Source organism: Hemitrygon akajei, chromosome 21 (genome assembly GCF_048418815.1).
Source record: "Hemitrygon akajei chromosome 21, sHemAka1.3, whole genome shotgun sequence".
NCBI lineage: Eukaryota > Metazoa > Chordata > Chondrichthyes > Myliobatiformes > Dasyatidae > Hemitrygon > Hemitrygon akajei.
The window spans coordinates 61,428,234-61,550,129 of NC_133144.1; the positions used below are offsets into that span (position 1 = coordinate 61,428,234).

The following is a 121,896-nucleotide window of genomic DNA, read 5'->3' on the forward strand; positions in this document are numbered from 1 at the left end:
GCCTATGAGATGGCTTTTTAGAGCAGATTGTGCTTGGGCCTACTCGGGGAAAGGCCATTTCAGATTGGATGTTGTGTAATAACCCAGATCTTATTAGGGAGCTTAATGTAAAGGAACCCTTAGGAGGCAGTGATCATAATATTACTGATTATATCCATACTGCAGGAAGAAGCATAACTCACGTGTATCAGTATCGCAAGGGAATTACAGAGGCATGAGAGAGGAGCTTGCCCAGGTGGATTAGAGTGGGGATGATGGCAGAGCTGAAGTTTCTGGGAATAGTTCACAAGCACAGAATAGAACTGAATTGACTTTATTACTTACATCCTTCATATACATGAGGAGTAAAAATATTTGTGTTACATCTCCATCTAAATGTGGAATGCACAATTTATAGTAATTTATAATAAACAGTATGTACAACAGGACAGCCAATATAACTTAGAAATACAATTGTATCAGCATGAATTAATCAGTTTGATGGCCTGGTGGAAGAAGATGTCCTGAAGCCTGGTGATCCTGGCTTTTATGCTGCAATACTGTTTTCCAGATGGTAGCAGATGGAACAGTTTGTGGTTGGGTCGATTTAGGTCTCCAATAGTCCTTCGGACCGTTTTCACACACCTGTCTTTGTAAATGTCCTGAATAGTGGGAAGTTCACATCTGTCTGAACCACTCTCTGCAGAGTCCTGCCATACCAGGCAGTGATGCAGCCAGTCAGGATGCTCCCAATTGTGTCCCTGTGGAAGTTTCTTAGAATTTGGGGGCCCTTACCAAACTTCTGGAACCGTCAGAGGTGAAAGAGGCACTGTTGAGCTATTTTCACCACACATCCAGTATGCACAGACCACGTGAGATCCTCAGTGATATGTAGGCCAAGGAACTTAAAGCTGTTCACCTTCTCAACCCCAGATCCATTGAAGTCAATTGAAGCCTGTCTCCATTCCTCCTGTAGTCCACAACCAGCTACTTTGTTTTTGCAACATTGAGGGAGAGGTTGTTTCCTTGACACCACTGTGTCAGGGTGATGAATTCTTCTCTGTAGGCTGCCTCATTATTATTTGAGATTAGGCCAATCAATGTAGTATTGTCAGCAAATTTAATTAGCAGATTGGAGCTGTGGGTGGCGACACAGTCATGAGTCCCACAGAAGATGTTGTCAAATGTTTGGGGTCGGCAACCGTGGTTGACAAGGGGAGTTAAGATCTGCATAAAAGCCAAAGAAAGGGCACATATGGTAGCAAAAGTGACTGGAAAGTTGGATGATTGGGAAGCTTTTAAAATTCAACAAAAGGCAACTAAAAAAGTTATAAGAAGGGAAAAGGTGAAAGATGAGGGCAAACTAGCCCATAATATAAAACAGGATACTAACGTTTTTTTCAGTTATAAAAAGAATAAAAGGAAGGTGAGAGTTGATACTAGACCACTGGAAAATGCTGCTGGTGTGGTAGTAATGGGGGACAAAGAAAAGGCAGATGAACTTACTGGGTACTTCGCATCAGTCTTCACTGTGGAAGACACTAGCAGTGTGCAGAGATCCATGAGTTTCAGGGAGCAAGGGTGAATGCCATTGGTATTACAAAGGAAAAAGTGCAATAACAAGCAGGGTGGACAAAGGAGAGGCAATGGATGTCATTTACTTGGATTTTCAGAAGGCTTTTGATAAGGCACCACACATAAGGTTGCATAACATGTTAAACTTCTACGGTGTTACAGGGAAGATCCTGGCATGGATAGAGGAACGGTTGACAGGCAGAAGGCAGCGAGTGGGAATAAAGGGGGCCCTTTCTGGTTGGCTGCCAGTGACTAGTGGGCTGAGTATTGGGATCGCTACTTTTCACATTGTTTGTCAATGATTTGGATAATGGAGTTGATGGCTTTGTTGCATAGTTTGTGAATGATATGAAGAAAGGTGGTGGGGTAGGTGGTGCTGAGGATGTCATATAATTGCAGCAGAACATAGACAAATTGGAATAATGGGCAAAGTGACATGGAATACAGTGCTGGGAAATATATATTAATGCATTTTAGTAAAAGTAATAATAGTGCAGACTATTAGCTAAATGGGGAGAAAATTCAAACATCAGAGGTGCAGAAGGACTTAGAAGTCCTCATGCAAGACTCCCAGTAGATTAATTTACAGGTTGAGCATGTGGTGAAGAAGGAAAATGCAATGTTGGTATTTATTTCAAGGGTAATAGAATGTAAAAGCAAGGAGATAATGCTGAGGTTTTATAAGACACTAGTCAAACCGCACTTGGAGTATTGTCAACAGTTTTAGTCTCCATATCTCAGAAAGGATGTGTTGTCATTCTAGAGAGTCCAGAGGAAGTTCACAAGGATGATTCCAGGAATGAAGGGGTTAACATATGAGGAGCATTTGGCAGCTTTGGGCCTGTACTCACTTGAACTTAGAAGAATGTGGGGAGATCTCATTGAAACCAACTGAATGTTGAAAGGACTAGATAAGGTGGATGTGGAAGGATGCTTCCAATGATGGGGGTATCTCGAACTAGAGGGCACAGCCTCAAAATTAAGGGGCAACCCTTTAGAACAGAGGTAAGGATGGATTTTTTTTTTAGCCAGAGAGTAGTGAATCTGTGGAATGCTCTGCCACAGACTGTGGTGGAGGCCATGTCCATGCGTATATTTAAAGCGGAATTTGATAGTTTCCTGATGGCCAGAAGGTGGTGTATGGGGTTGAGTGGGATCCGGGATCAGCCATGATGGAATGACAGAGCAGACTCAATGAACTAAATGGCCTAATTCTGGTTCTATGTCTTATGGTCTAATGACATTTGACAATTTCCCTCTACAGGCGTTGCTTGACCCACTGAATTCCTCCAGCATCTTAAGTAGCACGTAGAGCATAGAATTTTACAGCACTGTTCTGGCCCTTCAGCCTACAATATTGTGCTAACCTACGCTAAAATCAGTCTAACCCTTCCCTCCTATATAGTCCTCCATTTTTCTATCATGCATGTGGTAGTTAATGTAACACTTCACAGCACCAGCGATGCGGGTTCAATTTCTGCCGCTATTTGTACGATGCTAGTACATTCTCCCTGTCACTTTTTTTGCACTATTGATTTATTTTGTAATTTATAGCAATGTTATGTCTTTGCACTGTACGGGTGCTGCAAAATGACAAATTTCACATCACGTAATGTTAACCAGTCTGATTCTGATCCTGATCTGCCAAGTCAAATAGGTTAGTGGTGATAGTCAGAGGATGCTTATAAACACAAGAGATTATGCCGATGTTGGAGATTCAAAGCACACACACACACACAATGTTGGAAAAACTCAGATGGTCAGACCATCTATGGAAATGAATACACACTCGATGTTTTGGGCCGAGACCCTTCTTCAGGTCTGGAAAGGAAGGGGGAAGCTGCCAGAATAAAAATGTTGGGGGAGGGGGAGGGGAAGGGGGCCAAGCTAGAAGATAGTAGGTGAAGCCAGGTAAAGGCTGGAGAAGAAGGAATCTGATATGAGACAAGAGTGTACCATGTGAGAAAGGAAAGAAGGAGGAGTAGCAGGGATAGGTGATAGGCAGGTGATGAGAAGAGGCCAAAGTGGGGAAGAAATGAAGGAAGGGAGGAGGGAAATTTTTATAGGGAAGAGAAATTGATGATGGTGCCATCAGGTTGGAGACTACCCAGACAGAATATGAGGTATTGCTCTGGTGCTGTGGTTTCCTCCCACATTCCAAAGATGTTCAGGTTTGTAGGTGAATTTGTCATGAGGGTATAAAAGTGGTTGAGGTTCATTGGACCGAAAGGGCCTGTTACTGATTTGTACCTCCAAATAAATAAATAAATAAACATGTCTGTCTAAGAGTCTCTTAAATGCCTCTAATGTAGCTACCTTTATCACCACCCCCGGCAGGGTGTTGCATGCATCCACCAGTCAATGTGTAAAGACCTTAGCTCTGACATTCCACTATACTTTCTTCCAATCACCTTAAAATTATGTCCCCCTTGTGTTAGCCACTTCCTGGGGGAAAAATCTCTAGGCTATCATTCAATCTATGCCTCTAAAGATTGTGTACATCTCTATCAGGTCACCTCTCATCCTCCTTTGCTCCTCAGAGAAAAGCCCTAGCTCACTCAATCTATCTTCATAAGACTTGCTGACTGGTTCAAGCAGCATCCCGGTAAAGGTCCTCTCCCCTCTCTGAAGCTTCCACATGCTTCCTATTACGAGGTGACCAGAACCGAACATCTAGCCTTCAAAGTTATTTTATTGGCACAGCACTTTGATTGAGGCACTATTTTATTTTCCCTGGATGTATAATTGCTATGTTTTGAAGTTAGCCAAACATCAGCTTCAGATGGTTATTTGTTCTCATAAGGTGGATTAACAGCTCCAGATTTAATATTCTGAGTTGGCATCAAGAATGAGAAGTAATTCCAATGAAATGTTTTATTATTTTCTTGCTAAAAATACGTACACAATGGGGAAGTTATTAAAGACTGCTCCCAATTTAGTGAGTTCAAGGACAGAGATTCATCAACAATGTTTTGCTCATCTAACAGCAGACATGTGTATGGGGCACAGGGCATCAACGAGCAGGGGGAGTCAGAGAAATGAAAGAGTAACAAAGGCAGAGAATCAAGGCCGGAGCCTTGGGAATCCAGGCCCATTGGTGGGTGCCCCAGGTGTGTGAATCTCTGGGAGTCTGCTTGGGTAGTCAAAGGCCCAATATCTGTGTGACCATGACTAAATCCAAGTCTGAATCTGGATCCACTGGAGTATGGACTGCCTTGGAGTTAGAGGATTGTGTATGTGCATAAGTGGGATGGAGGAACACCTGCCCTACACCTCCTTCCCCCACCTCCTTTCAGAGTCTCAGGCAGTCCTTCCAGCTAATGCAGCACCTCACCTGTGAATCTACTGGGGTAATCCATTGTGTCTGGTGCTTCCAATGTGGTGAGACCCATCGTAAATGGGGGACAGCTTCATTAAGCACCCCCACACCATCCACCACAAGCAGGACTTCCTGGTGGCCAGTCACTTTAATTCTGATTCCCATTCCCATTTCCAACATGTCAGTTCATTGCCTCCTCTTGTGCCAAGATGAGGCCACCCTCAAGATGGAAGAGCAGCAGCTTATATTCTGTCTGGTAGCCTCCAACCTGGTGGCATGAATATCAATTTATCTTCAGGTAGACATATTCCATCCCCCTCCCCTTCCTTTGTACCATATTCTGACCATTTTCCTCTTCTCACCTGCCTATTATTTCCCCCAGATCCCTTCCTCTTTCCCTTTCTCCTCTGATCCACTTTCCTCTCCTATCAGATTCCTTCTTCTTCAGCCCTTGATCTCTCCAACACACCTGACTTCACCTATCAGCTTCCAGCTAACCTCCTACTCCTCTCCCCACCTTTTTATTCTGGCACCTTCCCCCGAACTTCTCAGTCCTGCGGAAGGGTCTCGGTCTGAAACGTTGACTATCTATTCATTTCCCTAGCTGCTGCCTGACCTGCTGAGTTCTTCGAGCATTTTGTCTGTGTTGCTTTGAAGGAATGGGGGCTTGTTGTGCTGTTGTTGTTTTGTTGCTTGTTGTGTTCTGCGTTGTTCTGATGAGCATTGTGGGCATGCTATATTGGCACCAGAATGTGTGATGATGCTTACAGGCTGCCCCCAGCACATCCTCGGGTGTGTTGGTTGCGAATGCAAATGAGACATTTCACTGCATGTTTTGGTGTACATATGATAAATAAACTTGAATATTGAACCTTGAATTAGATTTGCATATTAAAACCAAATTCAGCATATTGATCAAATGATTGGCAGCAGGCCACTTGAGAAGTAGATGGCAAGGGGTCTGGGGGTAAAGGTACATATCATAAGGGGGGAGGGAGAAGAAAAGAAGTAATTTAGGAAGGAATTGCAGAGCTTAGTGTGACAGTAGCTGAAGGAACTGGCAACTGATGGTGGAGTCAATGCACCTGCAAATTTGGGTAGCACAGAAATCACTGATCACTGCAGGAAGTTGTTAGTTTAAGAGAGAGAGAGCTGAGGAATGAGACATGGAGGGAGCTTGAAAATGTGGCAAGGGTTTTAAAACTGAATTGTTGCATTGCCTGAGGAAACCCAGATCAGTGAGCAAAATGAACAGAATCCAGTGTGAGGCAGGAATCTGAGGCAGAGTTTTTGGATATGACTGGAAAGAGAGGTTGCTTTGGAATAGGGAATAGATTGACATGGCCTCCGGATGTAACAGAGAAGTGGTGTTGGATTTTGATGTTTTAATCCAAGTTTCTTTCAGAAGTCAGGAAAGAGGCACAAAACTTCTTGCTTCAAGACTGTTTTATTAAGTGTCAATGGAACAAAGAGAAATTGAAACGAACAGTGATAGAGGTCTACTAAGTGAAAAGAGAGATCTAAAAAATCTAAGATGGCACTGACCTTGTGGTCAGTTCTGTTATACCCTTATGTAAGGAAAGTTCCATTCAGATTTGAAGATAAAAGTAGCCATTGAGATAGCTCATTCAAATAATGCAGCCAAGAGAAGCTTCCAGCATCATACCAATATAACCGCGAGAACACGCTGATCTTGTATATACACATTATGGCCACTAGGAAGCATAATAAACTGTTACATGCATATACAGAGCCTATAAAAAGTATTCACCTTCCCCACCCCCTTGGAAATGTTCATAGAAACATAGAACATAGAAAATAGGTGCAGGAGTAGGCCATTTGGCCCTGCGAGCCTGCACTGCCATTCAGTATGATCATGGCTGATCATCCAACTCAGAACCCTGTACCTGCTTTCTCTCCATACCCCCGATCCCTTTAGCCACAAGGGCCATATCTAACTTATGTTTTTATCATTTTAACATATCTAACTTTCATGTTTTATCGTTTTACAACATTGAATCACAGTGGATTTAATTTGGCTTTTTTTCACAGTGATCAACAGCAAAAGACTCTTTCATGCCAAAGAGAAAACAGATCTCTACAAAGTGATCTAAATGAACTACAAACATAAAACACAAAATAGTTGATTGCTTAAGTAGTCACCCCCCTTCAAGTCAGTATTTAGGAGATGCACCTTTGGCAGCAATTACAGCCTTGTGTCTGTGTGGATAGGTCTCTATCAGCTTTGCACATTTGGACACTACAATTTCTCCCCATTCTTCTTTATAAAACTGCTCAAGCTCTGTCAGATTGCATGGGGATTGTGAGTGAACAGCCCTTTTCAAGTCCAGCCACAAATTCTCAATTGGATTGAGGCCTGGACTGACTTGGCCACTCCAGGACATTAATTTTGTTGTTTTTAAGCCATTCCTGTGTAGCTTTGGCTTTATGCTCGAAGTCATTGTCTTGCTGGAAAACAAATCTTCTCCCAAATTGCAGTTCTCTTGCAGACTGCATCAGGTTTTCCTCCAGGATTTCCCTGTATTTTGCTGCATTCATTTTACACTCTACCTTCACAAGCCTTCCGGGGCCTGCTGCAGTGAAGCATCCCCTCATTATGATGCAGCCACTCTAGCTGAGATTTCATGTGTGTTTTTTCAATGGTGGCTTTCTCCTGCCACTCTCCCATAAAGCTATGGCTGGTGCAGCACCCGGGCAACAGCTGTATGTGTGGTCTCTCCCATCTCAGCCACTGTAACTTGTAACTCCTCCAGAGCTGTCATAGGTCTCTTGGTGGCCTCCCTCACTAATCCCCTTCTTGCATGGTCACTCAGGTATTGAGGATGGTCTGCTCTGGGCAGATTTACGGTTGTATCATATTCTTTCCATTTCTTGATGTTTGAATTAACTGTACTCCAAGAGATATTCAGTGACTTGAAAATTTTCTTGTATCCATCTCCTGGCTTGTGCTTTTCAATAACCTTTTCGCAGAGTTGCTTGGAGTGTTCTTTTGTGTTCACGGTGTAGTTTTTGCCAGGATACTGACTCACCAGCAGTTGGACTTTCCAGATACAGGTGTACTTTTTCTACAATCAATTGAAACACCTTGACTGCACATAGGTCTCCAAAAACGGATCTCCATTTAACTAATTACATTACTTTTGAAAACAATTAGCTGCACCAGTGATGATTTGGTGTGTCATATTAAAAGGGGTGAATACTTATGCAATCAATTATTTTGTGTTTTCTATTTACAATTAATTTAGGTCACTTTGTAGAGATCTGTTTTCATTTTGACACTAAAGTGTCTTCTTCTGTTGATTAGTGTCAAAAAATCCAAATTAAATCCACTGTGATTGAATGCTGTAAAACAATAAAACATGAAAACTTCCAAGGAGGAGTGAATACTTTTTATAGGCACTATAAGAACTGCTTAAAATACAAGCAGAAAATTAATTGTTAAACTCAAAGAAAATATCAATTAAACAATCTAATCTAAGAATTAAACAGTAGTATCCAACTGTGGTTAAGTATTGCAGGTGTGAACTGGACAGTAGAGGACCTGGGGCATCTTCAAAGATGGAAGAAGATAGTATTTATGTGGTGATGACTCAATCCTCAGAGAAGCACGGTTCCTATGTTACAGTCTATAGCTCACATTAGTTGAACTTCCAGTGCATTATCACATGGTCACATGCAAATAGCTCTCTGGACTCACCTACTAAGTTACCAATTCACCTAGTGGGTTAATAAATAATGTGAATTTCACCCTGGAGCTTGCCAATATTTGCTTGAACCAGTGCTTGGTTTAACTTTCAATAAAAGGAATTAAATCTTTCCCGCATTATTAAAATGAATAAAGTTCAAATAGTAAATGTTATTTGATTTAATAGACGCCCACATGAGGGAGCACTTACTATTATGATCAGAGTGATATTGAAGTTGTTAGAATCTTTTTCTTTGTATCTTTATCTTTTCTTCTCTCTTTTGCTGTCAAGTGCCACCTCTTCACCACCTACATTCCCCCCCCCCCCCCCCACCACATCTCTCAGCCTCCTCTCTCCAGGGTAAAAGATGGTAATGTAGGGGTTAGTGTAATGCTTTACGATACAAGCTGTAAGATCAGGGTTCAATTCCCACTGCTGTCTGTAAGCAGTTTGTACATTCTCCCTATGACTGTGGGGTTGCCTCTGTGTGCTCCAGTTCCTCCCATAGTCCAAAGACATACAGGTCACGGTTAGTAAGTGTGGGCATGCTATGTTGGCACCTGAAACATCATAACACTTGCAGGCTGCCCCCAGCACATCCTCAGAGTGTCTTGGTCATTGACACAAATAATGCATTTCACTGCACGTTTTGATGTACATGTGACAAATAAAGTCAATAATTGTCATTAAACTTTTACCTTGTCTAAATAGGTGGGGTCTGGATGTCTGCTGCTATAGTGAGCATTGACAAGACAGTTCACCTCACATACATTCAGCGGCCATTTTACTGCACCTGTACCCTGCTTGTAAATGCAAATCAGCCAATCATGTGGCAGAAACTCAATGCTAAAAACATGCAGACATGCTCAAGAGGTTCAGTCGTTGTATAGACCAAATATCAGAATGGGGAAGATATGTGATCTAAGTGACTTTGACCATGGAATGAACTTTGGTGCCAGATGGGGTGGCTTGAGTACCTCAGACATATAATCTCCCAGGATTTTCATGTACAACAGTCTTTAGTGTTTACAGAGAATGATGCAAATAAAACAAAAAAAAATATCCGGTGAGTGACAGTTCTGTGGACAAAAATGTCTTTTTAATGAGAGAAGTCAGTGGAGAATGGCCAGACTGATTCAAGCTGACAGGAAAGCAACAATGATTCAAATAACCACGTATTGTAACAGTGGTGTACAGAAAAGCATCTGCGAACGCACAAACCTTGAAGTGAATGGGCTACAGCAGCAGAAGGCCATGAGCATACACTGAGAAGAAATCAACCAGGGTTTCATCATCCTCTCCACCCAGTGACTCCATCATGTAAACTTTGTGGTGGGAGATTGGACTTAACTGGGATGAATTTCATTGACACATTCTCTGCCAAGATGTTGAAGGTCGAGAAAGAGTGTGATATGACTGTTTGTGTTTCTGGAACAGTGGGCTCATAAGAGACAGCAAAGTCAAATGAAATGAGAAAAAAAGTACATCATACAGAAATTCAGGAAGGATTTACAAGGTTAGAAATGATATACTTTTTCAGAAGATTATTAAAAGTGTGTCTTTACACATTATATAAGTAGCTGAATGGAAGCAAGTGGCATTTTAATAGGTTACATATTTGAAAGATGGAATGTGTCTAGTTAAATTCACTAGAAGTGGTTATTAGAAAGAAGCTTCACTATAGCAACCTCATTAAAAACATTTTAGCAACCTTATTTTGCCTTCATATTGCTTTTTTATGTGTCTGAATCAGAGTGTTAATGTTACAACTTAATGAATGCTCTCTACAACTTATGGCATTCCATAAAGATGCACAACATTGGGTCAAAATTGAGCAAAGAAACTTTCTCTTGATTGCCATGGGTTGTAGTACCTCAGCTGATGAATTTCTGTGTCTTTCTCTCTGAACAACACTTGCAAGAAGCAGGAAGATTCGGAGGTGCACAGATCATACTCTGGGTGTGGGAAACAAAGGGGTAGCTGGGTACTACCACCACTGATCAGAACGGATGAGTCATGGAGTCATACAGTACAGAGACTGGCATACCATGACCACCAAGTATATAACTACTGTACACTAAATCCCATCTACCAGCTATTACTCTGTAGCTTTCTACACTTTGGCAATTCAAATGCCTGTCCACATAATTCGCATCACCCTCATTGCTGATCTGGCTCCGTGGCTGTAGCCTGCAGTCATCAGGCTTCTGGACCATCAGCAATGTTGAACTGGCTCCATCGCTGATGTCCTACTTTCAGCTACTCTGTGCTTCATGGTCTGTGAATTGTTTTTTTTTATTGTTTGCATGATTTATTCCTCTTTTTTCACATGTTGAATGTTTGACTGTCTTTGTGGTGTGGAGCTTTTCATGAATTATATTGTGCTTTTTTTGTGACTGCCTGCCAAGAAGATGAATCTCAAAATTATATATAGTATACATATTTTGATAATAAATGTACTTTAAAGTTTGAATTCTTAAATGTTGTGCGAGCCTCTTCCTGCATCATTCCCTCAGGTTCTACTTTCTTGGTGGAAAAAAAGACATTCCTCAGAACCTTTTAAAATGATCCCTTACCTTTGGGTTACTCCTGACGTTTGGGTTTCAGACATTTTGACTATGAGTATAAATACAGTATCCTAGATTTTAGAGTGTAGAACATTACTGCACAGTACAGATTCTTCAACACGCGATGTTGCGCCAACCTTCCGACCTACTGCACATGCAATCTAGTCTTTCCCTCCCAAGTGCCTCCCCCCATTTTCCCTCCATTCATCCATCTCAGAGTTTCTTAAATGCCCCTAATGTATCAGCCTCTTCCACTACTCCTGGCAGTGTGCTCCACACTCACCACTCTCCCTGCAACATCCCTCCTGTACTTTCCTCCAATCACTTTAAATTGTGTCACCTTGTACTAGCCATTTCTGCCCTGCTGGCTGTCCACTCTATCAAAGCTGCTTATCATCTTAAACACCTCTATCAAGCCACCTCTCATCCCCCTTCATACAAAAGAGAAAAGCCCTAGATCGCTCAACCTATCTTTGTATTTATCTCATATTTTTGTCATTCAGGTTTATACTTCAAAACTGAGGTCCATTGATTTAATAGAGTTGTAATAGTAGATGGGTTATTATTGTCACGTGTATGGGAATATGGTTAAAAAAACTCTGTTTGACAAACAATCCATACAGGTCATTTCAAGATATAGTACATTGAGGTATTAGAAAGGAGAAGTAATAAAAGGATGCAGGATGTAGTTACAGAGAAGTTCAATGCAGGTGGACAGCAAGGTGCAAAGGTTATGACAAGGTAGATTATGAGGTTAAGAGTTCACGTTTAATGTATAAGAGGTCCTTATAACTTCTGGATGGAGGGAGATAAGATATGTCACCAGGATTACATATCTAACAGAATATGCTCAACAGTGCACTATGACTGCTGCATGTACCATTCTACAAATGCACTGTACTTATTAACTCAGACTGCATTGACAGAACCTCCCAAACCCAACATCTCTACCACGAGGAAGAACAAAGGCAGCTGCTGCATGGAAACACCACCACTTTCGGATTTCCCTCCTTTTTGTACTCCATTCTGACCTGTAAGTACACTGCCATCTCTTTATGTTTGCTGGGTCTAGACCCTGGAACTCCCTCTCCAACAGCACTGTAGGAACCCCTTCATTGAAAGGACCACAGCACCTCCATGGTATGGCTCAATCCCACCTTCTTAAGAGCAAATGTGGATGGACAATAAGATGCTGGCCTTGTTAGAAATGCCCACATCCCATAAAATGAACCAAAACTCAGATTCCCAGTACACTGCTTATTTTGTGATCAGCTAAGTTGGCAGTTTTCAGGGATGATGACACAACTGTATGGCTGAATAATAAACACATGGTCATCCTGCTCCCTGCATTACCAGCACTCCCTCCTTCACTCTAACCATCTCCTCTTCCCTGCATTCACCCCCAACACCCTCATATATTCACTTTCTCTTCTTGCCTTCACTCAGATTTTGTATATTCACCTTTCTTCCCATACACAAATATAGCCATTTTACAATAAGAAATATATATATAAAAATTAAGTAAGTAATGCAAAACAGAGCAAAACATTGGGAAGTAGTATTCATGGGATCAATGTTCATTCAGAAATTTGACGGTAGAGCGGAAGAGGCTTCTCTAAGAGGTGACTGGAAGGACCTAACCCAGAGCCCCTACTGTTCCTCTCTTCTCTCTCATCTCTCCCCTCTCACCCAGGACCCATGTACTGCCTCTCCCTTCTTCTGCTACCTGCACCCTACATATTGAACCTGTTCTGTCCCTCCAAGGCACCCTGTTGATGAATTCTTAATTTTTTCCTATACCCTTCATTTAAGTCAGGGGTTCCCAACCTGGGGTCCATGGATCCATTGCTTAATGGTATTGGTCCATGGCATAAAAAAAGGTTGGGAACAACTGCATTAAATTTACCTTTCTTATTGTGCCATTCCAGCCTCTTCCACTCTGCTATCAGATTTCTGAATGAAGATTGAATCCATGAACACCACCTCACAATTTTTTGCTCTCTTTTTGCACTACCTACTTCAGTTTTTGTACATATTTCTTATTGTAACTTGTGTATTGCAGTTTAATTTTGTCATGAAACAAAAAAATCGTGATAATCAGTATGCCATTGATAATAAACCTGATTCTGATTCTTCTGCCCCATCCCAGCATCTTTGTAAACCATTAGCCTCCTCCTCTCCCCAAGACACCTGAGTTTTCCACTGATGTTGATTTTGTATCAAAAATAAAGTTATTTCATTTTCTATAATTGGTATATGTACGGTACAGTGCGTAATAGTGTTTACTTCCATTGAGAAGATTTCACAATAAAGTCAGGTTTTTACTGAACAAACCTCATTATTTTTCCATCACAAATCACATCATCATTGATGCATGTGCTTTCTTTCTGGCTGAGATCAGCAATTCCAAAGAAGCAAAAGAAATCTTTTCAATTACTCTCTATACACAATACTGGGATTGTCATGATCACTTCCAATTTCAGCCTTAAGATATTGCTTTTATTTGCTCACAAGGTGTCTGAATTTGAAATACTTTGCCCTGTTTTGCCTGCTACAATCTTTGTGCTAAATTCAATTGCAAAGTTTCATCTGCTGTCTTCAGCAAGAAGGTTTGTGGAAGCAATCTCAAGTCAACCATCCTTCAGAAGGATATTTCTGTATAGCAACACATACAAAATGTTGGAGGAACTCACCAAGACAGACGGCATCTATGGAGAACAAACAGATTGCATTTCAGGCCAAGACCCTTAAGCAAGATTGGAAAGGAAGGGGGCAAAGCCAGAATGAAAAGGAGAGGGGAGGGGAAGGAGTACAAGCTGGCAGGTGACGGGTGAGGAGGAAGGTGGTTTTGTGGGGAAGGGAGGAGATGAAGTAAAAGGCTGAGAGGGGATAGTTGGAAGAGGTAAAGTGTTGAAGAAGGAGGAATTTGATAGGAGGGGACAGTAGTTGTAACTGGAGTATTGGTAATTGGACCCTGGACTTCTTGACAGAAAGGCCACAGTCAGTCCATGTAGACAGAAGCATCTCTAGCTCCATCACGAAGCGTGCTCAGTGCGTTGACGTTCACGCTGCTGATGCATGACTGCACTGCTACATCTAGTTCAAATCAAATCATCAAGTTTGCTGATTTCACAACAGTGGCTGGCCTCATCTACAACACTGAGGCACTGTATAGAGAGGAGGTAGAGCGGTTGGCAGAATGGTGTAAGCACAACAACTTGGGTCTCAACATGGACAAGACAAAGAGTTGACTGTGGACTTTAGAAAGGTGCAAGCTGACCACTCCTCACTGCACGTACAGAGCTCCTCCACTGAGAGAGTTTGGAGCACCAAGTTTCTGGGAGTGCACATAAAAGACAATCTCACCTGGTCCCTCAACACCATCTCTTTGGTCAAGAAAATACAACAGCGTCTCTACTTCCTGAGGAGAGTGATGGATGTCTGGGACACACTGGCAGGAGTGGTGATAGAGGCAGATACATTAGGGACATGGATGAAAGAAAAATAGAAGGTTATGTGGTATGTAGAAGGGAAGGGTTAGATTGATCATGGAACAGGTTTATATAGATTGGCAAGTCCTGGTTATGCAACTATTGATGTCAGGCAGACAATCTGTGAAGAGTATTGATAATGGCTGGGGTCACCTGTTTTGTAAAGATGTACCTAGAAGAAGGCAATGACATCCACTTCTGTCAAAAAATTTAACAAGAACAATCATGGTCATGGAAAGACATGGCACATAACAAACTCTTCTCCTCAGAGACAAAAATTTACTGATTCCATTTGCCAGCTCTTGTTCGATTGCCTCGTGGAACATAGTCACCCAGGTATACTTGAATTATGATGGGCTTTCTGCCTCCATCAGCAATCCAGAACCCCATCACCGGCTGGATGAAAAAAAAAGATGACTACCTCTAATCCCAAATATTCTTCTTCCCAAGTCGTCTGCAGTAAATCTCTGCTCCCGGGTTGGGAGTTGTTCATTGGTTCATTGTTGTCATCTGTACTGAGATACAGTGAAAAGCATTTTTTTTGTGTGCCATCCAATCAGATCATTGACGCATACTGTAAGTACATTATAGTAATTCAAAGGCAAAATAAACAGAATGTAGATGTTATTGTTACAGTTACCGAGAAGGCACAGTACATATAGACAAGTAATGTGTAAGGATCGTGACAAGGTTGACTTGAGAAATCATGAGTTCATCTTTATTGCATAAGAGATGTGTTCAGGAGACTTATATCAGTGGGATAGATGCTCATCAGTGTGATGAGCCTGGTGGTTCGTGTCCTCAAGCTATTAATATAATTAAAGATACTGTGTGGTAACAGGCCTTTCCAGCCCAATGAGAGTCACCAAAGTGACCAAGGGCACACTGATGTAGGCAGTCTGAAGGAAAGAGGCAGGAAAGGATAGAAAAAATCTGGGAAGTAATTTTAACAAAAACAATGTGCCTGTTCTAATGGTTCAGATGGATGCTGAGCATCCTGCAGCAATGATAAGAGCTTTGAACTGCCCTGATGGCTAGACTCCATCAACCAACTCCACAAGTCATGATTCCCTGGAGCATAGGAGAGTGAGAGGCGATCTGATAGAGGAATATGAAATTATGAGGGGTATAGACAGGGTAAATGAGAGCTGGCTTTATCCACTTAGGTTGTGTGAGACTACAACTGGAGATCATGGGTTAAAGGTGAAAGGGGAAATGTTTAAGGGGAACATGAGGGATAATTTCTTCATTCAGTGGATGGTGAGAGTGTGGAACGAGCTGCCAGTGGAAGTGGTGGATGCGGGTTTGATTTCAACATTTAAGAGAAGTTTGGATAAGTGCATGGATGGGCGAGGTTTGGAGGGCTATGGTCCAGGTGCAGGTCAATGGGACTAGGCAGAGTAATAGTTTGACAAGGATTAGATGGGCCAAAGGGCCTGTTTCTGCACTATAGTAGTCTAAGACTCTGTGACCAATTTACCTACTAACCTGTACGTCTTTGGACTGTGGGAGGAAACCAGAGCACCCAGATGAAACCCATCTGTTCACGGGGAGAGCGGTCAAACTCCTTACAGAGTGCAACAGAATTGAAATTGGGTCACTGGTGCTAGTATAGCATTATGGTTAGGTAACTTCTGTCCAATAGAAGCAGGAAGGCTATTGACCTCACTGCTAAAAGAACAGTTCCAACCTTCTCATTCTTGTTAATCTTACAATTTTATTCATCTTGATTAAATTTCCCCAAGGAAACAAAATGCAGCCTTGTCAATCTCTCTTATAATCCTCCAGCTTTGGTAACATCTTTGTAGATATCCTCTATACCTTCTCTGGTACCAACACACCTTCACTTCACACCTTACCTGCGCTGTGGCAACCAGAACACGACATGACACTTGAGCCCAGGCCAAATTCTTACATTTTCTAGGTCTTGGATAATAAATTACTGGTAATCTTTATACTTTCTTAATCACTATTCTTAGATAGACAGGAAATAGAATATCCCTCCATTCTTAGAGGGATAGACACAAAAGAAAAGGAGGTGGGGTAGCATTGCTGGTTAGAGAGGAGATTAACGCAATAGAAAGGAAGGACATTAGCCTGGAGGATGTGGAATCGATATGGGTAGAGCTGCATAATACTAAGGGGCAGAAAACGCTGGTGGGAGTTGTGTACAGGCCACCTAACAATAGTAGTGAGGTTGGGGATGGCACTAAACAGGAAATTAGAAATGCGTGCAATAAAGGAACAGTAGTTATAATGGGTGACTTCAATCTACATATAGATTGGGTGAACCAAATTGGTAAGGGTGCTGAGGAAGAGGATTTCTTGGAATGTATGCGGGATGGTTTTCTGAACCAACATGTCGAGGAACCAACTAGAGAGCAAGCCATTCTAGATTGGGTATTGAGCAATGAGGAAGGGTTAGTTAGCAATCTTGTCGTGCGAGGCCCCTTGGGTAAGAGCCACCATAATATGGTGGAATTCTTCATTAAGATGGAGAGTGACATAGTTAATTCAGAAACAAAGGTTCTGAACTTAAGGAAGGGTAACTTTGAAGGTATGAGATGTGAATTAGCTAAGATAGACTGGCAAATGATACTTCAAGGGTTGACGGTGGATATGCAATAGCAAGCATTTAAAGATCACATGGATGAACTACAACAATTGTTCATCCCAGTTTGGCAAAAGAATAAACCAGGGAAAGTAGTGCACCCGTGGCTGACAAGGGAAATTAGGGATAGTATCAAGTCCAAAGAAGAAACATATAAATTAGCAAAAAAAAGTGGCACACCTGAAAACTGGGAGAAATTCAGAGACCAGCAGAGGAGGACAAAGGGCTTAATTAGGAAAGGGAAATAAGATTATGAGAGAAAGCTGGCAGGGAACATAAAAACTGACTGTAAAAGCTTTTATAGATACATGAAAAGAAAAAGATTGGTCAAGACAAATGTAGGTCCCTTACAGTCAGAAACAGGTGAATTGATCATAGGGAACAAAGACATGGCAGACCAATTGAATGGCTACTTTGGTTCTGTCTTCACTAAGGAGGACATAAATAATCTTCTGGAAATAGTAAGCGACCGAGGGTCTAGTGAGATGGAGGAACTGAGGGAAATACATGTTAGTAGGGAAGTGGTGTTAGGTAAATTGAAAGGATTAAAGGCAGATAAAACCCCAGGGCCAGATGGTCTGCATCCCAGAGTGCTTAAGGAAGTAGCCCAAGAAATAGTGGATGCATTAGTGATAATTTTTCAAAACTCCTTAGATTCTGGATTAGTTCCTGAGGATTGGAGGGTGGCTAATGTAACCCTACTTTTTAAAAAAAGAGGGAGAGAGAAACTGGGGAATTATAGACCGGTTAGTCTGACATCGGTGGTGGGGAAAATGCTAGAGTCGGTTATCAAAGATGTGATAACAGCACATTTGGAAAGAGGTGAAATCATTGGACAAAGTCAGCATGGATTTGTGAAAGGAAAATCATGTCTGACGAATCTTATAGAATTTTTTGAAGATGTAACTAGTAGAGTGGATAGGGGAAAGCCAGTGGATGTGGTATATTTAGATTTTTTAAAGGCTTTTGACAAGGTCCCACACAGGAGATTAGTGTGCAACAAAGCACACGGTATTGGGGGTATGGTATTGATGTGGATAGAGAATTGGTTGGCAGACAGGAAGCAAAGAGTGGGAGTAAACAGGGCCTTTTCAGAATGGCAGGCAGTGACTAGTGGGGTACCGCAAGGCTCAGTGCTAGGACCCCAGTTGTTTACAATATATATTAATGATTTCGACGAGGGAATTAAATGCAGCATCTCCAAGTTTGCGGATGACACGAAGCTGGGTGGCGGTGTTAACTGTGAGGAGGATGCTAAGAGGATGCAGGGTGACTTGGATAGGTTAGGTGAGTGGGCAAATTCATGGCAGATGCAATTTAATGTGGATAAATGTGAGGTTATCTACTTTCGTTGCAAGAACAGGAAAACAGATTATTATCTGAACGGTGGCCGATTAGGAAAAGGGGAGATGCAACGAGACCTGGGTGTCATTGTACACCAGTCATTGAAGGTGGGCATGCAGGTACAGCAGGCGGTGAAAAAGGCAAATGGTATGTTGGCATTCATAGCAAAAGGATTTGAGTACAGGAGCAGGGAGGTTCTACTGCAGTTGTACAAGGCCTTGGTGAGACCGCACCTAGAATTTTGTGTGCAGTTTTGGTCCCCTAATCTGAGGAAAGACATTCTTGCCATAGAGGGAGTACAGAGAAGGTTCACCAGATTGATTCCTGGGATGGCAGGACTTTCATATGAAGAAAGACTGGATCGACTAGGCTTATACTCACTGGAATTTAGAAGATTGAGGGGGGATCTTATTGAAACATATAAAATTCTAAAGGGATTGGACAGGCTAGATGCAGGAAGATTGTTTCCGATGTTGGGGAAGTCCAGAACGAGGGGTCGCAGTTTAAGGATAAAGGGGAAGCTTTTTAGGACCGAGATGAGGAAAAACTTCTTCACACAGAGAGTGGTGAATCTGTGGAATTCTCTGCCATAGGAAACAGTTGAGGCCGGTTCATTGGCTATATTTAAGAGGAAGTTAGATATGGCCCTTGTGGCTAAAGGAATCAGGGGGTATGGAGAGAAAGCAGGTACAGGGTTCTGAGTTGGATGATCAGCCATGATCATACTGAATGGCGGTGCAGGCTCGAAGGGCTGAATGGCCTACTCCTGCAACTATTTTCTATGTTTCTATGTTTCTTCTTTCTTCTAGAATCTATAGAGAAATAAGCCACTCTTTGCTGAGGTGTGCCTGTAACAGTATTGTAGCTTAAGCACTTAAACTTGCACCTGGACCTTAGTTTGTTACAGCCCAGCAGGTGAGAGGTACATCTTCCCCCTCTGGTTTAACGCACAGGAAAGAATAACCTTTAATGACTGTTATTAGGCCTGGCAGGCTCAGAATACCACGGTAACTTTGTTTATCAGGTGCATTTGAAAATAACAAAATACACCTCTTCAGAATTAGTGGTATAATAATATTACTGCTGGCAGAGCCTGCTGTGAGCACCGTAAGTAGATATTATATTCCTGACACCGATCCTTCAACGTGGGCTGTGGGAGTGCCTTTGATGTGGGAGCTGGTGTTGCAAAAAGCACCAGGAAAATATATATTTTCCTCTAAATGAAAGGCTTAGCACTTCTATGTGTTTTGGATTTAAGCCACATTGATTTTTAAAAAAATAAATCTGTGTTTCTGATTGGAATTTTGTTCCCCTTGAACTAATCTTCCCTGTTTCTGACATTACCTTTTATTTCTGACGTTCCCTTTTATTGAGTCAATAGAGTCAATTCCCAATCTGAAGACACTCACAGGAGTTGGTACAAGATTCAGGGATGATAGTCAGGGATTATTTCACCCAATTAAGTGGATGCAACTAAGATAAATACTAATTGTGGTTGTTTGAATCTGGCAAGATGGCGCCAGCGACCAACAGTGACGTCCTGCAGACAGTTCAAGAAACACATTCTTCTTTTTTTACGTACACTTCTACTACAACAATTGAAGCCTATAATTTATATCCTGATAATGTGCTTTTGGGCCGACTAAGCAATCTGGCACTTTTGCTGTCTCTGAGGGAATGCAGCATGGTTGAAAGATCTGGCATTTCAAAATGGACTGGCTCTGCAGCCTGCAGTCAATGAACAATGCAGCACTAAATTGAACTGAACTGAACTAAACTGAACATTTCTAGGCTATTTCTGAGATTCTGCAGTTTGATGATTAATATTCTGTGTGTTATTTGCTCATATTTTCTAGAAGGCAACCACATTTTCCTCAAGTGAAAACAGTGAATTAGATAGCACTTTCTAATAGCTTCATAAGGAAGTTTGTGGAATGTTTTATTGTGCTCTTTAAATTAAAATTCTGTACTATATTAAAATATGGAAATAAAGAAAGATTTGAAACTAGAGCAAAATGTTAAGTAAATAATATTTGTTTTCATATGTAAATTCATTCAAATAAGCAAGTGATATTGACATAGCAAATACTAGGATTAACACCGGATACATATCACCTTATATAGGAGAGCAGCCTTTGAAATTAATATCCAGTAGGTTGCATAGGGAGCATTCTAATTAAATGATCTGACTCATGATTTAATAATATAAAGAAATGTGATGTGTTTGTCAAGATCTTTGAATGCAATAGTTCATTCAGTTGACTGCGGAGGAGGTTGAGACAACTTTCTGAATGAATGGATGGAAATTACTGAAAATGTCTGCAATTTCCCCATTAACCATTGCTCTGACAGTCAAGGACCAAGACAGCAAATAGATCCTGTCTCCAAAGTCAGAAGCCATTTTAGCCTTCAGTTTCATTGAATTTCTTATCATGCAGAAGACAGCTATGGTGCAGCATCAACATTAGCATGGCCATAAACAATTAAGGTTGGGATGTCATTCTATGCACTAAAAACCATAAGAGATAGCACATTAGGCCATTAAGCCCATCGAGCCTGCTCTGATATTCAATCATGGCTGAGTTTTTTTCCCTTGTAACCCAATTCTCCTGCCTTATCCTCATAACTTTTAACACCTTTACTAAGCAACGACCTATCAACCCCCACTTTAAATTACAGTACCTAATGACTTGGTCTCCACAGCCACCTGTGGCAATAAAATCCATAGGTTCTCCACCCTACACCTGAAGAAATTCTTCCACATCTCTGTTCTAAAGGGACATCCTTTTATTCTGAGCTGTGCCTTCTGGTCCTACACTCTCCCACTATTGTGTCTGTGTGTGTATATATATATATATATATACACACACATATATTCTGTAGGTTTCAATGCAATGCCCCCCCATTCTTTTAAATTCCAGTGAGTACATGCCCAGACCCATCAAAACTCCTCATATGTTAACCCTTTTATTCCTGGGATTATTCTCCTTAACCTCCTCTAGACCTTCTTCTGAAGATATTTTTCAAGTGGAGTCTGGTCTTCATGAGATTTAAATTAGCTGGGATTCCTGCACAAGATCACGTGTGTGTGTGTGTGTGTGTGTGTGTGTGTGTGTGTGTGTGTGTGTGTGTGTGTGTGTGTGTGTGTGTGTGTGTGTGTGTGTGTGTGTGTGTGTGTGTGTGTGTGTGTGTGTGTGTGAACGCATGTGCATACTATACGCTGTTGTTTGTAAAATCTTGGATGGTGATGAGGAAGTGAACAGCAGTGGGATAGATCAGCTGGTAGAATGGTGTCACAACAACAAGCTTGCACCCAATGTCAGTAAGACCGAGGAATTGATTGAACACTACCTCACTACTTTGCTCTCTTTTTGCACTTTTTAAAATATATTTCTTATTGTAAAATACTCTATAACATTATTTCAGGCATTGCACTGTACTGCAAAACATCAAATTTCATGACATATGTCAGTGATAATAAATGATTCTGAATCTGATATGTATGGAGAAGATAGAATTACATTTGGTTGCAATGGTCCTCTTGTTCATAGACATTACAAACAAAAGCAAGAGTGTGTCAAGAAATTTCTCAAGCCTGTTGATTGTCCATTTAAGGGTTGACTTCAATCTTATCCACTTTCATCAATAGACCCATTTCCATTGATTTCCCTAATGTCAAAAATATACTGAGCTGCTTCACAGATATACCCAGTGGCTGTCAAGACGTACAAAAAAGCTGGATGAACTCAGCAGGTTGGGCAGCATCCATTGAAAGAAGCAGTCAACGGATGCTGCCCGACCTGCTGAGTTCATCCAGCTTTTTTGTACGTCTTGATTTGACCACAGCATCTGCAGTGCACTTTGTGTTTAATACCCAGTGGCTGATCAGCCACAGCTCACTGCGGGAGTAAATTTCAAAGATCTGCAACCCTTATCCTAGTCTTAAATGCCAGACCCCTTATCCTGAGACTGTGAACCCAATCTCTAAACAGCTGACCAGTCTATAAAGATTGAAGCAAAATGAACCATCATTTATGCAAGCAGATTTAGGTTAATTTATATACAGTATATCACATGCAAATTGAAACATACAGAAAAATGCATCATTCGCATTAACAACCCAAGGATGTGCAGGGGGCAGCTCACAAGTGCCACCACACGTGCCTACAATGTTCAGCAGAACCGTACAAGCAACAACATAACAAAACAACAACAGCAGAACAAGTCCCATTCACGAACAAGCACACTTATTAAATGGAATATACCTAGGTAGGATGTACAGCACAGTACAGAAACTTTGACCCACAATATTGTTCTGACCTTATAACTGACTCCAGGATCAATCTAAGCCTTTCCTCCCTCATAGACCAGCATTTTTCTTTCATCCATGTGACCTTCTAAGAAAATACACAAAATGCTGGAGGAAATCAGCAGGTCAGGCAGTATCCATTGAAATGAACAAACAGTTGATGTTTTGGGTTGAGACTCTTCTTCAAGATTAGAAAGGAAGGAGGCAGAGTTCTTTCCACATCTTGTCCGAAAACATCAACTGTTTTATTCCTCTCCATAGCTGCTATCTGACCTGCTGAGTTCATCCAACATTTTGTGTGTGTTACTCTTTTTTCTTAAATGAAAATCTAAGTGATGGCTTATATTCATTAAACTATGTTCTCTGGGTGATAATGCAAATTGTGCAGAAACACAATTAGATGACAAACTGTAACCGCTGCACTATTGACAAGAATACTATTAACACTGCCTGAAACAATCTAATGTTGTTGGGCTCACATGGTCACCAGCTCTTTGTAGGGATTCTATGTTATATTTCAAATAAATTGCTAATGTATTTTCTGCAGTTATGTTACAGAATACAGTGGAAAAATAAAGAAATTCAGTTATTGTTTCATTTCATTGATCTTTTTCAGTGATTACAGGATTGCTCATTTGAATAGCAGGATAGGGAGCTATTTGGCCCACTGGTCCTATCCTTTGTCTTAAAGCAATGCCAGTAAGCTTTATTCTCTCTGTTTCATCCCCACTCTCCCCATCCCTCTCTCTCCAATCTCTTCCCCAATCTTTCTCTTTCTCTGAATCTTTTCCCTCACTCTGTCTCTTTCCTTCTCTCTCTATCTTGATTCCCCAAACTATATTTCTCTCTTTTCCCTTTCTATGTCTCTCTTCCCTGTTTCCCCTGCCTCTTCCCTTCTATCTGCCTTTCTCTCTCTCCATCTCTCTCTCACACACACATACACCCCTCCCCCTCCCCCGACTGATGCTGAATTCAAGTTAATTAATGGGTCTGAGAAGCAAGAACTTGCTGATGCTGAAATCTGGAGCAGCGCACAAGATTCTGGAGGAACTCAGTGGGTCAGGCAGCATCTGTGGAGTGAAGTGGACAGTGGACGATTGGAGCCAAGACCCTGCATCCAGACTGATACAGATTATTTTTAAAGCAAATGTTTCCACTTTGTGTGGAGAAAGGTAGGGGTGTCAAATAACGATAGGATTGAAATCCCTATCATGAGATATCAAACCTACTAATATAGCAAAAGATTTTAAATCCCAGATCGCTCTTTGAGACTGGAACCGGCAGGTTGGTAATTATATGGGAGCGGACAAGTTCGACAGCTTCTCCTGATAAAGACTTGGCAGCAATCGGCAAAGCCTTTGAGCCCACCCCTAACCTGGGAGGAGTCATTGCGTGTTTTCAGACCGATAGTCCCACTGTATAAAAGTCAGGCGCTGGGACAAAGAGTTAAACACTACAAGCTCCCAGACCCGTTTCTGTACGTCAGCCGGGGCGGAAATTCATTCAGCACCATGATCAGCGACCGGCTTCTGCTTGCCGTCTACTTTTCCACCTTACTCACCACGGCTATTGGCACCGAGAACTCTGATGTGGAGACAAGAGCCCTGCGAGATTTCTACTCCAAAAATTCTTATCCTTCCAGCGAAAAGGAACTGGTTGGTTTATCGTTGTTTTATTACTGGCAATGGGGTAGCCTTGTAGGGGACAGCTTGACGTTCTTGATTAGTTAAATGTGCGTTCTCTCAACACAGTTTGAAGTTACTGGAGTGTGAATTTGATTTTTGCGATTTTGTTAAAGTATTAAAAGTTAAAACATTTAAATTAGTTTAAACGAACAGTGCCAGGTGCACGGGTGTGTGGAAATAAAACTGAGGTTGAAGTTATAACGCAAACACGAGGAAATCTGCAGATGCTGGAAATTCAAACAACACACACAAAATGCTGGTGGCACCAGCATTTTGTGTGTGTTGAAGTTATAACATCGTATTTAACATATAATAGTACAGGACAGGAACAGGCCCTCGGCCCGCGATGCTGAATTAAGCTAAATCTCCTCTTTTGACTTTTTAAGGACATTTCCTTTAAACCCAGTATTTTCTTGCCGTGCAGTGGTATTTAAGATAACGGAAATGTTGTAGCTTATTACAGATGCCCAAAGTACAAACCTCCAGGGAAAGTAGTGACTTAATTATAATCATTTATAATATTTGTTTGGAGGACTATATGGTACGAAGAATTTCACCAAACCTCTTTAATTCTAAACCATCCACCGCACACCCTCTCCTGGACGACAGCTCGGAGCCCTGCACGAGGTGCTGAAGAAACTACAGACCAAACGGCTTCCAACCTGGGAGAAGAAATATGGACAAGGGCCACAGGTAGAGTCGACTTATTTTGTTGTTCAGAAACCACCCCCCCCCCCCTTCCCGAGTTACCAACGGGTTCCGTTTTTACAGATATCAAAAAGTCAGTTCTGTCCGTTTGTGTGAAAATCCACAAAAAATACGATATGGAAACCAGACCTTCTCGGTACAATAATGAAGAGTATCAAAGCGTAAAAGACTGATAATAAAGAAAAAAAATACTGAAAATAAAGAGAACTAGTTCTGCTGTTTGTATGCACGGTATGTACGTCGACTTTTGAATTGAGTAATACCATGAGAGCTCGTTTATATGTAGAAAGTGTCCATAGACTGGCAATCATGACCCGGGAAAGGTCTGCGTTTTCTCCGTTTTTTCATCTGGCTGTACGTGAAGTACCGTCAATGTTTTGGACTGGCCACTTTCCTCCGCCATGCAATATGAATACATTTCTCTTTCAGCAGTCTGCCTCTGCGACCAGAACTTTGATTCACGCTTCTTGTGTCTTTTAGCTTTTGGGTACTCGATTTCCGTTACCGTTATTACCAAGGGTTGAGCGGGGGAAGTGTTAATAATCCGAGATCTCCAGTAATACCCATTTGTTTGCATGGAGAAGTGAGGTTTGGCTTACAGAGATAGCCGGGGCGGTGGTCTTGATTAGTCAGGGCGACGGGGAGAAGGGAAGAGAATGGGATCAGCTATGTTGAAATGGCGGAGTAGATTCAACGGGCCGAATGGCCCAATTCTGCTCCTTTGTCTTATGGTTTATAGCCTTATGGTGTTGGGAAGGTGAAACAGCTTCGAGTCTGATACAAAGTTAACTCTAAGCCTTGTCAACGAATGGAGCAACTGACGAATCCACTTGAGTTCTGGCTCAACATCAGACCGAGAACGTCGATCCAAAATGCTCGCTGAATTGAGTGAGAGAAAGGTGGGAGGGGGGTTAAATAGCATCCATTCCCCAGGAAATGAGTTTGCAGTCTGCATCCCATCTCCTCATTGCCCACGTCTGGAGGGGAGGCACTGAGAGAGGACCAACTATTCCGGATAACATTTGCCCATCTCTCTGACATTAAAGGGTAAAAGGTCGTCCAGTCTGAGATCGCTTTCACCGTACTGGAAACTGGTTCCATGGACTATGAGATCCAGGGAGGGATTACTAGTACTGTACCTTTTGAGTTAGTGTTGTCCACTGCGTTACTACTGATTTACCCAACTGCTGGGTTAAAATGAGATGTGTTTAAAGTTCCGCGTTAAAATCGATTCATTCTCCCCTTTTCTGAATATCAAGGATACAACGCAACTGTGTGGCATGGTGGTTTCAGAATGTCGTGATGATTTATAGCGCATGGGTCTCCCCACGTTCTGTCCTCTGCCTCAGACCTCCCCCGCACTTTCTGGTTCCTCCTCGTTGAAAGCGAATTGCAGACCCCCGGCAATATTTTCCTGATCCCCTCCCACTCCCCTCTCAACTCCCTGTCTATTTTTGCAGCCTATTATCTTAAAACTATGCCCACAAAATATATCATATTGTAAAAATGGAACAGTTTCAATATTGCACAGTAGCGCAGCCATTAATGCAGCACTGTAAGATTGGGATTCAATTCCCGCCGCTGTCTGTAAGGAATTTGAACGTCTCCTCGTGACCCCATGCGTTTCTTCTGGATGCTTCGATTGAAGCATTGAACACATTTACACAAAACGTCGCCCGAAAGCAGCATTCATGATCAGGGACCACCACCACCCAGCACGTGCTCTCTTTCTCGCTGCTGCCATCAGGAAGATGGTACAGGAGCCTCAGGACTCACACCACTAGGTTCAGGAAAAGTTACTATTCCTCAAACATTAGGCTCTTGAACCAAAGGGTTCTTGAACTCCACTCACCTGCCTCATCACTGAAATGTTCCCACTCCTATGGACTCACTTTCAAGGATTCTTCATCTCATGTTTTTAACATTTATTTATTATTCTTATTTCTTTATTTTTGCATTTGTACAGTTTTTTTTTTGTCTTTTGCACACTGGTTGAATGCCCGAGTTGGTGTGGTCTTTCATTGGTTCTATTACAGTGATTATTCAATTGTGGACTTATTGAGAATGCCTGTAAGGAAATGAACCTCAGGGTTGTATATGGTGACATATATGTACTTTAATAGTAAATTTACTTTGAACTTTTGGTTTCCTCCCAAAAGTGAGTGTTAGTAAGCTGTGGGCATGCTGGAAGCATGGCGACACATGCAAGCTGTCCCCAGCACATCCTCAGATTCTGTTGGTTGTTGACACAAACAACCCTAAATAACATTGAAAATACTGCATATTTTGATGCTTCAAGATACATGTGACAAACAAAGCTAATCTTTAATCCTTAACATTAGATGCAAACCTAGCTGCTGAAAGAGGTAGATTCTACTCTTCCTTGTAAATTTACAGCAACACTGCTCTTTCTCTTGGAAAACAACTCCTGGTTGGAGTATTGCAATTAGCCCCTGCATCCCAGGACTGCAAAATATTATTGTTCTATATCCTTAATTCCTCATCAATCTATCCCCAGTTTAGGTGATAGTGTAGATTTAGGACAAATTTATACACACTTAGCAGAAAGCCCTGTCAGGATGTTTGCAATGCCCTGTTCTTTTTATTTAGAAGTACAGCACAGTAACAGATCCTACTGGCCCAATGAGCCCACGCCGCCTAATTACATGTATGTGGCCAATTAACCTACTAACCTGTAAGTCTTTGGACTGTGGGAGGAAACGAGATCATTTGGAGGAAACCCACACAGTCACAGGGAGAACAAACTCCTAACAGACCCTGATAGAAATTGAACCTGGATCTCAAATAGATAGATAGATAGATAGATAGATAGATAGATAGATAGATAGATAGATACTTTATTCATCCCCATGGGGAAATTCAACTTTTTTCCAATGTCCCATACACTTGTTGTAGCAAAACTGTTACATGCAATACTTAACTCAGTAAAAAAAAAATGATATGCATCTAAATCACCATCTCAAAAAGCATTAATAATAGCTTTTAAAAAGTTCTTAAGTCCTGGCGGTAGAATTGTAAAGCCTAATGGCATTGGGGAGTATTGACCTCTTCATCCTGTCTGAGGAGCATTGCATCGATAGTAACCTGTCGCTGAAACTGCTTCTCTGTCTCTGGATGGTGCTATGTAGAGGATGTTCAGAGTTATCCATAATTGACCGTAGCCTACTCAGCGCCCTTCGCTCAGCTAGCGATGTTAAACTCTCCAGTACTTTGCCCACGACAGAGCCCGCCTTCCTTACCAGCTTATTAAGACGTGAGGCGTCCCTCTTCTTAATGCTTCCTCCCCAACACGCCACCACAAAGAAGAGGGCGCTCTCCACAACTGACCTATAGAACATCTTCAGCATCTCACTACAGACATTGAATGACGCCAACCTTCTTAGGAAGTACAGTCGACTCTGTGCCTTCCTGCACAAGGCATCTGTGTTGGCAGTCCAGTCTAGCTTCTCGTCTAACTGTACTCCCAGATACTTGTAGGTCTTAACCTGCTCCGAGAAGCTTAGATGGGAATTTTGGTTAGCTTGGACCAGTTGGGCCAAAGGGCCTGTTACTGTGCTGAATGACAGATGTCACTCAAAATACATTTGTGATTAAATACTGGAGCTTTCAACACAGTGCATTTTATCACTTTATATTAATATAGAAGGTTCTACAAAGAAAAAAAATCCAAGTCTATATTGTCTTATAAACTGCTTCTTGTACAGAACAAAGATTTTCTGCAAAAAAGAGTTTTCCCATTGAACCTGATCTGGTTCCTTAATTCTCAGATCTTGATGAGGATTTAAGGAAAGTCAGTGAGAGAATGGAATGCAAACCCTGCCCTCAACAGTGAAGAACAAATCAATAAATAACAGGAGATTAATTATGCTGTATTAATGAACTTGTCTCCCATCTAAAACCTTGTTTCCATGAATGAGATTCTTTGCATGGTTATCTTTTTGGTAGAATCTAACTCTGATATTTATAGGGAATCAAAGCAAATTATGGTATAGAGGGAGGTTGCTCAGTCCACCAAGAGCATACAGGTGATGAAAAGAGCTTTTCAGGTTAATTTTGCTTCACTGCTCCAAGTCCATATTCCCACAGGTTTAGCCATTCCACTGTTGATTCTGTCATTTTTGCACAGAACAGAGAGAAGGTGCAAACTCCACACAGACAGCACCCAAGGTACAGCAGGGGTTCATGCCCTTCAGTCCTACATCTGTGCTGACCATGATATCATATTAATCTAATCCTATCTGTCTGCTCATGATCACATCTCCCTCCACTCTATGCCTGTTCATGTGTCCTTCTAAATGATTCATAAACATCACTATCATATCTGCTTTCACCACTTCTGACAGTGCTTTCCAAACACCTACCACTCTCTGTGTAAAAACTTTTAAACTTTCCACCTATCACCTTAAAGTTTTATTTATTTATCTATCTAATCACCTATTGAGATAGTGTGGAATAGGCCTTTCTGGCCCTTTGAGCTGCGCCGTCCAGCAATCCCCCTACTTAATCCTAGCTTAATCACAGGACAATTTACAATGGCCAATTAACCTAACAACCGATACACATTGGACTGTGGAAGGAAACCGCAGCACCTGGAGGAAACCCACACAGTCACAGAAGAACATACTAACTCCTTACAGGCAGCAGCAGGAATTGAACCTTGGTTGCCGGTACTATAAAGCATTGTACTAACCACTATGCTACCATGTTATGCTTGGGGACTACATACCCTATCAATGCCTCTCATAATTTTATATTCTTCTGTTAGGTCTCCCTAGTCCTCTCATGTTCCAGAGAAAACAACCCAAGTTTGTTCAACACCTCCTTATTGCTGTTACTCTCTAATCTAGGCAACATCCCAGTGAAACTCTGTTGCACCCTCCACATCCTTCATGTAATGCAGCAACCAGAAATGCACATACTACTCCAAATATGGCCAAATAAGGTTCTATTCAACTCTGCCATGGGTTGTCCTAAGCCTGGCTATGAATTAAGGAGCATTGGGCTTGGGGCTAGTAACACCATCCGTAAAATCATAGCGCCACAGAAGCTCCTGGGAGCAGAAGGATTTTCCTGAAAGACTGGCTCTGGCGCGCTGCCATTGACAGCCTATGCCCCAGTAGCGGTGATGGGCTTAAGAAGAACATTCTACTCAGCTGCAACATGACTTTTATACTCAATGCCCTGACCGATAGTGGCAAGTTTGCTGCACGCCTGCTTTACCACCCTATGTATTTGTATAGCCATTCTTAGAGAACTATGGACTTGAATCCTGAGATTTCTCTACATATCAATGATCCTCCTGAGAGTCCTGTCATTTACTACATACTGCTTTGTATTTGACCTCCCATAGTGCCGCACCTCGCAATCATCCAGATTAAACACCATCTGCCATTTCTCTGCTCATATCTCCAGCAGGCCCTTGTCCTATTGAACCCTTTGAGACCTCTCCTCACTATCAACAACTGTCCTGATGAAGAGTTTCAGCCTGAAACGTTGACTGTTTAATCCTATCCACAGATGCTGTCTGAGCTGCTGAGTTCCTCCAGCACTTGTGTGTGATGTTTTGCATTTCCAACATTTAGGATCCAAACTCTTGGCAATATTTGTGTTGTGTGCAAATTTACTAATCAATCCATCTACACTTTCATCCAAATCATTTATGTATATCATAAACAAATCAAAGAGGTAACAAATCTGCCCTCTGAAGTGGTAAAATATGATATTTAATTGTGACCAATCTATTTTTATATAGTCTTTTTCTGTTAGTCTAGTCATATACCACAGCCATGCTATTAGCATCACACTCAGTGGCCACTTTATTAGGTACAGGAGGTAGAACACCGCTGTGGTCTTTTGCTGCTGTAGCCCTTCAACTTCAAGTTTTGAAATGTTGTGCATTCAGACAGACAGACAGACAGACATATTTTATTGATCCCGAGGGAAACTGGGTTTCGTTACAGCCGCACCAACCAAGAATAGTGAAGAAATATGGCAATATAAAACCATAAATAATTAAATAATATTAAGTTAATCATGCCAAGTGGAAATAAGTCCAGGACCAGCCTATTGGCTTAGGCTGTCTGACACTCCGAGGGAGGAGTTGTAAAGTTTGATGGCCACAGGCAGGAATGACTTCCTATGACGCTCCGTGTTACATCTCAGTGGAATGAGTCTCTGGCTGAATGTACTCCTGTGCCTAACCAGTACATTATGGAGTGGATGGGAGTCATTGTCCAAGATGGCATGCAACTTGGACAGCATCCTCTTTTCAGACACCACTGTCAGAGATTCCAGTTCCATCCCCACAACATCACTGGCCTTACGAATGAGTTTGTTGATTCTGTTGGTGTCTGTTACCCTCAGCCTGCTGCCCCAGCACACAACAGCAAACATGATAGCATTGGCCACCACAGCCTCGTAGAACATCCTCAGCATCGTCCGGCAGATGTTAAAGGACCTCAGTCTCCTCAGGAAATAGAGACGGCTCTGACCCTTCTTGTAGACAGCCTCAGTGTTCTTTGACCAGTCCGGTTTATTGTCAATTCGTATCCCCAGGTATTTGTAATTCAGATGCTCTTCTTTACATCGCTGTGTGACACATGATTATTTGAGTTACTGTCACCTTCTTGTGTGAAAATCCAGGAATTCAGCAGTTTCTGAAATACTCAAACCACCCCCTCTAGCATCAACAATCATTCCGTGGCGAAAGTCCCTTTGATCTTCTCTCTTATGATGTTTGGTCTGAATATCTTGACCATGTCTACATGTTTTTATGCATTGAGTTGCTGCCACATGATTGGCTGATTAGATATTTGCACTAATAAGCTGGTGTACCTAATAAAATGGTCACTGAGTATAACACAGACAAATTAACATAATGGCTTCTAACTGCTGCTCTAAGTTATTTGGTCTCACCCTTTGATATTCCCTTTGTTATGCCCACCACTGCCCTTATTCTCTGCTACTGAAATCTAATTTGTAAGCTCGCTTTCCCAGACATGACAGAAGTTCTAGGAATTTACTGACGTAAGTCACAAGTACACAAGGTGACCGGGGATCTATTGTGAGAAGAATTGCATGATGCTTTATCTTAGTTAGGATGAGAATTATATTTTATATACTGGAGGTTTAATTTATTCCTAGGTATTGATTCACATGCTTGTTAAAAGATCTGGAGAAACTGCCAACTGACCTGACTAACTTGAACAGGTTAACATCATTTTGCAGATGGAAGAACTCCATACCATTTGTGTCAACATTCTGCAAGCTGGCAAGAGATTCAGATCAAGGCAGGTGAATGGGGTTGATTGATTGATTGAACTCCGTTACACCACTGGCATTTGGGGCGGCAGTGAAGGTCTTCCTTCTCTGGTGGCGGTCAGGGCTTCCTTCATCACTTCAATAGCTTGGTTTTCACTATCATCAGTCACACAGGTCCCAAGTGGAGACTCAGGAATACCGTCACACTCAGATGTAGAAGGATTCCTCATTGCTGTTTCTGTAACAAATTTTGTTTTACCAGTCAGGGTTATTAGCCATGAGGTGAACCCCCAAACCTACAGGACCGGTAGACCACTCCTGGTCTGGACTCTACCCTTTGATCTCTTTGGAATGTGTGACTCTACTAAGCCAAATCATGGAAACCCTGACTCTTGCCAAATAGCTCTCCGGGTCATTGAGGCATGCAAGCCTCCAAACCTAACGACAAGGTTGAGTTCCTCTTGGAGGAGAATGGGGTTGCGAGGGATAATAAATCAGTCATGCTGGAGTGGTGGAGCAGAATTAGTGGGCCAAATGGCCCAATTCAGCTCCTATGTCTTATGATCTTATTGTGGCCTTAAAATTTGTAATCTTATGTTGCATAACAAAATAAAGTGAAAATGGTACATTCTTCCTGGTTCTCATTAGATTGAAAAAAGATGATTTAACTGTAGAATTATTGATCACAGCTGAACTCAAGCCTAAACACTCATTTTTCACAAAGAGATTATGTAAAGTAGAATTGAGGCATGTTATTGATTCTCACCGTAATAACTAACCAGGGACTGAGTTATTGATCTGGAGACATCAGCTCAAATTCCAACACAGCAACAAGGGAACTTAAATTCAAGTAGTTAGGTAATCAAGTTTTTAAAACAAAAAATTATAGTGCCAGTAATAGGAACAATGGAGTTACCAGACTGGCGTAATAAATCCATTTAATTCATTAATATTCTGTAGGGAAAGAAAATTGTCTTGTTTACTTGATCTGGACCATGTGTGACTCTACCACTGTGACTGTGTCATAATTGCCCTCTGAAGTGGTCAGCAGGTTACTCAATACAGTGTGTTGGTCTTGCCAGTGATGTACTGTACCTGTGAACAAGTGGAAGTAAGTATGGATAAGGAATTACCTGTCACTCCCTCAGACAGCAGATTTGTCAATGAAATTGACATTAATCTACCTTTTATAATATCCAGTATCATGGCTAATTTCTCATTTTTCATTATAATTCTGCTCCGTTCTACACTCAGTGGCCACTTTATTAGACACCTCCTGTAGCTAATAAAGTGGCCACTGGGTGTATGTGACCTTCTGCTCCTGTAGCCCACCCATTTCAAAGTTTGATGTGTTGTTCATGTGGAAATGCCCTTCTGCACACCACTGTTGTAATGCATTGTTATTTGATTTACTGTCACCTTGAACCAGCCTGGCCAATCTCCTCTGACTTCTCTCATTAACAAGGCAATTTTGCCCACAGGGCTCTCACTGACTGGATTGTTTTTATTTTTCACACCATTCTCTGCAAACTGTAAAGACTGTTGTGAGTGAAAATCCCAGGAGATCAAAAGTTTGTGATATACCCAAATCACCCTGTCTAGCACCAATAACCACCCCACAGTTAAGGTCACTTAGATTACACTTTTTCCCCATTCTGATGTTTGGTCTGGATAACTCAATCTCTTGACCATGTCTGAATGCTTTTATGCTTGCAGTCGCCACCACCTGATCAGATATTTGCATTAATAAGCAATTGTACCCACTGAAGTGGCCACAGAATGTATGACTATTTAAACAGACAACCTGCTTTCTGCAATGTGCAGGCACATTGAAGGCTGGCATCAAACACAAGTTCTTTTAACAGAAAAAGCGTACACATCAGTCAATTACCGGTACTTGTGGCAGAGAAATACTCTGCACATCACCATATCGCTGGACAGTTTACACCACTCTACTCCTACCCTTCTGAAAAGGGCATCTCAAATGCAACCTCTTGGGACCTTCATAGTTTTGTATATATTTACCTTATTAGGACATTATATTCCCTACATCGTATAATTAATGGTACAGGTACAGATTTTGATGAAATGATATAGTGACTGCAATTCAACTCTGCAGAAAGTGGACAATTGCAAGTGTGGAATCAGAGGGTGCAGAGATTTACTAGCATGCTGTCTAGATTAGAGGGTATCTCTTATGAAAAAAACTTTCAGCAAACTAAGGTTTTTCTCTTTGGAGCATAGGAGGATGAAAGATGAGATGACAGAGGTGCATTTGATGAAAAGAACCACTTGTAGAGTGGAAAACCACCACCCTTTTTCCCAGGGCAGCAATGTCTAATACGAGAGTGCATAATTTTAATATGATAGGAGGAAAGTACAGGAGGATGTCAAAGGTAGATTTTTTTTAACATAGTGGTAAGTGCATGGAACACACTGCCAGGGTGGTGTAGAGGCCAATGCATTACAGACATTTAAGAGATAGGCATATGGATGAAAGAAAAATGGAGGGAAAGGTTTAGATTGATCTAGGAATAGGTTAAAAGGTCACCACAATATTGTGGGGTGAAGGGTCTGTACTGGGCTGTACCGTACTGTCCTATCACACTCTCATGTTGTGAATTGTTGTTGGAGATTTAAAGGATGCAGAATATTCCAGTTCCTAATTTTACTTCTCTACTTCTCATTGGCAAATCTTTCTCTTCTTCTCTTTACTTAAGAATTGAATAAACAGTCGGACCAAGACCCTTCATCAGTACTGGAAAAGAAGGGAAGAAGCCAGATTAAGAAAGTTGGGGGTGGGGTGGAATTACAAGATGGCAGGTGATAGGTGAAACCGGGGAGAGGGGAAGATGGGATAAACAGAGAAGCTGGGAGCTAATAGGTGGAAGAGGTAAAGAAATCTGATAAGAGTGGAGAGAGTAGACCTTGGGAGAAAGGGTAGCAGGAGGGGCACCAGAGAGAAGTGATAGACAGGTGGGTAGAAGAGAAAGGGTAAGAGAGGAGCCAGAATGGAGTTTCAAAAAATAGAGAAAGGCGAGGGGGAGAGAAATTACTGGAAGTTAGAGGAAGTTATGTTCACACCATCAGGTTGGAGGCTACCCAGATAGAATATGAGGTACAGCTTTTCCAACCTGACAGTGGCCTCATTATGGCAGTAGAGGAGGCCATGGACTGAACATAGAAACATAGAAAATAGGTGCAGGAGTAGGCCATTCGGCCCTTCGAGCCTGCACCGCCATTCAGTATGATCATGGCTGATAATCCAACTGAAAACCCTGTACCTGCTTTCTCTCCATACCCCCGATCCCTTTAGCCACAAGGGCCATATCTAACTTCCTCTTAAATACAGCCAATGAACTGGCCTCAACTGTTTCCTGTGGCAGAGAATTCCACAGATTCACCACTCTCTGTGTGAAGAAGTTTTTCCTCATCTCAGTCCTAAAAGGCTTCCCCTTTATCCTTAAACTGTGACACCTCGTTCTGGACTTCCCAACATTGGAAACAATCTTTGTGCATCTAGCCTGTCCAATCCCTTTAGAATTTTATACGTTTCAATAAGATCCCCCCTCAATCTTCAATCAAGGCCTAATCTCCTTTTGGATGCACTGAAATGCTGTGAATGCACTCAAGACCATCCAAGAAGGTCTTTGTGTCTACATCAATAAGACCTGTGGCTCACCACAGATAAGCTTTTTAATGAAGTGAAGGCACTTCTACTTACCAAGGGAGTTCACTGCCATTGTGATTATTGCTGTTTACATTCCCTCCCTCCCCTGTGCTAGTGGTGGGGAAGCACTGCATGAGCTCTATGGCGACACTGCCCCTGCAGGTTTCAAAGTAGCCACCATCATTCCAGTGGTGACCAAGAGAGTGACAGTAACTGGCCTAAATAATTACTGTCCAGGACACTGACTTCAACCATCATGAAGTGCTTTGAGCAGCTTGTAATGGATTGTATAAAATCCCAACTTCCAGTTACATTGCCCCTTTCAGTTTATTGACCACTGAAACCGGTCCACTGATTACACTATAACCTTGGCCCTCCAGTCTGACCTGTCCCACTTAGAAAATGGGGCCTCATACACCAGGATGTTGTTCAGTGTTTAACACAGAGGCTGGTGGGGAAAAGTCCACATTGGTACTCAATACCCCTCTCTATAACTGGATCTTGGACTTCTTCATGGAAAGACCCCAGTCACTCTGAATTGGCAGCAAGATCTCAAGTTCCAATACACAGAGCACTAGTGCTCCCCAGAGCTGTGTGCTCAGCCTGCTACTCTTCATGTCGCTGACTCACAACTGCACTGCCATATCCAGCTCAAACCACATCAAGTTTGCTAATGATACTACAGTGACTGACCTCATCAGCAACAACAATGAGTCTCAAACAGAGTTTGAGAGGCTTGTCAGAAGATGTGAGAACACCAACCTGACTCTCAACGCGGACAAGAGATGATTGTGGACTTCAGGAAGGCACAGATCACCCATTCTCCATTGCACATCAAAGGCTCTGTGGAGGAGAGAGTGAAGATTAAGTAAGTTCCTTGGTGTGCATATAACAAATGATCTAACCTGGATCCACTAGCACCTCCTCACTAATCTACCCTTTCTGAGCAGATTGAGGCATGCAAGGTTCCCTACCCTCATTCTTACAACTTTCCACAGTGTTCAGTCTGGCTGCGTCATTGTGTGGTATAGAAGCTGCAAGAACAGAGGATAGTAAAAACCACTGAGAAGATCACTGGGGTCTCACTCCCTTCTATTTGTGACGTTTACCAGGAGCATTGCAGACAAAGGGCCTGAGGCATTGTTGATGATCCCTACCACCCATCCCACAATCCCCTCGACCTTCTACTGTCAGGAAGGAGGTAAAGGAGAATCAGAATGAGGATTTCCAGACTGGGTTAACAGCTTCTTCCCTCAGGCTGTGAGACTAATGAATACTCTGCCAACACCAAGGTTGCGCCACTGGGACAGCAAGCTGTTTAGTGTTTGTCTGTGCTGCCCGCTACGTGCATTTTGAATTATATTTTATTAACTTATTTAAGGTAATATTTTGGTTAATATCCTGTGTGTGATATATGTTTTGTGGATGCACCATGGTCCAGAGGAATGTTATTTCATTTGGTTGCATACATGTACAGTCGGATGACAATAAACTTGAACTTTTTGTATTACTTATGTTTATATTTCTTATTGTAACCAAGAGTTTTTACATATTTGCTATATTGCTGCTACAAAACAATAAATAAAATGCATATGTCAGATTCAAATTCAGATTCATTTACTTACATCGAAAGATTCATGTACATCGAAACACACAGTGAAATGTGTTGTTTGCCTTAACAACCAATACAACCCAAGGATGTGCTGTGGGCGGTTTGAAAGTGTGACCACACATTCCACGCCAATGTTACATGCCCACAATGTTTAGCAGAACAACACAACTACATCAATAGCAAAAAACAAGCCTCATTCCTCCCTCCCACCCACTCACATATACAGAAAATCCTTCAACCTTAATACAGGCCATCTCCATCAATGATACCAAACCTGATTTTGAATGTTTAGACTGCATATGGTCTTTCCCCCTCTGTTCTCTGCCTGTCCATGTGTGCATCTAAATGCCTCTTAAATGCCTTTTAAATGTTGATGTCTGTACACTATGGATCGACCTTTATATTATATTTACATTATATTTCTGGGGAAGCAGGTTGGAGATATGACTGTACCAAAAGAGGTTGTAAGACACTCCTTCAAACTGCTGCCTGCAGGTCACCCTTGAGCAAGGTGTAGCACCTGCTTAGCCCTGGGATCATGGGAGCAGGTGGTAGATGGTTATACAAACAGTTGATACATATCATAAATCCTGGTTTTGCGACCATTAATGCTGGCAGAAATCTCTGAAGAGTATTGATAATGGCTTGTAAAGACATTGCCTGGAAGAAGGCAATGGCAACCACTTCTGTAGAAAAAATTTCCAAGAACAATCATAGTCATACAGATGGAAGATCATGATTACCCATGTCATACAGCATGGCACAAAATGACGATGATGATGGTTATTTATTCTTGCCTGGCCAAATATTCTACTTGTAATAAGAGCTCTTTTCTTTTTGGTTTGAGCAACCAAAGCTGGCCTTGGCAACTTCATGTCCTGAGAAATGAAAATGTAAAAGATTCTGCATACAGGACAAATATCAAACTGACTCTCCCTGTGTTTTGTCTGTTTCCAGTGTTATATTGGGGATGTGTGCGCAGTGAGAAAAGGACCCAGGATTTGGAGAACCTGTAACTGCCAGAACTCTAAATGTAACTACTTCCTCTTCAAATGCGTGTAGAGATCTGAAAAAATAAAATCATTTCTATTTTCAATGGCTAAGTGAAGAAAATTAAGAGATATGTTGGACATATTATAAATAAAAATGTTACTATCCCACTACATAAAACTGTTCCTGTACAATTTGCTCTGTTCTGTATGTTTCAGTGTCATTTGAAAAGATACAAGCTATTATTAAATCTGCTATCCTATTTCTTCTAAAGCACTTTGTGCAGTGTGTCAAGATTTCAATGTTTTGGTATTGAACTAGGCATCTTGGTACAGGCCAGAGTGTTACAGGTTTCAATACAATTTTTGTTTTGACCAAACGTAGGAAATGTTTTTACATGAGTATATCTGCAATGTTGTTTAAATCTTTAGGCATCACAATTCATTTACAAAGTGAGGGATTAATTTAGAAATAAATTATTTACAAGATATGGCAAACAGAATGAGACTGAAATGAGGTGACCATCCTTAAATAACTTATTGCAACTCAGAGGTTTGTTAATTCACCCAAAAGACAGTCATGGCCAAGCTTTGGTTTGAACCTCATTTTATGATAGAATGGGTGAGGAGGTCTTGGATTCTGATGTATCAGTCCAAAGTGCTTTCAGAAGTCAGGAAAGAGGCACAAAAATTTTTTCCTTCATGATAGTTTTATTCAGCATTTACAGGGCAAAGAAATTGAAATGAACAGGTCTAGAGGTCTACTAAGTGAAAAGAGAGACAAAAACAAAGAGATTAAGATGTTTTTATATCCTAGATAAGAAAATTCTATTCAAATTTGTAGGTAAGAGTCAACTAATGAGAACGCTCTTATCCAAATAATGTAGAACTAAGAGAAGCTTCCAGAAGTAACCGCTAGGGAAACACACTGAACATACTGTGGCCACTAGGAAGCATAGTAAACAGTTACTTCTATATAATTATATAAAATAAAAGTTAAACAGTCAGATCCAACAGATATAGTGTCTCACAACACCACAGACTCAAGTTCAATCCTGACATCCAGTGTGGTTGAGTGGAATATGTATGTTGTCCATGTGAGTGTGCTACGTTTCCCCTGGGTGTTATAGTCTCTTCCTACATCCCGAGCAGTTGTTGGTCAGTAGGTTAATTGGACACCATGTTGTCTGCATTCTCAGAAAAGAGATGAAGAGGAATTTCTTTAGCCAGGGGGTGGTGAATTTGTGCAATTCATTGCCACGGACATCTGTAGAGGCCAAGTCATTCTGTATATTTAAAGTGGGATTTATGTTCTTAATTGGTAAGGACCTCAAAAGTTATGGGGAGAAGGCAGGAGAATGGGGTTGAGAGGAAAAATGAATCAGCCATGATTGGCCTAATTCTGCTTCTATATTTTATGGTCTTATGGTGTAAGTGAGTCCCAATGTCTGGGGTGGAATTGATCTAAATATGGGAAAAATAAAACAGGTTTAGTGTAAATGAATATTGGATGGTCACCATTGGCCTGGTGGTTGAAAGAATCATTTCAGTGGTGCTTATCCCTATAATTAAGTAGGTTGTTCAAGTAATGTTGGAGGTGAATTTCAAATAGATATTTAGGATATTGGACCATAAGGTATACCTGCTCTAGTAATTTATCTATGACATAAGCAGAGAGGCGACCTGACTTTTCTAAAATTGACAATTAAGCTCAGCATAAACCAGCAATGTTCTGTGAAATCAGATCAATACATTTGTCCTTTCCTCTAAGCCATTTGCTGATTTTAGATGCTTGTGCTAATATACAGGAAGGTGCTGGCAAAGGGCCAGTAACAACATGAAGGATCCCACCCACCTTGTTTATGGACCATTTGTCCCACTCCCATCAGGGAAGAGGCTATGTAGCATCCATGCCAAAACCATCAGACTCAAAAACAATTACTTTCCCCAAAAATAAGGCCGATCACCACTTCCACCTAACTCCATCACTACTTTGTTATTTCCCGTAAGTCGCCTTATGTACAGCCTGGCATCACTTTATGAACATACATTTGATAACTATCTTATGTATTTATATTTATTGTATGTTTTTTTAATTCATATTCTTGTGTTCTTTTATCTTTTGTGTTTTTTTGGTGTGCTGCATCAGATCTGGAGAAGCAATTATTCAGTTCTCCTTACAATTGTGTACAGGAAATGTCAATCTTGATCTGTTGTCCAGATGCAGGGTCTCAATGTGAAATGCTGACTATGCCTCTGCCTTTATAGATGCTGCTTGACCTGTTGAGTTCCTCTAACTTTTGTTTTTTTTTTGCTTGTTGGACTCCCCTTCTTTTCCAGCATTTTATCTTCAGTCCTACTGGTTCTGGGAACAGTTTCCCTCATTGTCATCAACTTAATATACAGAGTAGGTGGAAGCTGAGTTTCATTCATTATGAGGTTGATTTATTTTCTATATCGGAAATCTATTCTGCATTAGAACTTGGTTGATTACCAATAAAATTGGTGTTATATGATTTTTTTGCTGTTTTGGAGCAAATAATAGACAATAGTAGAGATAATTTAAAATCAATGGCCACATTATTGGATACACCTGTACATCTGCTCATTAATTCATACATTTAATAAATCAATTAGCAGCAACTTAATGCATAAAAGCATGCAGACATGGTCAAGAGGTTCATTTGCTGTTCTGACTAAACATTAGAATGGGAAAGAAATATGATCTAAGTGACTTTACCATGGAATGATTGTGGATGCCCAAAGGGGTGGATTGAATATCTCTGAAACTGCTCATCTCCTGGGATTTTCACACACAACAGTCTCTAGTGTTTATAGAGAATGGTGTGAAAAACAAAAAATAACATGCAGTGAACAGCAGTTCTGTGGGTGAAAATGCTTTCTTAACGAGAGAGGTAAGAGGAGAATGGCCTGTAATTCAAAATGACAAGAAGAGACTGTAATTCGAATAACCACACTTAACAACAGTGGTGTGCAAAAGAACATTTCTGAACACACAGCAATTTGAACTTCGAAGAGGATGGGCTTCAGAAGCAGAAGACCACAAACATACACTCAGTGGCCATTTTATTAGCTACAGGAAGTACAATAATATTAACAATGGCATTGTTGACATTGTTGATCAGAATTAACAGTAACATTGGTAATGTGATATTAATTTCTCAATAATCGTAATCATCAGTCTTGTCTGAAAGGCCCTTATCCCTCAATGAATAAATACTATCTTTGTGCCAATTCTGCACGAACACCACCAATGATTTTGTACCTGACTAAACCTAACTTTGCTCCTGATCCCTATCCAGGAGCATGTATACATGTACCATTAGCAGGCAAGCCACAGAGGAACTGTAGCCTGCAATGATCGAGTGACATGCTGACACTCACTGTGTGATGTCCCTTTAGAAAAGAGATGAGATGGAATTTCTGTGCCACAGATGGCTGTGGAATTGAGAGGGAAAATAAATCAGCCTTGATCAAATGGCAAAGCAGACTTGATGCTGGCTTGAAGACAATGGTTACTTAAACCAGCAACTAACAAATGCAACTATAGTATAGGTCTGCCAGCATCTACTCCCTCAAGAAAGGATAGAAAGCATGGATGTTTGATGAAAAAGAAAATAACATTGATAACGGACTAAGTGTCCAGGCTTTACTAATTCAGGCAGGTTATTCCCAGCAAGTTCTAGGAGTCAAGGGTGATCTCTTTCTCTCTCTCTCTCTCTCTCTCTCTCACACACACACACACACTTACTTTATTCTTTCATAGTCTTTTAATTATTGAGCTGCTATGATCTCCAAATCATGCAGATGGCCCTAGAAGACTCCACAGAAGCATAACGGCTAATGCAAAGCTACTACAGCTCTGGGTGTTGGAGGTCAGAGTTCAGTTCTGGCATCATCTATAAGGAGTTTGTACGTCCTGCCCATGAATGTGTGGGCTTCTTCCAGGTGCTGCAGTTCCCTCCCACTGTCCAAAGTACTGGTTAGTAGGTAATTGGACACTGTAAATTGTCCTGTGATTAAGCTAGGGTTAAACTGGTGTGTTGCTGGCAGTGTGGCTTGAAGGGCTGGAAAGTCCTATACTGTGCTAGATCTCTAAATAAATAAAAGAAGGCAGAGGTAGGCTATAATTGCTATGAGACAGCTTCATGTCTTTTTTTCCGGTGTTAAGGGCAACCGAGACAAGATGATTTTTCTCAATGGTGGTTACTCATTACAATGACAAATCTTTGAACAGGTGAGCAATTGGGAACAACTGAGTTTGTGACATTTCTTTATCAGATCCACAAATCCACCCACAGGAAAGCTGCATGGGTTGTTTTTGTTCAGCTAGGTCCTCCAATTTCTCCACTTTCAGTAACTGCTGATCACTTGCTCATCCTAGATTTTAATCACTCCTGCTGCCTGTCATGTCTGTAGTTCCCTAGCTCCTAGGCTCTGGAATTCCCACCCTACATCTTCCTGCCTCTTGGTGCTCCATTATGAAGTATAAGAAACAAGCAATGGGAAGCCAGTTGAACCTGGGTGTCTATTCTACCATCATAGAATCACTGAAAACTACAACATTGTAGGAGGCCATTCAGCCCATTGTGTCTATACAGCTCACACATCACTTCCAGCAACAAGTTCACAGGTCAGTTTGTCAAGCATCCATTTAACTACTGCTGAGTTGTAGCGAGACATCTCGTAACCGTTACCCATTCAGAATTTTTGGAATTGGAATTGGTTTATTGTTGTCACATGTACTGAAGCCCTTTGTCTTTTCCTCCTATTACTTCCCAGCTTCTTACTTTATCCCTTCCTCCCCCACCCACCTGGCTTCACCTATCACCTTCTAGCTTGTCCTCCTGCCTCCCTCCCTACCTTTTTATTCTAGTATCTTCCCTCTTCCTTTCTGTCCTGACAAAGGGTCTCAGCCTAAAACATCGACTATGTTTTCCTCTCCATAGATGCTGCCTGACCTGCTGAGTTCCTCCAGTATTTGTGTGTGTTTCCCTTTATCACTTCACTCTAATCCTTGCACTAATTACTTTATATCATTCCTTCTGATTTCTCATCCCTCTGTTAAGGGATTTAGCTTCTACTTCCTTCCTTTTGGCCCCTCGCAATAGATAGATGATAGATAGATAGATACTTTATTTATCCCCATGGGGAAATTCAACATTTTTTCCAATGTCCCATACACTTGTTGTAGCAAAACTAATTACATACAATACTTAACCCTGGCGGTTGAATTGTAAAGCCTAATGGCATTGGGGAGTATTGACCTCTTCATCCTGTCTGAGGAGCATTGCATCGATAGCAACCTGTCGCTGAAACTGCTTCTCTGTCTCTGGATGGTGCTATGTAGAGGATGTTCAGGGTTTTCCATAATTGACCGTAGCCTACTCAGCGCCCTTCGCTCAGCTACCGATGTTATACTCTCCAGTACTTTGCCCACGACAGAGCCCGCCTTCCTTACCAGCTTATTAAGACGTGAGGCGTCCCTCTTCTTAATGCTGCCTCCCCAACACGCCACCACAAAGAAGAGGGCGCTCTCCACAACTGACCTATAGAACATCTTCAGCATCTCACTATAGACATTGAATGACGCCAACCTTCTAAGGAAGTACAGTCGACTCTGTGCCTTCCTGCACAAGGCATCTGTGTTGGCAGTCCAGTCTAGCTTCTCGTCTAACTGTACTCCCAGATACTTGTAGGTCTTAACCTGCTCTACACATTCTCCATTAATGATCACTGGCTCCATATGAGGCCTAGATCTCCTAAAGTCCACCACCATCTCCTTGGTCTTGGTGATATTGAGACGCAGGTAGTTTGAGTTGCACCATATCACAAAGTCCTGTATCAGTTTCCTATACTCCTCCTCCTGTCCATTCCTGACACACCCCACTATGGCCGTGTCGTCAGCGAACTTCTGCACATGGCTGGACTCCGAGTTATATTGGAAGTCTGATGTGTACAGGGTGAACAGGACCGGAGAGAGCACGGTCCCCTGCGGCGCTCCTGTGCTGCTGACCACCGTGTCAGACCTACAGTCTCCCAACCGCACATACTGAGGTCTATCTGTCAAGTAGTCCACTATCCAATCCACCATGTGAGAGTCTACTCCCATCTCCGTTAGTTTGTGCCTTAAGATCTTGGGCTGGATGGTGTTAAAGGCACTAGAGAAGTCCAGGAATGTAATCCTCACAGCACCACTGACCCCATCTAGGTGAGAGAGGGATTTGTGCAGCAAATACGTGATAGCATCCTCCACTCCCACCTTCTCCTTATACGCAAACTGCCTCAGATTCTGTATTATCAGCTGCTCCATGGTCTTCATCACGTGCAACGTCAAGGCAACAGGTCTGAAGTCATTCAACTCCTTTGGTTGTGGTTTCTTCGGTACCGGGACAATACAGGATGTTTTCCACTGTCTGGGATATTATACAATCCTATTTTTCAAAGAAAACCACCTGAGCTTATTCAATAAGGGTGGCACATTAGTGTAATGCTTTACATTTCCTGACACTATCTGTAAGAAATTTGAGAGTTCTTCCCATAATCACATGGGTTACCTCTGGGTGCTCTGGTTTCCTCCCACATTTTGAAGACACATGGTATAACTGGATGGCACAGGCTTGCTGGGCTAGAAAGGCCTGTTACTGTGCCATATCTCTAAATAAATAAAATTTTCCATGCTTTAGTTCCAGATCTTCCAGTTCCAACAACAGTTTTATCAACTCTCCCTGTCCTGTCCAGTGCAATCACATCTTTCCTGTAATGCAGTGACCACAAATGTACATGGTGCTCAAGCTGTGGTTATATACACTTCCAGCAAAACCACTTGCTCTTATATTCTATGCTTTGCATAATAAATAATATACTTTTTATACCACATTACTGACATGTTGTGATATCTTTATAGACATATGGGCATAGACTCCATTGTCCCTCTGTTCCCACACACCTCTTGGTACCTTCTCACTTTTAAATTCTCTTGCTCTGATCCACTTTTCAAAAACAACAACTTCATCACGGTGAATTTTAATTTTTTTCCATCTGACTAGACCATCTACACATCAGAACAGTGTATTTCTTTCCTCTTCACTGCCAGTCACATCTGTAAACTCTTTAAAGATGCGCCCTTTATTTAGGCCTAAATCAAAATGCTAGGAACTGAATACCGAGTTCTGTGCACCCCATTGGTAGCAACTTTATAGACACAAGAACAGACATCAGCCATATCTCTTTTGGATCTATTCAGCCACTATTCCTTCGATCCCATGAGCTGTCCTTCTTCTGGATCATTTGCCATGTGGGACCTTGTCAAGGGACTTGTTAAAGTCTTTGTATACATCTAATGCCCTTTTCTTATTGACCTTCCATGTGAGCTCTTCAAAAATTTCAACTGCTGGGAACCTGCTAAACATGCACAGCTGACCCTTGTGAAACAGGACAATTGGTCAATCTTCCAAGGGGCTGACAAATAGGGACTGGCCAATCCAAGCTCCTGTTTTATACATCTTCCTGATGTATAGTCACAAACATTCAAGTGATGGATTAGAAGTATTGTGAGATCAAGGCTTATTGCATCACTTCCTGGTTACGATAGACTTCTATCTTAAGAGGCTCTGCTGCAAACTTCAGAACTGTCTTGCCCATTGCAAGATGAAGCTGGAATTTGATGACCATAAACACAGTACCTTCATTTTGCAAGCTCTCAATACTCAAAGACAGAACAAGGAATGCTGTGATGTTGTCATCAATGTGGGTTCCCATTCATTTTCAGCCCACCAGAACATTCTCACTGCGGTCAGTCCCTACGTCAAGGACTTAATCTCCAGTTGCAATATCCAACCATCTGATGAGCTGTCCGTCACCATTGACATCGATTACATGAGCCCAGTTTCGGTGGATCAACTGCTGGACTATTTCTACACAGGTAAGATCATCATTGCTGACAAAAATGTGGAGGATCTGCTCAAAGGAGCCAAGTACTTCATGATAAACCGACTCAAGTTCCATTGCGTGGAATACCTAGAGCTCGTCCTTGACAAACAAAATTACATGTATACGCTTATGTTGGCTGAGACCTATGACTTACCTGAACTGGTAGCCACTGTGTACTCCTACATGAAAGATGAATTCTTCCACTTGAGTGAGACAAAGGAATTTGTGGAGTGCCCATACCATATATTACTGAGGCTGGTCAAGGATGAAAACCTCCACACCACTAATGAAGACCAAGTCCTCTCAACCGTACTAAGATGGACGAACCACAGCTTGGAGAACAGGATGGATAATTTTCAGAAGTTGTTTTCCAGTATTTACCTGAATGGAGTCACTGACCAGCTGCTCTCAAAAATCAGCAATGAAGAGGCATTGGTCAAGAACAACACGACCTGCGTGTGTGCCATAGTGGACGTGCTTAGTCACCGCAAACAGGAGAACACTGACAGTATCTTACAGTTCCAGAGGAAAGGAGCCCTGGTGGATGTGGTCCTAGTGTTGGGGGGGCAAAGCAGTGATGGTGGTTTTCGGAATGCCATCTATGCATATATTGTTGATGAGAACAAGTGGATTAAGGTTGCGCACATGCCTTATCGAGCTGCTGCTTTGGGGGCTGTATGCACGAGGAATTACCTATATGTGACAGGAGGAACCAATGAGCAAAATGCCAGCCTAAAGTCAGCATGGAGGTACAATCTGGACAAAAGCATTTGGAACAAGTTGCCAGACCTCCCACTTGGGTTGGTCTTCCATTCAATGATAGTGTGCAACGGGTTAGTATACACCGTTGGGGGCAGCATAGCCCCCAGGAAGTACATCCCCACTATTTACCGGTATGATGAGAAAAAGGAGAAGTGGACCACTGTTGGAAGGATGACTGTCCCCATGGACTGTGCCGAGGTTGTGACCCAAGGGGACAGATACATCTACATAGCAACTGGCAGATGTATGATCAATGACAGGATCTCCAGGGTGGGAGTTGTGGACTGTTTTGACACGATAACAGGCGAAGTTAAGCAAAGCCTGACTTTCCCCATTGAGTTCAAACACAGGCCAGTAGTTGCCTTCCAAGATGACACAGCTCTCTCCGTGCAAAGCCACAAGCACACCATCGAAGTGAACTTGCAGAAGTTCAAAGCCAACAAGGTGGTCAACCGTATCCCCTTGCTCCCCAATGGCACTAAACTGGAGGTGTGTCATGCCATGGCCGCCATTCGGAACATGGTTTTTGTATGCGGAGGTACCTCTGCCATTGAAGAAAGCAACACCAAGGAGTATGCTGTGAACAAAAGTGCTTTCCTACTAGAGACCAAACTGGGAGTATGGGAAGAAGTGGCGAGACCTTCTGAAGCATTGGAAAGTTCTGCCTGTTGCAAAGCTAAACTGCAATGCAAATTTATCCAAAAGCCTGAAAAATTGCCCTAAAAATTAGCTAGGACAGTAGAAGATATTAGATAAATATCCAAAATTAATATTTTATTTCCTATTGTGAAAATAAAAGTGTCAAAATCAAGCCTGTTGTTGGAAAATTAATTATACATATGAAGCAGATGGAGGCCACTTGGTCCACGTGCTAGTCATCAAATACACCACTAACAAAACACAGAATATTACAGTACAATAATATTGATAGTCCCCTCAGCTCATGATGTGTTGATCTTCTTTATTTTTTAAATTTTTAAATTAGTTTTTCAAAACATTTTACAAATTAAAAACCCCAAATCCCAATGAGGAGCATTAATACAGTGCAAAATTAAGCATACAATAACAATATGCTACAAAGGAAGAGAATTTAACAAAAAAGCACCTAAATTTTTTTTTAAAAAAAGTATCTAAATCCTCGTTGATCTTTTAATCCAAGATCAATCTAACCATTCTTTCCAACATAACGCTCCATTTTTCTATAATCCAAGTGCCTATCTACGAATTTCATAAATGTCCCTAACGTGTCTGCTTCTACCATCACTCTGGCAACATATTCCATGTACCTACCACTCTCTGTGTAAAAAAACATATCTCTGACATCTCTCCTACACTACGGATGCTGCCCGACCTGCTGAGTTCATCCAGCTTTTTTGTACATCCTATACTGTACTTTCTTCCTTAAAATCATGCCCCTTCATATTAGCCAATTACACTCTGGTAAAAAGTGTTTCCCTGGATTTTCAGCTTTTGTAGAATCTCCTGTGATTATAAAAGGGTCTTTCACAAGTTGGCAGTCTGTAACTAGTTGGACATCGCGAGGATTATGTTTGGACACCAGCTATTCACAATCTAAATCTACCCAGATTACTGAAAATCCTCCAAATTCATTGGAAGAATGAATTATTATCCTTACCTGATATACAACTTGGCCATACCGGGCAGTCCAATATAGTTCACATTCCTGACTCAAGTGAGCTTTATCATGTAAAGAGATTAGTGGACAGGGAACGAGATTCAAGTATGTGCTCAACACCCTCTGGGAGCTCTAGACCATACTCCTTCACAAGGGGAAGGTGCATTGAGAACCTCAAATCTAGGAATGATGAACGCCCAGAGCCCAATGTATGTGGCAGAAAGAGTGCAGCATCTCACAAACTATCCACTCACTCACCCTGAGGGTCACTGCCAGCCCTTTTGTGGAAAACTCTATAGACCCCACATTGGTTTCATGAACTACCTCAAAACCCACAGAAAAGGAATGGAAGGGAGTCCTTCTCAATCCCCAGCGCTGTCTGCTGGTCTCTCCCCAATCCCCAACAGTAAAGATGCCAACAATCCGTATTGTGACTTGGAAACTGCCAGTACTAAATATTGCGAGAGTCCAGTCTTAGAGCTTCCTGTCGCCAGGATAAATCATGGCAATCGCGCGCAACGCCATTTTGATTGATTTCTTGCCAGTCACAAAAATGTCGGCGCGCCGATCTGGCGGTCGTTGTTTTCTGTGTTAAACCGGGCACATCGATTTTGTTTCTGTTCCTGGGGGACGGCGACGACTGGGTGTTGGTGACCAGGCCGGTGCCATGATCCACGAACTGCTTCTGGCCCTTAGTGGATACCCAGGCAGCATCTTCAGCTGGAATAAACGCAGCGGCCTGCAGGTGAAGGCGGATCTCCGAGCACCATGGCAACCGGAGGCGGGAAGGGAGGCAAAAGAGAGTATGCAAGATAGGGACACAAAATGCTGGAGGAACTCAGCAGGCCAGGTAGCATCAATGGAAAAGAGTACAGGGTCTCGGCCCGAAGCGTCGACTGTATTCTTTTCCATAGATGCTGCCTGACCTGCTGAGTTCCTCCAGCATTTTGTGTGTGTTGCTTTACTTCTAACATCTGGAGATTTTCACTTGTTTATGCAATTTAGGGGAAGGATGTAGGCAAGAGACAGAGGAGGGGGAGGAAAGTGGGGGAAAGCGAGAGAGAGTGCAAGCAATAGGGGATGCGAGAAGGAGGAGGGTGACAAGAGAGGAAGGCAAGGATGTCGTGCCAGGTTCGGTTGAAGAGCTTATGTATAGTCAATGCGTGAGGATTTGGAGTGGGAAGGGTGGGACAGAATTTCAGAAGGGGATGTGGGATCACAGGAAGTAACTAATATGACACAGGATGATGGATTGTTCTCTTGTGGTACGTGTGAGGTGTCTGATGGCAGAGGTGGGGTGGGGGGGGGTCACAGGTCTGGATTGCAAGGGTGGGGTGGCATTGCAGGATTTGATTTTGCAAGTCTGAGGGGAAGGACGCTCATGGGGTTTTGCCAAAGCCGAGAGTTACAAGCATGGGTGTGTGTCTCCGTGATGGGGAGTGTGGAGATAGAGAATGCAATTATGGATTAGTGTGTTGAAGCAGAGAGTGATGGTGAAAGGATTTTGTAATGGAGAGCCAACAGCAAGTGTTGCTGTTGAACACTGTTGAGTTCGTCAGTGAGGCCCTTACTGTTTGTTAGATACTTGAATGATCTGGATGTGAATGGCAAAGTTATGATTAGTATATTTGCAGATATTGTGGAAAATTGTGATGATATTGACAGTGAATAGTCTTTGGTTGTAGAATGTTTTGATGGACAGAGCTACGGCAAATGGAATTTAATCTTGATGCATTTTTGACCAAACACAGAGTATGGTAAGAACTCTGAGAGTACTGAGGAACAGAGAGATCTTGGCAGAGGACAAGTAGATGAGGCAGTTCAAGTTCAGCTTATTGTCATTCAACCGTAATCGAAACAATGTTCCACCGGTCCAAGCTGCACAACACAGTACATATTAATCATACACATAACACACACAAGTAGTATTACCACTGGTTAATTAATAAGGTGCATTTCTGACGCAAGTTTTAAAAAGTAAACAGTATAATGCTACCGGCATTTCATACATGATGAGATCTGGGTGGTGGCAGTAGTCTTAACGGCCAGGGAAGAGATGCTGTTTCCCACCCGGACAGTTCTTGTCCTAATGCTACTGTACCTCCTGCCTGATGATAGGGGGTCAAAGAGTTTGTTGTACAGACGGGAGGGATCTTTGACAAAGCTGAAGGCCCTACATACGCAGCACTCCTGATAAATATCTCCAGTGTATAAAGAAGCAATTGGGATAATAGCCTTTCTTTGCTGGAGCATTGAATAGTAGAACAGGGAGTTCATATAAAGCATCTGGATTATTCTGTACAATTTTGTTCACTGCACTGCAGAAAAGATGTGTTTGAACTGCAAAGGGTGTAAAGGAGATTCACTGTGATGTTGCATGGTTAAAGTTAAAGTCTGTCCCGAGCCTTATAGGCTCATCAGACCGGTGCTTATGCTGGTTCCCGTGGCGTGAAGCAACTGAGAGTACGACACTACCGCCCCATCCCCTGGATAGGACGCCAGTCTATCGCGAGGGATGTTGCATGGGATGGAGCATTTTAGCTACAAGAGAATGAAAAAGAAGGTTTGCTTTCGACTGGGGCAGGTTGAGGTATCTGACTAAGGTTTGCATGAAAGTGTAGTTGTTAGTGTAACACTATTACAGCACCAGCGACCCAGATTCAATTCCACTGCTACCTGTAAGGAGTTTGAATGTTCTCCCCGTTACCACATGGGTTTCCTCCAGGTGCTCTGGTTTCTTCCCTTATTCCAAACAAAGTATGAGTTAGTTGTTTGATTGGTCAATTGAGTGTAATTGCGCAGCGTGGGCTCATTGGGCAGATGGAAGGGTTTGCTACTGTGCTGTAAATAAAATTTTTTAAAACTTTGTAAGGCAAAGATAAAAATATTTTCTCTTAAATGAGTTGCCAATAAGCAGAGGTTAAGGTAAAGGTCAGATTAATTGAAGAACTTTTTTTCACACAAGGGATGGTTGAAATCTGGAGTATGCATAGCCCAAGAGCTTTAAGCAACATTTACATGGTATTTTGATGAGTGGTTGATAATAGGACTGATATAGATAGGAACTGATAGTCTGGTATGGATATGATAGGCTGATGACATTATTGAAAATTAGGACACAGAATACTGAAGAAAATATCCACATCAATGTCCAAACCCTTGGTCATTAAGACAATAAGACTTAGGAGCAGAATTAGACAACTTAGCCCATCAAGTCTGCTCCACCATTTGATCATGCCTGATTTATTTTTCCCTCTGAACTCCTACCTTTTCTCTGTAACCTTTGATGCCCCTACTAATAAAGAGCGTATCAACTTCCACTTTAAACTAATCATTTTAAAGGAAGAAAAAGCAGTGTATAGTAAGGGAGGCTGCTTAAGGTGCAGTTGCAGATGGTAATATATTTCTTGATTGATGCTTAGTGTTAATTGGAGTACTATGTCCCCTCTATTTCAACCTTTCAGATTTGAAGGAATCCTATTTCTTATATGAGCAATTTCAGAAGGCACACCACCAAAGTCAACTGAGGATGGATTGTAAATAACTCCCACTTGTTATGAATTTATAAATACTTTTGATTTGCCTATGTAATTTCCTCATTGGTGTCTCTTACATACAGAAATCATTGCAGAGCTTAACATGGAGATTCTGAGGTATCTTAGAATTTGAGGTCAGTCTCAAGGGGTCAACAATGCAGGACAAATGGGAAGAACTTTCTTTATCTGGATGGTGGTAAAGTTTTTAAATTCACAACCCAAGAGCTGCAGAGGCTTAGTCACTGTTTTTAGGACTGAGATTGACAGATTTTTTTGCGATATTAAAGGAATAATGGGGATAAGTGGACAAAATAAAAGTCAGCATAGCCTTGTTGGAGGCTGGAACAGTCAGAGCTGAAAGGCCTATTTCTGTTTTTTGTATGCACCATCTTGCTAACAAGAGAGTGGGTTGTTTTCTTGCTTACTAAAGCCCATAAGCAATCAATCACCATTAATGAGATTTCTGAGGTAACACATCCTTCAGAAGTAGTAATTGAATGCAACACATTTTGATGTATACCGAGGCTATGAAAAGCGCTGTATAAATAAAACTTATGAAAATAACTAATCTACTGTATCAGAATTCCGATGAGGGACAAAACCTCTCTAGTGTTGATAAGTAATCAAAGATTGCACTTAGGCAGTGGATTCTCAGAAGCCTGTGGAACCAAACAAGCACCACAATTTAATATGCAAAAGGAAACTAGATTTAATTATATTCTTGTAACCTACAACTAAACAAATGAGAAAGATATATGTGGTATAGATTGTTGTGGGAGAACTTTAGCAAGAAGGTGTTTTTTTAAATGAAATAAAGTTTAAAGTAAAATTTATTATCTAGAGTACATACATGTCATCGCATACAATCCTGAGATTCTTTTTCTGTGAGCATATTTAACAAATCTGTAGAAGAGTAACTGTAAACAGGATCTGTAAACTGTAAACATCAAGAACTGTAAATTGTGCAAATTCAGATAATAAATAGCAACAAATGGTGATAGTTTGATAAAGTCACCATTGAACCAACACACACAAACTGTTGGTGGAACACAGCAGGCCAGGCAGCATCTATAGGAAAAAGTACAGTTGATGTTTCGGGCCGAGACCCTTCGTCAGGACTAGAAAAAATTGGGATCCCATTGGAGGTGGCGGAAGTTATGGAGAATTACCGTATATGTTGGATCCGGAGGCTGGTGTGGTGGTAGGTGAGAACAAGGGGAACCCTATCCCGAGTGGGGTGGCGGGCAGATGGGGTGAGAGTAGATGTGTGTGAAATGGGAGAGATGCGTTTGAGAGCAGAGTTGATGGTGGAAGAAGGGAAGCCCCTTTGTTTAAAAAAGGAAGACATCTCCTTCGTCCTGGAATGAAAAGCCTCATCCTGAGAGCAGATGCGGCAGAGATGGAGGAATTGTGAGAAGGGAATAGCATTTTTGCAAGAGACAGGGTGAGAAGAGGAATAGTCCAGGTAGCTGTGAGAGTCTGTAAGCTTATAGTAGATATCAGTAGATAGGCTGTCTCCAGAGGTGGAGACAGAAAGATCAAGAAAGGGGAGGGAGGTGTCAGAAATAGACCAGGTAAATTTGAGGGCAGGATGAAAGTTGAAGGCAAAGTTAATGAAGTCAACGAGCTCAGCATGCGTGCAGGAGGCAGCGTCAATGCAGTCGTCGATGTAGCGAAGGAAAAGAGGGGGACGGATACCCGTATAGGCTTGGAACATGGACTGTTCCACAAAGCCAACAAAAAGGCAGACATAACTGGGACCCATGCAGGAGCCAAAGGAGAAATTATTGAGAATAAGGACTAATTCCACGAGATGGGGGAGAGTGGTGATAGAGCGGAACTGGTTAGGTCTGGAATCCAAAAAGAAGTGGAGAGCTTTGAGACCTTCCTGGTGGGGGATGGGGGTATATAGGGACTGGACGTCCATGGTGAAAATAAGGCACTGGGGGCCAGGGAACTTAAAATCATTGAAAAAATTCAAAGTGTGAGCAGTGTCACAAACATAGGTGGGAAGGGATTGAACAAGGGGGGATAAAACAGTGTCAAGGTATGCAGAAATGAGTTGGGTGGAGCAGGAGCAAGCTGTGATAATGGGTCTACCTGGACAGGCAGGTTTGTGGAACTACATTGAGATTGATTTTCTTGCAGACATTCACAATAGATCAAACAAATACAATAGAAACAACACACAAAAACTGAAAAACAACCAATGTGCAAAAGAGCATAAACTGGGCAAATACAAAACAATAATAATATTAAATAAATAATACTAAAAACATGAGTTGTAGAGTCCTTGAAAGTGAATCCGTAGATTGCGGAATAAGTTCAGTGTTACTGTGAGTGATGTAATCCATGCTGCTTCAGGAGCTTGATGGTTGAAGGGTAATAACTGTTCCTGAACCTGGTGGTGTGGGACCTAAAGCTCCACCTTCCTGATGACAGAAGTGAGAATAGTGCATGGCCTGGATGGTGGAGGTCTTTGTTGGTAGATGCTGCTTTTTTGTTCAGTGCCTCTTGCAGATGGTGTGGAGAGCTTTTTCTGTGATGGAAGGGGCTGTATCCGCTACTCTTTATAGGTCTTTCTGTTCTTGGGCATTGGTGTTTCCATACAGCCTATGATACAGCCAGTCAGGATACTCTCCACTGTGCATCCGTAGATCTATAGATTATGTGCATCTAAAATCTCACATAAAACACTAACACAAAATAGGGTCAATAAGGTGTTTGGTAATACATCATCATTGTTAGAGGAATAGCTGTTACACAGGATATCGCAAGAATTAATGCAGTGACATGAATTGTGCCTAGAATTTAGATGTCCAAGTTCTTTCCTAGCAACCAGGATTATACACTGTTCTCAAGGTGTATCCTGATCTGAACCAGATGTTCATCTGCAATATTTGATATTTGAAAGAAAAACTAATTAATATAGCTGCTTTTATGACCCTTTTACAATTGTTGGTAACTTGTGCTCATCAAGTCATAGATCTTTCCATTGATGGCAATGTCAAAGTTTGCAAGCTGGGTTTGACTGATCTAAAAATGTTTCATGGTCTGCCTCTCACCACTATCAGAGCACTTGTATACATCCCCATTTTGCCCTGTGGACCTGATACATGGACTCTTAACTTCAAACGATAGGCTGTCTGTAAATGTCACTTGATCTGATCAAAGTAAATTTTTATAAAACTGGCCTAAAATGAACACACTAAGTGAAATCTAGGGGACACCTGGAAAGGGAAAATTCAAGATGAATTCATACCAAGTAAAATCAATGAGCTTGAGGTTTTTTAAGTTAAGCATATTCAAAGTTCAAAGTAAATTTATGGTTAAAGTATGCCTATGACTCTATGGCTAAGTACAGCTCCAACACCATATTTAAGTTTGTTGATGCACTACTGTTGTGGGCCTTATCAAAAGTGGTGATGAATCAGCATACAGGAGGGAGATTGAAAATTGAGCACATCTACATGAAACGCTGTTTTAGAAAAGCAACATTTGTCATCAAAGATCCTCACCCCCCCCCCCCCCCCCCCAGGCCTTGCTCTTTTCTCACTGCTGTCGTCAGGCAGACCATGCAAGTGCCTCAGGATTTGCACCAGGTTCAAGAACAGGATAATTACACTCCTCTGTTCCCACAAGCAATGATCTTATTATTTCATGCTCTTGTTATTTATTGCTATTTATTTGTAGTTGCATTTCAACAGTTTGTTGTCTTCAATGCTCTTGCTCTTTCATTGATCCCGTTTACAGTTACTATACTATAGATATGCTGAGTATGCCTGCAGGAAAAAGAATCTCAGGGTTGTACGTGGTGACATGTATGTACTCTGATAATAAATTTTACTTGTCACCATATACACCCCTAAGATTCATTTTCCTGTGGGCATAATCAGCAAATCTATAGAATAGTAACTTTAACAGGATCAATGAAATAATCAACCAGAGTGCAGAAGACAACAAACTATAAATGCAAATATAAATAAATAGCAATAAATAAAGAGAATGTGAGATAATTAGATAAAGAGTCCTTAAGGTGAGATAATTGGTGGTGGGAACATCCCAATAGATAGTTAAGTGAGTGTCATTATCCACTTTTGTTCAAGAGGTTGATGGTCGTGGTGTAGTAACTGTTCTTGAACCTGGTGGTGCGAGTCCTGAGGCTCCTGTACTTTCTACCTGAGAGCAGCAGTGAGAAAAGAGTGTGGGGTATGTGATGTTGGATGCTGCTTTCCTATGAAGGCATTTTATGTAGATACGCTCAATGGTTGGAAGGGCTTCCCCCCTGATGTAGTGGGTCGAATCCACTACCTTTTGTCAGAGATAGGGCAGAAAATGATGAAGTGAAAGAAGGTTGCCTCCTCACAATGGTGTTGTACAGCTTGATTCAATTTCTCATGCTCCTATATAAATTAAGGTAAAGCTCCAGAATCATTTAGTAGGGGATTGTACTGCAATGGGAGACAATATTTGCATGGCTCATTAAATTGGACGGACCAAATCCTTCAGTCGTCATTGTTATAAACGTATTAGTTCAAAACTCTGTATTTTCTAGGCATTCCAAAGCTGTTGGTGCTGAATAAACCAAGGGATAGTTTAGGATGTCAGTAATATCTATGCGCAGTTCTAATTCAGAGCAGCTCACAAAATGCGAAAAGATATTTCCTCTCGTGGTGGAGTCTTTAGACCAGAGGGCACAGCCTCCAAGTACAAGAATGTCCCTTAAGAACAGAGATGAGGAGGAACTTCTTTAGCTAGAAGATGGTGACTCTATGGAATTCATTGCCTGGACAGCTGTGGAGGCCGTCATTGGGTGTGCTTAAAGTGGAGGTTAGTAGGTTCTTGATTAATAAGGGTGTCAAAGGATATGGGAAGAAGGCAGGAGGTTGAGGTTAAGATGTATACTGTAATAAATCAGCCATGATGCAATGGTGGAGCATTGCATCCATAGATGGTCCCTGATTTGCTGAGTTCCTCCAGCATTTTGTGTGTACTCTGGATTTCTGGCATCTGCAGAATCTGTTGTGTATAAGATGTATATTGGTGTATTTGACAGATGAATGACTTAAGTGCTTAGAACATTTGACACTGTAGCCACTAATCAAATACAAAGTACATATATTACTGTGTGCTACCCCATGCCCTAAGATAACAGTTTATATATAATTGTACCTAGGTATCTCAGGATCTGCCTTTTCTTCATCCAAGTGAGACCAGTGTCTTAAATCGATTGTGCAAGTTAGGCACTGACTACATTCGCTTTACTGAGTTTGTGGAGCAGTATACCGGACATGTGCAGCAGGTAGGTTCTGTGGCCACTGATCTATGCTGAGGTTTTGTATACACCTCTGTATTGCTTCCGGCTCAATGCTTCTGACTTTTAAAGCACTTTTGAAGTGATGCTTTTCAGATAACCTCCACAAATGTGAGTTTTCATAGATCACTCAAAATAGTTGCCAGGCTATCGTGCCTGGATTAGAGAATATGTCTTATGAGGATCGATTGAATGAGCTAGGACTTTACTGTTTGGAGTGAAGGTCAATGAGAGGCGATTTCATAGAGGTGATAAGATCAAATGTACAGCCAGAGACTTTTTCCCGGGGGGAATTGGCTAATAATTTTAAAGTGATAGGAGAGGGGGATGATAAAGGTAGGTTTTTGATACGGAGAGTGGTGGGTGCATGGAACGCACTGCCAGAGGTGGTGACAGAGACAGTTACATTAGGGACATTTAATAGACTTGGATAGGCACGTGTATTTTAGAAAAATGGAGGGCTATAAAGGAGGGAAAGTTTAGATTGATTAAGGATCAACCTTATTCATCATATACATTTACATGTATTAGGGTTTTGCTGTGGTCTGTTGATCAGAACATGATCTTAGAGTAGGATCGTAAAGTATTGATCTTGGGGTAGGTTAAAAGGTTGGCACAACATCGTGGGCCAAAAGGCCTGTACTGTGCTGTGGTGGTCTATGCTATACAACAGTAGAAGGCAACAAAATCTGCTCTATTTCTCCTCTTAAGATTCAAGATTGTTTTAATGTCATTTCCAGTACACAAGTGTAAAAGAGAATGAAATAATTATTACTCTGGATCTGATGCACTACAAAACAAACAATAAGATAAAGAACACGATACGTAGTGTGATTTTATGTCCATAAAGTGACACTAGCACAGAAGTATCTATATCAGATGACTCTAACAGGAAATGATAAAGTGGCTGTAGGGTGAATTAGTGGGTGGAGGTATTGATCAGTCTTACTGTTGGGGAAAAGTAACTCTTTTTGAATCTGGTGGCCCTGCATGGATGCTACTTAGCCTCCTCTCTGATGGAAGTGAGACAAACAGTCCATAATCAGAATATCTCATGATATTACTGGCCTTTTTCCAGAACCTGTCTGTATATATATTGTTGATGGTGGGTAATCTGGTGCTAGTGATGTGTTGGTCAGTTTTGACTACCTGTTGTAAAGCCTTCCTGTCCGCCGTAGTGCAGATTCCACACCATGCAGTGATGCAACATGTTAGTCTGCTCTCTACTTCACTTCTGTAGCAGAACGTGATGTTGATGTACATAGTTAGCTCTCTTCAGCCTCCTCAGAAAGTAGAGGTGTCAGGAAACTTTCTAGGCATTCAGCCATGTCCAGATGGGACTTACGGCTTGAACTCCAGTGAACAGTGTGATTGCTGATATGCAGATGGTTGCGATCCAGTCAGTGGATTTTGTCACTGGACTGGTAAATATCAACAAATACAGGCATTTTGCAGTACTGTTCTGATGTTAGCATGCACTTACATTCAGTAGCCCATCCATTTCAAGGTTCCACTTGTTGAGCAGTCAAAGTGTTTTCTTCTGCACAACACTGTTGTAACACGTGGTTATTTAAGTAACTGTCGCCTTCCTGTCAGCTTGAACCAACCTCTCTCATTAACAAGGAGGGCAGTGTGTGACTGCCGGTAGGCGGGTGAGAAGGCAGACCCTCCCAGTGTGCGCCAGCTCCCCCCCCACTGGCGGGTGAGACGGGCAGGTGCCGGGTGGCCATGCCTCACGCAAATGATATTAATAAATGCAGGAAAACAAGCAAGGATCGCGCCAACATGTGAACAGATCTAGCGCGACCAAAACAATGCACAGCAGATTGGTACGGTGACCTGGGAAATTTGAAATTATAGTTGCGCGAAAAATTTGAAATCAGTGCCGGATTATCGAAGGAACTGGATTACAGGTAGTTGGATTAGTGAAGGTCGACCTGTATATTGTCATGTGTACTTGAATAGCCATTGAGCATATCTGCACAAAACATTTTCACAGGAAAACAGCATCCGTCATCAAGGACCCATACCACCCAGGACATGCTCTCTTCTCACTGCTACCATCAGGAAGAAGGTACAGGAGCCTCCGAACACATATCACCAGCTTCAGGAACAGTTATTACCTCTCAGCCATCAGGTTTCTGAACCAAAGGGGATAACCTCAATCAGCTTCACTTGCCCATCATTGAAATGTTCCCACAAGCTGTGGACTCAGTTTCAAGGACTCTTCATCTTATGTTCTTGATTTTTATTGCTTATTTATTATTATTAATTGTTTTTTAATTGCACAGTTTCTTTTGAATACCAGTTGAGTTCCAGGTTCGTGTAGTCTTTCAGTGATTCAGTTATGGTTATTATTCTATAGATTTTTTGAGTATGCCCACAAGGCTGTATATGGTGGCATACAGTATATGTACTTTGATAACAAATTTACTTTGATCATTGAATAGTCTCATTGATCATTGAACGAACACTCAATTTAACTTCTCCCTTTGTTATCCTAGTGGCAATAATATATATTATGAACAAATGAACAATTCCTGTTTATTTATCCTCAAAAGTCAATTCTGAAAATTTCTTTCAGATCTGGTTTTAATATTTTCTTTTCCTGTGAAGAAATTCTCAATAACTTTAAAGGCTGTAACAGAGAAGCACATGGAACCTTAGCACTTGGCCTAGGCAGATTATGTTAATATTTATACTGCCATCAAGTTTTTCAACTTCATGTCATTCTTCATTGTTGTCTTTGAAATTTCCTTTAAGGCAATAACTGTATAGTCCTCATCAGTACCCGCTGATGCTCGTATTTTGGTGGAAATGGTGTTAGCTCATGACTTTTAAGTTCTGTGCCCATTTGTCTGTCTTGCTGTTTTCCTCATTGTTATGTTCCTCATTGCTATATTGTTAACCTGGTTCTTCTGTCAGAATATTGTTATAACTGAATTTTTCAAAATGCTTCTATATATGGTGGGAATATTCTGGTTAGAATGATGAATACAATGGAACTCCTGACCCTGTTTTCATACAAAATACAAAGAAGCTCCAAAGCAGGCCATTTGCCCAAACAGTAAATGATGGTCACCATAAAGATTGTGGTTCTGTTCATATCTATCCTCCTTATTTTCTTTTTCCATTCATCTGGTCTTTCTTAAATGAACCAGTAACAGTTAGTCTTGTGTTACAGGAGTGCCACCCTTCCCAGCAGGGCCAGACAGGACTACACGGGATTTACCTTCGTGCCTTTTGTACAGGACTAGACTCGGTGCTGCAGCCCTACAGGCAGGCACTCCTTGACCTGGAGCAGGAGGTAATTGTCTTCACCTTTACTATAACATTGCAGGAAAATGGAGCTGCAAAAACTGTTCTATTATCATTTGAATGAGTTGCTATTGATATATTTTCAGTAATCAGGCATTGTTCTCTGAGCAAAGTGTCAGCTATACAGTTCCACCTGTCCTTAATCTGAAGTTTGGTCTGTACTTTTGAGAGCTTCAGGTGATTGTTAAAGATCCTGTGATACCATCTCAAAAAGCAGGGAGGTCTTCAGGTACCTTGGACAACATTCCTACTTCTGTCTATGCAATAGCGCTTCTCTCATTAAATCATGTAAATTACCTTTACATGTATAAATGCAAGTGTGAGAAAGGCCAGCTAGTTTAACTTATCTGTCATATTCAGTCATTGTGTGTTTGAGGGGTTTCAACTACCAGTTACTTTGTAATCATGTGAGGGAGCCAAAAAGCCTCTGGTGAATTCAGAGAACACAAGTGTGAGTCCCAATGAAGGGTCTCAGCCTGAAACATTGACTGTTTATGTCCCTCCATTAATGCAGTCTTACCTGCTAATTTCCTCTAGCATTTTGTGCATTACTCAAGATTTCCAACTTCTGCAGAATATCTTGTGTCTACAAAATATGAGGATATTTTCTCTCTTCAAATATTATCCAAGTTCTCAAGTCACTGTGTAACATTACTTCTTTTTGCACCTACAATACATGTATCGTAGGAGTTCAAAGTTAAAATTGAATTTCTTGTCATATGTGTTTGCACAGGTGCAATAACAAGCATTACTTGTAACAGCATCACAGGCACATAGCATCATATAGACAGTGTTCACAAGAAAATCATAAGAACACTTTTTACAAGAGAGAACACAATTAGAATCAAAGAAAAACAAAATCCATTTTAGTGCAAAATGGTCATAGTGTTGCTAAACTCTACTGATAAGACTGTGCAGGTTAGCTCAAGAACTGAATGGTTGAAGGGAAGTAGCTGTTCTTGAACCTAATAAAGAAAGGATTTATATATATGTAATGTCTTGCATAAGTGTACAGTCTTCAGACATTCCAATCTACCTTATAGCCAGTTAACTGTTTTTGAAGTTTCATCACTTTTACAGCTAATTTGCATGCAGCTTGTTCTGCAGAGAAGCATTGAGATAAATTACTGCATTTTCTATTACAGTGATGTTGGTTAAGGGATTAAAAATTGTCAAATGCATGCATTTTTCTAATGGATCTTAATACACTCTTCTGGCTCCAACGAGATGATATATTGTCTGTATGTTTTCTTCCAGTTCTTGGCAGACCCGCACCTCTCTGTCTCTCACGTCAACTACTCCTTGGATCAGGTGAGCATATGTCACAAGTACATTGAAGCTATTCCAGATTCATTAGCTGACTGGATGAGTGCCCATCTTTGAAAAGTGACTTTCAAATTTGCTGAATCACTTCTGGCGTTCAATGTCAAAACTAAATATCTTGGCATGTCTGCCCACCAGTCAGTGAAGCATGTAGTCGAGGAGTTTTGGGTGCATCATCAGTGGATTGAACTTGGTCTAGAGCCACCATTTGGCACCTTACTAGGATCAACTCAAAGAATATGAGTTTTCTATTATCTCTTAGTAAGTTTAAACATGCTAACATAGAACAATTTATCACAATTCTTTTGTTTTTACTTATTCCCTCTCCTATTTTTCAAAATACTCCAAATGTAAAGTTTTTCATTGTGAGCATTTGACAAGAGACTGGATTGGGAATATTCTGCTCCATTGCTTTTAGGACACTTTCACATGCCAAAAAGTGTACTTGACTCTACCATTCTGAGCTGACTTGCTGAACTAAAAGATTCTGATACAATTATGGCTGGCTCCCAGCTTGGATATAAAATTAAAACCTTACCTGAACTGTCCCTATCTTGAGTTCCAAGTCTCTTTTTTCTCTCTAGAACCTGATCACAGCATCACTTTCCTCTCTTGGAGTAATACTTGGTATGGCAACTGCTCTGCTAATAACCACAACAATCTGCAGAGAGTGGACAGAGCTCAGCACATAGACACCAGCTTTCCTTCCATGGATTCTGTTAATACTTCTTACTTTAACTCAGTTGTCTAAACCTACACCATAATACAGGCCCTTCGGCCCACAATGTTGTGCCAAACATGTACTTACTTTAGAAATTACCTAGGGTTAACCATGGCCTTCCATTTTCTAAGCTCCATGTACCTATCCAGGAGTCTCTTTAAAGACCCTATCGTATCCGCCTCCACCACCATTGCCAGCAGCCCATTCCACACACTCATCATACTCTGCGTAAAAAAAACTTACCCCTGACATCTCCTCTGTACCTACTTCCAAGCACCTTAAAACAGTGCACTCTCGTGTTTGCCACTTCAGCCCTGGTAAAAAGCCTCTGACTATCCACATGATCAATACCTCTCATCTAATCTTTGTAAAAATATTTAGTCATTTGTACTGTATGTGAAGCTGCAGGAAGGAATTCAGGAGTTGTTTTTGGACAAAATTTGATTTTGTAAGAATAAAAGAACAGAAACAGAAGTAGTTAACTGAGCGCCTGAGGTCTGCTCTGCTGTTCAATAAGACCATGCACCGGACATCCACTTTCTGGCACCATCATACCCAATCTCTTTACTATCCAACACATTATCAATCTTGTGCTATACAGCACCTACGACACAGTGGTGATGACAACTGTAAAGATTTATATCCATAATTTCTCAATGGCCCCTTGTACAAGGCAGAAACAGACCCTCAGCATCTACCCTTTCAATTCCCCTCAGATCCTGTGTTCCAATGTCTTCAACTCTCAGTTGTCTAAACCAAGAAGTTCAGTCAGTTTTATTGTGTCACTGAATCAGTCAGCATAATCAAAGACTTCACCCATCCCACAAATTCTCTCTTCTTCCTTCTTCCATCAGGCAGAAGATACAAAAGCTTGAAAGCAAGTGCCACCAGGCTCAAGGACAGCTTCTACCCTCTTCCCCCCCCCCCAAAACCCAGGACTATTGAATGGCCTCGTGGTCAACCCCGTTATGGTCTTGTGCCTTATTGTCTGCCTTTCTCTGTGGCTTGCACTTTATTCTGCATATTGTTTTACCTCATACTACCGCAATGCACTGTCTTGATTTGTATGCAAGTCAAGCTTTTCACTGTACCTCTGTACATGTGATAATAAACCAATTCCAATTCTAATGAAGTTGGAAATATTTTGCAAACTCGAGAAAAAAGGAGACATTCTAAAAAGGAACATAACATAAGAAATAGGAGCAAGAGTAGGATGTCTGGCCTGTCAAGCCTGCTCTGCCACTCAATAAGATATTGGCAGATCTAGCCATGGACTTATCTCCACCTACCTGCCTTTTCCCCATAACCCTTAATTCCCTTACTATGCAAAAATCTATCCAACCTTATCTTAAATATATTTACTGAGGTAGCCTCCACTCCTTCATTGGGCATAGAATTCCACAAATTCACCACTGTCTGAGAAAAGCAGTTCCTCCTTATCTGCATTCTAAATCTACTCCCCTGAATCTTGAAGCTTTGTGCCCTAGTTCTAGACTCACATACCAGTGGACACAACTTTCCTGCCTCTATCTTATCTATTCCTTTCAGAATTTTAAATGTTTCTATAAGATCTCTTGTTCTTCTGAGTTCCAGCAAGTACAATGCTAGGCAACTCAATCTCTCCTCATTGCATAACATTGTCATCTCTGGAATCAACCTGGTGAACCTCCTCTGCACCGCCTCCAAAGCCAGTATATCCTTCCTCAAGTAAGGAGACCAGAACTGCCTGCAGTATTCTAGGTGTGGCCTCACCAGTACCCTGTAGAGTTACAGCATAACCTCCCTGCTCTTAAATTCAATCCTTCCAAATGTATTAAAAGTGCATATACTTATATAAGCTATTGAGCTGGTCACCCCAACTCAGTCCTGAATATGTAATACAACATATGCACCTGACCCATCGTGAACCTAATACGTCCCTTTGTGCTCAATTCAGGTAGCCTACCTCTGATACTAACTTCCCTTCATATTACCATTGTTCTCAGTTTCAGCTGCTGTTCCCGTCTGTTATGGTGGTGGTTGAACAAATCAAGTCTCAAAAGGTAAGTTGATTCAATGTTGACTGCCTTCCTTTATAGAGTGGTACTTGTGTGGGTCCAAGCACTCTATCATATTGCTTGAGAATAATTTATTGGTGGCTGATATATATTTATAGTCCCTGCAAGTAGAAGTTTAACCTAACAAGACTAACCTATCACACCGTATAATGATCTGAAATATTTCTCAAAGGTAAGCCTAAAGTTCGCTATTTTCCAGAAAGAAATGAATTACGTTTCTTATGCCCCTTTATATTTAACTCCTTCAGGACATTTCAAAGCGCATTGGGTGCCACATAGTGTTTAGCGTGACACTGTTATAGCTCCAGATGTTGAAATTCGGCGTTTGGTCCCAGCATAAGGGGTTTGTACACAATCCCCTGTGGAATGTGTGGGTTTCCTCCAGGTGCTCCAGTTTCCTCCCACAGTCTAAAGACATACTGGTTAGTAGGTTGTTTGGTCATTGTAAATTGTCCCATGATTAGTCTAGGGTTAAATCGGGTTGGTGGCAGCAAGGCTCGAAGGGCCAGACGGGCCTATTCCATGTTGCAGTTGGAGTTCAACCCAGATAAGTGTGAGGTGGTTCATTTTGTTAGGTCAAATATGATGACAGAATATAGTATTAATGGTAAGACTCTTGGCAGAGTGGAGCATCAGAGGGATCTTGGGGTCCGAGTCCATAGGACACTCAAAGCTGCTGTGCAGGCTGACTGTGTGGTTAAGAAGGCATACGGTCCATTGGCCTTCATCAACCGTGGGATTGAGTTTAAGTGCCGAGAGGGTAATGTGACAGCTACATAGGACCCTGGTCAGACTCCACTTGGAGTACTGTGCTCAGTTCTGGTCACCTCGCGACAGGAAGGATGTGGAAACTATAGAAAGGGTGCAGAGGAGATTTACAAGGATGTTGCCTGGATTGGGGAACATGCCTTATGAGAATAGGTTGCGTGAACTCAGCCTTTTCTTCTTGGAGCGAAGGAGGATAAAAGGTGACCTGATAGAGGTGTACAAGATGATGAGAGGCATTGATCGTGTGGATAGTCAGAGGCTTTTTCCCAGGGCTGAAATGGCTAACATGAGAGGGGCACAGTTTTAAGGTGCTTGGAAGTAGGTACAGAGGAGATGTCAGGGATAAGTTTTTATACGCAGAGAGTGGTGAATGCTTGGGATGAGCTGCCGTCGACGGTGGTGAAGGCAGATACGATAGAGTCTTTTAAGAGCATAGATACATGGAGCTTAGAAAAATAGAGGGCTATGGGTAAACCTAGGTAATTTCTAAAGTAAGTACATGTTCAGCACAGCATTGTGAGCTGAAGGGCCTGAATGGTGCTGCAGGTTTTCTATGTTTCTAACGTCTGTGAAACCATACCACAGTAATTTTCATGAAGAGATACATCAAAATTAGGCCTCTTCAAATGACAGTGAATATTTTAATTGTAATATTGAATTTTGAGCAATAAGTCACCAGTTTAACAGGTTGGTTGGCTCTCATTTTGCTTACTTTCTTTTGTCCTGTTAGATCCATGGTTGCCAACTCCTGGAGACTGTCCATAAACACAGCTGTGGAGGACTTCCACCAGTTCGCAGTGCACTGGAGAAGTAAGGGACAAGCAATTTATGCATGCTATGTACCACAGATTTCCTGTTACTGTATGCAACCTTTGGTTCTGAGCATAATCTAGAAATATCAAGAAAGCAGTGCCAACGACCCCTGCATCATGCCCATTCAGGTTAGAGAAATCTATCCTTATCAAATGCACAAATGATGATCCAACATTTGTGATGTTGAGTAAAGTTTCTTTTTCTTAAACTTATAGGGGGTGGTGAGATGAAGTAAATCAATACAATTTATATATATTTTTTGAGTTTGTTGACACAAATGCAAGTGACATAGCATTACTTTTGGAAAATTGGATATTTGCCTATTTTCTAGGAATTCAAGTCCCCCCCCCTCACTCATGTCTTGCATAAAATTACGCAGAATATGCATCCCAGAAAGCAGATCCTGTCAGTATTTATTTTGCACTTGAGCACTGATCCATCCCCTTTAATGCTAGCAGTACAGCCCTCCATTCTACTGCATGAAATCCTTTCAACCAGTTATCGTTAGGTCAGCATCCTTTCATTTCTGGGAGCTATGGTAGAATGTAGCACAGACTCATTAGGATGGAACATCAGTCCCTTCTGCAGTTTGTGAAGGAGTCACCATGAAATGAGTTTTGAGTGACCTTGTGAGTTGTGAAATTTCACTTTGGAAAAAGAAGTTTCTTAATTGGCAATGCTAAAAATGTCTGTACTTACAACCTGTGATGCTGCTGCTACTTCATGCAATCATGTGGGTTCAGCTGGAGTGGTCAGTCTCAACTAGTTGTATATGTTCCACTGACGATTTCACTATGAAAGTATCTATTTTCATAAGTTGAAGAACTTTCTTGGCTTACTAAGTATTTCCATAGAATTGTGCCAGGATCTCCCTTGGACTTCAGTTTATGACTGTCAGCAAGGAAGTGTACATAGGGCCTGCTTAAATTCTGCTATCCCCAAATCCCCAGATAAACTGACAGGGAAATTACTGTCATCTAGGTTTCTAATAGAGCACCTATTTATCCAGGCTATTATTAGAACGTAGAACAGTACAGCAGTGGAAAGGCCATTCAGCCCAGAGTGTTGTGCTGATCTTTGTACCAGTTGATGCTACCATAATGGAGGACCCAGAAGACAATTTCTCTGTGTTTTATGTACTGCTGTGAACGTTTCTGGAACTTCCTTCTGTGTAGGTATGGGTGAAGGACAAAATACTGCAACTGCCTTTGCAGGACTATAGGAAGGATAAAGTATGAACGGAAGAAAAGTAATAAGGCATAGTTGAGCTTGAACTAAAAGTCTTTTGAAAAATGTCAGTCCAATGGGCATTAGGTGAATTTGAAAGTGGGGGCAGCACGGTAGCGCAACACTATTATAGTACCAGTGAACTGAGTTCAAGTTTTGCAACTATCTGTAAGGAGTTTGCACATTCTCCCCGTGACCCAGTCGGTTTCCTCCCGCATTCCAAAGCGTATGAGTTAGTAGGTCAATTGGCCACATGGGTGTAATTGGGCGGCACAGGCTCATTGGGCTGAAAAAGCCTGTTACCGTGCTGTATCTCTAAATAAATAAATAATGTAAATGCATTTATTCAGCATCAAGCTGTCCCAAAATATATCTGTATCCAATGAAGTTCCAGTGATGTTCAGCCACAGCTGTTGGTAAGAATAAGTGTAAGTTGGTCCTGATGAACAATGCAATTAAAGGCAGGTGTGGAAGGGCGCCCAAATTCTAATACTAGGTGCCTGAAAGGGTTAAGATAGGTAAACTGGAAGGAAAAAATTCTATATTAATGTCAATAAAACATAAATGTAAGAGTTGTTGGTCAGCAAATTTTGATTATTTTGCTATGTCATTTCAGGATCCTGGCAGTATGTCACGGTGTGATGTACAAGCAGCTGTCTGCATGGATGCTACATGGGCTGTTACTAGACAAGTATGAGGAGTTCTTTATTAAGCAAGGGCCTTCCTCTGGCAATGTGGGCACTCAGCCTGAGGAGGAAGAAGAAGAGGATCTGGGAATCCGAGGATTGACTGGGAAGCAGCTCAAGGAACTTCAGGATTTGGTAAGAGCAAAGAAAAGAAGAGATGAACAGCACACACAAAATGCTGGAGGAACTCAGCAGGTCAGGCAGCATCTATGGAGAGGAATAAACAATCGACACTTCAGCCTGAGACCCTTCATCATGGTTCAGCCCAAAATGTTTACTCCCTTCCATAGATGCTGCCTGTCCCTCCAGCATTTTGTGTGTGTTGCTTTGGATTTCCAACATCTGCAGAATCTCTTGTGTTTAAAAGAAAAGATGAACCAATTTGTAAAGTAGAAACATAGCTGCTTGTAACACGTAAACATGCAATCTAGCAAGTGATAATTCCAAATCAGAATTGTATGTTAAAGGAGTGTCATTATTAGTTGCATTCAGCATTCTATTGTTGTTAAAACCTCTTTTTCACATGGTGTCTTGCAAAGCATTGAAGTAGGAGAATAAGGCCAATATCCATAGTCTTTGTTAATTTTAATCACTGTTCTTCCTGTGTATATTATTGTATCTGTATGTGACTGGACAAAGTGGTTGAATTCACACACAACTGTTGTCACAGTCAAAATAGTTTAAAACTATTCACTAATTCTGGAATAGTTCATTTCAACTTTCTTCCTTCATCCTGCCTTCCTGGTGGAATGTCTGTAATTTGTAAACTGAGTTTGTCAGGAACACTGATCTGGTAGAGTTATTCGACCTGACAGCATGAAAGAACTGAATTAATTGATTTGGATGAATTGCTCTGGGTTAATAGCTGTGTCACGTTTGATGTTCAGTTAGCTGGACTCCTTTGAGCCAGTTGCCCTTGCATCAGCATCCTATCAGTTCTTGGAGCTATGGTAGAATGCAGCACTGACTCATTGGGATGGAAAGTCAGTCCCTTCTGTAGGTTGTGAAGGTAGCACCATGAAGTGAGTTTCAAGTGACCTTGAGAGTTGTGAAATCTCACTTTGTCTTTGATTAAAAGGGTTTCTTAATTGGCAGTGTCTCAAGATGTCAGTACCTATGGCCTGTGATGTTGCTACAATTTTTGATTGTATCTGTATCTCACTTGAACTTGGTGTGCCTTTCATGTAGCCTACCCGACTCCCACTGCCACCAAGCTCCCCACCCACTACTTATGTTTATAATGGATTAGCTCTGTAAACCAGTTAATACACAAAAATTAGATTATCTATTTTTAATGATATTAGACTATAATTCATAGGAACAGAATTAGACCATTTGGCCCATTGACTGATCTGCCATTCAGTTATGGCTGATTTATTTTCCCTCTCAACCCCATTCTACTGCCTCTCCCATAATCTTTAACACCCTTACTAATCAAGAACCTATCAACCTCCATTTTAAATATACCCAACTTGGCCTCCAAGGCTATCTGTGGCAACAAATTCCATAGATTCACCATTCTATGGCTAAAGAAATTCTTCTTCATCTCTGTTCTGAAGGAACTGTGCCCTCTGGTCCAACACACTCTCACTGTTGGTGAAACATCCTCTCCACATCCATTCTATCTTGGCCTTTCAATATTAGGTAAGTTTCACTGATATACCACTACCCCTCATTCTTCTTGATTAGAGTACTGCACAGATGCAATAGGAGTGTTTCGTGTGCAGGTCGGACAAAGAGCTTTTTAAAAACCCAGACTTCATAAAAGAAACCCAGACCACCTTGAGGAGTGGTCATCTTGGGAGTAGTTGTCGTCGGAGTAGTCTTGAATCAGAGTAGTAAGGCTTTAGCTCAACAAGGCTTCAGCAAGAACATGTGGAGGCTAGGTAAGTTCATTTCTTATTTCTTATTCAACTCTAGAGAGAATGGGGGTATGACTATTGAGCCGGTGTTCTGTTCTGGGTGTCAGACATGGGATTTTATGGAGACTTCTAGCCTCCCTGATGGCCACATTTGTGCTAGTGCAACGAAGTGCAGCTCAGAGACTGTCTAAAGGAGCTGGAGCTGCAGCTCGATGACCTTTGGCTTGGTAGGGAAAGTGAAACAATGATAGACAGGAACTAAAAGGAGGTAGTCACCCCAAGGCTACAGGAGACAGATAAATGGGTGACTGGCAGGAGAGGGAAGGGGGGATGCCAGATAATGGAGAGCACCCCTGTGGCCGTGCCTCTCAACAATAAGTACTCCATTTTGAGTACTGTTGAGAGAGGTGGAATAACCTACTGGGGGAAGCACAGTGGCGGCGGCACTGCCACTGAGTCTTGCCCTGTGGCTCAGAACGGTAGGGAACTGAAGATGATGGCAGCAGTAATAAGGGCTTCTGTAGTCAGGGGGGTAGATAAGCGATTCTGTGGACACAAAAAGGAAACGGATGGTGTTTGCCTCCCAGGTGCCAGGGTCCAAGATGTTTCTGGACACATCCACGGTATCTTGAAAAGGGAGGAAGCCTAAAAAACATACACAGGGAGTTAGGAAGGAAGCTGAGAAGCAGGACCTAAAGGCAGTAATCTCGGGATTGCTGCCTGTGCCACGCAACAGTTAGGATAGGAATAGAATGAGGTGGGAGATAAATGTGTGGCTGAAGAATTGGAGCAGGGGCAGGGATTCAGATTTCTGGACAATTGGCACCATTTCTGGGGCAGGTGGGACTTGTACAAAAGGGAAAGGTTGTACTTGAATCTGAGGGGGACCAATATTCTTGCGGTCAGATTTACTAGAGCTGTTGGGAATGGTTTAAACTAATGTGATGGGGGGATGGGAACCAGTCATGCAGAGCTGACGTTGTGCCAGCAGGTTTACAAGTAGATGTTGAGTGTAACATGAATGTAAGGAAGGACAAGCAAATGATTGGGTACAAATGCAGACAGAGCAAAGAGTTAAATTGTACCACAGAGGCAAAATTCAAAAGGGTGAAGAATGCAGGACTGTGGTGCTGTATTTAAATGCACGTAGCATTTGGATTAAGGTGGACAAACTTGTGGCACAATTAGAGATTGGTCGGTATGACATTGTGGGCATCACTGAGTCATGGCTGAAAGAAGACCATAGTTGGGAGCTTACCATCAAAGGATATACTTTGTATTGAAAGGACAGGCAGGAAGGCATAGGCAGTGGTGTGGCTCTGTTGGTAAGAGATGGAATTACATCTTTAGAAAGAGGTGACGTAGGGTCAGAGAATGATGAATCTTTGTGGGTGGAGTTAAATTGCAAGGGCGAAAAAACCATTATGGGAATCATATATAGGCCTCCAAATAGTAGCCAAGATGTGGGGTTGAGATTGCAAAGGGAGTTGGAAAAGGCATGATTTAAGGGTAATGACACAATTGTAATGGGGTCTTCAATATGCAAGGTGATTGGGAATATCAGGTTGGTGTCAGAGGAAATTTATTGAATGCCTACGAGATGGTTTTTTAGAGCAGCTTGTGTTTGAGCCTACTCAGGGAAAGGCCATTTAGATAGGGTGTTGTGTAATAACCCAGATCTTATTAGGGGGCTTAATGTAAAGGAACCCTTATGAGGCAGTGATCATAATATGATTGAATTCATACTGCATTTTAAGAGGAAGAAACATAAGTCATATGTATCAGTATCTCAATGGAATAAAGAGAATTACAGAGGCATGAGAGTGGAGCTTGCCCAGGTGGATTGGAGGAGGATACTGGTGGGGATGACCGCAGAGCAGAGATGGCTGAAAATAGTTCACAGGCGCAGGATAGATATGTCCCACAGAGGAAGAAGTTCTTAAATAGCAAGCTGACAAAGGAAGTTAAAGATTGCATAAAAGCCAAGGAAAGGGCATATAAGGTAGCAAAAGTGAGTGGGAAGTTGGATGATTGGGAAGCTTTTAAAATCCAACAGAGGGCACCTAAAAAGCTATAAGAAGGGAAAAGATGAAATATGAGGGCAGACTAGTGAATAATATAAAGCAGGATACCAAAAGATTTTTCAGTTATATAAAGAGTAAAAGGGAGGTGAGAGTTGATAGTGGACCACTTGAAAATGATGCTGGTGAGGTAGTAATGGGGGGACAAAGAAATGGCAGATGAACTTAATGGGTACTTTGCACCTGTCTTCGCCGTGCAAGAAACTAGCAGTGTGCCAGAGGTCGGTGAATGTCAGGGAGCAGGAGTGAGTGCCATTGCTATTACAAAGAAAAAAGTGCGAGCAAAGTTAAAGGTCTTAAGATGGATAAGACACCTAGACCAGATGGACTACATCCCAGAGTCCTGAGAGAGGCTGCTGAAGAGATAACGGATGCATTGTTTGTGATCTTACAAGAATCACTTGATTCTGGCATGGTCCCGGAGATTGTAAGTGTCAGTCCATTCTTTAAGAAGGGAGGAAGGCATAAGAAAGGAAGTTATAGACCAGTTAGCCTAACCTCAGTGTTGGGAAAGAGTTGGAGTATATTATTAAGGATGAGGTTTTGGGGTACTTGGACAATAGACAATAGATGCAGAAGTAGACCATTCGGCCCTTCGAGCCTGCACCGCCATTCTGAGATCATGGCTGATCATCTACTATCAATACCCAGTTCCTGCCTTGTCTCCATATCCCTTGATTCCCCTATCCACAAGATACCTATCTAGCTCCTTCTTGAAAGCATCCAGAGAATTGGCCTCCACTGCCTTCCGAGGCAGTGCATTCCAGACCCCCACAACTCTCTGGGAGAAGAAGTTTTTCCTTAACTCCGTCCTAAATGACCTACCCCTTATTCTCAAATCATGCCCTCTGGTACTGGACTCTCCCAGCATCTGGAACATATTTCCTGCCTCTATCTTGTCCAATCCCTTAATAATCTTATATGTTGCAATCAGATCCCCTCTCAATCTCCTTAATTCCAGCGTGTACAAGCCCAGTCTCTCTAACTTCTCTGCGTAAGACAGTCCGGACATCCCAGGAATTAACCTTGTGAATCTACGCTGCATTTCCTCTACAGCCAGAATGTCCTTCCTTAACCCTGGAGACCAAAACTGTACACAATACTTCAGGTGTAGTCTCACCAGAGCCTTGTACAAATGCAAAAGGATTTCCTTGCTCTTGTACTCAATTCCCTTTGTAATAAAGGCCAACATTCCATTAGCCTTCTTCACTGCCTGCTGCACTTGCTCATTCACCTTCAGTGACTGATGAACAAGGACTCCGAGATCTCTTTGTATTTCTCCCTTACCTAACTCTACACCGTTCAGATAATAATCTGCCTTCCTGTTCTTACTCCCAAAGTGGATAACCTCACACTTATTCACATTAAACGTCATCTGCCAAGTATCTGCCCACTCACCCAGCCTATCCAAGTCACCCTGAATTCTAACATCCTCATCACGTCACACTGCCACCCAGCTTAGTATCATCAGCAAACTTGCTGATGTTATTCTCAATGCCTTCATCTAAATCGTTGATGTAAATCGTAAACAGCTGTGGTCCCAATACCGAACCCTGTGGCACCCCACTAGTCACCACCTGCCATTCCGAGTAACACCCATTCACCGTTACCCTTTGCTTTCTATCTGCCAACCAGTTTTCTATCCATGTCAATATCTTCCCCCCAATGCCATGAGCTCTGATTTTACCCACCAATCTCCTATGTGGGACCTTATCAAATGCCTTCTGAAAATCGAGGTACACTACATCCACTGGATCTCCCCGTCTAACTTCCTGGTTACATCCTCGAAAAACTCCAATAGATTAGTCAAGCATGATTTTCCCTTGGTAAATCCATGCTGGCTCGGCCCAATCCCATCACTGCTATCTAGATATGCCACTATTTCATCTTTAATAATGGACTCTAGCATCTTCCCCACTACTGATGTTAGGCTGACAGGACGATAGTTCTCTGTTTTCTCCCTCCCTCCTTTCTTAAAAAGTGGGATAACATTAGCCATTCTCCAATCCTCAGGAACTGATCCTGAATCTAAGGAACATTGGAAAATGATTACCAATGCATCTGCAATTTCCAGAGCCACCTCCTTTAGTACCCTAGAATGCAGACCATCTGGACCTGGGGATTTGTCAACCTTCAGTCCCATCAGTCTACTCATCACCGGTTCCTTCCTAATGTCAATCTGTTTAATTTCCTCTGTTACCCTATGTCCTTGGCCCATCCATACATCTGGGAGATTGCTTGTGTCTTCCCTAGTGAAGACAGATCTAAAGTACTTATTAAATTCTTCTGCCATTTCTCTGTTTCCCATAACAATTTCACCTAATTCATTCTTCAAGGGCCCAACATTGTTCTTAACTATCTTCTTTCTCTTCACATACCTAAAAAAGCTTTGCTATCCTCCTTTATATTCCTGGCTAGCTTGCATTCGTACCTCATTTTTTCTCCCTGTATTGCCTTTTTAGTTAAGTTCTGTTGTTCCTTAAAAATTTCCCAATCATCTGTCCTCCCACTCACCTTAGCTCTGTCATACTTCCTTTTTTTTAATGCTATGCAATCTCTGACTTCCTTTGTCAACCACTGTGGCCCCTTTCCCCCCTTTGAATCCTTCCTTCTCCGGGGGATGAACTGATTTTGCACCTTGTGCATTATTCCCAAGAATACCTGCCATTGCTGTTCCACTGTCTTTTCTGCTAGGATATCCGTCCAGTTAACTTTGGCCAGCTCCTCCCTCATGGCTCCGTAGTCTCCTTTGTTCAACTGCAACACTGACACCTCTGATCTGCCCTTATCCTTCTCAAATTGCAGATAAAAACTTATCATATTATGGTCACTACCTCCTAATTGCTCCTTTACTTCAAGATTGCTTATTTATAAAATAAGTCAAAAGTCAGCATGGTTTCTGTAAAGGGAAATATTGCCTGACGAAGGGTCTCGTCCTGAAATATTGACCGCTCATTTCCACGGATGCTTCCCAACCTGCTGAGTTCTTCCAGCTTGTTGTACGTGTTGCTTTGACCGCAGCATCTGCAGTGTACTTTGTGTTTAGTAATTCTGTGAGATGCACTGCCCTAGACTGCAGTGGAGGCCAAGTATGTGCATATATTTAAGGCGGAAGTCAATTGTTTCCTGATCAGTCAGGGCATCAAAGGATATGGCGAGAGGCAGGTGTACGGGGTTGAGTGGGATCTGGGATCAGTCACGATGGAATGGCAGTACAGACTCGATGAGCTGAATGGTCTAATTCTGCTCCTATGTCTTATGGTCTTATAGGGTGTTAAACTCAATCAGCTCTGTCGTGGGTACTAGCCTCCCCACCATTGAGGACATCTTCAAGGGGCGATGCCTCAAGAAGGCGGCATCCATTATTAAAGATCCTCACTATCCAGGGCATGCCCTCTTGTCATTACTATTAACAGAGAGGAGATACAGGAGTCTGAAGGCATGAACTCAACATTTTAGGACCAGCTTCTTCCCTTGCACTATCAGATTTCTGAATGGATCATGGATCTATGAACACTACCTCACTATTTTGCTTTGTTTATTTATTTAATGTTTCTTTTATGTAGCTTACATTAATTTTTGTTTATTGTACTATACTGTTGCCACAAAACAAATTATGTCAATAATAAACCTGATTATGAATTGTATATACTGAAAATACTTGGGTAATGCATTGATACCTTGATGCTGATGAATTTTGTTTCTTTATGATAGCGATTAATTGAAGAGGAGAACATGTTGGCCATGTCTGTGAAGCAGTTTTCATTACGAGCTGAGATGCTGCCCTCATACATTCCAGTGAGAGTGGCAGAGAAGATCCTGTTTGTGGGTGAATCTGTGCAGATGTTCGAGAATCAAAATGTGAATCACACTCGTGCAGGTTGGCCTCAGCATTTGGAGTTTGTCTGATCCCTCTGTGGTTCATCTCAGAGACTAGGGTGTTTCTAAAACTGCATCAGGCACTGTTTTGATCCTTGATCTTAATCAGAGGCATTGTAGAAATAAGTTCTCCTAACATCACCTTTTCAGAGCATCTGGGGTGGACAGTAAGTGTTGTTGGCCGTATCTCCCAAGAAACTTTATGTAAAAGGGTAGTTCTGGGAAAAGTAGTGGAAGGAATTTGGCAGCAGTTCCCTATTAAGATAGAATATACAGCACAATATAGGCTGTTCAGCTCTCAGTTTTATTCTAAGCTTTTGATTTACTCCAAGCTCAATGCAATCCTTCCATTCCACTCCAAAATATTCCAAATGTATCTGACTCTACCTCCATCCCTAGTAGTGCGTTCCATGCACTTACTATTTATTGTGTAAACGTAAACAAAAGCAAACAACTTACCTCTGACATTCCCCCCCCCCCCATACTTTCACCTTAAAATGATGCCTCCTTGTTTTACCCATTTCTGCCCAGGGAAAAGTCTTGTCGTCCTCTGTACCTGTGTTTCTATTTATCTTATACTCCTCTATCAAGCCATCTCTCAACCTCCTTTTCTCTAAAGAGAAAAGCCCTGGCTTGCTCAGTCTTTCCGAATAAGGCATGCTCTCTAATGCAGGCAGCATCCTGGTAAGAGAACTACTCTTACCAGAATTTTTTTAAAAATTGCTGAAAATGTGCTGTGACTTTTCATCATGAGCCTTTTTTTTGCCATGAAGACCACAATTTAGAAGTGTTTTCCAAAAGGAGCTTGAACTATTTTGGCTAAACTGCTGTTAGAACCACTGCTTGTGTTTGTTCTTGCGTGCCAAGCCACTCAGCGGTGTACTCTCTGTGTGTTGCTGCAGGGTCCATTTTAAAGAACCAGGAAGATGCCTTTGCTGCAGAGCTGCACATGCTCAAACAACAGCCCCTTTTCAATCTTGTGGATTTTGAAAATCTAATTGATAGGATCAGAAGTACAGTGGCTGAGGTAAGAAAGAGTATAATCACCAGGGTATATGAAAATAATTTATTTGTGATTGCTATTACAGCTTTTTTTTCTGTGACTTTTACTAATGAACATTAAGACTGCTGAACTCAACATGCCCTGATGCCTTAATGAATGAAACATAGCCTTTATCTAATATAGAGAAGCACTTGCTGGAAGTATTCAGCTGGAGGACACAGGACAGGGGGTGGAGGTGAAGTGGATGAGTGGGCGGGACGAGGACAGGAGGGGAGTGTATGGACCAAGTAAATTTTAGCTCTGCCCTCAAGGTATTGTAAATTTTTTTCATTGGAAACAGATAGGGCAGAAAAGTAGTGTTTGAAGTATGTTACGGATTCAACAACAATAAATATATGAGTGAGGCAGGGTTTTTAAAACAAACAAAATGTTTATTAAACACTGAAAAACAAACCCCCAAAAAGTAAACAAACAATGAACGTAACCGGAAGTCAGCTGCTGTGCGGCAGCTTTCCTCGATCTTTTAGCTCCCGAACTCCGATCTTCACTCTCCACTGATTTTTAACTGGCAGTATTATAAAGAAACTGCCGGCAATGACCTTTTAAACTTTAGGCATTAAATAAAACTCCATCTTTCAACCAAACTGCGTCATAATATTGGACCATGCAGTGGCATGGAGTCAAAATGGCAAACCACAAACTGCCCCTCCTCACAGGGAGGGGTCCTCCTTTTATGCCCTGTAAAAAAACCTGTCACGTGACTTCTACTAGCGAGAAAATGACATCACTCCACCATCACAAGACCACTACCTTAAGTCCAGTATAGCTTCAACACCTGTCACGTGTCACGGGTATGTAACAAGTAAAAGATCTTGTTGAATGGTGGAGCAGACTCAAGGGGACAATTTAGAACATAGAACATAGAGCAGTACAGCTCAGGAGCAGGCCCTTTGGCCCAAAATGTTGTGCAGAACCATTTAAATGGCTAACTGAACTAACCTTTTCTGCTTACACAATGTTCATGTCCTTCCATTTTCCTCACATTCATGGGTCTATCTAAACGTCTCTTAAAAGTCCCTAATGTTCCCTAGGTAGTGCATTCCAGGCATGCACTCTCTGTGTGGGGAAAAACAAACTTGCCCCTGGGGGAAAAACAAACTTGCCCCTGCGCATCCTTTGAAATTGTCTCTCTCACCCTCTGGTATTAGACATTTCAAGCCTGGGAAAAAGATACTGTCTGTCTACTTTATCTATGCCTCTCATAATATAATGAACCTTTGATTTCCCCTCAGTCTTCGCCACTTCAGAGAAAACAACCCAGGTTTGTCCAGCCTCGGTATAGTACATGCCCTCTAATCCAGGCAACATCCTGGTGAATCTTTTCCGCAACCTATTGAAAACCTCAACATTCTCCCTATAATGGGACAACCAGAACTGTATGCAATATTCTAGATACAGTCTAACTAGGGTTTTATAAAGCTATAAAATAACTTCCTGATCTTTGAATTCAATGCCTCAACAAATAAAGGCAAGCATGCCATATGCCTTCTTAACCACCCTATCACTATTAAGGTTCTTGCCCTTAACAAGTGTACTGTCTCCTTACATTTGATCTTCCAGGAAGTGTGACGCTTCACTAGTTAAACTCCATTTGCCATTTCTCCACTCATATCTGCAATGGATTTTTATCCTGTTGTCTTCTCCATCAATCTTCTATGCTACCTACAACACCACCCATCTTTGTATTATCCACAAACTTACCAACCTACCCACTTATGTTTTCATCCAGGTCATTTATATATATCACAAACAGCAGAGGTCCTAGTACAGATCCCTGCGGAACACCACTAATCAAAGACCTCCAATTAGGATAAGTCTCTTCAGCCACCACCATCTGTCTTCTATGAGCAAGCCTGTTCTGAAACCTAACAGCCAATTCACCATGGATCCCATGCATCTTAATCTTCTGGATGAGCCTCCCATGATGGATCTTGTCAAACACTTTACTAAAATCCATGTAGATAATATCCACAGCTCTATCTTCATCAAAAATTCTCATCACCTCATCAAAAAACTCAGTCAAGTTAGTAAGACACAACTTGCCCTGCACAAAACCATGATGGCTTTCTATTATCTATGGTTTTTCCAAATCTTGTCCCAAAAAATTCTCTCTAGTAACTTCCCAACCACAAATGTGAGACTCACCCATCTATAGTTTGCCGATTCCCTTCTTGAATGGTGGACAATAGTTACTCGCCAGATCTTCATTTCTGTCATGTTCCTATGATTCTGTGAGCAGGGGTTCCTAACCATTTTTATGCCATAGATCGATATCATTAAGCAAGGAGTCTGTGGACCCCAGGTTGGGAACCCCTGGCATAGACGGAGAAACAGGTTTTTTATTAATTGAATAAATGACATAATAACCATAGTATTTAATGATAAATAAAGAATAATTTATTATAGTTATAAAATAGTTACTTAAAAGTGAAGTTTAGATGGTACTCATGATAAAACTTGTTTCTATTTTTATTACTCCGGTTTTAGCTTGTTTGCTGTCTTGTAAATTTTAGAACATAGAACACTACAGTACGGGCCCTTTGGCCCACTTTTTATCCTACTCTAAAATCAATCTTAACCTTCCCTTTTTCTATCAAGCATTTGCCATTTAAGAACTTCTTAAAATGTCTCTAATGTATCTGCCTCTACCACCACCATTGGTAGGTTGTTCCATGCACTAAGCATTCTCTGTGTAAAGAAAACTTACCTCTGACATCCCCCTATACTTTCCTCAAATCACCATAAAATAGTACTATCTGGTATTAGCCATTTCTGCCTTGGGAAAATGTCTCTGGCTATCCACTCGATTTATATCTCTTATCATCTTGTATACCTCTATCAAGTTGCCTCTCACCCTCCTTCACTCCGAAGAGAAAAGTCCTGGCCAATTTAACCTATCTTCATAAGACGCATTCTCTAATCTAGGCAGCATCCTGCTAAATCTTCTCTTCATCCTCCCTATATATAAAAAAAATGCGTGGATAATTTATGTGCAACTTCTGTATAACTTGTATTCTGTGTGTTGCTTTCTGAATCTATGTGACGTGATGACTTTGCAAGCAAGCTTTTCATTGTACCTGTACTTCACTGTTCTTGAGCATGTGACAATAAACTCGTCTCTCTCTTACCTGTTTGTTTTGCACTTTTAGCTCTGTAAGTTTAGTTGCCAAGGATTTGGTATTTTTCTGTTGTTACTTTGCTGAGCTGTTTGATTAACTGGTCTTGCACCTCCTCACCGTTCACAGCAGTGCAATCAGTTGGCCCTAGCTGAATTCTGGCTTGGCCAGAGCAGTATAAAATTATGTTCTTCTCATTCCAATCTAAAGAACTATGCACCACAAAGTATTTTTTCATGCGGTCTAAATGGGAGAGGAATTGTGCTCTGTAGCATGGCTTCCATGTCAGATCAATTTTGAAGAATGATTGCTTGTAACTGATGGTGGATTTTCTGAGGGAAGGTCTCAGCCCGAAACATCAAATTTTTATTCTCCACCATAGATGCTGCCTGACTGCTGAGTTCTTGCAGCATTTTGTGTGCGTTACTGTGGATTTCCAGCATCTGCAGAATCTCTCATGTTGAGTATTTTTTTTTATAGCACTTAAGGGTGCTGGTGCAAGAGGGACCAGAGCCATATGAAATGTGATGGTAAGAATGTTTAGGCAGATAGTTCAGGTGAAGTGTCATTCATAGCACACCCATGAGCTGTGTCTGTGTTACTGAGGTACCTATGTTTTAAGTGTCCCTATGTTCAAATTTTGATGAGGTCTTTGAATAAGTCTGTTTTTCTCTTAATTTTTAACCAGCATCTATGGAAGTTGGTGGTGGAAGAGGCAGGACTTCTGGGACAACTTAAGGTGAGACTGAATAGTGTTTAGATATTGGATTTCATGGAGTATTTTATCTTTGATCTAGGGACACTGAAGGCATGGTGATATACATTATTTCAAGTTGGTGTGGCTCTTCTGTGAGTACTGAATTGGCATCCCCATGAAGATAATAAAAGTTGGCTAGAGGAGGAATGGAGACATACAGTTACAGTAAATCTGAAGTAAAAGCTGAGGTATTTGATAGGGCAGAAAAAATGGGGCTTTATCCTGGATTAATTGTCCACTAGAATTGATCCTGGAGTTCTTGATGTTGAGTCATTGGATGTTTCGAGTTGTGAATCTACAGCTTCAGTTTCCAGCACTAAGTTTTGTTATCTGATGAACCAAATTTAAATAAACTTAAAAGGATACCTAAAGTGTTAGAATTGGGAGAAAAGACAATTTTTTTGTTAAAAAAACTTTTATTTGTAAAAGTAGAACATAGAACATTACAGCACAGTGTGGTCCCATGATGTTGTGCCAACCTTTTAACCTATTCTAAGATAAAGTTAACTACTCCCTTCCACATAATGCTCCATTTTTCTATCATCTCTGTGGATATCCAAGAATTTCTTAAGTGCCCATAACATAGTCTGTCTCTACCACTGCCCCTCACAGGGCATTCCACTCTCTGTATAAATAAATTTCCTCCGACATACCCCCCCCCCCCCCATATATTTTCCTCCAGTCACCTTAAAATTCTGCCTCCTTCTATTAGCTATTTCTCCTTGGAGAAAAAAATCTCCAGCTGTCCATTCTTAGTTATACCTCTGATCACCTTGTACACCTCTATCATCCTACTTCGCTCCAGAGAAAAGCCATAGCTCGCTCAGCCCATCTTCATAAGACATGTTCTGCAGTGCAGGCAGCATCCTGGCAAATCTCCTGTGCACCCCCTCTAAACCTTCTGCAGCCTTCCTATAATGAGGTGACCAGAACTGAACACAGTATTCCAAGTGTGGAGATCTAGCTTTTTCCATTAATTGATCAAATAAGTTGCACATGGTATAAGAGCTGCTTTCAGTAATGGTACATGTTTATTACTATAAGCATGAAAGCATGAAAAGCTTTCACTGTACCTACAATGAATGTAGGTCCTCCGAAGCTTACTAATGTGCATACGATCAAGAGCTTGGGAGATATAGGCGGATGTATTTGCCAGCTGCTGCGGGGCTGCAGGCATCTGTTGTAACCTGTATGATATTTATTCAACGCTCTCTTGTTGCCAAACCTTAAGGGTTATATAAATGTGACTCACTGCTGATTCCTGATTTATTCAGGTACCTTACAAAAAGAGCTTGCACACTCAACGCCTACAGTAAAATCTGTTCTTTTTTGATTTTAAAAAGTAGTCAATTACTCACTGTAAGATTTGATCTCATGTGGGAGTCAAAATGGAGTCAGTGATTCAACTTAATGAATATTGTTACAATTTTTTTGCCCACAATGTTAATATGCTTTAGAATATATTAGAATTAAAGTGATACTTATCAGTGGTGAAGCAGCTATTAGGCCAACAGGAGGAAAATGGCAGGTCAATCAGTGGTGGCAGGGGTCAGCGGTGGGGGTGTTGCTGGTGGCAGTGGTGGGGAAGAATTGAAATGTTTCAAGTCAAAGCCCTGTGTCAGAACATAGTGATTCCAGGGTTAGGCAGATGTGTATCAGTGATCAGAACCTAGGTAAAGCTCCAGATCATTTCTGTTTCTCCTGGAGTTCCAGATTGCTGCTTAGATCACAACAACCAAGCAGATATAATTATATTCTAAACATGGGTTAAAACTTCAGCTAAAAGTCACGTGAGGAAGTGTTTTCCCTTCAGAACTATCAATTGTTAATGTAGTAGTTATAATTTACATAAGAGAAAGGAGCAGGGCTGGACCATTTGACCCTTTTTCTGTACAACAAGATTGTGGTTGATCTAACCCTAAACTTAATTTTCCTGTATTATTCCCCTATCCCTTTAATATCCAGAAAACTATCGATTTCTCTTTTGAACACATTGACTAGGCCTCCACATTCATCTGGGCTGAAGAATTTCAAGAGTCCACCACACCCTGGGTTGAGAAAATTTTCCTTCATTTAGGTCCTAATGACCCGCTCACTATTTTGAGACTGACCACAAGACTTCTCACCCTTGGGAAATGTCCTTCCTACATCTATCCTGTTGAGTTATTTTTATTCATTTTATCAAAGTGCAGAGAGTAGAGGCCTAATTTATTCAAACTCTCCCCATGACAGACTGACCTTTTCAAGAATTAGTCTGGTTAATGTTTACTACGTTCACTTTACTACAAGTATTTTGTTTTAGTTTAGGTAACCAGACTGTCCATTATCTATGTAGCTGTCTTTTTCAAACTTTTGAGGAGCAGATTATCAAATCCTTGAGATATTTCACTTCTCAGGCTTATTAACAATAGTTTTTTTTGTAATATTTACTTTATTCATTTGAATTAGACAATTGGTTCTTCAATATTTCTGTATTTCTGTGGGTTTTATTGTCTTCTGTGAAGATAGAAACAAAAGATTAAGTCCTCTGCATTTCTTATTCTTGATGCTGACAGGATGCTTTTAAAATTCCAAGACGCATGTGATTATCAGTGTGGACTGTAGTTTTTATTGGTCTCTTTCAGTTTTTCTGTGTTGCCAATTAATGGTTGGGCAATATGTTACTTTTTTAGATGAGGGAGGGGTTGGGTGTTTGATGTTATTGTCATTTTTTTGCGTGGGAGTAGCTGGGGGATTAGGGGTTTGATGTTTTACCTGCCTTGTCCAGGTGGGCAGTCAGCTAGTTTCTGTATGAGGGAGAGGTTTGGGGTTTGATGTTTTAGCTGCCATGTCCGGGTGAGCAGTCAGCTAGTTTCTGTGTGAGGGAGAGGTTTGGGGGATTAGGGGTTTGATGTTTTAGCTGCCGTGTCCGGGTGGGCAGTCTGCTAGTTTCTGTGTGAGGGAGAGGTTTGGGGATTAGGGGTTTGATGTTTTAACTGCCGTGTCCGGGTGGGCAGTCTGCTAGTTTCTGTGTGAGGGAGAGGTTTGGGGTTTGATGTTTTAGCTGCCGTGTCCGGGTGGGCAGTCTGCTAGTTTCTGTGTGAAGGAGAGGTTTGGGGTTTGATGTTTTAGCTGCCGTGTCCGGGTGGGATCTGTTAGTTTCTGTGTGAGGGAGAGGTTTGGGGTTTGCATTTCTTTTTGTTTTTCATGCGAGAGGGGAGCTTCAGTGACTTCCACGGATTTTCAATATTTTATGGCTATCTGGAGTCTATCTTAATTTAGTACTCCAGTGTGGTGTGAAGTGACTACCTCATCCTGATCAACAGTTACGCTACTCTCCTCTTCAGTGTTAGTGCTGTTATTTACTCTGGGTTTCAGCTCTTCATTTGAGTTTCTTGCAAAGAAGTGTATGACTTGCTGTTTTAGCAGGGCTAAACTCAAATCAAAGTATTTTGTTTAACTATAACAATGCACACAAAATCAGCAGGTCAGGTAGTATCTATAAATAGTCAGCATTTCAGACCGGGAACCTTCATCGAGACTGGAATCCCCTCTATAGATGCTGCTGATCTGCTGAGTTTCTCCAGGTAGGTAGGTAGGTAGGTGTGTGCGTGTGTGCGTGCGTGCGTGCGTATGTTGCTCAAGTTTCCCAGCATCTGCAGAATATCTTGTTTAACTATACCTAATAAACCTGTACCTTTCAACCATACCTATTTTTTTGAAAATGTTAGTAAAAGACATGCTGTCGGAAATTGTGGGTTAGCACTAAGTGCTGTCAGATTTATCTTGGGCTGTTTTACAGATAATCAAAGATTTCTACCTACTGGGTCGAGGTGAACTGTTTCAGGCTTTCATCGACAGCGCACAGCATTTATTAAAGACTCCACCAACGGCAGTCACTGAGCACGGTAAACAAGGCGAATGACCAGATGGGGGAGCTGCTTTGTTAGGAATAGAGTAGGGAGGGTGTTATTTAAATTTCTGAATAGCAATAACGCTCTGATTACTGTAGCTGTGGTATGGTAATTTCAATAGAAATTCTGACCAGAGTAAATCTTCCTGACCTTGTTTAGAAGAATGGTGCACTTTAAAATGAGAGTCCTCATCAAAAAATCTATGTCAGTGTTCATATGGTAAGTGGTCTAAATTATGCTGCCATGAAGGCTTTATCAGCAGTAGACTATATGCTCATTTTTGGTAAACTGCAGAATGACTTGACAAGTTTAAAGATAGATTTGTCTTATTTGTCATTATTAGCCACTCTGTTAATATGTTCATGGTTTAAATTTTATTTAAGTCAATCAAGCATTTCAGTTTGCAAATCTTTGACCTCTGTGGGCATGAGAGCCACGAATTATCAGAGTCAGATTTAGTATCAATGATGTCTGATATATTTGTAGTATTGCAGCAGCAATACAGTGCAAAAGCATAAAATTCTACACATTACAAAAATAAATAGTGCAAAGAAAGGGAATAAAGAAGTTGTGTTCATGGGTTCATGGACCATTCAAAAATCTAGTAGCAGAGGAGACGAAGTTGTTCCAAATCACTGAGTGTGGGTCTTCAGGCTCTTTCACTGATGGTATTAATGAGAAGAGGGCATGTCCTGGATGGTGAGGATCCTTTATGATGGATGCTACCATTCTGAAGATATCCTTGATAGTGAGGAGAGTTGAACCCGTGATGGAATGGATTGCTGAATATAAATGATTATAAGCACTACAACCTCCTGAAAATTCTTTACCAGCAGGTATCTGCCATTTACCATGCATGTTTCTTTACCTGGTGAAGCTGGCTGCTTTCTATTGTTATTAAGAGTTTTTAAACCCAAATCTAGAATTTTGGAAAGACTGCGGGTTTTTTAATCCAAATTGGTACTTTTTATCCCATCTGTAATTTGTGGATTATGCCTTATGCCTTGGTTACAGTTTTTAAATAAAACTCCTAGATAGAAATACTTATATTCTAGCACCAAGCATTAAGGAAGTGTAGTGTGGAGATTGGGAATGGGTGGGGGGGGGGGGGGGTGAGTACAGGAGCAGCAAAATGGTGATGCAGGTTCAAGAGACACTATAGTTTGCTCCTAATTTCTGATTCTAATGTTAATGTGTTTTTATATTCTTAAAATACATAATCTAATTCTGTTTAAATAATTATAGCAGAAAACTAGTTGTAAAAAAACTCACTTGTTTCCTCTTTCTGATCTTTCCCACTCGCTGATCTATGAATGTCTACAGATGACAATGGATCGATGAAGAGGAATAAACAGCTGACTTTTTGGGCTGAGTCCCTTCTTGGGAACTTCATCAGGACAGGTCTCAGTCTGAAACTTCGTCTGTTTATTTCTTCCCCCTAAAAGCTGCCTGACCTGCTGAGTTCCACCAGCATTTTGTGTGTATTACTCTGATTTCCAGCACCTTTATTATCTCTTGTGTTACAGATGTCAATGTAACGTTCCAGAAATCAGCACACAGGGTATTATTGGATGATGACAATCTTCTCCCACTCCTGCACCTCACTGTGGAATATCACGGTAAAGACCCCAAAGGTAGGTGAATGCACACATCCTTTCCAATCTTTCTGAGTATTATTTAAAGAATAGTAGAGAACTAAGGGGCAGTGTCACTGGTAGTGATTTCCAGTTATTGCCAACTTTGTCCCCTGTAATGCCCTAAGCACCATCCAGAGCACCAGCACAGACTGCTTGAGTGCCAGAAATAAAGTCTGCCTGTCCCAGAGAAAGTTAATTAAGCTGCATCAGAGCAGGGAAGATGGAAGTATTCCTTGCATAGATGCTGCCTGACCTGCTGAGTTCCTCCGGCCTTTTGTGTGTGTTGCTCAACATTTCCAGGATCTGCACAATCTTTTGTGCCTTTGCATTCTTGTCTTTTTGGCCCAGTGGCATCTCACCGATGTAGTCTGAGATTTATACATCCCAGAGGTGGGTATGCATTTCTGTAGCTGTTGATAATTATTCAATGGGGCAGTCTGTGAGTACTGGCCTCAAGTATCAGGGCACTGCTTTCATCATTTGCTTCTTGCCTCGGCCCAGAAGCCATTTCCAACTAAATTCAATGAATATTTGAGATTGTTTAGGAATATTAATGTTATCTCATGAGACATGGACATGTTGTAATCTAGATGTTAATATCTGTTCATAAGTGCCTGTGTTGATTTGCTGTTCTGTTCTGGGCTTTATGAGACAATATATATCTGCTGAATCAACACAAATTAACAGATTGCTGTGAAAACTCTTCTAGGTGATTATTGTCCTTTAGGAAAGTGCTGACTATAAATGTTCTGCTTTACATGTGCGATCATAGGCGTTATAGATCAGCAGATTTCAATGTAAATTTATTATCAAAGTATGTATATGTCGCAATATACCCCCCTGAGATGCTGATCCCTGATTTTAAAAAAATACTTATTTCTGTATGTGTGTAGTTTGGCTTTTGCACATTGATTGCTTGTCAGTCTGTGTGTGTGATTTTTCATTGATTTGATCATTTTTTTTGTTCTACTGTGAATGTCAGCAAGAAAATGAATATCAGTGTAGTATATGGTGATGTGCATGTGCTGAAATTTGTTAATAAACTTACTTTGAACTTTGCTGATCCATATGGTTTTATAAGGTCTATGATTGTACATGTAAAGCAGGGCAGCTGTAGTCAGTACTTTAGTGATCCCGAAGGACTTTCACAGCAACTGATTGATTAATGCTTGCCTCAGGCTACATCCACACTATGCCGGATAAATCTGTAACCAAAGCTTTTTCTCTTTGTTTTTACCCTCCGTCCACACTAAAATGGCGTTTTCGTCTCCTGAAACCGGAGCTTTTCAAAAATGCTTTCCAAGGTGGATATTTTTGAAAACGCTGCTTGGGCAGATCAGTGTGGACGGCATAACCGGAGACTTCTGAAAACGCTATCAGGCGGCAGCGCGTTATTTCATTGTTTTCTTGAACGCAACCTAACAATTTCAGAACAGACGGCAACGAGACTGAAGCCAGAAGAGTTAGAAATGTACTCACCAAATACTTTGACCCATAACTTACTGAATAAATAAGTATACTCACTTTGCCCTGTTTTCTGTCCTTGCTTGTATGAAGGTGGTTTACCTGTTTTTGCAAGTACTTCTCTGACAATAGATGTGTAACAACCTAATGTAACATTGTATGGAAATATAAGATAACACTGATGCAGACATGTTTTATACATTTAACAAGGTGCTTTATTAATGCAACAGAGTTAGTCAGTTTTTCAATGTTCGTTGTCAGCCGGGTCAATCTGTCCGTGAACTCCCTGTCGCTTGCCTCCGTATGCTCCAGTATTTGTTTTTTTTAGTTTTAAGTTCTCCTGCGCGAGAGCCAACAGCTGTCTGTCGTTTTAAGTTTTTCTAGTCTGTAACTACACAAACGCGCACTTTCACGGCGAGATTTGACACCAAACAGATCGCTTGTTTTCGGTAGATGTGTCCTGCGCATGCGAAGCAGGAGGAGATTCGCTGAAATATCCGTTTCAGTGTGGATAGAGATATTTTCAAAGACACATAGTGTGGATGCCTATTGTTTTTACGCGAAACCGGCGTTTTCTAAATTATCCGGTCTAGTGTGGATGTAGCCTCAGCTAATGCTTCAAACATTTAACTATTGTGCTTTCATTCCCAAGTGTTAATTGTTGCTAAGTATTGTTTGCCATTATCAGCTTTGCCTTATGTTTCTGTATGTTTCCCTATCTCCCTGTGCACACATAGATTCAACACAGAGCCGTGATGCATCATCTTCCCCTCGTGAAGCCCCTACTTCTGGCTGGTCTGCCCTGGGACTGTCGTATAAGGTGCAATGGCCTCTGCACATCCTGTTTACCCCCGCTGTACTGGAAAAGTAAGTTTAGTTTGTGAATTGGTCTTCCTTATTTTTCCTCCTTTCTTCACAATCATTTTGTCTGGCCAGTCAATCCATATACTAACCACTCTCTGGGAGAAAAAAGTTGTTCTTTGGGTTCCTATTAAATTTCTCCCCCTCACCTTAAACCTGGGTCCCTGGTTCTTGATTCCCCAACCCTGGGGAAAAAGACAGTGTGCATGTTGACCTTATCTATGCCCCTCATGATTTCATTCAACTCGATAAGATCATCCCCCATTCTGGTACAGTCCAGTGAACACAGTCCTAACCTGCTCAAACCCTCCATAACTCAGTCTGTCAAGTCCCAACAGCATGCTCATAAATCTCGTCTGCACTGTTCCCAGCTTAAGTGATGATACAAAACAAAATGAGTTACTGGAAGCTGCAGAATTCGATTTGGGGGCTATGTATCTTTCTGTTTTTACTTACAGATTCTGAATTTTTTTTTTGATTTGATACCTCATCTGAAAGATAATTCTTACACTCAGTACCTACCGCCTGTACCTAATAGCGTAATCATTGAGCAAATGTTTGTGATCTTCTGCTGCTGCAGCCCATCCACTTCAAGGGTCGACATGTTGTGCGTTCAGAAATGCTGTTTTGCACACCACTATTTTAACGTGTGATTATTTCAGCTACTTTCACCTTCCTGTCAGCTTGAACCAGTCTGACCATTCTCCTCTGACCTCTCTCATTAGTGAGATCTTTTCGCCCTCAGAACTGCCGCTCACTGGATTTTTTATTTGCATCATTCTCTGTAAACCCTAGAGACTGGTGTGTGTGAAAATCCTAGGAGATCAGGCAATGTTTGAGATACTCAAACCATCCTGTCTAACACAAACAATCATTCCATGGTCAAAGTGACATAGATCACATTTCTTCCCCTTTCTGATGTTTGGTCCGAACAACATTTCTTGACCATGTCTGTATGCTTTCATGAATTGAGTTTCTGCCACATGATTGGCTGATTAGATGTTGGCATTGACAAGCAGGTGTACCCAATAAAGTGGCCACTGAGTGTATGACGCGGGGCAGATTTGTAGCTCGGGCTACGTTCCAAGTTACGTGCTCCTTGCCCCATCTGGTATTCTCTTCCTTAGGTATAACATTGTATTCAAGTACTTGCTGAGTGTACGGAGAGTGCAGGCAGAACTGCAACACTGCTGGGCAGTGCAAATGCAGCGGAAGCACCTCAAGTCCAACAAGACGGATGCAGTCAAGTGGAGACTGAGGAACCACATGGCTTTCCTTGTGGACAACCTACAATACTACCTACAGGTAATCAAGACCAAAGCAGGGGCTAGATTATAAGGACCAGCTACTGGGTTTGTAACTCTGGAATGTCAAAGCAAAGGACTGGTGGAGAAATACGAAGAGACCATAAGACACAAGAGCAGAATTAGGCCAATCAGCCCATTGAGTCTGCTCCGGCGTTCCATCATGGCTGATTTATTACCCTGCTCAACCTCATTCTCCTTCCTACCTTCTCCCCATTACCTATGATATCCTTACTAATTAAGAACCTATCAACCTCGGCCAATGACTTGGCCTCCACAGTGATTGTGGCAATGAATTCCACAGGTTCGCCACCCTCTGGCTAAAGAAATTCCTCCTCATCTCTGTTTTAAAGGGATGTTGTTCTCTTTGGAGTCTCTGTCCTCCGGTCCTAAGCTCTCCCACTACTGGAAACACCCTCTGCATATTACTCTATCTAGTCCTTGGCTTCCATTTTGGTTTATTTCTTATGTCCTTCATATACGTGAGGAGTAAAAAATTTACGTTACATCTCTGTCTAAATGTTCAATCAAAGTAATTTATAATAAATAGAACAGGCAATGTAACATAGAAATATTCAGGGTGAGTTAATCAGGTGGACCTGACCTGGTGGAAGAAGTTGTTCCAGAGCCTGTTGGTCCTGGCTCCTATGCTGTCATACTGTTTCCTGGATGTTAGCAGCTGGAATAGATTGTGGTTGGGGTGACTCGGGTCCCCAGTGATCCTTTGTAATCAATTTTGCATGCTGCCCCAGCACCTCCTTGCACTGTTTTGCTTGTTGACACATACAATGCAATTGCTGTATGTTTCGATGTTCCTGTGACAACTATAGCTAATCTTTCATTTTAAAAATCTTTTTATTAATTATTTTTGAAGATGAACAAAAAAAGATACATTAAGTAAATATGTCATTATATACAATAAAGAATTAAATTAGCAAATAACTGATTAACAAAGCTAAGCAATATATCAATAATAATAATAATAATAATAAGAGAAAATAAAGTGTTAAGAATATTTTTTTGAAAGAAAAAGAGGGGGAAAAAAAGAACTCCTGCTAACTAAAAAAAAACAAACAAAAAAACCCATTGGGAGCACAACCCCGGAGCTATACATCATACAAGCTACCATAGAAGAGAAATATCAATCCGCCAACTCAAGTCCACTTAAAAAAAATTGGAAGGAAACCATATTAATTAACTCAAATCAAATGATAGTAGCGGACAAATGAACCCCACCTTTTCTCAAAATCAAATCGAGGATCGAAAGTTTGACTTCTGATTTTCTCCAAACTAAGGCATAACATCACCTGAGAGAAGCATTGTATCATTCAACAGATTATTTGTTCAAAATGTGGGAAAAACTCAGTAGATTGATCAGCACCTGGTGGTGGTGGGGGAGGTGCAGGATATAGGAATAGTCGACTTTGTGTCAAAACCTTGCATCAAGACTGATGTATCCCTAATGGATCTTACTATCTTCCCTTTCGGTTAGTCCTGATGAAGGGTCTCGGCCCGAAACGTCGACAGTACTTCTCCTGTAGATGCTGCCTGGCCTGCTGTGTTCCACCAGCATTTTGTGTGTGTTGTTGTTTGAATTTCCAGCATCTGCAGATTTCCTCGTGTTATCCCTAATGGATGATTGTTTACTCCCTTTCACCACTTTGGTCCCCGGGTTCCAGACCCCATTCACAGAAACCTGATGTTTCATCTTTTTCTTCCTTTCGATGTTGCCCTATCATATTGTTCTCTCCCTCTTTTTTCAGCTTTAGAGATCTGACCCTTTCATCCACCACCCTCATCTTTCTTCTGTTTCTTCCTCAACTCTTAAACCTCACTGGTTAGGTGAAATTCACCATTCATTCTCGTCCCACAGCTCTACTGCCCATCTCACTCAATGTTTTAGGAACAGCTTCTTCCCCTCTGCCAACAGTTTTCTGAATGTATAATAAACCCATGAACATTACCTCACTATTTTTGCTCTCTTTTTGCACTGCTTTTCAAAATGTTAAGAATTATACATGGATTTAAAAATTATACATTAATTGGGCCATTGGTTAATCGTGATAGCTGCTTATTGGGACAACTGTTAAGTACAATCAAGAAAACAGCTGGATTCCCTTTGTTTATTTGGGACACTATGCCACTTAAATGGGACAGAAGGCTATTGCCAAGCAGTTTCTAACTCGCATCACTCAAGTGCACTTGGGTGGCCATTAGACAGTATACTACTGTGCTTAGAGTGAACAGATATTGAATCATATCAGTTATGTGTATTTATATTCAAAAGCAGTGATTTTTTTGTCACTGATAGTTGGCAAGAAATAAGATGATTCAGAACTGTTTTGCTCACTGCGGTGTCAAGCATTAGGCTGGAGATGCCAGAAAGCCTGGGAGAGTAAATGAAGTGTTTTCACTACTTCAGCAAGTTAGGAACTGCAAGGAATTTAAAGGTATCAACAGTCATCTTGATTGTTACAATGAAAATGAAGGGTTGGAGGATGCAGTCATTGAAAGTATTGTATGAAAGTAGTCCATATTATCTGCTCTGGTTTTGTTTATTTACAATTAATAGAACATGGCATTGTACACTGGATGAATTCCTCCATCGATAACTATTAGGACCTAATACACAGTTTTATACTACTGTTGTAGTATTAGTAGTGTTCTAATTTGTTCTGTATTTCATTTAATTACATAATTTGTTACTCAGTTAAACTGTAGTTTGTCTTTTTTATACCTTTTTAACTATTTCCATATTTAAACTTTGGCTAATTGAGGCAGGTGCTCAACTGGGTGAAAATGTACTGGTCCCGATGTGTCCCATTTAACCAGAATCCACTATATTTTGTAATGTAATTGACAGTATTTTTTAATGTATTGCACTGTACTCTGCTGCAAAACAATTTCGTGACATATGTCAGTAACAATAAACCTGATTCTGATTTTGATTCATTGACTCCCACTGTGCTATATCTGGCTTCAGTTTTCAGCAATTTACAGCTCAAAATACTAGGTGCAGGATAAAGTACCTGTTCCAGCAAAACATGTCTTGTAATTGTGGTCTGAGGATGCTGAACCAAGCTGTATCTCCACGCTGGCTTTGTGTTTGCTCAGATGACAACCTTGCAAAGCTGTCTCCACCAACAGAACAGAAACATTGACACAAAGCTGGCGGAATCCAAATCCCTCCATGCATTGTGTTGCAGTGTCTTTCCCCTTGATGCTTAATGCTGGAGGTCACCAGGAGATTCTCATGTAGTGAGCACTATTTTAGATTCGCTCCATAACCTTTACTTTTTTAACCTATGATCACCCTTATTTAACTTATCTTTACCTACACCAGAAGATTCTTGTTACTTTCTTGGACTTATCTTTAAGAGTGTACTGTGAATTTTGAAGAAATGAGTACAGAAATGGCTTTAAGATCTAAAGGGCGAGACCTTGGGAAAGATTCTAACGGCAATGGAAAGAAAAAAAAGACTGACGTACTGAATTGACTTATGATACGTTATTGGAGCTCTTAAATGAAAAATTTGAAGAACAACGACAAACTTTCAAAGAAGATTTAAAGGCTTTCCAGGATTCTCTGGATAAGATTGGTCATGAAGTTAAACAGCATCAAACTTTAATCGCAACTCTGCAAGAGGACGCTTGGAAGCGAGACTTGAAAATCGAGAATCTGGAGCAGAAATTATCTTTGGCGATTAAACAGTTGGAAATACTTAAAGTCAAGAGTGTTGATTTTGAAAATCAATCTAGAAGACAGAACTTATGCATACTTGGTCTCCCGGAAGGAATCGAACAAGGAGACCCCTCAAGGTATTTCCCTCAACTTTTAAAGGATGCGTTCCCTTCTGTTTTCCCAGATAGTCCTCTGTTACTTGATCGTGCCCATAGAATTATGCGCCGATCACCAAGTTCTTCATCTAAACCACCTGTTGTAATTGTTTGATTTCACTATGTGCACGTTAAAGAGCACCTTATTCGTTTGGCTCGTTGTTTAGGGATGGTTAAATTGCGAGAATTCCAATTTCGGCTTGTGGAGGATTTCAGCCCAGAAGTGATGAAGGTGCGGCTCGCATTTAAACCTTCGATGTCTGAATGTTACGAGAAAAACCTAAAACCAGCGCTTTTATACCCTGCGAAACTTAGAATCTCGCCTTCAAATGCACTACGACGTGTTTTTCTCTCCACATCTGATGCTCGAAGCTTTCTGGATGAGAATTATCCTACTGCTTCGGTTTCTCGTCACTAATAAATGTATGGTTTTGATCGTTACAAGATAATTTTTGTTTCCAAAACCAGATTTTGTTTCTGGTTATTGGTGTAGGTTTATTTTACATTTTATATTCCTATTAAAGTTTTTCTTTATCGACGTACTAATCTTATTAATTTACTTACTTTAACCATTGTATTTTATTTTTTGGTCATTATTATTGATTCTCTGAAGGTGAATTTTTAAAAAGTTTTGATATATATCTTTTTTCATTTTTTGTGTAACTAAGATGGTGGCTTCTTTTTTAAAATACTTCTTGCTTTTTTTTGATTTTGTCATTTTTTTTGGTCTTCTTCCTATAATGCCTTTCTTATCACATCCTAACTTTTATTTGTTCAGGTTTTAACCCGATTTATAAGTTACCAGTGTTCATATTCTTTTTGTTTTCTTTTTACTAGCAATTATATTAAGAAGTCTGTTTTAGCATAGTGTTAATTACTTTTTAGGATTTTGGGTGGATTTTTTTTCTCCGTTATATATTTGGAGTCGCCTTCTGGAGACCTGGGGGTAGATTTAGTGTCACGCTTTTTTTCCCTGGCCTCCTTTAGGCTCAGGAGGATCTCTTTTTCGTGGGTGGGGGGTTTCTTTCTAATTCTATTGGTCTTTTTATTAGTTTTTCTAGTTTTTTCATTTGGACTGATTTCAAACTACTAAAATGTCCGATGTGTCGTCATTTCCGGTTCCTCCACTTATTTTTGTTCCTCTTCCGGGTGCATGAGTTCATACTTTGGTTAACTCTTTATATACCAAAGGGTTGATTTTAGAAATATGGCTCAGCCCATTAATTTTGTCTCTTGGAATACTAATGGCTTAAACCATCTGATTAAACGGAAAAAGATTTTTAAAGTATTCCAAAGACTGAAAGTGCATATTATTTTTGCACAAGAAACTCATGTGAGGAAAGAGGTCAATCAACGTTTTTTTAGGTTTTGGAGGGGTCAACAGTACCATCCGAATTCGAATGCCAAAGTAAAAGGAGTTTCAATTTTTATTGACTCCTCTATTACATTTGTTCAACATGATATTATTTCGGATCCGAATGGTAGATTTTTGTTAATTACTGGGTTACTTTTTAATAAGAAGGTTGCTATGGTTAATGTTTACGCTCCAAACGTGGATTCTCCTGATTTTTTTAAGTCTTTATTTACTTCTCTACCTAATCTAAATGAATATATGTGAATAATAGGTGGTGACTTCAATTGTTGTTTAAATCCTTTGCTGGATAGATCTATATCTATTCAGACTTTACCAAATAAGTCGGCCACTTATATCAATTCTTTTTTGACTGATACTGGAATTTTCGATATTTGGAGATTTCTACATCCTAAGGACAAAGAGTTTTCATTTTTCTCACATGTCTATCATTCTTACTCGAGAATTGACTACTTTTTCATTGACTCTCGTTTTATTCCATCTGTCATTGGTTGTAATTATGACGTTATAGCCATCTCTGATCATGCTCCAATGAAACTTTCTATTAAATTAATGGACACAGCTCCTCGTACTAAGCAATGGCGATTTGATTCTACCTTACTACAAGATCCGGATTTCGTTAAATTTATAAAGGAACAGATTGATATTTTCTTTTCAACTAATTCCACGGATGAAATCTCCTGCGGAACACTTTGGGATACTTTTAAAGCATATATACGTGGACAGATTATCTCCTATTCTGTTGGTTTGAGAAAATGTATTAAGAAGAAAACTCTTTTATTGGTTGATAAGATTAAAGAAATTGACAAGAAATATTCGATTGCTCCTAATAAGGAGCTTTATAAACAAAGGGTTGAACTTCAAATGGAACACAGTTTATTACTTACATCTTCGATTGAAAATCAATTAATGAAAACCAGAAGTGATTTTTATATACATAGTGATAAATCGGGTAAACTGTTAGCTAACCAATTGAAGAATGCTTCGGTTAAATGTCAAATTATTAAGATTCGCCAACAGAATGGTGAACTGACAGTTAATCATGATGAGATAAATAAATCTTTTCAAGATTTTTATACCTCCCTGTATCATTCTGAATTTCCTCATGATCATAATACCAGGCATGATATTTTAGGGAAATTGAATTTTCCAAAATTATCATCAGAAGAACTTTTAATATTAGAAACTCCTATTATGGATGCAGAAATTAAAGGTGTTATTTCCTCTATGAATTCTGGGAAAGCACCAGGTCTAGATGGGTTTTAAAAGTTTTTTTTCCTGTACTCTTTCTCCTTGGTTATGCAGGGTTTTTGAAGAAGCAATTAGACTAGGTAAACTACCACAATCTTTTTATAGAGCTTCCATTTCTTTAATATTGAAAAAAGATAAAGACCCTACTGACTGTGCATCCTATAGACCAATATCTCTATTGAATGTAGATTCCAAGATCTTTTCCAAGTTACTGATGACCAGGCTGGAGAAGGTATTACCTCAAATTATCTCGGAGGATCAAACTGGTTTTATTAAAAATCGTTATTCTTTTTTCAATATTAGGAGATTATTTATTGTTTATACTCCTTCACGCAGTACCTCAGAATGTGTCATTTCATTAGATGCAGAGAAAGCTTTTGATAGAGTTGAATGGCCATATTTATTTACTGTGCTTGAGAAGTTTAATTTTAGTCTGACATTTATATCCTGGATTAAATTGATATTTCATACTCCAGTAGCCTCGGTTTTTACTAATAATCAAAGATCTCCCTTTTTTCGTTCATTTCGGGGTACCAGGCAAGGCTGTCCTCCTAGTCTACTATTATTTGATATTGCTCTGGAACCTTTGGCAATTGCTATTAGAGAATCACCTAACATTTTTGGCATTACTCGAGGGATAGATATACATAAGTTATCATTATATGCAGATGATCTGTTATTATACATTTCTGATCCTGAGAAATCCATTCCTGCAGTTATATCATTATTGGCTCAGTTTAGTAATTTTTCGGGGTATAAATTGAATCTTAATAAGAGTGAATTGTTCCCCTTAAATAGACAGGTTCCAATTTATGGAAATTTACCTTTTAAATTAGTTAATGACTTTTTTATATACTTAGGGATTAAAATTACAAGAAATCATAAGGAGTTATTCAAGGTTAATTTTTTACCCTTAATTGATCAGATTAAATGTTTGTTTACTAAATGATCACCATTGTCTTTATCTCTGATAGGTCGGATTAATGCTATTAAGATGATTATTTTACCCAAGTTCTTATATATATTTCAAGCGGTACAAATATTTATTCCAAAATCCTTTTTTGACAATGTTGATTCAAAACTTTTCTCATATATATGGCAGAGTAAAAATCCTAGATTGGGTAAAAGATATTTACAGAAGTCAAAGAAGGAAGGTGGATTGGCATTGCCTAATTTTAGATTTTATTATTGCGCAATTAATATTCGATATTTGAATTGTTGGTTAAGGGATTTGGATTTATCTCCTAGCCCTCATTGGGTAAATCTGGAAACTAAATCTGTACAAGGATTTTCTTTGGGTTCTATTTTAGGGACTTCTCTTCCCTTTGTTCTTTCTAAATTGCATAAACGAATTGACAATCCGATAGTTAAGTAAACTTTACGTATATGGTTTCAATTTCTGAAATTTTTTGGGTTGAGTCAGTTTGTTTTAGCAATTCCTATTGTATCCAATTTCTTTTTTCATCCCTCTATTATGGACCAAGCTTATTCAGCTTGGAAGACTGAAGGTATACTACGATTTTCTGATTTATTTTTGGATAATTGTTTCATGTCTTTTGAACAATTATCTAATAAATATAATTTGCTTAGATCTCTTTTTTTTTTAGATATTTACAGATTAGGAATTTTTTAAACACTGTACTTCCTACCTTTCCAAAACTTGTTTCTTCGGGTATTTTGGAGAAATTGTTAGAACTAAATCCTTTTCAGAAAGGTGTAATATCAAATGTTTACAATATAATTATGAAAATACGTTCAGAGGCCTTTTATAAGATTAAAGATGATTGGGAAAGACAACTTAACCTTACTATCCCTATTGAGAATTGGGATAAAATTCTTCAATTAATTAATTTATCCTCTATATGTGCTAAACATTCATTGATACAGGTTAAAGTAGTGCACAGGGCTCAAATGTCCAAGGATAAATTGGCTCATTTTTATTCCCATATAAATCCTATATGTGACAGATGTCATTCTCAGATAGCTTCTTTAACTTGTATGTTTTGGTCATGTCCGCTTTTGAAAAAATATTGGAAAGACATTTTCGATATTATTTCCACGGTATTGAACATTGATTTACAACCTCATCCTATTACTGTAATCTCTGGTTTACCAATGATAGAGTCAATTCATTTATCTTCTTCTGCTTGTCGGATGATTGCATTCCTTACATTAATGGCTAGAAGATCTATTTTGTTGAATTGGAAAGAAATTAATCCCCCTACCATATTTCATTGGTTTTCTCAAACTATGTTATGTCTAAATTTGGAAAAAATTAGAAGTGTCATATATGACCCTTCTATTAAATTTGAAAAGACTTGGAGGCCATTTATTCAATATTTTCACATGATGTAATTCGACCCTGTTCCAATCCTATTTGTTTTTCCGGTTTTGATTATATGTATGTTGAGAGGATCGGAGTTGGGGACACTGATGATTCTTTGTCTTTTTATAGATACTATAAACAGCCCATTTATTTATCTATCTATCTATCTATCTATCTATCTATCTATCTATCTATCTATCTATCTATTTATTCCCTTCCTTTTTTTTCTCTTTATTAGTTAGTGGTTAGTTTGTTAGATAAGTTTTTCTTAGGGCAATAATTCTTTTTTCTCTTTTTCTCTTTTCTTTTTTTTCTCAACATGATATACCTAGTTTTTTGTTGTTGTTTCGTTTATATGATCGTTGTATCATTCATGATTTGGGAAGACTTAACTATATTGTACTTATTGCTTGTGTATCCTTTTATGTTCATTTTAATTTTGTAATTTTGTAATTCCAATAACTATGTATTAATGTTATCATGTTGATATTAATAAAAAGATTGAAAAAGAAAGAAAGATGCTTAATGCTACTTTGTCCCTTTGCAGGTGGATGTCCTCGAGTCTCAGTTTTCACAACTCCTGCAGCAAATAAATTCTATACGAGATTTTGAAAGCATCCGACTGGCTCATGATCACTTCCTGAGTAACCTACTGGCCCAGTCGTTCATCCTGCTCAAACCAGTGAGTATATTTCCCTTTAATGGCAAGAAAGTAATGATTACGTGGTGCAGGTGAAGCCTCAGCTGTTCAGTTTTGAACTGGATGCCAGGAACTTAGATAGCATCAAGGAATTTTGGCCAGATGTGACAAGATGGTGCCAAAGAGTGTGACTCTTTGTGTGCAGCTCTGAAGGGCAACCTTTCAAGAAGGCTGCATCTATCATGAGGAGGGCGTGCCCCTCATCATCCAGGACATGCCCTCCTCTCATTACTACCATCAGGGAGGAGGTACAGGAGCCTGAACATACACTCTCAGTGTTTTAAGAACAGCGTCTTCCCCTCTACCATCAGGTTTTTGGATAGTCCATGAATACTACCTCACTAGTTTACTGTCTTTTTGCACTACTTACTTTCTTATTTTATATATCATTGTAATTTATAGTTAAATTTATGTATTGCGCTATACTGCTGCTACCGAACAATCAAATTTCACAACGTATGTCAGTGATAACAACCCAAAATCTGATTTAGATGAAATAGCGGTATGTACTGGATCATGGTGTGTTGAAAACTGCAATGGCGTGAGGATGTGCCGTCTCTGCTTCAAGCTCCACAGACCCATGTTTAATCCTGACCTCTGGTGCTGTCTGTGTGGAGTTGTGTGTCCGGCCTTTGTCAGTCAGGACTCTGATAAAACAGTTGGGAAGTTGCGTTGCAGTTATATAAGACATTGATGTAACCGCACTTGGGAGTATTGTATAAAGGAAGGATGTTATTGAACTAGAAAGACTGAGGAAAAGATTTACAAGGATGTTGCTTGAATCCAGAGTCGTGCTCTGGGCAACATAGTCTGCATGGACAAGTTGGGTCAAAGGGCCTTTTTTCAAGCTGTAGACTCTGACTCTAAACACAAGAGGATAATTTGCAGCAGCCAAGTAAGCTAAGTGGAGGATAATGGCAAAACTAGTCAAAGGGGAAAGTAATCAAAATGGGTACCATGGTAGAGTGATGGTAGGGTAAAGCTTTAAAGCTCCAGCAATCAGGGTTTAACTCTGTACTTTTACCCTGTGATCATGTGGGTTTCTCTGAGTGCTCCATTTTCCTCAGATACTCCATAGAAGTATCTGTTAGTAAGGATTAGTAAGTTATGGGCATGCTATGTTGGTGCCAGAAATGTAGTGACGCTTGTGAACTGTCCCCACATCCTCTGACTGTGTTGGGTATTGACACAAACAAAGTATTTCACTCAACACACACAAAATGTTGGTGGAACACAGCAGGCCAGGCAGCATCTATAAGGAGAAGCACTGTCAACGTTTCGGGCCGAGACCCTTCGTCAGTAACTGAAAGGAAAGATAGTAAGAGATTTGAAAGTAGTGGGGGGAGAGGGAAATGCGAAATGATAGGAGAAGACCGGAGGGGGTGGGATGAAGCTAAGAGCTGGAAAGGTGATTGGTGAAAGTGATACAGAGCTGGAGAAGAGAAAGGATCATGGGATGGGAGGATTTCACTATTTGTTTTGATGTGCATGTGACAAATAAAGTTAATCTATCTTTGGGGGTCGGTGGTCATATGTGAGAGAGAAGTATTGGAAGGAAAGGGAGGGGGAATGGGAGCAATGGGTGTGCTCCGAAGAGTCAGCAAGGAACTGATGGGTCAATATTAATATTTCACTAATGTAGCTTTTCAATGGGGCAGCAACATTTGATGAGTTCATTTCCACTCTCTGTAGGTGTTCCATTGTCTGAATGAGATCCTGGAATTGTGCCATAACTTCTGCTCTCTGGTTAGTCAGAATCCAGGACCGCTGGATGACAGGGGTGCGCCACAACTGGACCTCTTGGTAACGGTAAGTTCTGACAATCCTGCCCTCTCCACCCATGAGACTGGAAACTGATGGGAATCTGAGCCCAACTCCAGTAGCTGTATAAGGGATCTAGGCTAAAGTTTTGGTACCATATGAGAGAGAGGTTGAAGTACCTCCTCTTTCTTAGTAGTGTGGATGGTATGATTCCTTTGACTTCATTTTAACAGGGGCAAACATTCTCTAAATTGCAAAAGTAGACACTCACAAATAATTACACTGACCATCTTAAAAGTAATTATCAGCTGCATAGTGCATGAGATTGGGCCAAACGTGGATCAAATGTGACTAACTTGGATGGGTGGGGGCCAAACGTGGATCAAATGTGACTAACTTGGATGGGTGGCTTGGTCAGCATGGACATCTTGGGGCAAAAGACAATCCTATCTGTGAGTCGGAGGGTGGGAAAGGGGCTTGTTTGGCTATTGCTGTTTTGTTGTTCTGTAGAAGGTGGTGACCATGCTATTTTGACGTCAGAATGGGTGGTGACACTTGGTGGTTTTCCCCCAGCATATCCTTAAATTGTGCTGGTTCTAATTGCAAACAAGACATTTCACTGTACGTTCTCAATGTACATGTAATAAATGAAGATGAATCTGAGAAGGCTCTCAAAACTAATCAATAAGCTTCAAGACATGGCCTCATACCTCTTTGTGAAACTGGATCCTCAATTTCCTCACTTGCAGACCCCAGTCAGTTTGGATTGGCAACAATATCTCCTTGACCATCTCCATCAGCACAGGTGCACCACGAGTCTGTGTGCTTAGCTCCCTGCTCTACTTGCTATATATTTATGACTGTGTGGCTAAGCACAGCTCCAATGATACATTCAAAATTCCTGACAACACCTTTGTCTTTGGCTGAATCAAAGGTGGTGATGAATCAACATATAGGAGGGAGACTGAAAATCTGGCTGAGTGGTGCTACAACAATAACTTTTCACTCAATGTCAGCAAGACCAAGGACTTCAGGAGGAGGAAAATGGAGTCCTCATTGGGGGATCAGAGATGGTGAGGGTCAGGAACTGTAAATTCCTTGGTGTTCATTTCAGAGGATCTGTCGTGGGTCCAGCAGATAAGTGTCATTACAAAAAAAGAACAGCAGAACTGTGCAAAGGTCTTAGATATATGTAAAATAATTCTGTAAAGTGAAGATGCCTTCAAATATAATGAAATGAAAAGTTTCTAAATACCAAAATATTTACTATAAAGAGCAGTAAACAGTAAAAATCAAATTAAATCAATATTTAGTGTGACCATCCTTTGCCTTTGAAATGCATCAATTGCCTTGTATACACCGTCATGCAGTTTTATAAGAAAATTCACTGGTCAGTTGTTCGAAGCAACTTGGAGAACTTTCCACAGTTCTTCTGCAGACTTTGGCTGTCTTGCTTGCTTCTGTTTCTCCAGGTAATCCCAGATAGCCTTGATGATATTGAGATCAGGACTCTGTGGAAGTCATACCATCTGAAACCATATAAAAGATCCAGGGTACCTGAGACCTTTACACAGTACTGTAAAACTTACTTTTTAAAAAATCTCCTGGCACCAGCAAGTTAGAATCTAGGTAGTTATTTGACAGCATGAAGTTCATCTCAACTCTCTAGTTTTCTGCCTTTCTATTACTCTTTATTCCCTGGTGACATACAAAGAAGTTATGCAGCATTTCTTCACTGCTTTAATGCTTTCAGTATCACTGGACAACAGATTTTTCAAAAGTATTGCTTCCTCAGAATTTTTTTTTGTTTTTGGTAGACCACTTGAAGTTGAACAGAAAAATAATTTAAGACTACTTATATCACGTAGGAATTTAGTGAAACAAGAAATTAACTTTAATTGAATATAGTGTGTTTAACTGCATAATTGTGCTGATGCTTAATGATTTTTGTTTGTACTCAGTGTCTGAGGCTTTTCAATTAAATATAGAACAATAATAAGCTAGCATTAATGGATTCTCGGCTGGCTGGTGGTGTAGTGGCATCAGCGCCAGACTTCGGAGTGAAGGCTCCCGAGTTCGAATCCCGCTGGCTCCCTTGCACGCTTTCCATCCGTGAGCATCGAGCTAGCACTTAACCTTGTAAGACAAGAAGGCCTGTTAAAAAAACGCTGTCACGACGGCATCCTGATGACTCCACTCGGACTTAAGGGCTTTCTTCTTCTTCTTCATTAATGGATTCCAGTTGCCCTGATACTTTTGCTTCAGAACCGCATTGCCCTGGTGAAACTTTTCACCGTGCTTGTCACTGACTGACAGCACCAAGATTTGCAGGGAAGAAGTCTAAATGGGAATGCAGAAAATTAATCTTTAGTGACATGTTGCACTTCATGATTTTGTGTGCTAGAAGCATGTTGTCAACCAACTGCATGGAGTTTGGTGCTCTGTAGTTGCCAAGAAAATTTTCAACAACATTCTTGAATGGCTTCTGTGCAATTTTCTCTGGTCCCGTCTGGAAGTTCTTTGAATTGCCTGTCATTGATGACCTGTTTGATTTGTGGACCAACAAAAATGCCTTCCTTAATCTTGGCATCAGTTATTCTGACTTGAATTATGAATTGAAATAACAAATTGAGGCAATTTTTTTTGAAAAATGGTGTGTGATAAGGAAATTTCATGGTGATTTTCATAATCAGCTGCCCAAAATCCATAAGATACACCCAAATGTATTCAGAAAGCAAAACCTTTACTGCCCAGTGTAATTAGATGCCAACAATGTAAAACTATCTCCAGGGTGGACTGACCAAGTAACTACATTTTTGGTATTGCTTATGAATTTTTACATTCTGTACTTTGTTTCTATAAAACGAAGAACTATGGTTGCCTCTTAAAGGTTTGTTTAGCTTCATCCCAGCCTTTGAAGAGATGTGATCCAAAGATCCTCCAGTACTATTTGATTCTATGACCCTTTAGTTAAAGTAAAAACGATCTTTACTTTCATTCATTTTTCATTCTCCTTTGCATGCTCGCTTTCCATCAGTCTCTCAAGGAGGTAAACAGAATTACAACTAGATTATTGAATAACACTTTAAGATCTAGAGTCATTAAGGTATATAGTATAGAAATGGCCCTTTGACCTGTTGAATCCACCTATTTACATTATTCCTCTATCAATCTCATTTTTCATTATTAATTCTTCATAACTCTTCCTATGATAAATCAGATTTTAAGGCTTATCATAGCACAGAGTCTGCCCTGCTGAAAGTGTACAATGACCTACTCCTCGCTATCGACTCCGATGACTCTGCCATTCTAATTCTTCTTGACCTCACGGCAGCGTTCGATACTGTGGATCACACCATTTTAATAGACTGTCTCCAAAATGGGGTTGGTGTTGATGGCACTGCCTTGAACTGGTATATATCCTACCTCAAAAATAGAAGCTTCTCTGTCAACATAGGCAAATTTTCCTCTTCCCCAGCTAGTCTCTCCTGCGGGGTTCCATCCTAGGTCCCATTCTTTCTTTCTCTCTCTCTCTCTCCCTCTCCCTCTCCCCCCCTCTCTCTCTCTCCCCCCTCTCTCTCTCCCCCTCTCTCTCCCTCTCTCCCTCTCTCCCTCTCTCCCTCCCTCTCCCTCCCTCTCTCCCTCTCCCTCCCTCTCTCTCCCTCTCTCTCTATCCCTCTCTCTCTATCCCTCTCTCCCTCCCTCTCTCTCTCTCTATATATATATTATCTGAAGTTGTCCTATTTGGCCCCCCGGACTCCATCAAAGTGATTACCAACAGTCTTGGTAACCTGTCACCCTTGTCAAACCCCACTGACAAGCAAGTATATACAGTAGTCAAAGCCAGTTACCTCGAGAAAGTCATCCATGCTCTTATATCCTCCCGCTTGGACTACTCCAACTCCCTGTATACTGGGATTAGTCAGTCATCCCTGTCCCGTCCGTAACTGGTCCAGAATGCCACAGCCAGGCTCCTGACAGGTGCCCAGAAGAGGTACCATATTACTTCTATCCTGGCCTGCCTCTACTGGCTGCCAGTATGGCTCAGAATTGATTTTAAGATTCTCCTGTATGTTTATAAAGCATTCTCTTTAAACTATAGAGACTGCTCTGTGTGTGTGTGTGTGTGTGTGAAAAATCCCAGGAGATCAGTAGTTTCTGAGGTACTCAAACCACCCTGTCTGGCACGAACCACCATTCCATTGTCAATGTCACTTAGATCTCATTTCTTCCCCTTACTGATGCTTGGACAGAACAACAACTGAACCTCTTGACCATGTCCGTGTGCTTTTATGTATTGAGTTGCTGCCACATGATTGACTGATTAGATACTTGCATTACCAAGCAGGTGTACAGGGACACCTAATAAAATCACCGCTGAGTTTATAAACCTACCTGTCTATGCAATGTGGGAGGGATCTAGAGTACCTGGGGGAGGCCCATGCAGTGACAGGGAGAACATACAAACTCCAAAGTCAGTATTGAAGTGGGGGCACTGCTATTGGGAAGCAGCAGCTCGTGAACTGAGCCACTGTGCTGTCGTCTGTCACCTCTGCAACTCATTGTTAGCTTTCACTAACAGACAGGCCTTCTATTCCCGGGCACAATGATCCATCTGTTGACCAAGGCTGATTTTCTCATTGTTTTGGATGCTCTTTAGGGTTTCAGTCGGCAGTCATCCCTCCTCTTCAAGATCCTGTCAAGCGTTCGCAATCATCAGATCAACTCTGACCTGGCCCAGCTGCTCCTACGACTGGACTACAACAAGTACTACACACATTCTGGAGGCACGTTAGGAAGGTGAGAGTGGGCAGTGGCAAGTGTTAAGTCTAACTATGCTTCTTATCACATTGTACACCTCTACCAAGTCACATCTCATCCCCCCTTGCTCCAAAGAGAAAAGCCCTAGATTGCTCAGCCTTTACTCATGAGACATGCTGATAACTGCGCCATCTAGTGGAGCCTGCACTGGAGCTATATGTATGAAAAAATGGCCTGATGTAGGGCCTCAGCTGATATGTCAACCAGCACTTCACCTCCACAGTTGCTGGTCAACCTGTTGAGTTCTTTCATCAGTACGTTGTTGTTTTTGCTCCAAATTCCAGCATCTGCAGTCTCTGGTGAAGCGCAGAGTCAGCTGATTCCACACAGCCCACCAGGGGAGGGAGGGAGCGAGCTTAGACCCTGCAAGGAGAATTAGTCTAAATGCCTGATGTAGGAGCTGCATGGATGTGCATACACACTTGAGCTTTTATCAAGAGTGAGCAGATAAAATAACACTGCCTGTTACATATTGATACTTGCTAGATAATTGATATTAGTAGAGCATTATTCTAAGGTATCCTTAGAATGAAATGTGGACTTTTGGATAGACTTAGAACTAAACACTGAATCCTGATAAAACCCACCTTCCTCCTCACTTGATCACACCTATTACCTGTCCATTTGTACTCCTTCCCATTCTTCCCCCTTCCTTTCTAGTCCTGATGAAGAGTCTTGTCCCGAAATGCCGACTTCCCATCTGTAGGTGCAGTATGACCTGTTGAGTTCAGCCGGCATTTAGTGTGTATTGCTCAACATTTTCAGCATCTGTAGAATCTCTTGTGTCTATAAAAATGTAAGTATTACCTTGTGCAACATGTCTCACTGTGCTCATGTAACTACTATCAATTTATGAAATGGGTCCTGTGAGTCACTGTCAAAGTAACCAGAAGCAGGAATTTACAGTAGTTTCTCCTTCTTATTCTGGTTTCTACTATTTTCCTTTCCAGTCCTGAATAAAGGTCTCTGCCAAAATGTTGTCAATTTATTCCCTTCCATAAATGTTGATCTGCTGAGTTCCTCCAACATTTAAAGATTTCTAACATCTGCAGAATCTCTTGTGTTTAACCTTTTAACAAAGCCTTTATTTCTTTTTCAGTTTTAGCATCTGACCTGTCTTGGGTCCACTGGTTGCTCACCTTCACCGGACTCTGGTGTTGTTGACCCATCTGCGGTTCAAGGTTGCATGTGTGACCCTGCCAGCTATATCCGTCCCTCCTGCATCCATCCTTGGGAAAGCAACTGTATGAAGCCTTCGCAGAGAGCTTGGGATCGCACTGCAGTCTGGGCTTATTTTCAGTCTACCAGGGAAGAGTTTCACGAATGATTTGTTGACCTGTCACCTGATTCCACTCTCCTTGACACATTAAATTAATTCAGGGTAAGAGTTATGGTTCCCTGAAGTTCTACAAACTCCCGGCACAGTCTGAACACTCTCTGTTCCCTGCCCTGGCTCCTACTATCATCTGACCACCAAACCTCAAAGGAGGGGCACTGACTGGTGGGATATGAAAGGTTCAGGGTGATTACAACAATGACAAAGATCAATTCATACCAGAGTAATGGACTCCTTTAAGACCTGCTATTGGATAGGCAGATGTTCAAGAAAAAATTGCTTTTGAAAGTTCAGGTGCTTTTCCCAAAACTAGTCCAAAAGCCACAATTAACTGGGGATGTCCTTCCCTGCCTTAGGTCTGGGTTTAGCAATGTCAGTACCTTGTGGTGCTTCAAGCAGTCTCAAGTTTAAATTTAATTCTCTTTCAACAATAATGCACATGTATATAGCTAAATGAAACATTGATCCTCTAGATTCCAATCAGTATTATATCCTCTGTGCGTACCAAAAGAATGAAACTGTTTTTCATTCTTTTACCCCTCATCCCAATTTTATTAGTGGAACTCAATAAAATGAAACCCATGCTGCTCTGTGTATGTCTTTGTTAAACAGGTCAGTACACAAACAGTCTGTTTTTATCACTGGTACAGACTAATCCCATTTCAATTACTGTAAGGGAAGGGCCTTGTATAGTTCAGCACCTCCATCTCCCTTCTCCATCTGTCTCTCTCTTTCCCCTCCCTCATTTCCTCTGCCAAGCTCTGAACACTTCCACAGAAGGAAGAGTTGCAGGCAGAAATCCTGTTTTGTTGTATTTTCTGGAAGCTCATCTTATGAATTAACAAACTTCAAAGTAAATTTAATTTTATTATCAAAATGCATATTTGTCATCATATCCAAACCCTGGAATTCATTTGCTTGTGGGCACGTTCAGGAAATCTATAGAATAGTTATGGTTATAGTTACCGGATCAATTAAAGATCAGCCAGACTGCAGAAGACAACAATCTGTGCAAATGCAAAGATAAATAAATAGCAATAAATAACAAGAACATGAGATAAAAAGTCCTTAAACAGAGATCTTTGGTTGTAGGAACATTTCAATGATAGGGCAAGTGAGTGTAGTTATCCCCTTTCATTCAAAAGCCTAATGGTTGAGGGGCAGTAACTGTTCTTGAACCTGGTGGTGTGAGTCCTGAGGCTCTTGTACCTTCTACCTGCTGGCAGCAGCAAGAAGAGAACATGAGCTGGGTGATGGAGATTTCTGATAATGGATTCTATCTTCTTACGACAGTATTTCATGTAAATGTGTTCAATGTTTGGGAAGGTTGTACTAAGCCAATTCCATCACCTTTTGTAAAGTTTATCCATTCAAAGGCATTATGCTCTCCATTACACATCTATAGAAGTTTGTCTTAAGTTTTAGATGTTATGCTGAATCTCCGCAGACTTATAAGGAAGTAGAGGCACTGCCGTGCTGAGTTCCTGCTGCAGAACACCCTGAAGGTTAACTTGCAGGTTGAGTCGGTGGTGAGGAAGGCAAATGCCATGTTAACATTCATTTCAAGAGGTCTAGAATACAAGAACAAGGATGTGATACTGAGGTTTTATAAGGCACTGGTGAGGCCTCACCTTGAGTATTGTGAACAGTTTTGGACCCCTCATCTTAGAAAAGATGTGCTGGCATTGGAGAGAGTCCAGAGGAGGTTCAGAAGGATGATTCCAGGAATGTAAGGGTTATTATATGAGGAATGTTTGATGGCTCTGGGTCTGTACCTACTGGAATTCAGAAGGATGAGGAGGGATCTCATCGAAAACTTTCGAATGTTGAAAGGCCTAGACATGGTAGATGTGGAAAGGATGTTTCCCATGGTGGGAGAGTCTAGGACAAGAGGGCTCAGCCTCAGGATAGAGGAGCTCCCTTTCAAAACAGAGATTCGGAGAAATTTCTTTAGCCAAAGGGTGGTGAATTTGTGGAATTTGTTGCCACGTGCAGCTGTGGAGGCCAGCTGTAAAGCAGAGATTGATAAGTTCTTGATTGGACATGACATCAATGAATGGGATTTCCCTTCCTGCAAGATTGATGCTGCCCTCGTCTTCATCCCCTCCATTTCCTGAGCATTCACACTCATCCCATCTTCCAGCCACCTTAAGAGTGTTGAATTCCTCTTGACCTTAAACATGAGCCTCTGCATCCAATACATTATTCTACTCAACTTTCACCATCTACAAAGGGATCCTACCACCAAATCTATTCTTACCTCCCTCACTCTATACTTTCTGCGGGGATTATTCCTCCATTATTTCCTTGTCCATTCGTCCCACTCCACTACTGAGCAACACTACTATGTAGTAGTATCTAGTGTCGTCCACAGAGATTTCTTGCAGCATGAATTGGGCTTTGGCTTCTACAAATCAAGTGATGGCATTTAGCTTCAAAACCTCAGTTTCACAGTGACTGCATTGGCTGATAAATTCAATAACATTGGAATCATCCTAGAGCGTCGGGGTGACAAATGTAGGTTTTTGTAAATAAGACGGCAGAAGTGTTTTAAGTTTAAAGGAAACTGTAGCAACTCACTTTATTGTGAACCAAACACAGAACCTAAAACGTGGTGACAAACTTCACGTCATTACATCACCATGACAGCACAGCCTCTTAAAGTGAACCCCAACTCAATATCAGCAGTTGTGAATTATGCATGCTTCCACCCCTTACGTTACTCCACAGCCTTGGTACCTGACTGTGAAGCGATCTGGTGTGTAGTTCGTCTTCTCCCTGCTTCATGTGGTAGGGCATTCTTCTCAACCACTTCTGGGGCTTCTTGGGAGCCTCCAGCCAGATGTGATGGGGAGGGGGACACAGTGTGTGTCGGATAGGAAAATCACCTCTGTCTCCATAGAGGTGAGGGGTCACACAGCAGCATGTACCTGACACTCAGAGCTGTCATCAAAGATCAGATTGTCCTGGCCCAAGTCGCAGGTGATGGTTCCCAAGTAGTATTAGACATTCTATGACCACTTGGCCACCTGAGTAGAACTGCGAAGCTGCTGCCCTGGGTAGGGAATCAACAAAGCACAAGTTCTGCAGGGATTGATCTCGGTGGAGCTCGATCAGGGTAGTCAAGAGACTGTCACCTTGTTGGCGGGGGGCCACATGGCGATGTGGGTGCATTGCTGGAGATGTCATCTTACTGATGGTGTAGGATGAGGATCGTCTCTCTGGTTTACCACCTCATTAACTCTTAGAGACTCTCCTGTGCAGTTGTCTGGTATCCAGGTAGGTGAAGAACCTGTAGGTAGTCAACTCCAACAGCCAAAATACATTCATTTCCCACCAGTCGTGCTGGGACCTGAGAGAAAACAAGAAAAGAAGAGTTTACGAGACAAGCTGTCAGTCTCCACCAGGACTGTAATGGTGAGGAAGCAGATTCACTCAACATCTGACCCCAGGAGTGTGATGGGACAGTGTAGAGGGAATGTCACTCTGTGTCTGACTCCAGCAGCATGTGATGGAACCGTGTGGAGGGAGATTCACTATATGTCTGGCTTGAGCTGTCCAAACACCAGGTGTTGATGAAACACAGCTGAGGTAGTTCAGAACAGTAGACCTGAGACTGAGGGAGTGAGGTGGGATGAATGACAGGGACAGCCCACAGCCCACCACCAACCCATGAACCCTGTCACTCAGCAAAATGGCCCCCACATAAGCTTGCTATGCACGGCTCTACCCGTAGGCATGAAGAATTCCCAGGAGTTGAACACTCCCATTTTGCCCCCACCCCAGTCCTGCTTATGTGCTGCAACCATCCTGCACCCACAGCTGCTCTGATAAAGGCCTTCAAGAAGAAGGAACTGATGTTGGCCAGGTTTCTGAGGTCAGAGAGCCAGTAACCTGGACAGGGAGATCTCGTTCTCGTACTCCTGACTTTCCAGAAAACAAAACAAAGCAAGACAGCCCACTGACGTTGGGGTCCCATTCATTTGCTCCCTGCTTCATGTGGTAGAACATGCTTCTCAAACACATCTAAGCTTCCCAGGTGCCTCCTACCTGGTGTTCACAATGTGTGTTGGACAGGACATTCACTTCTGTCTCCACAGGAATGGCGTCACATGGCAGGATGTTCTTGCGAGTCACCTCACACTTGTAGCTGGCATCAAAGATTCTCTCGTACCAGCTCACGGGTAATGGTGCCCAAGTAAGAGTAGATATTGGACAATGACTTGGCTACCATGAGAAACTCTGCAAGGCTGCTGCCCTGGGAGTGAGGCAGCTTGGGTCAGGAGTGGACGGGTTCTGCAGGGGGTTGACCTCAGTGAGGCCCAAGCAGGGTGGTGACAGTGCCACCGCCTTGTCAGCTGGATGGCAATGTAGGTGTACTGCTCCTGCTCTGGGGACATGTCGCTGGAGACATCCTTCCGCTGATGGCGTACAGAGTGCATCATCTCCCTGGTTTACTCTGAAGGACTCTCCTGTGTCAATGTCTTGTATCCAGGAAGGTGAAGATCTTGGAGACGGTTGACTCCAACAGCCAAAACACGCTTATTTCCCACTGGACCTTCTGGGACCTGAGGGTAACCAAGACAGGGAGAGTTTAGGAGACGAGCTGTCTGTTTCCACCAGAATCTTAACAGTGCAGCAACAGCCCCAGTGAATGAAGTTACAGGCTGTCGATGCCAGTTGCAGTTTGTGTGCCCACGTGCATGATGGTGAGACCCAGTGATGCCTGTCCCTGGCCCTGGTCTGCCCACTTGCTCTCCATCTGCTGGTGCTGGGGTATCCAATATCTCCATCCTGTCCTTCAAATCTAGAGCAACACACACAAACTGCTGGTGGACATCTGCAGCTCAGATGGTATCTATGGAGGGGGATTAACAGTAAACACATATACAAAGATTCGCCTTTCCAAACAATATAAAAATGTCTACAGTAAATTCTGATATAATTGAATTCAAAATACACTTATTTCCCACTGGATCTGCTGGGACCTGAGAACAAACAAGACTGGAAGTGTTTAAGAGACAAGCTGTCAGTCTCTGCCAGGGCTGTAATGGTGTGGAGGGAGGTTCACTCAATGACTGTGATGGGACAGTGTAGAAGGAGTTTCACTCTGTCTGACCCTGGGAGCATATGATGGAATGGTGTGGAGGGAGCTTTACTCTGTGCCTGACCCAAGCTGTCCAAGTATCAGACAGACAGACATACTTTATTGATCCCAAGGGAAATTGGGTTTCATTACAGTTGCACCAACCAAGAATAGTGTAGAAATATAGCAATATAAAACCATAAATAATTAAATAATAATAAGTAAATAATGCCAAGTAGAAATTAGTCCAGGACCAGCCTATTGGCTCAGGGTGTCTGACACTCCTAGGGAGGAGTTGTAAAGTTTGATGGGCACAGGCAGTAATGACTTCCTATGATGTTCAGTGTTGCATCTTGGTGGAATGAGTCTCTGGTTGAATGTACTCCTGTGCCTAACCAGTACATTATGGAGTGGATGGGAGACATTGTCCAAGATGGCATGCAACTTGGACAGCATCCTCTTTTCAGACACCACCGTCAGAGAGTCCAGTTCCACCCCCACAACATCACTGGCCTTACGAATGAGTTTGTTGATTCTGTTGGTGTTCGCTACCCTCAGTCTGCTGCCCCAGCACACAACAGCAAACATGATAGCACTGGCCACCACAGCCTCGTAGAACATCCTCAGCATCGTCCAGCAGATGTTAAAGGACCTCAGTCTCCTCAGGAAACAGAGACGGCTCTGACCCTTCTTGTAGACAGCCTCAGTGTTCTTTGACCAGTCCAGTTTATTGTCAATTCGTATCCCCAGGTATTTGTAATCCTCCACCATGTCCACACTGACCCCTTGGATGGAAACGGGTCACCGGTGCCTTAGCCCTGCTCAGGTCCACCACCAGCTCCTTAGTCTTTTTCACATTAAGCTGCAGATGATTCTGCTCACACCATGTGACAAAGTTTCCCACCATAGCCCTGTACTCAGCCTCATCTCCCTTGCTGATACATCCAACTATGGCAGAGTCATCAGAAAACTTCTGAAGATGGCAAGACTCTGTGCAGTAGTTGAAGTCTGAGGTGTAGATGGTGAAGAGAAAGGGAGACAGGACAGTCCCCTATGGAGCCCCAGTGCTGCTGACCACTCTGTCTGACACACAGTGTTGCGAGTGCATGTGCTGTGGTCTGCCAGTCAGGTAATCAATAATCCATGACACCAGGGAAGCATCCACCTGCATCACTGTCAGCTTCTCACCCAGCAGAGCAGGGCGGATGGTGTTGAACGCACTGGAGAAGTCAAAAAACATGACCCTCACAGTGCTCACCGGCTTGTCCAGGTGGGCGTAGACACGGTTCAGCAGGTAGACAATGACATCCTCAACTCCTAGTTGGGGCTGGTAGGTGAACTGGAGGGGGTCTAAGTGTGGCCTAACCATAGGCCGAAGCTGCTCTAGAACAAGTCTGTCCAGGGTCTTCATGATGTGGGAGGTCAATGCCACCGGTCTGTAGTCATTGAAGCCACTGGGGCGCGGCATCTTTGGTACAGGGACGAAGCAGGACGTCTTCCACAGCATAGGAACCCTCAGGAGACTCAGGTTCAGGTTGAAGACATGGTGAAGTACTCCACACAGCTGGGGGGCACAGGCTTTGAGCACCCTGGGGCTGACACCATCCGGGCCTGCAGCCTTGCTTGGGTATTGATCAGGTATTGATGAAGCACATGTGCAGAAGTTTGGTGTGGTAGCTCTGAGAGTGAAAGGAAGGGAATGAATGATGGGGGATGCCCAGAGCCCACCATTGACACATGGATTCTGATGCTGAGAAAAACTGGCTCCCATCTCAGTTTCTGCGAGCCTCTGCCCACATGCACGACAAATTCCTGGGGGTCAGCACTTGCAATTTTGCCCATGTGCTGCAAGCATCCTGGGCCCCACACCGCTGCTGTGCGCCAACGTGATGCTGCTGCTCACTCCGCTAGAGATGCACAACAAACTGGAGACTTTCAAGAAGGAGCTGATGTTGGCCATGTCTCCCGTGGTCAGGGGGCCAGTAGCCTGGGATGGTGAGATATTATCGTACTGCTGCTGAATTTTGGGCACCAGCGCTTTGCTGTCCTGAAATCAAATCAAAACAAAACAGGACAACTCACTGACATTGGATACATTTATGAAGATAAAGCTTAGCTTTATTTGCAAACTCCTGCTTCAGAAAAATAATCTACTTCTGTCTTGGACAATTGTAGACCCAACATCACACCTCAGACTGTGTGGATCAGACGGCCCAAAGCCTGCCAGATAGCAGAGTGGCAAAGATTTGATGAGGACGTAGATCTTGTGTTGGGTACAGTGGCCAAAGGTGGTGTGGAGAGGAGATTGCAGATAATGGCAACAGTGATCATAACTCTGGCAGCAGAAAGGTTTGGTACTGAGGAAGAGAAGCAGGCCAAACAGCCATATGTTAGAAACCACAGAGCCAACAAAATCCACAACATCCGGAAAGAACTCAAGGAGCTCAAGCAGCAACATAAATTGGCAAACCAAGAGGAAAGGGCACCACTGGAAGAACGTGTGATGCTGAGGAAAAGGCTCATAACTCTGAGAAGAGGGGAGCAACATCGGGGGCACAGGAGAGAAAGAGCACAGAAAGGATCTGCGTTTATCAGTAACCCATTTCAGTTCACCAAACAGCTGCTGTGTCAGAAGAGAAGCGGAAAGCTGTCCTGCACAAAGGAACAGATGGACCACCATCTTCGAAGCACCTTCAGTAACCCGGACAGAGAAGTTGAAATGGGAGACTGTGATGCCCTCATCGCCCCTGCAGAACCAACAGAGGCTTTTGACCTTCGAGAGCTTCCCTTCAAGGAGGTTCGGCAAGAAAGCCAGAGCTGGCTGAGCGCCTGGTCCGAGTGGCACCACCTACAAACGCTGCCCTCAGATTCTCCGGCGGCTGTGGAGAATCCTCAAGGTCGTCTGGAAGAGAGGCAAAGGTCCCCAGCAATGGAAGTATGCAAATGGAGTTTGGATTCCAAAAGAAGAAAACTCCAAGAACATCAGCCAGTCAAAGAGGGGAAAGGCCAACAGAGCACCAGAAAGCAACCAGGTTGCTCTTCACTGTGCAGGACTGGAAGCTAAAAGCAGACCTGGGAAAACAACTGCAGTTCCCTCCCCACATCACAGAGACTACATCGCAGCCCGACATTGTGTTGTGGTCCGACTCATCAAAGCATGTTCTTATGCTTGAGCTTACCGTGTTGTGGGAAGAACACATGGAGGAGGCCTACGAGCGGAAAAGAGCCAAGTATGAGGATCTGAAGAACAGTGTTGGCCCGTGGAGGTCAGGTGTCGTGGCTTTGCAGGCCAGTCGCTCTGCAAAGTATACACTGCACTTGGAATCACAGGAGGGAGAAGAAGGAGAGCCATTTCTACCACCACAGATGCAGCAGAGAAAGTGTCTAGATGGTTCTGGATAAAGAGGGCAGATCCGTGGGTTGCTGCTAGGGCATAGGCCGGGGTCTGATCAACCCCGGTCGGGTCGCCTGGGCAAGGGTGTATGATGTTGAAAGACTTGAAACACCTGATGACCCCGGGTAACATTACTGATGATATGCCCTAGCTTAGCATCATGCAGATGTTTCTGTAAGAACCAACCTTCCTCTTCTAAGTAAAATTTTAGAAAAAGTAATTTTTTGACAATTAAGTGATTACTTGAATAAGAACTCTATTCTTAATATCTGTCAGACAGGTTTTAGATTCAATCATGGTGCAGAAACTATTACTTAAAGTAGTTAATGACTTAGGGCATAATGCCAATGCAGGTAACATATCAGTTCTCATTCTCTTAGATCTGAGTGCAGCATTTGATACCATAGATCACAGCATTCTTATAAACCACCTTTGTCTGTCTGGTACTGCCTTAAGCTGGTTTCGATCTTGTATACATGGATGAAAATTCTTTGTTAGCTTGGTAATTGTGTGTCCAAAATCCATGATATTGTGTTAGGTGTGTTGCAAGGATCAATTCTTGGCCCATTGTTGTTCTCACTGTACATGCTCCTATTAGATCAAACAATTTCAAACCACAAGGTGAATTACCACAGCTATGCAGATATCTATTACATCAGAGGACCCTGAGGCTCTGAACCCTCTGGTCCAATGTCTTATTAGCATTACAGAATGGATGAGTTCAAAGTTCCTTGAACTAAATAAGGAAAAAACAGAAACTTTGGTTATTGGTAGCAATCTTAGAAATAAACTTGATCATCTGGCCTTACAAATTAAACCTGGCATGAGGAATATAGGCATTATTGCATTATTATTAACTCTGAGCTCTTTTAAGGAACATTGCTAGAGTTTGATTTTCTTTTAACATCCCAGGATGCAGAAAAATGGATGTTTTAGCTGATTAGTCTATTATAATGCACTCTTTTCATACTGGTTTGTTCAGTGTTCCTAGAGCCAAGAATATAAGAACCTGTAACATGACCTTTTGCACCAAAAATCTTGAATACTCTACTGACTGAGATATGCCAGGCTAGTACTGTGGAACATTTCAAAACACTTCTAAAAACCTACTTTTTAATTTGGCCTACTTCTAAGATTACTTCTTGCTTGCTGATATTGATTATGCTGTAATTGTATAATTTGCTATATTAATTACATTTTATTCTATATAATGTTTGTCTTTACGATTTTTAATTTTGTCTCATATTTTATGACTATATTGATTTATCTTTACAATCTATGTAAATCACTTTGAACTTGGATTTTAATGTATAAAAGGTGGTATATAAATACAGTTAGTATTTGGGACCCTTTTCATCAATGGACAGTGGAAATAGGATCTTTGAGTAATTTGAAAGTGAACATGAAAGGTTACCAGGGGTGGAATTGGCATACAAGTGTTAATAGGAAAATGAGTGTGTTAAAAAATGCATTTAAATGTTTGAATTATTTTCAGAGTTTTGAGGTGTGAAATACCATAAATGGCATGCAGCGTAGTCGATAAGACATAGGAGCAGAATTAGGCCATTCAGCCCATTGAGTCTGCTCTGCCGTTTCATTATGGCTGATCCCAGATCCCATCAACCTCAGACACCTGCCATCTCGCCATATCCTTTGATGCCCTGACCGATCAGGAAACGATCAACTTCCACCTTAAATATACGCACGGACTTGGCCTCCACTGCAGTTCGTGTCAGAGCATTCCACAGATTCACTACTCTTTGGTTAAAAAAGATTCCTCCTTACCTCTGTTCTATAGGGTCACCCCTCAATTTTGAAGCTGTGCCCTCTAGTTCTGGATACACCCACCATGGGAAACATCCTCTCCACATCCACACTATCTAGTCCTTTCAACATTCAGTAGGTGTCAATAAAATCCCCCTGCCCGCCATATTCTTCTAAATTCCAGTGAGTACAGGCCAAAAGCTGCCAAATGCTTCTCATATATTAACCCCTTCATTCCCAGAAACATAGAAAATAGGTGCAGGAGTAGGCCATTCTGCCCTTCAAGCCTGCACCACCATTCAGTATGATCATGGCTGATCATCCAACTCAGAACCCTGTACCTGCTTTCTCTCCATACCCCCTGATCCCTTTAGCCACAAGGGCCATATCTAACTCCCTCTTAAATATAGCCAATGAACCAGTCTCAACTGTTTCCTGTGGCAGAGAATTCCACAGATTCACCACTCCCTGTGTGAAAAAGTTTTTCCTCATCTCGGTCCTAAAAGGCTTCCCCTTTATCCTTAAACTGTGGCCCCTCGTTCTGGACTTACCCAACATCGGGAACAATCTTCCTGCATCTAGCCTGTCCAATCCCTTTAGAATTTTATATGTTTCAATAATCATCATTGTGAACCTCCTCTGGACTTTCTCCAATGACAATACATCCTTTTTGAGATATGGGGCCCAAAACTGTTGACAGTACTCTGTGCAGTCTGACTAGTTAGTGTCTTATAAAGGCTTGGCATTATTTCTTTGCACTTATATTCTATTCCACTTGAAAGAAATGCCAACATTACATTTGCCTTCTTTATTACAGACTCTACCTGTAAATTAACCTTCTGGGAGTCTTGCACCAGGACTCCTAAGTCCGTCTGCACCTCTGATATTTGAACCTTCTCCCCAGTTAGAAAATAGTCCACGCTATTGTTCATTTTACCAAAATGCATTATCATACATTTTCCAACATTGTATTCCATCTGCCACATTTTTGCCCATTCTTCCAATTTGTTTAAGTCCTGCTGCAATCGCAATGCTTCCTCAGCACTACCTACCCCTCCACCTATCTTTGTATCATCCACAGACTTTGCCACAAAGCCATCAATTCCATTTTCTAAATCATTGACAAACAATATGAAAAGCAGTAGTCCCAATACTGACCCCTGAGGAACATCACTAGTCAATGCAGCCACAAACTTAAGCCATCTCTGCTCTGCTGTCATCCCTATCAGTATCCTTCTCCAGTCCACCTGGGAAGCTCCTCCCTCATGCCACTGTAATTCCCTTTATCCCATTAGGATACTGATACATGTAAATTAGGCTTCTCCCTCTTAAACTGCATTGTGAATTCAATCATATTATGATCACTGCCTGCTAAGGGTTCCTTTACGTTATGATCCCTAATAAGATCTGAGTTATTAAAAATAAACAATCTCAGATGGCCTCTCCCTGAGCAGGTTCAAGCACAAGCTGCTCTAAAGAACCATCTCATAGGCATTCAACAAATTCCTTCTCTTGCAATCCAACACCAACCTGATTTTCCCAATCCCCTGGAATATTGAAGTCCCCTGTTGCAATTGTGTCATTACCCTTATTACATGACTTTTCCAGCTCCCCTTGCAATCTCAACGCCACATTTTGGCTACTATTTGGAAACCTATATATGATTCCCATAATTTTTTTTTCACCCTTGCAATTTCTTAACTCCACCTACAAAGATTCAAAATTCTCTGAATATTGATCCTGCTCGGATTCAAGTGCAACCCGTCACTTTTGTACAGATCCCAACTGCCCCAGAAAAGGTCCCAGTGATCCGGAAATCTGAATCCCTGCCCCCCACCCTCGCTCTAATTCTTCAGCCACGCATTTATCTGCCACCTCATTCTATTCCTGTCCTCACTGTCATGTGGCTCAGGCAGTAATCCTGAGATTACCACCCTTGAGGTCCTGCTTCTCAGCTTCCTTCCTAACTCCCTGTCTTTTTTTTCTCAGGACCTCGTCCCTTTTTCTTCCTTTGTCGTTGATACCGACATATAGCACGACTTCTGGCTACTCACCCTCCCTTATCAGGATATCGCCGACGCGTCCAGAAATATCTTGGACCCTGGAACCTGGTATGCAAATGAGCATCCGTGTTTCCTTTTTGCGTGCACAGAATCACCTATCTGGCCCCCTGAATATAGAGTCCCTTATAACTGCTGCTGTCCTCTTCAGTTCCCTACCCTGAGTTACAGGGCCAGACTCAGTGTCAGAGAGACAGCTGCTTGAACTTCACCAGGTGGGTCATCCCCCACCCACCACCACCAGTACTCAAAATGGAGTACTTATTGTTGAGGAGGACAGGCACAGAGGTGCTCTCCACTATCTGATGTTTCCCCCCTTCCCTCTCCCTGTTATCTGTCTCCTGTAGCCTTGGGGTGACTACCTCTCTCTAGTTTCTGTCTATCACTGCCTAACTTTCCCTAACAAGCCGAAGGTCATCGAACTACAGCTCTAGTTCCCTTAAAGACTGCTGATGCTGTCACACAGTCCTTCAAACAGAAATCTTTGCACATTCCAGGTGTCTAATTAGGATGTGGCATGAATGAGAGTTCAATAAAAGATGTCGGGACTTTTGAGGAGTAGGGTATAGAATCCCTTTGACAGTGATAGAGCACAGCACTTGCACTTAACCGCATGAAACTTGAAATAGCTAAAGCAGTACTAGCAGAGACCAGGTCAGTACAGACACCAAACCGTATCCAAAACTGTGACACGTGCTAAAGACACTTGATGTTTTAAGGGCTTTCTGGCTTCTCCAAGGGGCAAGATACAATTGTCCTTTCAATTTCCTCCCTCTGGGAGTCCTGTTCATGTTTTCATTTCAATTGAAATTCTTGCATCATTAAAGTTGTTCCCTGTGGAAATCAGTAACCAAATAATCTAGTTCATATTAGAGTATCGGGGAAGTAATTTACATGGCATTTCTTAGTTGCAGACAATGTGTTAAATGTTGACAGTTGTGCTTAAGTATATTAATATGCAGTAGATGGATATACTCCATTGTTCCATAGTTAACCAGCACACTACGATCAAATTTATGAATCTTTCATTAATTAAAAGCCTCAAAACCTTGAAGGATGGACAAAGAGGACGGTAGCGTCTTGTTAAACAAAAATAATGCACGTGGTCAGTTGCACATTTTGATTAAATAAATATGAAACAATTATACCCAGAACTAGAAATGGAGTGGTCAGGTTACTCTAGATGCTGGAGAAATGTATAATGCAGATTGGTTTAAAACAGACTAGGAATATAGAATAAAATTACGACAAAAATGGGATGCTGCGAGCTAACTAAAAAGGAGTCCTGATGAAGGGTCTTGGCCTGAAAC

At 41.4% G+C, this 121,896-nt stretch overlaps 3 protein-coding genes across 3 annotated transcripts; all 3 read left to right on the forward strand.

The window, feature by feature from the left end:
- The first annotated feature begins 24,320 nt into the window (after positions 1 to 24,320).
- On the forward strand, positions 24,321 to 39,028 carry LOC140714490 (cocaine- and amphetamine-regulated transcript protein-like). Its single transcript, XM_073025787.1, has 3 exons — positions 24,321 to 24,557; positions 25,197 to 25,280; positions 38,816 to 39,028. Exons 1-3 carry the CDS (start codon positions 24,414 to 24,416, stop codon positions 38,918 to 38,920), a joined length of 333 nt encoding a protein of 110 aa, XP_072881888.1. The 5' UTR covers positions 24,321 to 24,413; the 3' UTR covers positions 38,921 to 39,028.
- Positions 39,029 to 46,518: 7,490 nt separating this feature from the next.
- LOC140714451 (calicin-like) lies at positions 46,519 to 48,285 on the forward strand. The gene has a single exon (XM_073025747.1). It carries the CDS (start codon positions 46,519 to 46,521, stop codon positions 48,283 to 48,285), a length of 1,767 nt encoding a protein of 588 aa, XP_072881848.1.
- A 1,466-nt stretch (positions 48,286 to 49,751) lies between these two features.
- On the forward strand, positions 49,752 to 108,869 carry tubgcp4 (tubulin gamma complex component 4). Its single transcript, XM_073025555.1, has 18 exons — positions 49,752 to 49,943; positions 57,911 to 58,036; positions 61,233 to 61,355; positions 62,624 to 62,677; positions 65,396 to 65,452; positions 66,966 to 67,045; positions 68,892 to 69,096; positions 76,619 to 76,784; positions 77,686 to 77,810; positions 81,651 to 81,701; positions 85,501 to 85,606; positions 87,139 to 87,246; positions 89,451 to 89,580; positions 90,702 to 90,879; positions 100,212 to 100,346; positions 102,057 to 102,173; positions 106,786 to 106,925; positions 108,046 to 108,869. The coding sequence occupies exons 1-18, from the start codon at positions 49,866 to 49,868 to the stop codon at positions 108,056 to 108,058; spliced, it is 1,992 nt and encodes a 663-aa protein (XP_072881656.1). The 5' UTR covers positions 49,752 to 49,865; the 3' UTR covers positions 108,059 to 108,869.
- Positions 108,870 to 121,896: the final 13,027 nt, after the last annotated feature.

Excerpts from the sequence above, each read along its gene's own strand:
- LOC140714490 (XM_073025787.1), top strand. The coding sequence starts at position 24,414 with ATGATCAGCGACCGGCTTCTGCTTGCCGTCTACTTTTCCACCTTACTC. Across the intron at positions 24,558-25,196 it reads CTTCCAGCGAAAAGGAACTG|CTCGGAGCCCTGCACGAGGT; the intron begins GTTGGTTTATCG and ends CCTGGACGACAG. Across the intron at positions 25,281-38,815 it reads AATATGGACAAGGGCCACAG|TGTTATATTGGGGATGTGTG; the intron begins GTAGAGTCGACT and ends GTCTGTTTCCAG.
- tubgcp4 (XM_073025555.1), top strand. The coding sequence starts at position 49,866 with ATGATCCACGAACTGCTTCTGGCCCTTAGTGGATACCCAGGCAGCATC. Across the intron at positions 85,607-87,138 it reads AACGGCAGTCACTGAGCACG|ATGTCAATGTAACGTTCCAG; the intron begins GTAAACAAGGCG and ends CTTGTGTTACAG. Across the intron at positions 90,880-100,211 it reads ACCTACAATACTACCTACAG|GTGGATGTCCTCGAGTCTCA; the intron begins GTAATCAAGACC and ends GTCCCTTTGCAG.
- LOC140714451 (XM_073025747.1), top strand. The coding sequence starts at position 46,519 with ATGAAGCTGGAATTTGATGACCATAAACACAGTACCTTCATTTTGCAA.